Here is a 144179-nt window from a genome sequence, read left to right as displayed (position 1 = left end):
ATCAAAATTAACCTATGCAGATCATTATGATTAATCAGAACATGAGTGGGTAAAAGAAGTGATCAAGGGCACAACTTGCCTGGGACTTGAGATTCCAGGTACCAGGATGATCTTCAGGTGACACGTGACCTCACTGCTAGTCGTAGCAATTCAACCAAACATGGTATAGGCAAAATTAACATTACACCAAACATAAGAACAAAATACACATTAATAATATTCATATTAAAATAAGATCACAGGAAAAAGAATTATTAATTTTTGAGTTATAGAATTCAAGTTATGAATTTCCTAAGATTTAAGGTGATTATAATAGGATTAGATGATAAATTAATTTCCTAACAGAGTTCATGTCAAAACAGTGATTCTAAATGATAGAGAATATTATTACAAAATTTTAGGAATTGGAATGGTTCAATTTGGAGCTAAAATGAATTTTCTATGAATTATCTAAGTTCTAGCAATTATTTTTATATTAAAAACTCATTTTCTAATTCATTTTCCTGATTTTATAACTCTCTGGACTGGGCCTCAATTAATGGAAAACGCAGGGGGCTCGGTGTAAGTTGTCCCAGACACAGAGAACAGTAAAGCGGGGATGGCGGGTTGATTCCAGAAATCCCCAGGGTCTCTTTAACAAAAATCCCTGGCCGAAGGGGTATCGGCCGCGATTAGCCGTCCGATCAAAACCTGAGCGCTAGGATTAGATCCGTTGTTAAAGCGAAACGGTACACTCTGCGCACCGCTGGATCACAATCGGATGGCGCATGATCACTCGCTCGCCCACGACCGCGGGATCGCTGATCTACGGCACAAATAAAACCCCGAACCGGTATCCCTACGTTTAGATCTGTGCCATCCACGGACGAACCAACGGCCCGATCGCCATCTCTTCTCCCTCCCCAAATGCGGCAGCGCCGCCCGATGGCACTGAGCAGAGGCACGGCGGCGCCATTGCCGCATGCGGCACGCCGGCACCCCAGCTCCCCATTCCCCGATTCAATCGACGTACACGATGCCACAAGTGCTACCAAGAGGATGGATGACATACCAGGGCAAGAGACGTCTCGAGAGAAGCTGCCCACGGCGAGACGCGGCTTCACGGTGGCCCACGCACGACGGTGAGGAATTGGGGCCGCCTCGAGGCTCAATCCCGACGAATACTTGGCAGAGATGTCTCCCCGGTGACACGGCGAGGCCCCACGACCCTTTCTAATGCTTCGACGATAACGAGGCCGGGAATTTAGCCGCGGCGGCGGAGCTCACCCATCCTCACACGACGATGACGGACGGTCTCGGCAATGGCACTTCGATTCGCGTCCGTGGTCCGGGAAGCACAGGGGTGCGCATCGTTGGCTATATAGCCCGAGGACTCGGACCCAAGCGAGATGGACGTAATCAACACCGAGATCACCGGCGCACGCTCCGCCATGGCCGGGTTCTGTTGGAGGAACGGTCTGGCCGGCCGGGTCCACATGCCAGTGACACAAACGGGAGACGCGAGGGGGAGGGGCGATCCCGACCACAAGGCCCCACATGGTGGAGACAGGTGAGAGCGAGCGCGCGATGAGTGAGGCACTGACAACGCGGACCCACTCGTCGGCGCACGGCATGAGGGAAATAGTTGGGCCGCGCGGTGAGGCTTCCTTAAGTGGGCCAAAAATGGTACAGCGAGCCCAGGTAAGCTTTTCTTCTTTTTCTTTTTATTTTGTATTTTCTTTTCTCCATTTTCAAATCCAATTCGAGTTCAAGTTTAAATTCAAACTTTGTGAATAATCTTGTCCTCAGTTTGAAAGGTATAATTTAATAATATAAGTATGAAGGATGTTTATTCTGATTTTTATTTTATTTTATGTAATATTTTTCTTAGTTCTTCTCTTCTCTTTTATTTTCTATTTTCTATTCCAAATTCAAATTTATACTTCTATTTTAGTTTTCAGATTTTTCCAATGTATCAATTGAAATCCAAAGGTGAATATAAACCATATTATTTTAATATTACTAATTTAAGTTTTATTCTCCTTGCTATTTATCTCATGGGATGTATAAATGGTTTCCTTTAAAAGAAAAATCCTTTTTCTCCCCATTTTCTTATTTCCCAATTTTCAAAACATTATGATACTTTGTTTATATATTTTTTTTCCTCTACTAATTTTGGGTCTTACAAATCCTACCCCCCTTAAAAATAATCTCGTCCTCGAGATTTGTAAGAAAAGGGATACAATCGGTTTGGTCTAGAATTTTAGTTTCTCATTTGGTTTTGGGAATCAAAGTTTCGTTCAAGTTTTTTTTTTACATAACAGTTAGTAGATGATTTGGAAAATATGAATATTATATGTCTAGCCATTTATTAGGTCAGATGAGGTAAGGTTATGGCAAGTAGAGGTTGTGGCAAGGGTATATTAAGGAAAGACTTCATCCTGAACTCTGGATCTTGATTCTTCTAGCGATCTAACTTGATTTTTTTGAAGACTTGAGTTGATGCTTATCCTCCTTTGACATGGTTGGTCTTCTTTGGCCTTTATTCTTGGAGTTGTCATCCGAGTTAAGGACATATGGCTAAGGATATATAGTTAGGATAGCCGAGGTACATGAGGTAGGTAGGTTTGAACAGAGTTTTACTTTGCTTTTGGAATAGATGAACTAGGCAACCTGTGATGTAGGTTAGGTTGTTGATCATTGACGAGTTGGTGTAAGGCACCAATTTAGGTTCATGTTTTATCGGATCAGGGTCTAATCTATTTCACCAATATAACTAATATGTTTTAGTAGACCACATTAGGTTAGATCACATTAGATTAAATCTAGGTTAGATTGTTATGACTAGATAGACTAGATAAGATCTCATTGACTTGGATTAGATCATGGTGGTTACTTTGGAATGAGATAAGTAGGATGGTTAGGATAAGGTGATTCTTTCAAGATAAGATGAATTCAAAAGGATAAGGTAAAACCTTTAGAGGTCAGTTTGATCTATTCAGAGAAGATAAAATCTTTTCAAGATAAGATGAGTCTACTAAGGTAATAGGGTATCTTTTAAGATAAGATGGATCTATTAAGCTAGATATATTTTAATGGAGGATATTCTAAGTTGATTAGTTATCTTATGAATTTTATTTATTTATAATTATGCCTATATGTATATGCAGATGTAATTGTGGACATTACTCCACAACTCATCACACTCGATCAAAGATCCAAATCAGACAAATATCATAAGAACAAACATTCAAGTGCATAGATAAAATAGTTTTGTTTTTGTTCCTAAGATTAGGTTTCCTATTCCTAAAAGTCAATTTAGGCACAAGATTTCAAAGGGTGAAATCCACATTTGTCTTTAGAATAAAAAGATAAGAATAATCAGAGTAAAGCAGAAATAGATGAGAAAAGATTAAGAAAAGTTTAGAAAGAATCAGAGTAGCAAAGGTAAGTAGATAATGTTGTCCAGTTCTATCTAGGTTTCGTCCTACAGTCAACATTCCTCTGATACCACTTCTGTAACACCCGGATTTTAGGGGTCCAAAACCCGGGCGCTAACATAAACACCAGGTATGCTGGGACCAAGTCTCACACATATGATGTAAAGTGGCACAGGATCGAATGTCACATCTTTATATATAACAGGAGTTCTATACAAAATAAATAATTACATTATAAGGAGACAACGGTCCAGCAACCCAAAGTTGACTGGGAGACGACGACCTAGACCACTCACGAACTCATCGCAGCATCCTCCATGAGCATCATCCTGCAGTACCTGGTCTTGACCTGTGGTGTATGTGAGACAGCAAGAGTGAGCTCACATACGTTCATCGCTCAACAAGTTGTGGGGAATAATGTGCATGAACTCGCCAAAGGTGGGAGCTCACGTGAAGTGTAAGGCTTACCAAAGAAGATGGTTAGAGCTGAGCATTGCTTTTAAAGTTGGTCCAAATTTTATTAGCAGTTACTAAGTATAAGTAAATACCAAACCCAATTAAGTAGTAGAACAAAAATAACAACTTCACCCGCGATGCAATGCATATGACAAATTGAATTTAGTTCCATAATTTAATCATCAGAGAGTCCTGAGCTGCTCATGACCGTGAGCTCGGCTAGTATACCAGTTTTACACTCTGCAGAGGTGGTACCCTTTACCCACAAGTCATGTTACCCATCTGCCAAGAGATCGCGACTTCCCATACACCTCTACCGAGGAGGCGAGGCAGGGTAACACTACGAGGCCTTTACAAAGTTCCACTAGCTTCAGAAAACCCGCTACAGTTTATAGGAAGCTCCAATGCAGGAATCCCTTGCAGGACCGCCATCACAGCAAAATCCTCCCGAGGGCCTCCCCAGGAATCCCTTGCAGGACCGCCATCACAGCAAAATCCTCCCGAGGGCCTTCCCAGGAATCCCTTGCAGGACCGCCATCACAGCAAAATCCTCCCGAGGGCCTCCCTACACTGACCACTCCCCTACTGCCCTTGCCCCTTTCGGGTAAGGTAGTCCTCCACTAGCTTTCCTAATTAGTCAGCCAAGGGCGTCCCATTAAACCCTTGTGGTGGCACGTGGTTCTCAAGTTAAGCTCTATGTTCCAATTAACATTTAATGATCTTGTCATGAACATAAATAGAATAACAACATAATTGGAACATAGATGCAATGAAATATTAACCCAAAACCATATAAAGCAGTAGCAGAACTACCCAAGTGATTGAGGGGTAAACAAGGTATTCAGGATGAACAAACTAGGGTGACCTATTGGGTCCCATCAAAATTAACCTATGCAGATCATTATGATTAATCAGAACATGAGTGGGTAAAAGAAGTGATCAAGGGCACAACTTGCCTGGGACTTGAGATTCCAGGTACCAGGATGATCTTCAGGTGACACGTGACCTCACTGCTAGTCGTAGCAATTCAACCAAACATGGTATAGGCAAAATTAACATTACACCAAACATAAGAACAAAATACACATTAATAATATTCATATTAAAATAAGATCACAGGAAAAAGAATTATTAATTTTTGAGTTATAGAATTCAAGTTATGAATTTCCTAAGATTTAAGGTGATTATAATAGGATTAGATGATAAATTAATTTCCTAACAGAGTTCATGTCAAAACAGTGATTCTAAATGATAGAGAATATTATTACAAAATTTTAGGAATTGGAATGGTTCAATTTGGAGCTAAAATGAATTTTCTATGAATTATCTAAGTTCTAGCAATTATTTTTATATTAAAAACTCATTTTCTAATTCATTTTCCTGATTTTATAATTCTCTGGACTGGGCCTCAATTAATGGAAAACGCAGGGGGCTCGGTGTAAGTTGTCCCAGACACAGAGAACAGTAAAGCGGGGATGGCGGGTTGATTCCAGAAATCCCCAGGGTCTCTTTAACAAAAATCCCTGGCCGAAGGGGTATCGGCCGCGATTAGCCGTCCGATCAAAACCTGAGCGCTAGGATTAGATCCGTTGTTAAAGCGAAACGGTACACTCTGCGCACCGCTGGATCACAATCGGATGGCGCATGATCACTCGCTCGCCCACGACCGCGGGATCGCTGATCTACGGCACAAATAAAACCCCGAACCGGTATCCCTACGTTTAGATCTGTGCCATCCACGGACGAACCAACGGCCCGATCGCCATCTCTTCTCCCTCCCCAAACGCGGCAGCGCCGCCCGATGGCACTGAGCAGAGGCACGGCGGCGCCATTGCCGCATGCGGCACGCCGGCACCCCAGCTCCCCATTCCCCGATTCAATCGACGTACACGATGCCACAAGTGCTACCAAGAGGATGGATGACATACCAGGGCAAGAGACGTCTCGAGAGAAGCTGCCCACGGCGAGACGCGGCTTCACGGTGGCCCACGCACGACGGTGAGGAATTGGGGCCGCCTCGAGGCTCAATCCCGACGAATACTTGGCAGAGATGTCTCCCCGGTGACACGGCGAGGCCCCACGACCCTTTCTAATGCTTCGACGATAACGAGGCCGGGAATTTAGCCGCGGCGGCGGAGCTCACCCATCCTCACACGACGATGACGGACGGTCTCGGCAATGGCACTTCGATTCGCGTCCGTGGTCCGGGAAGCACAGGGGTGCGCATCGTTGGCTATATAGCCCGAGGACTCGGACCCAAGCGAGATGGACGTAATCAACACCGAGATCACCGGCGCACGCTCCGCCATGGCCGGGTTCTGTTGGAGGAACGGTCTGGCCGGCCGGGTCCACATGCCAGTGACACAAACGGGAGACGCGAGGGGGAGGGGCGATCCCGACCACAAGGCCCCACATGGTGGAGACAGGTGAGAGCGAGCGCGCGATGAGTGAGGCACTGACAATGCGGACCCACTCGTCGGCGCACGGCATGAGGGAAATAGTTGGGCCGCGCGGTGAGGCTTCCTTAAGTGGGCCGAAAATGGTACAGCGAGCCCAGGTAAGCTTTTCTTCTTTTTCTTTTTATTTTGTATTTTCTTTTCTCCATTTTCAAATCCAATTCGAGTTCAAGTTTAAATTCAAACTTTGTGAATAATCTTGTCCTCAGTTTGAAAGGTATAATTTAATAATATAAGTATGAAGGATGTTTATTCTGATTTTTATTTTATTTTATGTAATATTTTTCTTAGTTCTTCTCTTCTCTTTTATTTTCTATTTTCTATTCCAAATTCAAATTTATACTTCTATTTTAGTTTTCAGATTTTTCCAATGTATCAATTGAAATCCAAAGGTGAATATAAACCATATTATTTTAATATTACTAATTTAAGTTTTATTCTCCTTGCTATTTATCTCATGGGATGTATAAATGGTTTCCTTTAAAAGAAAAATCCTTTTTCTCCCCATTTTCTTATTTCCCAATTTTCAAAACATTATGATACTTTGTTTATATATTTTTTTTCCTCTACTAATTTTGGGTCTTACAAGTAGGGTTTTGAAAATGAGAAGAAGAGAAATAATATGAAAATATAAACAATATAATTATATTTCTAAAATTGGTATTTTTAATTTCACAATATGAATTGAGGACAAAATTTCACAATATGAATTGAGGACAAAATTTCACAATGTTTGAATTCAAAATTCGAATTCGAATTGAACTTGGAAAAAGAAAATAGGAAGAAAAGATAAAAAGAAAAGAATAAAAGCTTCATGGGCCGTCTGCCTCTATTTAGGCCCAATTTCCGTTTCCTGTGCGCGGCCCACGAAGAACCTTCACCGCGCCAGCCCTGTGGCCACCTCCGCGTCAATGACCGATGGGCCCCATTTGCCAGCAAACCACGCCGCGCGCATGCGCTGGCGCTCTCTGCACTTGGGCCCCATCGTCCGGTCTCAGCCGCTAGCCATCCGCTGCGCCGCGCGCTCGTCACCTAGTCCCTCTGGCACGTGGGCCCTCAGCTCCTCCAGCCTCCTTGCTCGCGGTGTCACTACATCGTGGGACCAACCTGTCGGGTCGGTCTTCTTCACTCCGCGCGGGCCGCTCGGGGCATGCGGGTGGCCTGAGTCCGTGGACGAACTCCAACCCCGCGCACCCGAAATCGATTACTCCGAGGGAAATCACCTCCAAGTGGGACTCGCTGGTCGGATTCGTCCTCATCCAGTGCGCGGACTCCGTCAGCTCTATCCTTTCCTCCCCTCGACTATTTCCACGGCGCGCTCGGCTGAAAATTCGCCGGTGACTTCGGCATGGCGACCGCGCACATCCCACCGTGACCGCACCTATCCGGCCGTTTAAACCTCCCTCACAGTTATTCCGCCCCACTTCTTCTTCTTCTTTCCGGCGCTCGCGTCTTCCTCCCATGCTCGCATCCTCTCTGCTATCGCATCACGCCGCCGCCACAGCCATCTCGCGCTGTCATCGTCATTGGTGCCCAGGGCTTGGTTCAAGAGCTTTGGACTACACCATCGCATGTGTATCTGGCGAATCGGAGCACTGCGTTGTCGCTGTGGCGCGCGAATTGCTCGCCGGAACTAACTCTCCCCCGCGGATCTGGGTGTGCGCGTGGGCAGCTTCACCATTCCTCCTAGCTCCGGTAATAACTCCCCTACAACATTGGCTACCCTCTAGGATACGTGATGCGCCAGATAATTTTAGGATTAGCGCGCCAAGGCGTCGGTTCGGCTAGCTCCGGCCAAGCTCCGCCGCGGCCCCCTGGACATCGCCGCTGGTATCGGCTGGGTGGAAGAAATCACCTATGTCGTTGATCACAAGATGGATGGCCGTGATCTAATCTATGAATACCCGTTCGTCCGAAGGAAACCTAGCCGTAGATTTCTGATCGGTCGGATCAAAGCGAATCAGGTTACATTAAAATCTGGGTCGTAGATCTTTCATCCGATGGCGCGCGCTGTGTACCGCTTCGGTTTAACCTAGATCTAATCTTGCGCGTCCAATTCTGATCGGACAGCCAGTGCTATCCGATACCCTTTCGCACTGGCACTTTAGCATAAGAGACCCTAGGCTTTTTGAAATAGAACTCGTCGTCCATTTGTGGCGCACCCTGTGTCTTAAGAGTTTTAAACCTGAGAATTTAAATTTATAAATGGATTTTTAATATATAAATAAGTGCTAGAACTTATAAAATTCATAGAAATTTCATTTTTAATCCAAATCAATCCATTCCACTTTCTAAAATTTGTAATATTATTCTCTATCACTTAGAGCCTCTGTTTTGGCATGAAAACAGTAAGAAAAATAATTTCTTACTTAATCCTATTTTAAGCACATAAAACCTTTGAAAATTCATAACTTAAAATCTATAACTCTAAAATTTATGATTCCTGTTGCTAGGATTTTATTTTAATGTGTAGATTATTATTATGTGTTTTTGTTTACATGTTTGGTGTGATGTTAATTTTCTCTATATGCTGTGCTTGTTTGTATTGTGGAGAGTAGAAGAGCCTGTGACCGAGGATCCTGGTGACCAGCAGATAAAAGTAGCTGAGCAGGAGCTCATTGAAGGCAAGTTGTGCCCTTGACCACTTTTGTTACCCAATAATGTTCTTTATAATCATTTACCATGCATAGGTTTAATTTTGATGGGACCCAATAGGTCACCCTAGACTGTTTATCTCTTTACCTTGTTATCCCTGAATCACATGGGTAGATTTGCTATTGCTTTACATGGTTTTGGGATAATATTTTATTATATCCATGTTCCAGTTATTTTGTTACTCTATTTATGTTCATGTCAAGATCATTAATGTTAATTGGAACATAGAGCTTAACTTGAGAAACATGTGCCACCACAAGGGTTTAATGGGACGCCCTTGGCCAACTAACTAGGAAAGCTAGTGGAAGACTACCTTACCCGAAAGGGACAAGGGCAGTAGGGGATTGCATGTAAGGAGGTTCTCGGGTTGATTTTGCTGCGATGGCGGTCAGATGGGGGATTCTTGCAAGTGCTCTTCCCATAAACTATAGCGGGTTTTCGGAAGCTAGTGGAACTTTGTAAAGGCCTCGTAGTGGATCCCTAGCCATTCACCTCGGTAGTGTATAAGGGTCTAGCTAACCCTGGTGACATGGGATACACGACTTGTGGGTACATGTTACAACCTCTGCAGAGTGTAAAACTGGTATACTAGCCGTGCTCGCGGTCATGAGCAGCTCAGGACTCTCTGATGATTAATTTATGGAACTTAAATTCAATTTGTTATTTGCATTGCATGGGATTATTATTAATTTTGTTCTATTACTTTATTTAAGGTTTGGTATTTACTTACATTTAGTAACTGCTAATAAAATTTTGACCAACTACTTAAAAGCAATGCTCAGCTTTAAACCCCTGTTGTTGAATAGCCTTACACATCACATGAACTCCCACCTTTGGTGAGTTCATGCCACATTATTCCCCACAAATTGTTGAGCGATGAACATGTGTGAGCTCACCCTTGTTGTCTCACACCCCCCCACAGGAGAAGAACAAGTGGTTCAAGAGGAGTCACATATCGAGGAGTTCGATTCGATCTAGGTGGCGTTTCCTAGTTGACTTTCTGGTGACAAGGATGGATTTTAGATCCTGTTATATTTATCTTTTATTTTGTAAGACTTCCGCTATGTAATAAGTACTTTGAATATTGGGACATTTATTTCTATACACTCTGTTATTATATATGTTGTATTCTTTGGCGCATGTATGAGATGCACCCGGCTTTGTCCCTTAAAGCCCGGGTGTGACAACTTGGCCCATTGGCTTATGTCACGGGCCACAAGCCACGCGTCAGCAGCGGGTTTCCGCCTGAGCGAGAAGCGTAGGGTAAGGCCTGGACAAGTGCCGGCACCGGACCCCTACTCATGCCGGGGTCCTCCTTATCCCGGGGCCTTGCCAAGGCCCGAACTTTACTCGGAGGGACCTGGGGCTCACCCGAGGGACCCGGCATGCCCTCTTGGGAGCTCCGGACTTGTACGTACAGGGGTCCGGTGTCCCTCTGTGGAGGTTCGCACCCAACGACGCATCCTGGGATGTATTACCTTTCCGCGCCATGTGCTGCCCTTAGACCTGCCCATGTGGTAGGGTTGGGTGCCATTCTCCGTGTGGCTTGGAGGTGTCGTACGGGTGCAGCGTCTTCATATTGTAGAAGAGGGTACCCCTGATTCAGGATACCGACAGTGGCCCCCGGGTCCGCCTCAGGGGAGGGTGCGAGCCTGCAGGTGGGGCCAGTGTCTGATTAGTGGTTGGCCTGCTGCTCCTGCGCGCCTGTTGGCGCAATTACTGCCGGCCCGCTTAGGGTCATGCCGACTGCTACGCCTATTCCCACGGTTGACTGGCTCGTGACCTTCACACTTAATGTCACTGTTGGGCCTTGCGCGGGATGCCTCAAGTCGCTGCACTTGTTCTAAAAACTTATCTTTTCAGTCTGCCGCGACGGCCCCGAGAAGACGTGGCATTGGCGCGAGCGGCGGTGCAATTTTTCCGCACCCGACAACCGGCCCGCCGGTTGCATGACATGTGGGTCTGGGCCCCCATGTTGGACTACCGGTTGCAGCGAAGCTGAGGGCGCACAACCGCGGGGATTGGCGCTCTTCCGTCATCATTCGACTTCAAGGATTTTCATCGTTCAGCCCGGCCGCAACCTTCGGCCGGTGGTCATCCACAAGGATGACTACCAGCCTTGTGGTGGAGAGAAGCGAGCCGGGCTGCGGCCTCCCCCTGCCCTTAGCTTCAAGGATGTTCATCATCCTCGCTGGGGCGGAAGGCGAGCTGAGTTGGGGTCCTGCCTTCCGCATGGGTTGGCGACGCGCTTCTTCCTCCAGCATTCGAGGGAGAAGGGCATTCACCAGCCTTGCGGAGGAGGCGAACTTCGGCCACGTGGGGTCGGCCGACTGCAGGCGCCGTCAGCTGTCGCGTGTCTGGCTCTTCGGCCTGGATGGCTTTTGTGCCGCCTCCGGCGCTGCCTCTTACTGCTTGGTCGGGGCGTAGCTGTTCGTCCACCGCACGGGCGACGGTCGCGCCGTGCATAGGTCGGCCACATCCACGGCTTCTCCTGCGCCGCCGGCCGCACTGGGGGGTCGTACAAGACGTCGTACGCCACGGGGGCGACGTCCGCGTTCTTGGATGGTCTTGTCCTCACTCCCGCAGTGAGGACGGGAGCGAGGACCTCTTCGCGCGCACTGGGGCGGCCGCCATTCGCCAGTACGGCACTGGTGCGCAGGTGGCCGCTGTCGTTGGTGCTGAGGTGGTCGCCGCCGCTGGTGAGGCTCCCCACTGCAGAGGTGGTTGCCTCCGCTGGCGAGACCGTCAGTGCCACCTGCCGCGGGCCTCCGACTCTTTGGCTTTAATGGCCTCGCTATCGCCCCCCATAGGAAGATGGGGGCGAGGACCTTTTCGCAGTGGCGTACGTGCTGAGGTGGTCGCCACTGCTGGCGAGTCGTTGGTGCAGAGGTGGCCGCCGTCGTTGGTGCTGAGGTGATCGCCTCCGCTGGCGAGCCGCTCGGAGCTAGCTATCCCGCGGCCCTACCCGTGTGGAGGTAGTTCATACCTGTAGAGTAGAGATGGAACTAGGGCTCCACTTGAAAACAGATGTAATACTTTTGCTTTTTGTAAGGTACTCAAGAGTACTATTTATTAAGCAATATTAGCACTTATCTATTTTCAACTTGTTTCTGCTGTGTGCGATATTGTTGACTCCTCCTTGGTACCTGGTCCCCCGCCTGGGATGCAGGCTTGTTGTGTTGAGGCTGGATACCAGCGCTTCTGAAAAGGTTGTCAACAATTCTCGGGAGGCAACCTCGTCGGGATCTGGATGTGTACACAGCTTCAGCTAGGGAGCGTTAGTAGTACACCCATAGGGTTCCCTGTCTGACATTTTCCATCATTTGATACAAGCTCGGGACCCGCAGGTTTCAGTCCGGGTGGCCAAGTTGCGTGTCCAGACCCCCTTGGGTCGTGGTTCTAGATACAAGGACACTTGTCGCAGGGCGGTGGAGCGTGCAGGCCCACGGTACGGGACCAGGCTGAGCGGCTGCACGGGCTCTGGACCACCCGAGGAGACTAATGTCCATTCTCTAGCTCTGGTCCCGAGGTTGTCGGACCCGCAAGACTTATAGCCCCAAATACTAGGTACCCGTCACGGAGTGATGGAGCATGCAGGCCCATGGTACGGGACCAGGCTGAGCGGCTACATGGGCTCCGGACCACCCCATGGAACGCGATCCCGTACTCTAGAGCCGGCCCCCAGGATGTCGGACCTCCCAACTTTCGTATCAGGGGCCCTAAACTGCAAGCCTGGCTGCTCAATTCGGATGCCGTCATGTCAGACAGATGGAAACCGTACGGGTGGGTTAGATAAAAAAGTACTATCTGAAAGTCTGCAAGGTAGGACCGTGGAGCAGCAAGATGGAACTATCATAGGGGCACAACTGAGGGGGTAGTTTTTCTTTATAACTCATCATGCATGTGTGCAGACCAATAGGTCAGGTTTATGGGGACAGACCCCAACGGGTTGTCATACACATATGCTTTACCTAGTTACAAAAAATGGAAACATTTTTGACCCCTCAGACTTGCTCTATGGATAGAACTTACAGAGATGTTTCAGCATCGGGGTAAGGTACTCCTCCAGTCGTAGCTAGATGGTTGCCCTTGGGTCGGTGCATTCCCGTTACCTCGAAGGGTCCTTCCCAGGTGGGGGAGAGTTACAGAGCCCTTCTTGGTTTGGTACTTGCCGTAGGGCTAGGTCCCAACCCTGGGTTCCCATCTGCATTTGACACGGGAGCCCTCGTCTTTGGCTGTGGCCACTCCTGCGTGTACCTATCGGCAGCTTGGACCCATGGGGAATCCAGAAGGGTTTCCAGAGGAAGGCACACTTCAGCTCCGTAGACCTAGGAACTCGGGGTCCCTCTGGGGTTCGTCTAGTTGTCTCCACTGGAGTAGGAGCCTCCAGCGAAGACATCCTTCAGGTCCCCCTCGGGTGACTGATACCCGAGGTCCTGTTCAGCTGCGGCCACCTCGCCGTCGTCCACCTTTTCTTTGCCAGGTCGGCGACGGGGTTGGGAGCCGTCTTTGGAAGACTGCTCGTGCCGCTCACTGACGCGTTTCGCGAGGTCAATGATCTCGCGACACTCCGCGGCGCTGTGGCGATCGTTGGGGTGCACAGGGCATGCGCCGCGGTTACCCCTCTGCGGTCGTGGGTGATTGTTGCGTTCGCCCTGGCCTCCGGTCGCGGCTGCGACCACTAGAGCGGTGGACCGCGACTTCTGGTAGTCGCGGTTGTTCTTCTTTTTCTTCTTTCCGTTCTGGGGGATGGCACCCGAGCCTCCCGATTGGGTAGCTCCGGTTTGTGGGGCTGAGTGCCATGCATGGCCCTCGACGACTCTGGCGCATTTATCGGCCAGAGCGAAGAGTGTGGGGACAATTTCCATGTCATGTGTGGCCAACTTCTCCAACATTTTTTCATCACGTACTCCCTGTCGGAAGGCCGTGATGATGGAAGCATCAGAAATACGAGGTATAGTACCTCGCACCTTGGTGAAGCGGGAGATGAACTTTCGGAGGGTCTCCCCGGGTTCCTGCCTCACCGCATGGAGGTGGGGCTCCACACCGTGCTGCTGGTAAGCACTGGCGAAGTTCGCAATGAACCGCGCGCAGAGCTCCTCCCAGGAGTAGACTGACCCCGGGGTGAGGTTCATGAGCCAGGTCCGGGCAGGTGCAGACAAGGCTACATGAAAATATGTCGCCATCACAGCGGTGTTTCCACCTGCTGTCGTGATGGCGGTGACGTACACCTGCAGGAACTCCGACGGGTTCGATGTTCCGTCGTACTTTTCTGGCAGGTGCGGCCGGAACTTGGGTGGCCATGACGCCGCGCGGAGATGATCCGCAAGAGCGGCGCAGCCCACACCGGCCAAGGGGACACCCGTTTGGGACCGGGTGCCCATTAGTGTCTGCGGTGCAACCGGAGTGAAGTCTTGATCGAGGTTGCGACCATCTATGTTTTGGCAGCGCTCGCGCGCCCTTTCCAAAGAGACCCAGGCATCCTCTCCCGCACGCCTGCGGTTGAGTTCTGCCCGGAGGTCGTTGGTCTGTGCACCCCTTACTGAGGGCGAGCGCACAGATGCTGACGCCTCGTGTTGGCGCCGGGATGACCGCGTCTGAAGGAAACGGGTGACGCCTAAGAGGGGGGGTGAATTGGGACTTCTAAAACTTTTACTAAACTAGGCCACAATTAAATCCCTAGAGCAAAACCTATGCCAATAATCAAACTAGAATGTGCAAACTAGGTTTTGTCTAAGTGTTGCTTTCTCTACCGCAAAGGCTAAGTTTCAATCTACACTAGATAAGTATGAATACAAGATTGAAACTTAAATGCTTAATATAAATGCGGAAACTTAAAGAGCAAAGTAGAGAAGCAAACTCTCGTGGATGACGCCGATATTTTTACCGAGGTATCCAGAACCGCGCAAGGTCCCAACTAATCCTCGTTGGTGCCCCTACACAAAGGGAAGCCCACGCGAGGGCCAAGCACCTCGGTCGAGTAACTCCGTAGAGAGCCGCGGGCCTTCTCCACGCGCAAGTGGTGCTCCGCTTCCGGCTCCTCTCGGACGCTCCCCGCCGTCTCCACTATCGAGCTTTCGGCCAAAACGCCGCGGGCCTCGTTCCCTCCGGTACACGGTGGCGGCCGTGACACAAACGCGGTTATCACGGTCTCGCAAGACTCTCGCCCCACTCGGTACAATTACAACGACTCACGCAAGAGCCGAGGGGTTGTGAGGTTTGTCTAAGCTCACTCAACAATCTAGGGTTCACCTAGAGCAAGCACTAAAGCGGTCTAACTAACCTAAGCACTTCGCAAAGCACCTACGCTAATCACCGAGTGATTCTATTAAGCACTTGGGTGTTTGAGCTCCTGGAAATGTGCACTATATGCCTTGGTATGTTGCTTGGGCTCCCACACCTCCAAATGGCCGGTTGGGTGAAGTATATATAGGCCCCAACTCAAATATAGCCGTTGGAAAGCAGTTCTGCAGCTTTCTGCGGCGCACCGGACAGGTGCACCGGACTGTCCGGTGGTGCACCGGACATGCCATGTGTACTAGCCGTTAAAAGTAGCCGTTGGAGCTTCCGAAGATGGCGCACCGGACATGGCGCACCGGACGGTCCGGTGTGCACCGGACATCCCATGTCCGCTTGTCGTATTTTGGCCATAACTTTTAGCTCCGAACTCCGATTTCGATGATATTGTACTTTTTGGAAAGCTTATGAAATTCTCTACATCCTAGAGTTGAAGCCATATCAGTTTGAGAAAATTTGGCACACCGGACAGGCCAGTGTGCACCGGACATCCCATATGCTACTGCAGTTTTTCAGCAATTCCGACTTCGTATTGTGGGCATAACTTTTAGCTCCGAACTCCGATTTTGATGATCTTGGACTTTTTGGAAAGCTTATAAAATTGTATACATCTCAGAGTTGAAGCCATGTCAGTTTGAATATATTTGATGTTGTGAAACACTTCCAATTCAGTCAGCCCTTCCTCTCAACTTTATCAACTTCACTTTTGTTTTGTAGCTTTGTATCTCACTTCTACTTCTTGATGTGTTGGAATCTTAGCATATATAAAGTGTCTTCAATATTACTTTGTAATGTCTTCTATGAGTCTTATAATGTCTTCTTTGAGGTGTTGCATCCTCATAGCCTCAGTCCAATCCACTTCGCATCCTGTGAACTACAACACACAAATACTTGGGAAATACATTAGTCCACAGGTTATGTTGATCATCAAACACCAAAACCTATTGAGCTAAATGGCTCGGGGTCATTTTCCTTACAATCTCCCCCTTTTTGGTGATTGATGACAACACAACCAAAGCAAGCAAATAATACAATTATTTGAATGATAATATGCAATCTACTTGCTAAGATGCATGTTTGTCCCCACAATGTGATATTATGGACTTAAGCCTCCCCTAACTCCATAATTCACTTCCTTCCTATTTTTGGACCAAATAACCAAAACCACTTGAAAGATCAAAATTTTAATTTGGTGGTGTTTGGTGTTTGATAACATTTTCATTGCTTTGGTCCCTACAACTTCTCCCCCTTTGGCATCAACCACCGAAAAGGAAGACATTAAAAGCATATAGGAAGCAAATAAGACTTGCCCTCTCTAAAGAATTATCAATTAATATCAATAGAAGCACTAAAAGATTACTCCCCCTAAATGAGTGTTCTCCTTTAGAAAGAATTTTCTCCACCTTTAGAGACGAAGAAAAAACTCCCCCTGACAGAGATCTTCTACTTAGGAAAAAGCATGTGAGAAATAAAGGTGTAAGACATAATTTGAATAGACTAACTTCCCTTATGCATAGGTAACAAAATATGAGTTAATAGTATACACATTTATAGCAACATGGGAAGTATAAGATATGAAATATAGTCTAATCAAATATTGGAGAAGACATGTAAATGATACTTAATGTAGTCTCAAAGATACCAATCGAAAGTCAATGGTGGACCAATTGAAAACCAATGGCAGGCTTGTGAGACATGAAAGTTCTTGGAGATTTTGCAGTGGAAGATTGTTGTCATTCTCCGGGGACTTCATTATCCTTGCAATGAGACTATCACATAAAAATAGACTTGAAAAGGTGTTAGTCTTAGATTATAGAGTAACCTCCCCCTGGATTTGTGCATACAAATTTTGAATACTTGTAGGAGACATGCACTTTGATTTGATATCAAGAGGGGCAAATTATCTATAATCCGAACTTTGGCACATATAAGTTAAATGATACAACTTGTAGAATATGAGTGTTTTACCTGTAGCATTTAAAATTATTAATTGATGTATCATTTACTATGGAGTGATAAAGAAGCTATGTGTCGTGCTTAAATACACATTTTAAACCGTGTAGGTTTGCTTAAGTGTATGAATTGAAAACAAGCAGTCCTACCATGTGATTTACCTAGTATGCATGCGTTTAAGAAAAAGTAAGTACAAATTGTAATACTAGGTATGAGAGGTAAAACTAGATACAAGAAAATAGATACGCATATCTAAAAATAAGGAATACAATAAATCTAGTTACCTTAGTCATGGGTGGGGAAATTTGGGTCCAAAGTATCTACTAACCCTCTTGGCAATAAACTTGATCCAATGTGATGTATCCCATGATATACATCCTAACTTTGCCAAGTCTCCAAATTTCCCGTTGACCTTCGGTCCACTCACTTCCCTTTCAGGATCCAAACCTTCTTGGTGTTTTTCATAGTTGAAATTATTTCCTTTGGCACCCAGATGCGTTTGGCCCCCTTTCCTTTGTTGGCTTGCTTGTTGGCCTTGATTGCTATCACCTTTCCATTCTTTTTCTTCTTGATCAAATATGGTGTAGCAGCCTTTTTGTCCACCTTTTTGATGTAGGTGTTGGAGATTTTGCTTGATGGCTTTTGCTTGAGCTTTTGCCTTTGTTTATCCCCGGTCGTCGCCTTGCATTGGAAAGACTTATGGCCTTCCATGTGGCATAGCCTACAAATCACAGTTTCTCCCTCCATAGGCTTGTTCACTCCCGCAGTGTTGTTATCCTGTGGAGGTCGGATTTGTTTGGCTTTGCCTTTCTTGTCATACAAAGCCTTGCCAAGGCGAGCCACTTCCTGCCTTAATTGTTCATTTTCCTTTGCAACCTCATCCGAACATGTTTCTACAACAATATTCTCAACAAAAACTTGGTTGCAAGGGTTAGAATCATCAATTAAATCAAAGCAAGAAGTAGAAGCATCTTTCTTAATAATTTTAGGTATTTCAACTAAAGATGTTGCTGGGGTGCTACCGATGTTCTCTAGCTTAGTAGTTAGCTCATTATTGTGTATGCTAAGAATTTCCATTTTCTTTAGCAAATTTTCAATAGCTTCTTGGGAGCTAGCTAACTTAGCCTTAAGTTTTTCATTCTTTTTAATCAGACCATCATCAGTAGTAGTGGATGGAGCACTTGACTCTAATAGCTCAATTTTAGTTGATAGCTCACAATTTAGGTTTGCAAAAGTTTCAAATTTTTCTAGCAATCCTTTGTAATCATTTTGAGAGTTAATCAACTTATTTTTCAAAGTTTTAAGTTGAGCTTTTTGCTTAGCGCAAACATCCTGGAAAAATTTAACGGCTTTCGCAAGTTCATCTACAGAGGGCTTTCCCTCACCATCATTATCACTACTACTATCATCACTAGAGGATGGAATGCTCATTTTACCTTTTGCCATAAGGCATTTCTGTGATGACCGTGATGAGCGTGATGAGGACCGATGGCTGCGCGTTCTTGGAGGTTCATCTTCACTTGAAGAATCATCCCAAGTTCTGACACTTGTTAGCGCCTTGCCTTTGCTCCTCTCCTTTTTGGGTTTGGGCATAGTTGGACAGCTGTTCTTGAAGTGGCCCTTCTCCCCACATGCGAAGCATCCTCTCTTTCTTTGCTTTTTCCTGTCAATGTTAAAGAGAATATCTTCGACCTGCAGGGGCACACCCATTAGATTAATCTTGCAGATCATCCCCATTACCTTTCCGACGCGTCGAATTGTTTCTTCGTCCTCAGAGGATGATGTGCATGGTTGATTATCTTCATCATCATCACTTTCTTCTTCTTCCTCTTCTTCACTTGCGGAACTTGGAGTGGGGGCCTTCTTTTTACCCTTCCTTTCATCACATGCAAAAGCATATGGCCTTGAGGAAGTTGGCTCCTCTCCCCGACACATTTTTCGCGACATCTCAAAAGCCGCGATTTTCCCAATTACAATGGTCGGGGTCATGTTACTCAAGTCCTCCATGTTGTGAAGGATGGTGATGATGCTCCCATATCTCCGTTGTGGTAGCAGGGAGATAATCTTCCTCACAATGTCCGCATCACCTAGCTTATTTATGCCAATAGAGTTGAGCTCATTGATGATTAGATTTAAACAATAATACATGTCTCTAAGAAGCTCATCATCTCTCATAGCAAAAGTATTATACTCATTTAAGACTAGGCAATGTTTTTGCTCACGGACATTTGATGTGCCGTCATGGAGCTCATGCAATTTTAACCAAGTCTCATTAGCAGTTTTCAAGGTAAATACTTGATTAAAAATATCCATGCTAAGAGATTCATACAAGCAATTTTTGGCTCTAGCATTTAAATGAATTTCTTTTTCCTCACTCGCGGTGGGTTTCTCGGGATTCTTGGGGGGTTTCAGCCCGTCACGAGTGACTCTCCAAACACCTAGATCAACTGCCTCTAGGTAACAAGCCATTCTAGAACTATAATATGGGAAGTTAGTGCCGTCGAAGTGTGGTGACCTATGGGTATCCATCCCTTCCTCTAAAAAGCGTCGGCTCTTTTAGCGGTGAAGCTAAAGCGTTTCAAATGAGCCAAAACCAGGCTCTGATACCAATTGAAGGAAACGGGTGACACCTAAGAGGGGGGGGGTGAATTAGGACTTCTAAAACTTTTACTAAACTAGGCCACAATTAAATCCCTAGAGCAAAACCTATGCCAATAATCAAACTAGAATGTGCAAACTAGGTTTTGTCTAAGTGTTGCTATCTCTACCGCAAAGGCTAAGTTTCAATCAACACTAGATAAGTATGAATACAAGATTGAAACTTAAATGCTTAATATAAATGCAGAAACTTAAAGAGCAAAGTAGAGAAGCAAACTCTCATGGATGACACCGGTATTTTTACCGAGGTATCCGGAACCGCGCAAGGTCCCGACTAATCCTCGTTGGTGCCCCTACACAAAGGGAAGCCCACGCGAGGGCCAAGCACCTCGGTCGAGTAACTCCGTAGAGAGCCGCGGGCCTTCTCCACGCGCAAGTGGTGCTCCGCTTCCGGCTCCTCTCGGACGCTCCCCGCCGTCTCCACTATCGAGCTTCCGGCCAAAACGCCGCGGGCCTCGTTCCCTCCGGTACACGGTGGCGACCGTGACACAAACGCGGTTGTCACGGTCTCGCAAGACTCTCACCCCACTCGGTACGATTACAACGACTCACGCAAGAGCCGAGGGGTTGTGAGGTTTGTCTAAGCTCACTCAACAATCTAGGGTTCACCTAGAGCAAGCACTAAAGCGATCTAACTAACCTAAGCACTTCGCAAAGCACCTACGCTAATCACCGAGTGATTCTATTAAGCACTTGGGTGTTTGAGCTCCTGTAAATGTGCACTATATGCCTTGGTATGTTGCTTGGGCTCCCACACCTCCAAATGGCCGGTTGGGTGAAGTATATATAGGCCCCAACTCAAATATAGCCGTTGGAAAGCAGTTCTGCAGCTTTCTGCGGCGCACCGGACAGGTGCACCGGACTGTCCGGTGGTGCACCGGACATGCCATGTGCACTAGCCGTTAAAAGTAGCCGTTGGAGCTTCCGAAGATGGCGCACCGGACATGGCGCACCGGACGGTCCGGTGTGCACCGGACAGCCGATGTCCGCTTGTCGTATTTTGGCCATAACTTTTAGCTCCGAACTCCGATTTCGATGATCTTGTACTTTTTGGAAAGCTTATGAAATTCTCTACATCCCAGAGTTGAAGCCATATCAGTTTGAGAAAATTTGGCACACCGGACAGGCCAGTGTGCACCGGACATCCCATATGCTACTGCAGTTTTTCAGCAATTCCGACTTCGTATTGTGGGCATAACGTTTAGCTCCAAACTCCGATTTTGATGATCTTGGACTTTTTGGAAAGCTTATAAAATTGTCTACATCTCAGAGTTGAAGCCATGTCATTTTGAATATATTTGATGTTGTGAAACACTTCCAATTCAGTCAGCCCTTCCTCTCAACTTTATCAACTTCACTTTTGTTTTGTAGCTTTGTATCTCACTTCTACTTCTTGATGTGTTGGACTCTTAGCATATATAAAGTGTCTTCAATATTACTTTGTAATGTCTTCTATGAGTCTTATAATGTCTTCTTTGAGGTGTTGCATCCTCAGAGCCTCAGTCCAATCCACTTCGCATCGTGTGAACTACAACACACAAATACTTGGGAAATACATTAGTCCACAGGTTATGTTGATCATCAAACACCAAAACCTATTGAGCTAAATGGCTCGGGGTCATTTTCCTTACAGCGTCCTCAACCTGGTCGAGGTAGAATGTGCCATACTGAGTAGTCGGTCGACGTCGTCCCGCCATTACTTCATGGCCCCTGGTGAGGCCGTAGAGCTTGGAGGGTGTCGCAACAACTCCCTGGCTACTAACAATGCCCCCGGAGTCGCCCTCGATGGAGTCCGGGACGTTTGCGCAGCCATGTGCTATCGTGTGGCGTGCATAGCAGCAGTGCTTGGCACAGGGCGGTTGGGAACCTACGGTGTGGAAGAAGCGTCTTCTCCCTCCACCGTGAAATCTACCGAAGTCTTGGCACGGTGCTCTATGATTTGCACCATCATGCTTGAGCAAGGAGACAAGCAAAAACTTAAAGCCTAGCTCCCTACCTGGCGCGCCAAATGTCGGAGAGGAAATCTCTGCCCGGGTGGCGGAGTGCACCCGCCCTAAATCCTAAGATGAGGAGGGGCCTAGGCGTTTTGCTTGTTAGTTGGAAAATGGGAGGAACACAAGAACACACAAGGATTTAGAGTGGTTCGGGCCGCCGGAGCGTAACACCCTACTCCATTGTGTGATGTATTGCTTGAGAGCTTGTATGAACTTGTGAGTGTTTGAGTGAGCCTAAGATTGGATCTGTTTGTAACGTCGCATGCCTCCTCTTTTATAGCTGAAGGGGGCATGCACAAAGGTACTGGGCCCCGACATGTGGGCCCAGGGATATAAAGAAAATAGCACTTGGGGTTACAAATGTTTGCTGCTGGGGCAATCTTCTAGTGCCCTGACGCCCGAGATCTGTGTATCCTCGGCGAGCAGGGGAAGCTTCTTGTAGAAGGGATGATGAGTACAGTGTTGTCAGGGACCGTAATTAGGGGTACCCCCAATGCTCCTTAACCTGGCTGGAAAACATCTTCAGAACAAACTGCAAAGACTGATAAGCATGGTTCAAGTCAAAGCCTCGGGACGCGATCTTGCCTCGCCCGAGCCCGGCCTCGGGCGGGAACAGTAGTCCCAGACGGATTCACGCCTCACCCGAGGGCCTCCTCAGGCAGTGGGCGCACCCTCGGCTCGCCCGAAGCCCAGCTCGGGCAGACTTTGTCGTGCAGCGACCTCGGCCAAATCGCCTTACCAACCGACCGTATCGCATGCACATTTAATGCGGGGATCGCCTGATACCTTATCCTGACACGCGCGCCTTAGTCGGCAAGGTCAAAGTGACCGCAGTCACTTTGCCCCTTTACTGATCGTTCTGACAGGAAAACAACACTATTCACCATGTTCCGACTACTGTGCCAACCACCAGGGTAAAGCTGAGCACGACCTCCCCCGAGTTCAGCCTCGGGTGCGACAAGGAGCTCCGCTTCGCCCGACCTCAGGCCTCGGCCTCAGCCTCGGCCTTAGGAGAAGGTCTCCGCCTCGCCCGACCCCAGGCCTCGGCCTCTGCCTCGGCCTCGGGAGGAGTCACATCCTCGCCCGACCTCGGCCTCGGCCTCAGGAGAAGTCTCCGCCTCGCCCGACCTCAGCCTCGGACCGACTACGCTACAGGGGATACATCATTACCCTACCGCTAGCTAGCCACCCCTTGCTACAAAGGAACAAGACCGGAGTCACATCAAACTACTCTGATAGCAGGTAATGATGGTTACCCATGTGCGACCATGACGTCGATGGTTCTCAGCTCCTTACGGAAGCAAGGAAACGTCAGCAGGACCGCGGGCCGCACCGTCAGCTACGCTTCTACGGGGCTCAATCACTTCTTCGATGGCCACGTTAGCACGTGTACAGGGCTCAAGGTACTTCTCCGCCAGCCACGTTAGCATATAGCTACACCCCCATTGTACAGTTGGGCATCTCCTTGTATCTATAAAAGGGGATGTCCAGGGCCTTCCTGGGGAGAGAGGAAGGGTGAAGGCAGGCGAGCAGAGGCAGGCAGAGTAGGAGAGACGCGGTGGAGGCAAACTCAGACAACTCACCTCAAGGCCAAACCCTCTCTCTCTCTCTCGCGCTCTCGCTCTCTCGCAATGCTTATAACCCCTACTACGAGCACCCTGGTGCAAGATAATATAAGCCTCATTCTCCCGCTTGTGTTCCATCTTGCATCAACCCATCTGGGCAGGGACACGCAGCAATAAATTCACTAGTCGGTTGACGGTCCTCGCGGGTCCAAAACACCGACAGTTGGCGCGCCAGGTAGGTGCCTGCTGCGTGTTAACAAATACTTTCCCTTGAGTTCTAGATGGGTAGCTTTCAGTAGCCTCTCCAGCCCGGGACGGTGCTCCGCTTCGGGAGTCTCGAGTTCATGTCCCGCGACAGCAGCTACGACATGGTACTCCTCCCCTTGCAGCACGACAACAACGACGGTCGTCAGCTCGCCCGGCGACGGCGAACTCGACAACGACATCTCCCCGCGGCAGAAGAGGAACACTCGGGTTTGCCCCGCCACCCTCCTCGTCGGAGGAGGAGGAGACGGGGCAACCGTGGCCAGGCAGGAGGCGGCACCTCGTCGGCTGTCGGACCAGAGCGAGTCGACGACGCCGGCACCCCTGCGGGGGACATGTCGGGTGTTTTCCTCGCACCTGAGACAACGACAGGTGTCGCTTCCCAGCAACGTGCCAACCCCAACCGGACTGATGACGCCAGCACCCTCGCGAAGGACTTGTTGGGCGTCAGCCTCGTACCTGAGATAACGGTGCATTCCGTCCCCGATGCGACTTCACCACTGTCCATCAACCAAGAGGTACCATCCGTTTTCCACCCTGTTTCCTTTAGATTCAGCTTCGATCCACCAAGCGACCCTGCTTCGGTGAGCGCTTTCGCAAGGGCATATCCTGACCTTCCAGGGTACCATATGTGGTCAACTTGGGACCGACTGACGGTCGTCTCAACCTTGAAAGGGAATTAGGCTTACACCTAGTCCCTAATTAATTTTGGTGGTTGAATTACCCAACACAAACAATTGGACTAAATAGTTTGCTCTAGTGTATAAGTTATACAGGTGTCAAAGGTTCACAACAAGCCAATTAAAAAGACCAAAGTTAGGTTCAAAATAGAGAGCTAAAGGCATCCCAAAAGGCTCCCTGGTCTGGCGCACCGGACTGTCCGGTGGCGCACCGGACACAGGGAACCTCGCGCAGAACTCCTCAGCCTCGGGAATTCTCAGAGTCGGCACGCTATAATTCACCGGACTGTCCGGTGTACACCGAACAGTGTCCGGTGCTCCAAGAAGACGCGGCTCTGGAACTTGGCAGCCTCGAGAAATCATAACGGCTGCTCCGCTATAATTCACCAGACATGTCCGGTGTACACCGGACTGTCCGGTGCAACTGCGGAGCAACGGCTACTTCGTGCCAACGGTCACCTGCAGGCGCATTCAATGCGCGCCAGAAGCGCGCAGAAGTCAGGCACGCCCATGCTGGCGCACCGGACACTCTACAGTACATGTCCGGTGCGCCACCGAACATCCAGGCGGGCCCAGAAGTCAGAACTCCAACGGTCGAATCGCAACGGCTTTGGTGACGTGGCTGGCGCACCGGACATGTCCGGTGCACCATACGACAGACAGCCTCCACCAACGGTCATGTTTGGTGGTTGGGGCTATAAATACCCCCAACCACCCCACCATTCATTGCATCCAAGTTTTCTAGCTTCCAACCACTATACAAGAGCTAGCATCCATTGCAAAGCACACCAAAAGAGATCAAATCCTCTCCCAACTCCACACAAAGCTTTAGTGACTAGAGAGAGTGATTTGTAGTGTTCATTTGAGCTCTTGTGCTTGGATCGCTTCTTTTCTTTGGCATTCTTTCTTGTGATCAAACACTCACTTGTAATTGAGGCAAGAGACACCAATTGTGTGGTGGTCCTTGCAAGAAGTTTGTTTCCCAAGTGATTTGAGAAGAGAAGCTCACTCGGTCCGAGGGACCGTTTGAGAGAGGGAAGGGTTGAAAGAGACCCGGCCTTTGTGGCCTCCTCAACGGGGAGTAGGTTTGAGAGAACCGAACCTCGGTAAAACAAATCCACGTGTCTCACTTCATTATTCGCTTGCGATTTGTTTTCACGCCCTCTCTCGGACTCGTTTTTATTTTCTAACGCTAACCCGGCTTGTAGTTGTGTTTATATTTGTAAATTTCAGTTTCGCCCTATTCACCCCCCCTCTAGGCGACTATCAATTGGTATCAGAGCCCGGTGCTTCATTAGAGCCTAACCGCTCGAAGTGATGTCGGGAGATCACGCCAAGAAGGAGATGGAGACCGGCGAAAAGCCCACCACAAGCCACGGGAGCACTTCATCGGAAGAGTCCCGCACCAAGAGGAAGGAGAAGAAAGACTCCTCCAAAGGGAAGGAGAAGAAGAAGGACTCCTCCAAAGGGAAGGAGAAGAAATCTTCTTCACACAAAGAGAAGAAGGAGAAGTCTTCCTCCCACAAGCCGCAACGGAGTGGGGACAAGAAAAAGAGGATGAGGAAAGTGGTCTACTACGAGACCGATTCTTCATCGGCATCCACCTCCGGCTCCGACGCGGCGTCCGTCACTTCTAAGCGCCAAGAGCGTAAGAAGTATAGTAAGATTCCCCTACGCTACCCTCGCATTTCCAAACATACACCTTTACTTTCCGTCTCATTAGGCAAACCACCAACTTTTGATGGTGAAGATTACGCTAAGTGGAGTGATTTAATGCGATTTCATCTAACCTCACTCCACAAAAGTATATGGGATGTTGTTGAGTTTGGTGCACAGGTACCATCCGTAGGGGATGAAGACTATGATGTGGATGAAGTAGCCCAAATCGAGCACTTCAACTCCCAAGCCACAACAATACTCCTTGCCTCTCTAAGTAGAGAGGAATATAACAAGGTGCAAGGGTTGAAGAATGCAAAGGAGATTTGGGATCTACTCAAGACCGCGCACGAGGGTGATGAACTCACCAAGATCACCAAGCGGGAAACGATCGAGGGGGAGCTCGGTCGCTTCCGTCTTCGCCAAGGGGAGGTGCCACAAGATATGTACAACCGGCTCAAAACCTTGGTGAACCAAGTGCACAACCTCGGGAGCAAGAAATGGGATGACCACGAAGTGGTTAAGATTATTCTTAGATCACTCATCTTCCTTAACCCCACTCAAGTTCAATTAATTCGTGGTAATCCTAGATATACACTAATGACCCCCGAGGAAGTTATCGGGAATTTTGTGAGCTTTGAATGTATGATCAAGGGCTCAAAGAAGATCAACGAGCTTGATGATCCCTCCACGTCCGAAGCACAACCGGTGGCTTTCAAGGCAACGGAGGAGAAGAAGGAGGAGTCTACACCAAGTAGACAACCAATCGACGTTTCAAAGCTCGACAACGAGGAGATGGCTTTAATCATCAAAAGCTTTCGCCAAATCCTCAAGCAACGGAAGGGGAAGGATTACAAATCCCATTCCAAGAAGGTTTGCTACAAGTGTGGTAAGCCCGGTCACTTTATTGCTAAATGTCCATTATCAAGTGACAGTGACAGGGATAACGACAAGAAGGGCAAGAGGAGAGAAAAGAAGAGGTACCACAAGAAGAAGGGCGGCGATGCCCACGTGTGCCGCGAATGGGACTCCGACGAGAGCTCCACCGACTCCTTCGACGACGAGGACGCCGCCAACATCGCCGTCACCAAGGGACTCCTCTTCCCCAACGTCGGCCACAAGTGCCTCATGGCAAAGGACGGCAAAAGGAAGAAGGTTAAATCTAAATCCTCCACTAGATATGAGTCCTCTAGTGATGATAATGCTAGTGATGAGGAAGATAATTTGCGTACCCTTTTTGCCAACCTTAACATGGAACAAAAGGAAAAATTAAATGAATTAATTAGTGCTATTCATGAAAAGGATGACCTTTTGGATTCTCAAGAGGACTTCCTGATTAAGGAAAATAAGAAACATGTTAAGGTTAAAAATGCTTATGCTCTAGAAATTGAGAAATGTGAAAAATTATCTAGTGAGGTAAGCACTTGCCATGAGACAATAGACAACCTTAGAAATGAAAATGCTAATTTGTTAGCTAAGGTTGATTCTCATGTTTGTAATGTTTCAATTACCAATTCTAGAAATAATGATGATGATTTACTTGCTAGAATTGAAGAATTGAACATTTCTCTTGCTAGCCTTAGGATTGAAAATAAAAAATTGCTTGGTAAGGCTAAAGATTTTGATGTTTGCAATGCTACTATTTCCGACCTTAGACACTAAGAATGACATGTTACAAGCTAAGGTTGTAGAATTAAAATCTTGCAAACCCTCTACATCTATTGTTGAGCATGTATCTATTTGTACTAGATGTAGAGATGTTGATATTAATGCTATTCATGATCACATGGCTTTAATTAAACAACAAAATGATCATATAGCAAAATTAGATGCTAAAATTGCCGAGCATAACTTAGAGAATGAAAAATTTAAATTTGCTAGAAGTATGCTTTATAGTGGGAGATGCCCTGGCATCAAGGATGGCATTGGCTTCCAAAGGAGGGACAATGTCAAAATTAATGCCCCTCCTAAAAAAAATTGTCAAATTTTGTTAAGGGTAAGGCTTCCATGCCTCAGGATAACGAGGGTTACATTTTGTACCCTGCAGGTTATCCCGAGAGCAAGATTAGGAGAATTCACTCTAGGAAGTCTCACTCTGGCCCTAACCATGCTTTTATGTATAAGGGTGAGACATCTAGCTCTAGGCAACCAACCCGTGCTAAGTTGCCTAAGAAGAAAACTCCTAGTACATCAAATGATCATGACATTTCTTTTAAAACTTTTGATGCATCTTATGTTTTGACTAACAAATCCGGCAAAGTAGTTGCCAAGTTTGTTGGGGGCAAACACAAGGGCTCCAAAACTTGTGTTTGGGTACCCAAAGTTCTTGTTTCTAATGCTAAAGGACCCAAAACCGTTTGGGTACCTAAAGTCAAGAACTAAAATTGTCTTGTAGGTTTATGCATCCGGGGGCTCAAGTTGGATCATCGATAGCGGGTGCACAAACCACATGACAGGGGAGAAAAGGATGTTCTCCTCCTACAAGAAAAACCAAGATCCCCAACGAGCTATCACATTCGGGGATGGAAATCAAGGTTTGGTCAAAGGTCTTGGTAAAATAGCTATATCTCCTGACCATTCTATTTCCAATGTTTTTCTTGTAGATTCATTAGATTATAATTTGCTTTCTGTATCTCAATTATGCAAAATGGGCTACAACTGTCTCTTTACTGATGTAGGTGTCACTGTCTTTAGAAGAAGTGATGATTCAATAGCATTTAAGGGTGTGTTAGAGGGTCAGCTATACTTAGTAGATTTTGATAGAGCTGAACTCGACACATGCTTAATTGCTAAGACTAACATGGGTTGGCTCTGGCACCGTCGACTAGCCCATGTTGGGATGAAGAATCTTCACAAGCTTCTAAAGGGAGAGCACATTTTAGGACTAACCAATGTTCATTTTGAGAAAGACAGGATTTGTAGTGCATGCCAAGCAGGAAAGCAAGTTGGTACCCATCATCCACACAAGAACATCATGACGACCGACAGGCCGCTTGAGCTACTCCACATGGATCTATTCGGCCCGATTGCTTACATAAGCATCGGCGGGAGTAAGTATTGTCTTGTAATAGTGGATGATTATTCTCGCTTCACTTGGGTATTCTTTTTGCAGGAAAAATCACAAACCCAAGAAACCTTAAAGGGGTTCTTAAGACCAGCTCAAAACGAGTTCGGCTTAAGGATCAAGAAAATTAGAAGCGACAACGGGACGGAGTTCAAGAACTCTCAAATCGAAGGCTTCCTTGAGGAGGAAGGCATCAAGCATGAGTTCTCTTCTCCCTACACGCCACAACAAAATGGTGTAGTGGAGAGGAAGAATCGAACTCTATTGGACATGGCAAGGACCATGCTTGATGAGTACAAGACTTCGGATCGGTTTTGGGCCGAGGCGGTCAACACCGCTTGCTACGCCATCAACCGGTTATATCTACACCGAATCCTCAAGAAGACATCCTATGAACTCCTAACCGGTAAAAAGCCCAATATTTCATATTTTAAAGTCTTTGGTAGCAAATGCTTTATTCTTGTTAAAAGAGGTAGAAAATCTAAATTTGCTCCTAAGACTGTAGAAGGCTTTTTACTAGGATATGATTCAAACACAAGGGCATATAGAGTCTTTAACAAGTCCTCTGGACAAGTTGAAGTTTCTTATGACGTTGTGTTTGATGAGACTAATGGCTCTCAAGTAGAGCAAGTTGATCTTGATGAGATAGGTAATGAAGAGGCTCCATGCATCGCGCTAAGGAACATGTCCATTGGGGATGTGTGTCCTAAGGAATCCGAGGAGCCTCCAAATGCACAAGATCAACCATCCTCCTCCATGCAAGCATCTCCACCGACTCAAAATGAGGATGAAGCTCAAGTTGATGAAGTAGAAGATCAAGCAAATGAGCCACCTCAAGATGATGGCAATGATCAAGGGGGAGATGCAAATGAGGAAGACAAGGAGGATGAGGAACAAAGGCCGCCGCACCCAAGAGTCCACCAAGCAATTCAACGAGATCACCCCGTCGACACCATCCTCGGAGACATTCATAAGGGGGTAACTACTAGATCTCGTGTTGCACATTTTTGTGAGCATTACTGTCACACCCGGTTTTTAGAAGGCAAACCGAATGCGAACCATGTACGTGCCAGGATCAGTTATTCACGTACACAGCAGTTACATAATATGGACATCATCACACAGTGCTCAAAATAGTATTAAAAAGGGATAATAGTCGATTACATCATACGTCTGAGACGTCCATATAGGTCTTACAATAAATCAAAGTGCGGAAAAGAAACGTAGATAACGCGGCCTTCACAGGCAGCCGACTGGGGGTTGCCGCTAACCCACACCTAGAACTCGTCGTAATCTTGGAACTCCTGGAAGTCTCCTTCCACAGCTTCATCTTCGCCTGAGCAGTGGTTGCAATGCTGACAACCTGGGGGGGGTTTGGTGTGTAGAGCAAGGGTGAGTACACATCAACATACTCAGCAAGTATCCTGTTTGGCTGTAGTGGACTAGCTTTATGTGGGGATAAGTCAAGCAGTTGCTTTTAGTTGGTCAGATTATTATTTACTAGTAGAAAGCCAAGTTTTAGCATTAACCCAAGTTATTAACCCGATGTACCCTTTCCAAACGGAAAGAATACCACTTACCAGCACCATAATCATAACCAGAACCATCAATCTCATAACCACCTGTACCACAATGTCTCTGATCAAGTACCACTAATCACTGGAGCTCCCTTGGCCGCTCATAACCGCGAGCACGGCTGATATATCAGTTTCATAACACTCTGCAGAGGTTGTGCACTTTACCCACAAGCCGTGATTCCCTCTTGCCTCGGGCCGATCAAACCCTTAAACACTACCAAGGTGAATAGGCAGGGTTTCACTACGTAGCCTTTACAAAGATTCCCCGGGGCTGTAGCCACCCGTTAGGTTTCCTAAATGCACCGCACTCCTCCCCAAGGGGCGAACCCACACTTGGCAGAGCGAGCCGCATACACCGAGCCCCATTGACGGCACGACGGCTAAGTGAACTACACCCCGGATCCTCTAATTATTCAGCTAAGGGCACCCCATTCCACCCTCATGGTTGCACTGTTTTCCCGGGCGGTCATCCATAGAACAGGTCCTTACGGAGAGGCACTCGAGAAACCGCTCGAGTCCCCTTGAAAACCACAAGTATAATCATAAAGAAGAACGGGAAAACAGCGTATCATAGATAATCACATCATGTTCATTGATTAGAGTTGAGCAATAGCATCAGACTAAGTAGTAATAATCCGACCCAAATAGGTAAACAAGGACATGGATAACAAAAGCTAGTCAATCCTTAGGTATAAATGTGTAATGCGGGAGGTGAATTAAAGAATGAATAGGACATAGATAGGTCAAAGGACACTTGCCTCCACCAAACGACTGCTGCTCAGGGGCTTCTCCTGCGAATTCCTCGGGCTCTTCGACCAAATCGTTCTCTATGCGAGCGCGAACATACATACATCCATCCACATATTTAATACAAAAGAACAGTACACCATACAAGATAACAAATAAAGCGAATATGCATCAAGTATGACATTCGATAACGCATTTGTTATGGTTAGAAAGAAACGGGAAAGGTCTCGCAGGGGGTTAAATCTTATGCACTAATGACACAATTGGTTTTTAACAAAATAATTCTGTTATATATATTTATATATACTGATGGAAACCTAATCACTTTTAGTTGATCAACATTGCACAGGGTAAACAATTAACTACGTGAATCAATAACATAACGGAATTTTAAATTAAACTTCCTATTTTCCCATAGCATGAACAGTGATTAGCCTACTTAAAATACAGTAATTATGATCGCAGAAAGTAAATAAAATAAAATAAAAAAAATAAAAAAAACAGAGGGGGGGGGGGCGGTTGAACCGGCCCTAGGGCGGTTGAACCGGCGGCGGGCGGCGCAGGGGGCGGCCGAGCCGGCCGAGCAGGGGGGCGGGGCGGCCGAACCGCTGGGCGCGCAGGGGCGCGGGGCAGGGCGCGGGGCGGCCGAGCGGCCGAGCCGGCGGGGTGGGGCGGGCGGCCGAACCGGCCATGGGGCCGAGCGGCGAGGGGAAGGGGAGGGAGGAGAGGGGGAGGAGGGAGAGAGGGAGGAGGGGGGGGCTCACCGGTGTCGGGGATCGACGGCGAGGGGCGGCCGGCGGCAGGGGGCGGCGCGGCGACCTAGGGCAGGGGGCGGGTAGGGGGTAGGGGCGGCGGCTTAGGTGGGGAGGGAGAAAATGAGGGGGAGAGGGAGAGGGTTAGGGAATAAGGGAAAGAGGGGGGGGCGGCTGGGCCTTCCAGGCCCAAGAGGGGGGGCGCGCAGGGGCCTGGGCCGGCCGGGGTCGGCCCACGGCGCGGGAGAGAGAAAAAGAGAAGAGAAAAAGAGAGGGAGAAAAAAAGAAAGAAAAGATCTTCTCCACATTTTCGAAATCCGATCTTTCTACATGAATGCAATTGCGCTTTCAAAGCAATCAAAAGAAATGCAAGGTTCGGCATGGTGCATCAAACAACATAAAGCATTTAGGGTTTTTGTACGTACGGGAATTCCAAACCGAATCCCGCTAGAACTTTGGAAAAGGTCAAGGTTTAGCGAGGGGAAAAAGAAAAGGAAAAGGTAACGCCCGAATTTTGGCGAGTAAAGAAAAGAAAAAATTCAACTGCAAAAATTCGGGGCGTTACAAACCTATCCCCCTTAAAAGAATCTCGCCCTCGAGATTCAGGGCTGGCTAGCAAAGAGCTCCGGGTACTTGGCCATCAGATCATCTTCACGCTCCCAGGTTGCTTCTTCCTCAGAGTGGTGACTCCATCTGACTTTGCACATTCTGACGGTCTTCCTTCGGGTGACTCTATCTGCAACCTCAAGGATCTGAGCTGGCTTCTCAACATAGGTCAAGTCCTCCTGGACTTCCAGACCTTCCACTGGCAACTGCTCTTCTGGCACACGCAAGCACTTCTTCAACTGAGACACATGAAAGACATTATGCACAGCAGACAAATTCTCTGGCAAACTGAGCTGATAAGCCACTTCTCCTCGTCTTGCAAGAATCTGATACGGACCAATGTAGCGGGGTGCTAGCTTGCCTTTCACTCCGAATCTTCTGACTCCTCTGATCGGTGACACTTTCAGGTAAACAAAGTCTCCGACTTCGAAACTCAGCTCTCTTCTTCTTGTGTCTGCATAGCTTCGCTGCCTCGATTGCGCTATCTTCAGATTCTCTCGGACCATCTTGATGTTCTCTTCGGCTTCAAGCAAAATATCTGGCCCAAACACCTGCTTCTCTCCAGGCTGATCCCATTGCAACGGAGTTCTGCAACTCCTTCCATACAGCGCTTGAAACGGTGACATCTTCGAACTGGCCTGGTAACTGTTGTTATAGGAAAACTCTGCATAAGGCAATCGCTTGTCCCATCCGGACTGATCTTGCAACGCACAGGCTCTCAACATGTCTTCGAGAATTTGATTGGTTCTTTCAGTCTGACCATCTGTCTGCGGGTGATAAGCTGAACTGAAATTCAGATGCGTGCCCAAGGCTTCATGCAACTGCTGCCAGAAATGAGAGGTGAACTGCGTTCCTCTGTCTGACACTATCTTCTTTGGCACACCATGAAGACAAACGATCCGAGACATATACAATTCTGCCAATACTGCACTGTTGTAGTTGGTCTTGACAGGTATGAAGTGGGCTGACTTGGTCAAACGGTCCACTACTACCCAAATGGAATCGTAGCCGGCTCGAGTGCGAGGCAATCCGACTATGAAATCCATACCAATTTCATCCCATTTCCACTGAGGGATCTGCAACGGTTGCAACAATCCAGCTGGTCTCTGGTGTTCTGCCTTAATTCTTCGACAACTATCGCACATAGCCACATGCTCTGCGATTTCTCTTTTCATTCCGTACCACCAGAATTTCTTCTTCAGATCCTGATACATCTTCTCACTGCCAGGGTGAATCGAATAAGCTGTCTCATGAGCTTCCTTGAGAATCAACTCCCGAATAGACTGGACATTGGGAACACACAAGCGGTCTTTGAACCATACCACACCTTCTGCATCTTCTCGAAAATCTTTGCCTCTGCCATCTAGAATCAATCGCCGAATCTCACTGATCTTCTCATCATTTTTCTGCGCTTCTTTGATTTCGCGCTCCAAGGTAGGTTCCAATTCAACTGTGACTCCTCGCGAATTGTTCAGAAATCCGAGACTCAACCTGTCAAACTCTTTGGCCAACTCATAAGGCATCGGACGAGCGACCATCAGATTGACTTGACTCTTTCTGCTCAGAGCATCTGCCACTACGTTTGCTTTGCCTGGATGGTAATGAATTTCCAACTCATAGTCTTTGATCAATTCTAACCATCTTCGTTGCCTCATGTTCAATTCTGACTGAGTGAATATGTACTTCAGACTCTTGTGGTCTGTGTAAACATCGCATTTCTGTCCATACAGATAGTGCCTCCATGTCTTCAGTGCGTGAACCACTGCTGCCAACTCTAGATCATGGATTGGGTAGTTCTTCTCATGAACCTTCAACTGTCGGGACGAGTAAGCCACAACTCTTCCCTCTTGCATCAACACACATCCCAAACCTGTGTAACAAGCATCGCAATACACCGAGAAGGGCTTGTGCACATCAGGCAAGACTAGGACGGGCGCTGTAGTCAACTTCTCTTTCAGCGCTTCAAAGGCCTCTTGGCATTTCTGGGTCCACTTGAACTCAACCTTGTTGCCTAGCAACACTGTCATTGGCTTCGCAATCTTCGAAAACCCTTCAATGAATCGCCGATAATATCCGGCCATTCCAATGAAGCTCTTGATTCCTCGAGCATCCGTTGGCGCTTTCCAGTTTAGAATGTCTGCCACTTTCTTCGGATCCACAGCCAATCCTTCTTTGTTGATTATGTGACCCAAGAACAGGACCTCACTGATCCAGAACTCACACTTGCTCAATTTTGCATACAACTGGTGCTCTCGCAATCTCTGCAATACCATCCTCAAATGATCTGCATGCTCTTCTTCGCTTTGAGAATAAACCAGAATGTCATCAATGAATACCACCACGAACTTATCAAGATAATCCATGAATACACTGTTCATCAAGTTCATGAAGAATGCTGGCGCATTGGTCAAACCAAAAGACATCACTGTGAACTCATACAAACCATACTTGGTAATGAATGCCGTCTTCGGAATGTCCGAAGGTCGGATCCTGAGCTGATGATAACCTGACCTTAGATCGATCTTGGAGAACACACTGGCTCCTCTCAACTGGTCGAACAGATCTTCTATTCTGGGCAAAGGATACTTGTTCTTGATCGTGACCTCATTCAAAGCTCGATAATCGATGCACATCCTCTTGGTGCCATCTTTCTTCTCCACAAATAGGACAGGGGCGGCCCAAGGCGAGGTGCTTGGCCGGATGTAACCTTTCTCTGACAGCTCATCAATTTGCTTCTTAAGCTCAACCAACTCTGGTCCAGATATTCTGTAAGCTCTCTTGAAGATAGGGGCGGTTCCAGGAAGAAGCTCTATAGCAAATTCAACTTTCCGCTCTGGTGGCATACCCGGTAAATCCTCTGGAAACACATCCGGGAATTCAGACACAACCTTGATACTCTCAATTGGGTCTGCTTCACTGCTATCGACAGCCATCTGATAACAACTTCCTTTCTTTGGCTCAGGCGGGACTAACTCGGTCACCACTTCCTCTCCTAGTGGGGACACCAACTTGATTGTCCTTTTATCACAACTGATAACTGCCTGATACTTATCTAACCAATTCATCCCTAGGATGACATCTATTCCCTGAGTACCCATTACTATAAGGTTGGCGGGAAACGCTATCCCCCTTATTTCCACACTTACATTTAAACAAATGCTATCAGCTCGAATTCTACCACCGGCTGAGTCAATTTGAATGGGGGTTAACATGGTAGTAGTTGGAAGATTATGTGCTTCTACCCATGATGCAGTAATGAAAGAATGTGTTGCTCCAGTATCAAATAACACTTCTGCAATATGGGAATCGACTGGGAACATACCTACTGTCATGTCGGGGGTCTCCTGAACTGCTTCAGCCTCCAAGTGATTCAATCTTCCATGATTATAGCGCTGCTGAGAGCGATTGCCTGCTCCAGGCTGAGGCACATTCTGCTTTGCTGGGGCATTGGGGCCTGACTGCTGCTGGGCTGCCTTCTTCGGACATTGCATCACCCAATGGCCTTGCTCTCCACAGTGGAAACATGCCCTGTTTCCAACCTGAGCTGGTGCTGCCTGACTGTTCTGCTGATTTGCTGGGGCAGGAAGACGAGGTGTCTGCTGATTCTGCTTTTGAAACTGACCTCCTGACTGATTGCTCTGACGGTTCTGGTACTGATTCTGAGGGTACTGCCTTTGGAACTGCTGATGCTGACGCTGCTGATGCTGCTGAGGTGGACGCTGGTTCTGCCTGAACTGCTGAGGTTGATTGCCTGAGAAACGGGGACGGCTGCTGCTTCCAGGCTGGGGTCCACTGATCTTGCGCTTACGATCTTCCATCTCCTTGCGCTTTCTCTCTGTCATGATTGCTCTGTCAATCAGGTGCTGGAATGTTGGGAAGGTGTGATTCATCAGCTGATACTGCAGAGGGTCAACCAAGCCTCTGAGGAAACGGTACTGTCGCTTGGCGTCGGTGTTGACATCTTCAGGAGCATAGCGAGACAATTGCAGAAACCTGTCTCGATACTCACTGACAGACGATGACCCTTGCTTGAGGGCCAGGAACTCCTCCTTCTTCACTGTCATCAGACCTGCAGGCACATGGTACTGACGAAAGCTACCTCTGAATTCTTCCCAGGTGATGGTGTCGGGGTTGGCATGGGTGGCGAGGTAAGACTCCCACCATGACTGGGCTGCTCCTCTCAACAGACGGGGACCATACAGAACTTTCTCCCGGTCATCGCACTGAGCGGTATGCAACTCCCGCTCCACAGTGCGCAGCCAATCTTCAGCATCCATGGGGTCAGAAGAATGAGCGAACGTTGGGGGATGACCTCTCATGAATTCAGCACGCTTGTCTCTAGGCATCTGAGGCATCTGAGGCTGAGGTGGTGCTTGCTGCTGTTGCTGCTGCTGCTGCTGCTGAATAGCGGCCAGAGTCTGACCGATGGCTTGAACTGCCTGAGTCTGCATCAGAAACATCTGCTCGATCGACATCGGGGGCGGGGGCGGCAGGTGCTGCTGCTGGGGCACCTCATCCTGCGGAGCGGCTCGCTCCTGCTGAGCACGCCTTCCTCCTCTACGCCTGTTCTCTGACATCTGCAGAACGCAACCACACATCAGAACTGATCTGGCAAAGCTTGCAGCATAAGAAAAGAGTATAGAATTCTCCAACAGCACTGAACAGATGAGCATCTTCACTGATCTCCAACACAGACCACACAGCTTCTCAGATAAAGAGGAAAGGAGAATAATGGGTTTCCCAACTATATAACTAACTTTATTAACATAGTATGTAAACCAAAATGCAGGGGATACCCACACTCTGGTGACAATCATTACAAAGATCCAAACCACACATAGTTCATCATGACAAACATAAATGCACAGGATATAGCAAACTACCCTGTCTAACTAAAACTAACTAAGACCGGGACTAACGCTAAGACTGAAGCTTCCATGTATATATTTATTTCGTATTAATTACAAGATCCAACTCTAACGATCTATGGTTCTAGGTTTATCTTGGTCTTGCAGGCGGGATTGCCATAAGACTGGTGTCCACGCTGAGGTGAGCGGTACGGGTGCTGAGTCCCAACGGGAGCGGGGGAACCACCGTCCAGATAACGACGTTCCGCGCGCTCAGCCCGCAGCAGGGCGATCTCAGCACGAGCCCTACTCAGCTCGTCTAATGCATGGTCCAGCTCCGTGTTTAGCACGGCGGCTAGGTTGACTGTGCTGCTCAACCTAGGATTGCCCTCACCGACAGGTGAGACAATCACGCCTCCTGTGCTGCCAGATGAACGGCGGGGGTAATACTTCAGGTCAAGACCGTCAGCTGCCCCACCGAAAACCGAGCAGTAGTGCGAAAGCGCACGCCGTGCAGCATCTTGCATGGCTGCCTCAGCTGAGTCCCGCTCAGAGATAGAATAGTGCTCTGAACAGGCCTCTGCACCCTGGAGACTGTCCTCCGGGCAGCGCACCAAGCAAGTCGCCTCCCAGCGGTCCGGGTAGACCCCGCGACTATGCTGGTAGACCACACAGCGATACTCGACGGACCAAGTATGCCGGTCAAATGCCCGACGTAGCAGGGTGTCGAGCGCATCATGGAAGTGACACCCGCGAGCAGCGTCGCGAGTGATGGGTCGAGCAACCCATCCTTCCGGCTCAGGGTTAGCAGAGAAGTCGGTGTCGTGGCTCGAGCTGTCGTCGCCTCCTCCGTCGTCTGGATCTCCTCCAGCAGCTACTCCAGAGGCTGGGGCGCCCAGTGGTGGTGCAGGGGGCGGCTCCAGAGGAAGCACAGGGGAGCAGCTCCTCACAGACTCTATCTCCTGGTGGAGCGAGAGGGAAGAGCTCTGCTGCTCCTGTCGTCGACGTTCCTGCTCCTCACGCAGGCGGTGGTGTAGTCTCTCCAAGTGGCTGGACTGTCCGGCCACGGGACGGCGAAGCGGACGCTCAGCAAGGCGGGAGGGTAAGAAGGGGATGACTGACTTTCGTGCAGTGTGTCTAAGTCGAGCCATCTACAAAAGACATCGCAAGCAAAAGGGTAAGAACAGAATTAATATGACCATCAAGTAATAAGTAAATGAAGGATCAGAATGAAACACAATTTTTTTAGCAAGGTATAATATATAGTAGAACATAGGTTTGGTCGGTAGGACCAACTTTTGAAGGGATATCAAAGTCAAGGAAGAGACAGAGGTCTATAGTCCTTAGAACGACCATTCTACTCTAGGTTAGCGGTCCTACAGTCAGCCTGGCTTTGATACCACTTATGTCACACCCGGTTTTTAGAAGGCAAACCGAATGCGAACCATGTACGTGCCAGGATCAGTTATTCACGTACACAGCAGTTACATAATATGGACATCATCACACAGTGCTCAAAATAGTATTAAAAAGGGATAATAGTCGATTACATCATACGTCTGAGACGTCCATATAGGTCTTACAATAAATCAAAGTGCGGAAAAGAAACGTAGATAACGCGGCCTTCACAGGCAGCCGACTGGGGGTTGCCGCTAACCCACACCTAGAACTCGTCGTAATCTTGGAACTCCTGGAAGTCTCCTTCCACAGCTTCATCTTCGCCTGAGCAGTGGTTGCAATGCTGACAACCTGGGGGGGGTTTGGTGTGTAGAGCAAGGGTGAGTACACATCAACATACTCAGCAAGTATCCTGTTTGGCTGTAGTGGACTAGCTTTATGTGGGGATAAGTCAAGCAGTTGCTTTTAGTTGGTCAGATTATTATTTACTAGTAGAAAGCCAAGTTTTAGCATTAACCCAAGTTATTAACCCGATGTACCCTTTCCAAACGGAAAGAATACCACTTACCAGCACCATAATCATAACCAGAACCATCAATCTCATAACCACCTGTACCACAATGTCTCTGATCAAGTACCACTAATCACTGGAGCTCCCTTGGCCGCTCATAACCGCGAGCACGGCTGATATATCAGTTTCATAACACTCTGCAGAGGTTGTGCACTTTACCCACAAGCCGTGATTCCCTCTTGCCTCGGGCCGATCAAACCCTTAAACACTACCAAGGTGAATAGGCAGGGTTTCACTACGTAGCCTTTACAAAGATTCCCCGGGGCTGTAGCCACCCGTTAGGTTTCCTAAATGCACCGCACTCCTCCCCAAGGGGCGAACCCACACTTGGCAGAGCGAGCCGCATACACCGAGCCCCATTGACGGCACGACGGCTAAGTGAACTACACCCCGGATCCTCTAATTATTCAGCTAAGGGCACCCCATTCCACCCTCATGGTTGCACTGTTTTCCCGGGCGGTCATCCATAGAACAGGTCCTTACGGAGAGGCACTCGAGAAACCGCTCGAGTCCCCTTGAAAACCACAAGTATAATCATAAAGAAGAACGGGAAAACAGCGTATCATAGATAATCACATCATGTTCATTGATTAGAGTTGAGCAATAGCATCAGACTAAGTAGTAATAATCCGACCCAAATAGGTAAACAAGGACATGGATAACAAAAGCTAGTCAATCCTTAGGTATAAATGTGTAATGCGGGAGGTGAATTAAAGAATGAATAGGACATAGATAGGTCAAAGGACACTTGCCTCCACCAAACGACTGCTGCTCAGGGGCTTCTCCTGCGAATTCCTCGGGCTCTTCGACCAAATCGTTCTCTATGCGAGCGCGAACATACATACATCCATCCACATATTTAATACAAAAGAACAGTACACTATACAAGATAACAAATAAAGCGAATATGCATCAAGTATGACATTCGATAACGCATTTGTTATGGTTAGAAAGAAACGGGAAAGGTCTCGCAGGGGGTTAAATCTTATGCACTAATGACACAATTGGTTTTTAACAAAATAATTCTGTTATATATATTTATATATACTGATGGAAACCTAATCACTTTTAGTTGATCAACATTGCACAGGGTAAACAATTAACTACGTGAATCAATAACATAACGGAATTTTAAATTAAACTTCCTATTTTCCCATAGCATGAACAGTGATTAGCCTACTTAAAATACAGTAATTATGATCGCAGAAAGTAAATAAAATAAAATAAAAAAAATAAAAAAAACAGAGGGGGGGGGGCGGTTGAACCGGCCCTAGGGCGGTTGAACCGGCGGCGGGCGGCGCAGGGGGCGGCCGAGCCGGCCGAGCAGGGGGGCGGGGCGGCCGAACCGCTGGGCGCGCAGGGGCGCGGGGCAGGGCGCGGGGCGGCCGAGCGGCCGAGCCGGCGGGGTGGGGCGGGCGGCCGAACCGGCCATGGGGCCGAGCGGCGAGGGGAAGGGGAGGGAGGAGAGGGGGAGGAGGGAGAGAGGGAGGAGGGGGGGGCTCACCGGTGTCGGGGATCGACGGCGAGGGGCGGCCGGCGGCAGGGGGCGGCGCGGCGACCTAGGGCAGGGGGCGGGTAGGGGGTAGGGGCGGCGGCTTAGGTGGGGAGGGAGAAAATGAGGGGGAGAGGGAGAGGGTTAGGGAATAAGGGAAAGAGGGGGGGGGGGGCGGCTGGGCCTTCCAGGCCCAAGAGGGGGGGCGCGCAGGGGCCTGGGCCGGCCGGGGTCGGCCCACGGCGCGGGAGAGAGAAAAAGAGAAGAGAAAAAGAGAGGGAGAAAAAAAGAAAGAAAAGATCTTCTCCACATTTTCGAAATCCGATCTTTCTACATGAATGCAATTGCGCTTTCAAAGCAATCAAAAGAAATGCAAGGTTCGGCATGGTGCATCAAACAACATAAAGCATTTAGGGTTTTTGTACGTACGGGAATTCCAAACCGAATCCCGCTAGAACTTTGGAAAAGGTCAAGGTTTAGCGAGGGGAAAAAGAAAAGGAAAAGGTAACGCCCGAATTTTGGCGAGTAAAGAAAAGAAAAAATTCAACTGCAAAAATTCGGGGCGTTACAATTACTCTTTTGTTTCCTCTATTGAGCCACACAGGGTAGAGGAAGCACTCCAAGATTCGGATTGGGTGGTGGCGATGCAAGAGGAGCTCAACAATTTCACTAGGAATGAGGTATGGCATTTAGTTCCACGTCCTAATCAAAATGTTGTAGGAACCAAATGGGTCTTCCGCAACAAGCAAGATGAGCATGGTGTGGTGACAAGGAACAAAGCTCGACTTGTGGCCAAGGGATACTCCCAAGTCGAAGGTTTGGATTTTGGTGAAACCTATGCACCCGTAGCTAGGCTTGAGTCAATTCGTATATTATTGGCCTATGCTACTTACCATGGCTTTAAGTTTTATCAAATGGACGTGAAAAGTGCCTTCCTCAATGGACCAATCAAGGAAGAGGTCTATGTTGAGCAACCTCCCGACTTTGAAGATAGTGAGTACCGTAACCATGTCTATAAACTCTCTAAGGCGCTTTATGGGCTCAAGCAAGCCCCAAGAGCATGGTATGAATGCCTTAGAGATTTCCTTATCTCTAATGAATTCAAAGTCGGAAAGGTCGATCCTACTCTATTCACTAAAACTCTTGATAATGACTTGTTTGTATGCCAAATTTATGTTGATGATATTATATTTGGGTCTACTAACAAGTCTACATGTGAAGAATTTAGTAGGATCATGACACAAAAATTCGAGATGTCTATGATGGGGGAGTTGAAGTACTTCTTGGGATTTCAAGTGAAGCAACTCCAAGAGGGCACCTTCATTAGCCAAACGAAGTATACTCAAGACATTCTAAACAAGTTTGGGATGAAGGATGCCAAGCCCATCAAGACACCCATGGGAACCAATGGGCATCTCGACCTCGACACGGGAGGTAAGTTCGTGGATCAAAAGGTATACCAGTCGATGATAGGTTCTTTACTCTATTTATGTGCATCACGACCGGATATTATGCTTTCCGTATGCATGTGTGCAAGATTCCAAGCCGACCCTAAGGAAGCTCACCTTACGACCGTAAAACGAATCTTGAGATATTTGGCTTACACTCCTAAGTTTGGGCTTTGGTATCCTAGGGGATCCACATTTGATTTAATTGGTTATTCGGATGCCGATTGGGCGGGGTGTAAAATCAATAGAAAGAGCACATCGGGGGGACTTGCCAGTTCTTGGGAAGATCCTTGGTGTCTTGGGCTTCAAAGAAGCAAAATTCGGTCGCTCTTTCCACCACCGAAGCCGAGTACATTGTCGCAGGCCATTGTTGCGCGCAATTGCTTTGGATGAGGCAAACCCTGCGGGACTACGGTTACAAATTAACCAAAGTCCCTTTGCTATGTGATAATGAGAGTGCAATCAAGATGGCGGATAATCCCGTCGAGCATAACCACACTAAACACATAGCCATTCGGTATCATTTTCTTAGGGATCACCAACAAAAGGGAGATATCGAGATTTCTTACATTAACACTAAAGATCAATTAGCCGATATCTTTACCAAGCCTCTTGATGAACAAACTTTTAACAAACTTAGGCATGAGCTAAATATTCTTGATTCTAGGAGCTTCTTTTGTTAAATTGCACACATAGCTCTTTTATATACCTTTGATCATGTCTCTTTCATGTGCTATGACTAATGTGTTTTTCAAGTCTATTTCAAACCAAGTCATAGGTGTATTGAAAGGGAATTGGAGTCTTCGGCGAAGACAAAGGCTTCCACTCCGTAACTCATCCTTCGCCGTCGCTCCGAGCCACTCTCCATCTTTGGGGGAGAAAACAAAAGGACTTCGTCTTTGATATAATCTTAACTCATTTATTTATGACCAAAAGGGAAGAAAGCACTTCAAGGGCTCTAATTACTCCGTTTTTGGCGATTCATGCCAAAGGGGGAGAGAGTATGAGCCCAAAGCAAAAGGACCGCACCCACCACCTAATTTTAAAATTGGAGATTTTCAATTGGTAACTTTCAAATTGGTATCTTATTGTGTTCAAAAGGGGGAGAAAGTAGTATTTCAAAAATGATATATCAAAACCCTCTTGAACACCAAGAGGAGGATCTCATTTAGGGGAGTTTTGTTTAGTCAAAGGAAAAGCATTTGAAACAGGGGGAGAAAATTTCAAATCTTGAAAATGCTTTACAAAATCTTATTCATTTACCTTTGACTATTTGCAAAAGAACTTTGAAAAGGATTTACAAAACAGTTTGCAAAAACAAAACATGTGGTGCAAGCGTGGTCCAAAATGTTAAAAACGAAGAAACGATCCATGCATATCTTGTAAGTATTTACATTGGCTCAATTCCAAGCAACCTTTGCACTTACATTATGCAAACTAGTTCAATTATGCACTTCTATATTTGCTTTGGTTTGTGTTGGCATCAATCACCAAAAAGGGGGAGATTGAAAGGGAATGAGGCTTACACCTAGTCCCTAATTAATTTTGTTGGTTGAATTACCCAACACAAACAATTGGACTAACTAGTTTGCTCTAGTGTATAACTTATACAGGTGTCAAAGGTTCACAACAAGCCAATTAAAAAGACCAAAGTTAGGTTCAAAATAGAGAGCTAAAGGCATCCCGAAAGGCTCCCTGGTCTGGCGCACCGGACTGTCCGGTGGCGCACCGGACAGTGTCCGGTGCACCAGGGAACCTCGCGCAGAACTCCTCAGCCTCGGGAATTCTCAGAGTCGGCGCGCTATAATTCACCGGACTGTCCGGTGTACACCGGACAGTGTCCGGTGCTCCAAGAAGACGCGGCTCTGGAACTTGGCAGCCTCGGGAAATCATAACGGCTGCTCCGCTATAATTCACCGGACATGTCCGGTGTACACCGGACTGTCCGGTGCAACTGCGGAGCAACGGCTACTTCGCGCCAACGGTCACCTGCAGGCGCATTCAATGCGCGCCAGAAGCGCGCAAAAGTCAGGCACGCCCATGCTGGCGCACCGGACACTCTACAGTACATGTCTGGTGCGCCACCGGACATCCAGACGGGCCCAGAAGTCAGAACTCCAACGGTCGAATCGCAACGACTTTGGTGACGTGGCTGGCGCACCGGACTGTCCGGTGCACCATACGACAGACAGCCTCCACCAACGGTCATGTTTGGTGGTTGGGGCTATAAATACCCCAACCACCCCACCATTCATTGCATCCAAGTTTTCCAGCTTCCAACCACTATACAAGAGCTAGCATTCATTGCAAAGCACACCAAAAGAGATCAAATCCTCTCCCAACTCCACACAAAGCTTTAGTGACTAGAGAGAGTGATTTGTAGTGTTTATTTGAGCTCTTGCGCTTGGATCGCTTCTTTTCTTTGGCATTCTTTCTTGTGATCAAACACTCACTTGTAATTGAGGCAAGAGACACCAATTGTGTGGTGGTCCTTGCGGGAAGTTTGTTTCCCAAGTGAGTTGAGAAGAGAAGCTCACTCGGTCCGAGGGACCGTTTGAGAGAGGGAAGGGTTGAAAGAGACCCGGCCTTTGTGGCCTCCTCAACGGGGAGTAGGTTTGAGAGAACCGAACCTCGGTAAAACAAATCCACGTGTCTCACTTCATTATTCGCTTGCGATTTGTTTTCACGCCCTCTCTCGGACTCATTTTTATTTTCTAACGCTAACCCGGCTTGTAGTTGTGTTTATATTTGTAAATTTCAGTTTCGCCCTATTCACCCCCCCCTCTAGGCGACTATCAAACCTCTAGACCCGCGGGTTCCGAGGAAGAAGACGACCCTGACTTCGGTTGGGATTTCTCTGGACTCAGTGATCCTAGTGCCATGCGAGACTTCATGTCCGCATGTGACTACTGCCTCTCCGGTTGCTCTGATGATGGCTGCAGCCTTGACAACGAGGGTTACGACCCAAGTCGCGAGTGTTTCCACATTGATCGGGGGGATCACGACGAAGACAACCGCCTCATCATGCCGGAAGATGACGACGCCCCTGTGCCTGCGTCTCGCGTCGAGATCCCGCGAGAGCTAGCTGTGGTCCAAGTCCCTGTGGGGGGTCAGGACACACAGCTCGAGCAACTCCGCGAGATGCAGGCCAAGCTCAACGAAGAAGCAGGGCGGCTTGTGCAGCTCCAACAAAACTTCGAGTAGGAATGGGCAGGCCGGGCACTCGCCGGAGGAGCGCGTCATCGGGCCCGAGACGTCCAGCGCCATATCGTTGATGATGTCAGGGCAGGACTACCCCTGGCATTCAGCGGGGCCGGCCAGAACCTGGCTGCAGCGGTGATGCTACTTCGAACAATGTTGGAGCCATCCACCACCGAGGGGCGACGTATCCAGGGCGAACTCAAGGATCTCCTGGAAGATGCCGCAGTTCGACGAGCCGAAAGCTCTGCCTCCCGAAGGCGAGGGTGCCCCTCGGAGCATCACGCAACATCCTCCCGATGCATGTGGGAGGCCTCGGTCCACACCGAGCGCCCACGGGATGGGACGCGTGCAGCCCCGGACCGCTTCGGCAGCGAACAAACACCGCCGCGACCGACGAGCCCGCCTCGAGGAAAGGGTGCGCTGAGGCTACCACCCCAGGCGCGGAGGACGCTACGACAGTGGGGAGGATTGGAGCCCCTCGCCCGAACCACCAGGTCTGCGAGTCTTCAGCCGGGCCATACGACGGGCGCCGTTCCTGGCCCGGTTCCGAGCCCCGACTACCATCACCAAGTACTCAGGGGAGACAAGGCCGGAGTTATGGCTTGCGGATTACCGGCTGGCATGCCAGCTGGGAGGGACGGACGATGACAACCTCATCATCCGTAACCTCCCCCTTTTCCTCTCCGATGCTGCCCGGACATGGCTAGAGCATCTGCCTCCTGCGCAGATCTTTGACTGGGACGACCTGGTCAAGGCCTTCGCTGGAAATTTCCATGGTACGTACGTGCACCCTGGGAACTCGTGGGATCTCCAGAGCTGCCGCCAGCAGCCAGGGGAATCCCTGCGAGAGTACATCCGGTGGTTTTCCAAGCAGTGCACCAAGTTGCCCAACATCATCGACTCGGACGTCATCGGGGCATTCCTCGCAGGCACCACTTGCCGAGACCTGGTGAGCAAACTGGGACGCAAGACTCCCACCAAGGTGAGCGAATTGATGGACATCGCCACCAAGTTTGCCTCTGGTCAAGAGGCGGTCGAAGCCATCTTCCAGAAGGACAAGCAGCCTCAGGGAAGACAGAAGGAAGACGCCCCCGAGGCGTCCGTCCAGCGTGGCACAAAGAAGAGGCCAAGAAGAAGGCGCGAGCAAAACGCGACGCCGTTGACGCGGATCTCGTCGCTGCTGCCGAGCACAGGAACCCTTGGAAACTTCTCGGAGGGGCCAACATGTTCGACAAGATGCTCAAGGAGTTGTGCCCCTATCACAGGGGTCCCGTCAAGCACACCCTTGAGGAGTGCGACATGCTCTGGCGTTACTTCAACAAGGCTGGACCCTCGGCAGAAGGTGGCAAAGACCAAGGCAACAACAAGAAGGGGGCGACAAGGAAGAGGAGTTCCCGGAGGTCCACAACTGCTTCATGATCTACGACAGACAGGTGGCGAACGCCTCGGCTCGGCACCGCAAGCAGGAGTGCCGGGAGGTCTGCTCGGTGAAGGCAACGGCGCCGGTCTACCTAGACTGATCCGACAAGCCCATCACCTTCGACCAAGGCGACCACCCCGACTGCGTACCGAGCCTAGGAAGGTACCTGCTTGTTGTCGACCCTGTCATCGGTAACGCCAGGCTCACCAAGGTCCTCATGGACGGAGGCAGCAGCCTCAACATCATCTACGCTGAGACCCTAGGGCTCTTGGGGGTCGATCTATCCACGATTCGGGCCGGTGCAGCACCTTTTCATGGGATCGTCCCCGGTAAGCGCATCCAGCCCCTTGGGCAACTTGATTTGCCCGTCTGCTTCAGAACTCCCTCCAACTTCCGAAAGGAAACCCTCACTTTCGAGGTGGTCGGGTTCCGAGGGACCTATCAAGCGGTGTTGGGAAGACCGTGCTACGCCAAGTTCATGGCCGTCCCCAACTACACGTACCTCAAGCTCAAGATGTCAGGCCCCAATGGAACCATCACTGTCGGATCCACATACCACCACTCTTACGAGTGCGACGTGGAATGCGTGGAGTACGCTGAGGCCATCGCCGAGTCTGAGGCCCTCATCGCCGACCTAGATTGCCTCTCCAAGGAGGCGCCAGATGTGAAGCGCCACGCCGGCAACTTTGAACCGGCTGAGGCGGTTAAGTCTGTCCCTCTCGACCCCAGCAACGACGCCGGCAAGAAAGTCAGGATCGGCTCCGAGCTCGACCCCAAATAGGAAGCAGTGCTCGTCGACTTTCTCCGCGCAAACGCCGAAATTTTTGCGTGGAGTCCGTCGGACATGCCCGGCATACCGAGGGATGTCGCCGAGCACTCGCTGGACATCCGAGCCGGTGCCCGACCCGTGAAGCAGCATCTGCGCCGTTTTGATGAAGAAAAACGCAGATCCATAGGCGAGGAGGTCCACAAGCTAATGGCTGCAGGGTTCATCAAAGAGGTATTCCATCTAGAATGGTTAGCTAACCCTGTGCTTGTAAAGAAAAAAGGTGGGAAATGGAGGATGTGCGTAGACTACACTAGTTTAAACAAAGCATGTCTAAAGGTTCCCTACCCTCTGCCTCGCATCGATGAAATTGTGGACTCCACTGCTGGGTGCGAAACCCTGTCTTTCCTCGATGCCTATTCAGGTTATCACCATATCAAGATGAAAAAATCTGACCAGCTCGCGACTTCTTTCATCACACCCTTTGGCATGTATTGTTACACTACTATGCCATTTGGATTGAGGAATGCAGGTGCAACCTACCAAAGGTGCATGAACCATGTGTTCGGAGAGCACATCGGCAGAACGGGCGAGGCTTACGTCGATGACATCGTTGTCAAGACAAGGAAAGCCTCCGACCTCCTCTCTGACCTTGAGACAACATTCAGGTGTCTAAGAGCGAAGGGCGTAAAACTCAATCCTGAGAAGTGTCTTCGGAGTCCCCCGAGGTATGCTCCTAGGGTTCATCGTCTCTGAACGAGGCATCGAGGCCAACCTGGAGAAAATCGTGGCCATCACCAACATGGGACCAATCAAAGATTTAAAAGGAGTACAAAGGGTCATGGGATGCCTTGCGGCTCTAAGCCGTTTCATCTCGCGCCTCGGCGAGAAAGGATTGCCCTTGTACCGCCTCTTAAGGAAGGCCGAGCGCTTCACTTGGACCCCCGAGTCCGAAGAAGCCCTCGGAAACCTTAAAGCACTCCTTACTAATGCGCCCATCTTGGTGCCACCCGCTGAGGGAGAAGCCCTCTTGATCTACGTAGCCGCAACCACTCAGGTGGTCAGCGCCGCGATCATAGTCGAGAGACAAGAAGAGGGGCATGCACTGCTCATCGAGAGGCCGGTATACTTCATCAGCGAGGTGCTATCTGAGACCAAGATCTGCTACCCACAAATCCATAAGCTATTGTACGCAGTACTGACACGGCGAAAGTTGCGACACTACTTCGAGTCTCATCCGGTGACTGTGGTGTCATCCTTCCCCCTGGGAGAGATTGTCTAGTACCGAGAGGCCTCGGGTAGGATAGCAAAGTGGGCAGTGGAACTCATGGGCGAAACTATTTCATTTGCTCCTCGAAAGGCCATAAAATCTCAAGTCTTGATAGACTTCCTGGCTGAATGGGTCGACACCCAATTGCCGACAGCTCCAATCCATCCCGAACTTTGGACCATGTACTTCGATGGGTCGCTTATGAAATCCGGAGCGGGTGCTGGCTTGCTCTTCATTTCGCCCCTCGGGAAACATGTGCGCTACGTATTGCGCCTCCATTTTCCGACGTCAAACAACGTGGCCGAGTACGAGGCCTTGGTTAATGGACTACGCATCGCCGTCGAGCTAGGGGTTCGGCGCCTCGACGCTCGTGGCAACTCGCAGCTCGTTATTGACCAAGTCATGAAGAACTCCCACTGCCTCGATCGAAAAATGGAGGCCTACTGCGACGAAATTCGGCGCTTGGAAGATAAGTTCTACGGGCTGGAACTCAACCATGTCGCTCGACGGTACAACGAGACCGCGGATGAGCTGGCTAAAATAGCCTCGAGATGAACGACGGTTCCCCCGGACGTCTTCTCCAGGGACATATATCAACCATCCGTCAAAATCGATGACACGCCCGAACCCGAGGAGACCTCGGCCCAGCCCGAGGTACCCTCGGCCGCCGAGGGTGAAGCCCTGCGCGTCGAGGGAGAGCAGAATGGGGTTGCGCCAAACCTGAACTGGCAGACCCCGTACCTAGAATATCTCCTCCGAGGAGAGCTGTCCCTTGACAAGGCCGAAGCTCGGCGACTGGCTCGACGCGCCAAGTCGTTCGTTTTACTGGGTGATGAAAAAGAGTTGTACCATCGCAGCCCCTCGGGCATTCTCCAACGATGCATATCCGTTGCCCAAGGACAAGAGCTGTTACAAGAAATACACTCGGGGGCTTGCGGTCACCATGCAGCACCTCGGACCCTCATGGGAAACGCTTTCCGACAAGGTTTCTACTGGCCGACCGCGGTGGCCGACGCCACTAGGATTGTACGCTCCTGCCAAGGGTGTCAATTCGACGCTAGACAGACGCACCTGCCCGCTCAAGCCCTACAGACAATACCTATCACTTGGTCGTTTGTCGTATGGGGTCTAGACCTCGTCGGTCCCTTGTAGAAGGCACCCGGGGGCTTCACGCACCTGCTGGTCGCCATCGACAAATTCTCCAAGTGGATCGAGGTCCGACCCTTAACCAGCATCGGGTCCGAGCAGGCGGTGGCGTTCTTCACAAATATCATCCATCGCTTTGGGGTCCCAAACTCCATCATCACCAACAATGGCACACAGTTCACTAGGAAAAAGTTCCTGGACTTCTGCGAAGACCTCCACATCCGTGTGGACTGGGCCGTCGTAGCTCACCCAATGACAAATGGGCAGGTGGAGCGCGCCAACGGTATGATTTTGCAGGGACTAAAACCGAGGATCTACAACGACCTCAACAAGTTTGGCAAGCGGTGGATAAAAGAACTACCCTCGGTGGTTTGGAGTCTGAGGACGACGCCGAGCCGGGCCACGGGCTTCTCGTCGTTTTTCCTAGTCTATGGGGCCGAGACCATCTTACCCACGGACTTGGAATACGGTTCCCCGAGGACAAAGGCTTACGACGACCAAAGCAACCAGACCAGCTGAGAGGATTCATTGGACCAACTGGAAGAGGCTCGGGACGTGGCCTTACTACACTCGACGCGGTATCAGCAGTCTCTGCGACGCTACCACGCCCGAAGGGTTCGGCCCCGAGACTTCCAAGTGGGAGACTTGGTACTTCGGCTACGACAAGACGCCCGAGGGCGCCACAAGCTTACTCCTCCCTGGGAAGGACCGTTCATCATCGCCAAGATTTTGAAGCCCGGGACATACAAGCTGACCAACGATCAAGGCGAGGTCTACAACAACGCTTGGAACATCGAACAACTACGTCGCTTTTATCCTTAAAATGTTTCAAGTCGTTCATGTATCTCGTTTTCTTTACATGCATAAATAAAGTATAACTGTCAAGGAAGGATCAGCCTTGCCTCGGCAAAGCCCGACCCTCCCTCGGGGGCTAGAAGGGGGAACCCCCTCTGCGTCAAAATTTTCCTCGGAAAAGTTTTCTATCAAAACGACTTTCGTGCTTTTTGACTATATCGATAACGGAATCCTAAAAACGACGGGAGGAACACGTAAACGGCAAGGCCGACCGAGCCGAGGGACTCCTACGCCTCCGGGATACGGATACCTCACTCATCACCTTCCGGGAAAAGTAACTCACGCTCGGATAAGCGATTCTGCTATCGAACAAGTCCTAACGCACGAAACGAGAGGAAAGAAAACACAGCTTTATAATCCGAAAATAAAAATGTTTAGGCCTCAGCGACCGCAAAAAACATACGCATACTTAGAACAAACTGTTTCTGTAGGCTCAGACATCGGCAGGGGGAGGAGTAGCACCCTCGGCGTCGTTTCCACCCTCGGCAGAATCTGGCCCGGCCTCAGACGGCGACACGGGCGGAAGGATCTCCACCTCAAAGGAGGAAGCCAGCGTCGCGCTTGGGCCCTCGACAACCGCGTCAAGCCTCTGGACCTCGGCTAAGGCAGCCTCCTCTTCGTCGGGTAAGCAGTACCCCTCGCTGACCCGCTCTAGATCCACGTCATAGTGGGAAGCGAGCCCAAGGCCCGCCTAACGCCATGGTGTAGCGCCCCGCGGAGTCTACTGCGCACATGGCCGCCCAAGGCCCGCAGGTGACTCTGGGGGGAGCTACCCGAGGGGACGTCGTCGAGGCCGAAGGCCCGACAAATGGCCGAGATGGCCCCGGACATGGCCACGTGGTCGGCCTCCTTCTGCTCAGCCGCCTGGGCAAGCGCCTTGCAGTTCTTGACGGACTCGTTAAGAGCCGTCTCGAACCCTGCAGACAGCCAGACAAAATTCTTCAGACACGAAGAGAAGAATGAAGACAAAAAACAAAGTCACAAAGCGGGCAAAACATACTTTCGGCCCGGGCACGCTGCTGTGAGGTCATGGCTTGGGCTGATCGGCCAGACCCGACGACCATGGCCAAGCCCTCCGCAAGGGTCCCGGCCCGAGCGGTCGCCTCGGATCTAGAAAGGGGGGAACCCCCTCTGCGTCAAAATTTTCCTCGGAAAAGTTTTCTGCCAAAACGACTTTCGTGCCTTTCGACTGCGTCGATAACGGAGTCCTAATGACGAGCGAGAGAGACCTTGAACGGCAAGGCCGACCGAGCCAAGGGACTCCTACGCCTCCAGGATACGTATACCTCACTCATCACCATCCGCGAAAGGTAGCTCACACTCGGATAAGTGATTCTGCTACCGACGAACAAGTCCTAATGCTCGAAACAAGAGGAAAGAAGCACGACTTTATACTCAAATGTTCAGGCCTCAGCAGCCACAAAGAACAAACACACGTACTTGGGATAACTATGGTATCTAGACTTAGACGTCAACAGCGCCCTCGGCGGTTTTACCGACCCGCGGCAGATGTCTAGTACTTGAAGCAGTTACTTCTTGCTCTCAAGAAAAGTACCATTACAAACGGGACTCCGGCTCCATTCCCGTGGGAATGAACTACCTCCACACCAGAAGGCATGCGGGATAACAAACTCCAGGCGGCTCACCGACGACCGCTGCACCAGCAGCGACAATGACCTCTGCCTCGGGCGGCTAGACAGCAGCAGCGATTGCCTCAGGGCAAACGCTACTGTGAAAAGGCCCTCGCTCACGTCCCCTTACGAGGGACGAGAACCAGCCATTAAAGCTAAAGAGCCGGAGGTCCGGAGCGCAGGTGGCACTGACGGTCTCGTCGGCGGAGGCAACCGTTTCGGCAGAGGAAGCCTCACCTATGGCGACCACCACCTCAGCACCGACGACAGCGACCACCTGCCCACCAACACCGCACCGGCGAACGGCGGCCGTCCTAGTGCGCACCGGCAGGTCCTCACTCCCGTCCTCGCCACAGGGGCAAGGACGGGACTGTCCCAGAACACGAACACCGCCCTCGCGGCGTACGACGTGTTGTGCGACCCCCCGGTGCAGCCGGCGGCGCGGGAAGGACCTGGACCTGGCCGGCCCGCGCACGGCGCAACCGACACCCGTGCGGCGGATGGGCAGCCACGCTCCGCCCCAGCGGTAGGAGGTGGCACCGGAAGCAGCACCAGAGCCGCTCAGGCCGGGGAGCCAGACACGCGGCAGCTGACAGCGCCACGGACGGCGAACACCCTTCTCCCCCGAACACTGAGGGAAGGAGCGGGCCGCTGCCCACGCGGAGGCGGGACCCAACTCAGCTCGCCCTCCTCCCCAGCACGGATAATGAACATCCTTGAAGTTGAGGGCAAGGGAGAGGCCACAGCCTGGCTCGCTCTTCCCCACCACGAGGCCTACGGTCATCATCCTGGGTGACCGTTGGTGGGGGACTGCAGCCGGGCTGCATGATGAAAATCCTTGAAGCCGAGCGATGACTGAAGAGCACCAACCCCCACGAGGTCGCACTCCTGCAACAGTAGCAAGAAGAAGGCAACACAGGTGCACCCCATCTGGGGGCTCGGAAGGTGGAAAGACGCGATGAATGCGAGGAGTGTGAAGGCATGGCTACCGCACAGGGTGTCGATCCCTTTTTAAAGGCAGATCTCCTCACTCGCACCCCCAAGCGTCACGGGCAAAGTCTCCACCGACGTGCTCCAGGGTTCCCACCCTACGACACGGGGGCTGGGTCTCACACGTCATGCGAGCTGACCCGAAACGCGAAGAAGGCAAACCGCCGCACGCGAAGCATGTAACCGCCCCGCGGTTATAAGCATTCCCTCATCCTCGCTGAAACCAGTGGTCGAAAGGGCGGGCCGCCACACAAGAAGCATGCAACCGCACCACGGTTGTGCACCCTTTCGGCTTCGTCGCATCCGGCGGTCCAGCATATAGGCCCCGGCCCACATGTCATGTAACCGGCGCGCCGGTTACTACGTGCAAGGAAACCGCACCACCACTTGCGCCAATGTCGCGTCTTCTCGACTGCAGAACCAGTGCAACGATTCGAGGCAGCCCCGCGCGTGACCCAACAGTGCCAACTAAGTGCGACGATCACGGGTCAGTCAGCCGCGGGGATAGGCACGACGGTTGATATGACCAGAGGCGGGCCGGCAGTAATTGCAGCAACAGACATGCGAAAGCAGCGGTCCAATCACCTACAGGCTCGCATCCTCTCCTGAAACGGTAGGGGAGCCCTCTCCCACAGCATAAAAGACGACGCACCCGTGTTCCGTTCCTCGAACGACTCGTGCACGCGCAACAGACGCCCCGCGAAACGCCCGTCCCGTTGCATTAACTCCCTGGCAGGGCAAGCGACACCTCTGGCAGGCGAAGCGGGCGACATTTCACCTCTGTCATGATGACCGCGTCAAAAAAGGTGTGCCACATTATTTAAATTCATATCCTTTTTTCTTTTCCTTTCTCTCTCTCTCTCTCTCTCTCTCTCTCTCTCTCTTGCCACAGGGATCGAGAAAGGGGATATTTCGAAAAAGGATCCTTCTCAGCGAAGGAAACGGGCCTCGGGCCCTCCTACTGATCAGGGGTTCGAAGGTTGCGCCCTGCGGGGTTCGGCGACCGCCCCAGAGCACTCGGGCTCCGAGCCCTTTACTGATCAGGGGTTCGAAGGCTGGCCCCTCGGAAGGGTTCGACAGCCGCCCCAGAGCACGCAGAGTCAGGGATGACCCTGGGTACATCTGTTACATGGCCGAGGCTCGGGCTACACTCCTGAGGTACCCTAGGACTTTTCCGAGACCAACGGGAACGATTTGTAATGGAATCCCACCGGAGGGAGGCACCGAGCCCTCGGACCCTATCGAATGGGTTCGGGTCCAGCAAATCACCTGCAAGTACTTTTGGAGCGCGCCTCTGGGCCACTAGCCGACCCTTATCGAATGGGGCTCGGGCGTCCACTCGGATCACCCGTTAGCAACTCACTGGAAACACCATGTTCGGTGCCCTCCGAGGGTAACATGGCACTTTCCCCCCTTCCTCCTTGCGGAGAGGCGACGAAGGGGCGTACAATAAAAGTCGAGACTGTCCTTGATCGTCCTCTCGCTCTGTGTACAGGCTCGGGGGCTGCTCTCGCACCAGGCTACGGCCAAACTGTTGACCACGTCAACAAACCAACTTAAAAACTCGGAGCCTGACTGTGCACCCGGGCTATGGCCAGGCCGCATGAGGGAACAACAATGCTGACCGAGGCATCACAAAAAGAATTAAGACCTCAGAGGAGTCAAACCACTCCTCCGAGGCCTCGGGGGCTACACCCGACGGGTGCGCTCGCGCGCACCCATCGGGACAAAATATAACCAAGAAAGGCTAGTCCCCTTGCAAAAATCCGGCAGAACCTCCAAGCGAGTACCTACACTCCCTTCGAGGCTCAGGGGCTACTATCGGGGACCGTAATTAGGGGTACCCCCAATGCTCCTTAACCTGGCTGGAAAACATCTTCAGAACAAACTGCAAAGACTGATAAGCACGGTTCAAGTCAAAGCCTCGGGACGCGATCTCGCCTCGCCCGAGCCCGGCCTCGGGCGGGAACAGTAGTCCCGGACGGATTCACGCCTCGCCCGAGGGCCTCCTCAGGCAGTGGGCGCACCCTCGGCTCGCCCGAAGCCCAGCTCGGGCAGACTTTGTCGTGCAGCGACCTCGGCCAAATCGCCTTACCAACCGACCATATCACATGCGCATTTAATGCGGGGATTGCTTGACACCTTATCCTGACACGCGCGCCTCAGTCGGCAAGGTCGAAGTGACCGCAGTCACTTCGCCCCTTTACTGTCTGTTCTAACAGGAAAACAGCGCTATTCACCCCGTTCTAACTACTGTGCCAACCACCAGGGTAAAGCTGAGTCACGACCTCCCCCGAGTTCAGCCTCGGGCGCGACAAGGAGCTCCGCTTCACCCGACCTCAGGCCTCGGCCTTAGCCTCGGCCTCAGGAGAAGGTCTCCGCCTCGCCCGACCCCAGGCCTCAGCCTCGGCCTCGGGAGGAGTCACATCCTCGCCCGACCTCGGCCTCAGCCTCAGGAGAAGTCTCCGCCTCGCCCGACCTCGGCCTCGGACCGACTACGCTACAGGGGATACATCATTACCCTACCGCTAGCTAGCCACCCCTTGCTACGAAGGAACAAGACCGGAGTCACATCAAACTACTCCGATAGCAGGTAATGATGGTTCCCCGTGTGCGACCATGACGTCGATGGTTCTCAGCTCCTTACGGAAGCAAGGAAACGTCAGCAGGACCCCGGGCCGCACCGTCAGCTACGCTTCTACGAAGCTCAAGCACTTCTCTGACGGCCACGTTAGCACGTGTACAGGGCTCAAGGTACTTCTCCGCCAGCCACGTTAGCACATAGCTACACCCCCATTGTACAGCTGGGCATCTCCATGTATCTATAAAAGGGGATGTCCAGGGCCTTCCTGGGGGAGAGAGGAAGGGCGAAGGCAGGCGAGCAGAGGCAGGCAGAGTAGGAGAGACGCGGTGGAGGCAAACTCAGATAGCTCACCTCAAGGCCAAACCCTCTCTCTCTCTCGCAACGCTTGTAACCCCTACTACGAGCACCCTGGTGCAAGATAATATAAGCCTCATCCTCCCGCTTGTGTTCCATCTTGCATCAACTCATCTGGGCAGGGACACGCAACGATAAATTCACTAGTCGGTTGACGGTCCTCGCGGGTCCGAAACGCCGACAAGTGCGCTGCTCGGCACGGACGCACTGTTTGTCAACAGACTAGTCAGGCGCGTCGTCTGCTGGATGACCCTGACGTCGTCTGCCAGCGGATTGGACATGACACATTAAATGCTGAGAGGGCACGTCGCCCGCCAGCGCGATGGCAGGCGGCGCGTCCTCTTCGCAATAAATGGAGAGGCAGCGCAGCTTTATGGGCCTTACGTCAGACTTGGCCTATTGGCTTATGTCACAAGCCACAAGACACGCGGCAGCAGCGGGTTTCAGCCTGAGCGGGAAGCGTAGGGTAAGGCCTGGACACGTGTCGGCACCGGACCCCTACTCATGTCGGGGTCCTCCTTGTCCCGGAGGCTTGCCAAGGCCCGAACCTTACTCGGAGGGACCTGGGGCTCACCCGAGGGACCCGACATGGCCTCTTGGGAGCTCCGGACTTGTACGTACAGGGGTCCGGTGTCCCTCTGTGGAGGTCCGCACCCAACGACGCATCCTGGGATGTATTACCTTTCTGCGCCATATGCTGCCCTTAGGCCTGCCCATGTGGTAGGGTTGGGTGCCATTCTCCGTGTGGCTTGGAGGTGTCGTAAGAGTGCAGCATTTTTATACTGTAGAAAAGGGTACCTCTCATTAAGGGTACCGACAGGGACCTTAATTACAAAAATAGACTGTCGTGCTGTTCTACATTTCAGTGCCAATGCATGCAAGAACGTTTCAAGTTACTTGAACGACAACCACATCACAGACGCTACGAACAGCGAACGACAGTACTGGTGCATTCCCAAACGGTCGTTCACGGGCGCCGCGCGGCACGGCCATGCTCGTGCTGCACTACCGTCGTCGTCCTCGTCGTCGTCGATCCCCACGGACCCCGCAGCGCACGGCGGCGCGCAGTGACGAGCGGCGTGTTTATTTAGGACGGCCGGACACTAGGACTAGCTAGGAACGTGCCGTGGCACACTGGCACGGGACGGGACAACCCCGCACTGGATTCTGGTGGACGCGTCGGCTCCAGTCATATTCCGGGTCCAGGGCTCCGAAGTCCTGACGCAGCCATGGCCCATGGGCCCGCACTGGATTCTCCAGGCTGAATAGTATTAGGCCGCCCATGGACACTTAATCAGGATTTTTGTGACTGAGCAGATGTAGAGCATCTTCAACAGTGACAGTGCACTAACTTAAAAATATAGAGCTCAACTAATAAAAAAACACAGCTCTAACAGTGCACTATTCCACAAAAATTTATCAAAAAAATACAGTGCACCTCATGAAGGGGTCCAAATATACTACACTCGAGATTAGTGTGTCCCGTCTTTATTTTCTACATCATCCTCAATCTTTTAATCTAACAATATAATTTATTTCCTAAAATACATGGTTTAGGGCTTAGCCGTTGGTGCTCACATGCTCTAAACATTTGAAATGATGTAGTATTTTAATTTTTAGGGTACTATTTTGAGACATCTTGTTGGAGATGTGCTCTTAGAGACGTGCTAGATGTGTGGTTGCTTAAAATGCGGTTACGAAGAAGATATATATAGAGACTGTGTTGTGTGTGAATAGATACGGAGATAAGTACTGGGTGGGTCTCTTCAGAATGCAAATGAACCGGCTGTGTTTGTACCCTGACGCACATACTTATATATTATCGATTGAGGCAAGAGCGCGCAAATGAACCGCTTGTAATCTGATGTACTCTCTCTGTTTATTTTTTATTGTCGCTGGATAGTGTAAAATTGAACTATCAAAGAAAAACAGAGGGAGTAGTAACGAATCCAATGCTCCTAGCAACATGTGCACACAGGAAAGTGGAATGAGCAAAGAATGAAACTACAGCCAGAGCTAGTCAGCTAGCCTAGCCTACCGGGAAAGTCTGCTCAGCAGCGTCTCTCTATGGCTCGTCGCTGCTTTGCTTTTTTACATGCTGCGTCGGCTCGTCGCTGCTCTCGCATCGTCATATCGTCGTCTCTTCGTGCCTTGCAGTAGAATGACATGCAGTCGTTGCAGGCGATACCCATGGCTGTTGCAGGCCATGAGCGAAGGTTGCCAAGCAAGAGAAAAAGCTAAAAGCTAGCTGCAGCAGAGAGCAAGTGGATTGGACTGGAGTACTGGACTGGACTAGCCTGCCCTGCGGCGGGAGGCTGCAGAGGGCAGCCTCTCTCAGCCTCTGTGCAGCACTGCGCGAGATGGAATGGAACAATGGGTCACGCAGGCGCCGATACCAGCGACGCCGACGCGACGATCTTATGGCTCTGGTGTGCGTTGCTTCTGGCTCTGGCTTGCCTTTTACCTGCTTTTTTCCTTTTACACTGCTGTGCTATACTGCTATCCAAATGCTTCTTCATAAATTAGTAAAACCTTAAATAAATTTTAGTCCAAAAAATAAATAGAAACAAGACTGTAAATTAAAGATAGAGCCTATTATCACCCATAATTAATACTAAGCCTCAAACTACTACCAGCCATGGAATAGTATAGGTTCACCTAACGCGCAACCGACAAAGATCTTTGTCGTGGAGCAGTGGCGCCGGCACCGGTGACGCCAGCAACGTCATTTAATTTTCACCAAATATTATCTGTTTTTCTAGCACTCTTAAAAAAATACGACATCTATATCTTCACTCTTACCAGCAGAGTTAGCACTCTTAAAAAAATACGACATCTATATCTTCACTCTTACCAGCAGAGTTCGCTAGATGGTCTAGTCTTCATCGGTGTAATTAGTTCTATAATTAAACTATATTTAGTACTCGTAACTGTCATTCAAACATTACAGGTACTAAACTTTAGTTTGGTAAAAATAAACACACATTTAGAGAGGCTCTTGTATCATAACAAGTATATTGCATTTTTTGCATTAAAAACTGTACGTGGGATAGAGTACATTGCATACTTGCATTAACCTATCCAGTAGTGTTGTGCGCTAGCCAGCAACAGCCCAAATGGTAGAGGGCAAACAAATCCATCATTTTAGCAAACCTGACCAAACTTGTCATGCAACCATACAACAATCCCTTTGCTACCCATAGACTGGATAAAATAAGCAAAACCACCATACGCGCACCCTGCGCGGCCATGAATTGCCCACCAATGCAAGGATGACATACGACACCAATGAAACCATGAGGTGCAGGTAATTAAGACGCAAGATAACAGTAGAATATGCCACATAGAAGTCGCTACTGGTACCAAAAATGTAGAAATGTCTGGTATTCTAAGTACTAACAAGGCACAAAGCAGAGTAGTTTCCTACAGCCGGGAATGGCAGGATCTATTTGGCCGTTGTGACAAGAAACCAGACTACTCATCCTCCTGGCTGCGGAGCCTGGCGAGCTTGTTGGTGACCACAATGTCGAGCTGCGCGGCACGTTCAACAATCTCCTTGCGCTTCTTGGTTGAAACGTTGTGGGCGATCTCGGCACAGTAGGTTCTATGTGTGCAAGGTAAGGGTGCATTGCATCAGTAAAAAAACTTCAAGAGAAAATGGTTTACAAACACACACACGGGAAAAATCACAATCAGCTGACACAGGCAATGGCAAAAGAAAGGTTGGAAATGTAAATTGATACCTGTTGTGCATCATGAGCAACTCCAGCTCAGAGACATTGTGCACCACAAACTTCTTGAACTTGTTGGGGAGGTAGTGCCTGGTTGATTTGTCAGAGCCGTAACCAATGTTGGGCATCAAGGTGCATCCCTTGAACTTCCTCCTGACACGGGAGTCAATACCCTTTGGCCTGCGCCAGCTTGGCTGTACAAACAATAAACAGTCATAGTTAGTCCTCTAGAATATAGAATTATAGATAATGATATAGAGGGAGATAAACACAAAGATATGGGTTAAACATCCATAATATTGAGTCAAGAGATGATTGAAAGTAATTGTGAAACTAATCCAACATCCATAATGTTCTACCAGAAACTACAACATTTTCATTATTTGGCTAACCATCAGTAAAAGCGTATACAAACAAGGGTTACTAACATCAGTAACCTCTTAGTGCATTAAAAAATAGTACAATACAATCCATATAGTACACATAGCCAGTTTCAAAACTGAGTCCAAATTTAAAAACCATCACAATCAAAGAAAATATTAAAACTTCATTGTGATAAAAAAAATACAGAACTAGAAGCTAAGTAGCGAGAACAAAATTTTATCCAGTAGCGCAGCATTACCTAATTACAAAAATACTGAAGCTGCAATCTGAAACAAGATAACAGTACTAGTGTAATCAGCTAAAGATCAATTAGGTAATCTCTATATACCGCGCTATGATAACAAATAAACCATTGCAATCAGCATTAACTGACTGCTGCAATCTGAAACAAGATAACAGTACTAAGGTAATCAGCTAAAGATCAATTAGGTAATCTCTATATACCGCGCTCTGATAACAAATAAACCATTGCAATCTGAAACAAGATAACAGTACTAAGGTAATCAGCTAAAGATCAATTAGGTAATCTCTATATACTGCTGCAATCAAACAAATTTTTAAACAATACAGCTTTCGAAAGGTGCTGCTAAAAATTTCAGTTGATGCAATCATGGTTCTCTGTACTAGTTGATGACTGATGTACCCAACAGAACTAGAGGATAACAAAATTGTTGCAAAATAATGATAATTCATCATGCACGCCTTGAAAATCCTACGTTTGTTCTGTATTTCTACACACAATTAGATGCCTGCAAAAAATTACTCCGGTCCACAATTTCAAGCAAGTGAAGAATCCATTGCACAAGGCAAAAAACAATGTCGAAGCATGTATCAGAGCCAAAATAAACTTCTTGTGTAGATACAACCCTGGGAGCCAAAATACACTTTAATCCAAACAGAATGAGTGCGTATCTGTAGGTTATTTACGGTTTCAAGCAGTTAATCTAGAAAAAACAAATGTGTATCTTGCTGTCACAAAGCATCAACATGCCGTTCCAGATCTAGGTACGATTAAACCAGGCAGCTAAATAGAAATTTTATCAGGGAAGATCTATGTACAAATAAACCAGCATACGATTTTACAAGCATGGTTATGAAAATGACATTTAAGCGAAGTTAAACGGTAAAATGTATTTATGAGCTGGAGGATGTTTTGACCACATCGCGTAGAACATCCGTGAAACGCGTTTAAACATCTTTGGATGTTTAACTCGTGTTTCGGGCACTTTAGAGTGTAGGAACTCTCAACTCAAAGGCCCAACTCTGTGAGGCACATCAGCTCACAGGTCAAGCCGCTGGCCTCTAGCTCCATTTTCTCGCCTCTCATAGCGCCGCTGGCCTCCACAACCCACATCTCCACCAGGCAGGGTCTACTCCAGCTCCGCCATGAGCTGCACCTCCAGCGCCGCCCGCCTCCCTCCCCCAGCACCAACCCTCATCGCCCACCTCGGGCGCCTGCTGCCGCCCACCTCCCTACTCTAGCACCGCCACCAGAGTGCCTAGATGCATAGACCTATGTGATTGAACTTGATCAACTTCCTTTTATGCTATTTGTTTTGAGAATTGAACTAATGAGTATGAGCATATTTTATCATGGACTTTTGTAGTTTTATGTCAATGTCTGAAAAGACTTTTGAACGTTTAAAGGTTAAAAAGGCGGCTCCTAACATTTTATCGTTTTACTGCTTTAATAAGCATGTTCAGAAGGTAAAAAACCATAGGGATAAATTCTGTATCCATACATCAGGTGTTAAACTAAAGCAACTCAACAAAAGCGCTGCTCTGCAAAATAACGACTTCTATCAAGCGCACAGATCCGGCTGCGAAGAAGGCAGCACGAGGCACACACACACACACACACATACATTCCAGAGATGAGAAGAGGATGAAGCTTCAGACCTTAAGGCACTTATAGCGGTCGAGATGGGGCCTCTTGAACTGCTTGACCCGCTTCTTCACGATCTTCTTTGTCAGCAGCGGCACCGCCATCTCTGCTCCGTCACCGATCACAAACAGGCAACAGCGAACGCGGAGACGTGAGACGGGGAACAAGGAGCGAAGGAACGAGGAAAATAGAGGGAGACTTTCGCCGACGAGGAGGCGGCAGGAACCTTGGATCGGAGCGCGCCAAGAGGAAGGGTGGACGCGAGGCGGCGGAGGAGCGGGATTCGGGGTACCGGGCTAAAACCCTAGCGGACGAACTGCTGGGATGTGGACTGTTGTAACCGAGTCGGATGGCTGGATCGGAGTGGATGGGCTCCTATATTATTGGGCCTTAGTTTGATAAAATGACAAATATACAGAAAAGAAGAGAGTCAGTTGAGTCCTTGGGCTGGGTCTGCTTTAGATGGGCTTCTTTAGGTGGCTAAGCCAGGTCTGGCCCATATTGTGACGTCTCCTTACATTCTTGCTGCTTTTTATGGTGACTAGAACAGGAGGCGCCTATCAACAAAGCGTCAGCTATATTAGCGTATTAGAACATTTTTAATTTCTATCTCCGAGATTCCAAATATTACAATTTGTAGTGTTACACTGATGATGAATTGATAATGGCTAATGAGCAAACACCAGACAACTCTGTCGAAGCCTGATGCTGATGGTTCAATGTTTCAGTAACAGCACATGGCAAAAAAGAAAAGAAAAACTCTTTCTAGATTCCTAGCAGACAAAATTGTTGTCCTTGTTGAACATGGCCAGGTCTAACTCCTGCCAGTTGGTTCGCAGGGTGATGAAAAAGAGGACGTAATTCTGGCAGAGGAGGCTGCATATCTGCCCCATCCACAGCCCCTGGATGACACAGGCATGCATTGTTAATTTGGTACATTAACATTCATTAATTATTTGGTACATGAACATTCATTTATTCAGAATAGAACAGATCATGTACCTTGGTTTGGAAGGCGAGCGTGATCGCGAGCGGCAAGCCGATGACATACGCCACCAGGTTGGTCCACGCCGCCAGGTGCTACCACCCGCAGCCCCTGGCGACGCCGCAGAGCACCCTCTGCGTGGAGTCGAGCACGACGGAGCCGATGAGCAGCAGCGTCATGGAGGCGAAGGCGCTGACCACGGCCTCGCTGGTGGTGAAGAGGCACACCTAGAGGTCGTGGCCGAGGCCCAGGAGCAGCAGGAACGCCACCCCCAGCGTCACGGACAGCGCCAACGACACGGTGAGTGCCTTCCTGGCGTTAGCGATGTTCCGGACTCCCAGCTTGTTGGACACTGAAAGGGAATTAGGCTTACACCTATTTCCTAAATGATTTTGGTGGTTGAATTACCCAACACAAATAAATTGGACTAACTAGTTTGCTCTAGTGTATAAGTTATACAGGTGCCAAAGGTTCACACTTAGCCAATAAAAAGACCAAGAATTGGGTTCAATAAAAAGAGCAAGGGATAACCGAAGGCAGCCCTGGTCTGGCGCACCGGACTGTCCGGTGTGCCACCGGACAGTGTCCGGTGCACCAGGGGACTTCAAGCCAAACTTCGCGCCTTTGGGAATTTTTAGAGGCGCTTCGCTATAATTCACCGGATATGTCCGGTGCACATCGAACAGTGTCCGGTGCTCCAGAGGAAAGCGGCTCTGAACTCGCCAGCTTCGGATTTCCGCTCCGCTATAATTCACCAGACATGTCCGGTGCACACCAGACTGTCCGGTGAGCCAGCGGAGCAACGGATACTTCGCGCCAACTGTCGTCTGCAACGCATTTAATGCGCGCCAGCGCGCGCAGAGGAGCAGAGCACGCGCGGGTGGCACACCGGACAGTCTACAGGACTTGTCCGGTGCACCACCGGACAGCCAGACAGGCCTACAAGTCAGAGCTCCAACGGTCGGAACCCAACGGCCTGGTGACGTGGCTGGCGCACCGGACAGTGTCTGGTGGCACACCGGACTGTCCGGTGCGCCATGCGACAGCAGCCTCCATCAAACGGCTAGTTTGGTGGTTGGGGTTATAAATACCCCCAACCACCCCACATTCAAGTCATCCAAGTTTTCCACCTTCCAACTACTTACAAGAGCTCTAGCATTCAATTCTAGACACACTCAAGAGATCAAATTTGTCGGCGTTTCGAGACCGGGGGGTCCCTAAGCCGACGAGTGAATGTCGCCGCGTGCCCCAGCCCAGATGGGTCGAGCGCGAGGCCGAGCGCGAAGGGGGGAGAGTGAGGCGGCCGGAGACCGGCGTGAGAGAGGTGGGAATCCCGCGGCCTTCATGTTCGTCCCGCGCCCAGGTCGGGTGCGCTTGCAGTAGGGGGTTACAAGCGTCCACGCGGGAGAGGGAGCGAGCAGCCTCACGCGAGCGCCTGTCTCGTCCTCGTCCCCGCGCGGCCAACCCTCTCTAAGAGGGCCCTGGTCCTTCCTTTTATAGGCGTAAGGAGAGGATCTAGGTGTACAATGGGGGGTGTAGCAGAGTGCTACGTGTCTAGCGGAGGAGAGCTAGCGCCCTAAGTACATGCCGTCGTGGCAGCCGGAGAGATTTTGGCACCCAACCGGTGTGATGTCGTGGCCGTCGGAGGAGCGATGGAGCCCGGCGGAGGGACAGCTGTCGGAGCTGTTGAGTCCTTGCTGACGTCCTCCTGCTTCCGTAAGGGGGCTGAGAGCCGCCGTCGTCACAGAGTATGCGGGGCGCCATCCGCGAGCTAGATGGGACGCCGGTCTTGTTCCCCGTGGCCCGAGTCAGCTCGGGGTAGGGTGATGATGGCACCTCCTGTTGACGTGGCCGGTCTGCGCCCTAGATTGGGCGATGTGGAAGCTCCTCCGAAGTCGAGGTCGAGTCTGTCTTCCGTGGCCGACATCGAGTTCGAGCCCCTGGGTCGGGCGAGGCGGAGACCGTCGGCTGAGGCCAGGGCGGAGTCCGAGCCCTGGGGTCGGGCGAAGCGGAGTTCGTCGTCTTCTGGGGCTGAGCCCAAGTCCGAGCCCTGGGTCGGGCGGAGCGGAGTTCGTCGTCTTCTGGGGCTGAGCCCAAGTCCGAGCCCTGGGTCGGGCGGAGCGGAGTTCGTCGTCTTCTGGGGCTGAGCCCGAGTCCGAGCCCTGGGTCGGGCGGAGCGGAGTTCGCCGTCTTCCGGGGCTTAGCCCGAGTCCGAGCCCTGGGTCGGGCGGAGCGGAGTTCGCCGTCTTCCGGGGCTTAGCCCGAGTCCGAGCCCTGGGTCGGGCGAAGCGGAGCTTCCTATGGTGCCTGTGGCCGGGCCTGACTACCTGTCAGTCTCACTCTGTCAAGTGGCACCGCAGTTGGAGCGGCGCAGGCGGCGCTGTCTTTCTGTCAGGCTGGTCAGTGGAGCGGCGAAGTGACGGCGGTCACTTCGGCTCTGCCGGCTGGGAGGCGCGCGTCAGGATAAAGGTGTCAGGCCACCTTTGCATTAAATGCTCCTGCAATTTGGTCGGTCGGCGCGGCGATTTGGTCAGGGTTGCTTCTTGGCGAAGACAGGGCCTCGGGCGAGCCGGAAATATGTTCGCCGCTGGAGGGGGGCCTCGGGCGAGACGGAAATCCTCCGGGGTCGGCTGCCCTTGTCCGAGGATAGGCTCGGGCGAGGCGTGATTGCGTCCTTCGAATGGACCGATCCCTGACTTAATCGCACCCATCAGGCCTTTGCAGCTTTATGCTGATGGGGGTTACCAGCTGAGAATTAGGAGCCTTGAGGGTACCCCTAATTATGGTCCCCGACAGTAGCCCCCGAGCCTCGAAGGGAGTGTTAGCACTCGCTTGGAGGCTTTCGTCGCACTTTTTTTGCAAGGGGACCAGCCTTTCTCGGTTGCGTTTTGTTCCGGTGGGTGCGTGCGAGCGCACCCGCCGGGTGTAGCCCACGAGGCCTCGGAGGAGTGGTTTCACTCCTCCGAGGTCTTAATGCCTCGCGTAATGCTTCGGCTGGTCTGGTCGTTCCCTCATGCGAGCTGGCCGTAGCCCGGGTGTACGGTCGGGTCCCAAGTTCTTGGGCTGGTATGTTGACGCTGTCAACGGTTCGGCCGGAGCCGGGTTTGCGAGAGCAGCCCCCGAGCCTCTGCACAGGGTGAGAGGGCGATCAGGGACAGACTCGACTTTTTTATATACGCCTCTGCGTCGCCTTTCCGCAAGGAGGAGAGGGGGAAAGCGCCATGTTGCCCTCGATGGGCGCCGAACATGGTGTCTCCAGTGAGTTGCAGGCGGGTAATCCGAGTGGACGTCCGTGCCCCGTTCGTTAGGGGTCGGCTAGGGGCCCAGAGGCACGCCCAAAAGTACCTGCGGGTGATCTGCCGGACCCGGTCCCCTGGCGACGGGGTCCGAGGGCTCGATGCCTCCCTCTGATGGGATTCCGTTACAAGATCGTTCCCGCTGGTCTCGGAAATGTCCTAGGGTACCTCGGGAGCGCAGCCCGAGCCTTGGTTATGTATCGAACGTACCCATGGTCATCCCTCGCTCTGTGTCTGAGGCGACTGTGAACCCTTCGGGGGCCAGCCTTCGAACCCCTGATCAGTAGCGGGCGCGGAGCCCGAGTAGCCTGAGGCGACCGTTGAACCCTTCCGAGGGGCCGGCCTTCGAACCTCTGACTAGTAGTGGGTGTAGGGCCCACGCGATCTGAGGCGGCTGTTGAACCCTTCCGAGGGGCCAGCCTTCGAACCTCTGATCAGTAGGGAGGCTCGGAGCCTGGTTCCTTCACGGGGAAGGATCCTTTTCGGGGTATCCCCCTTTTCCGGTCCCTGTTGCAAGAGAGAGAAAGAGGGAAAAGGAAAAGGATACGAAAATTGAACGACGCGGCGTACCTTTTTTGACGTGGTCATTATGGCGAAGGCGAAGCGTCGCCCGCTTCTCCTGCCAGAGGCGCCGCCTGTCCCGCCGCGGAGTTAATGCGACGGGGCGAGTGGTTGGCGGGGCGGCCGTTGCGCGTGCGCGAGCCGTTCGAGGAACGGAACGCGGGCGCGTTGTCTTCACGCCGTGAGAGAGGGTTCTCTCGCTGCCCCCGGATGGGACGTAGGCTTGGCTGGCGACGTGACCGCTGCTCCTGCCCGCCTGCCACCGCCATTACTGCCGGCCCATTTTGGCCGCATTGACCGTCGCGCCAGGCTGGCGCCACTGGGTCATGCTCTGGGTCGCCTCGAGTCGCGGTATCGGTTCCACAGTCGAGGAGGCGCGGTGGTGGCGCAAGTGGCGGTGTAGTTGCATGCACGAAGCACTCGGCGCGCTGGTTGTATGACGCGTGGGCCTGGGCCTCCATGCCGGGCGTGTTGGGAGTCGGAGAAGTGCGCCCACTTGGCGCGGTTGCATGCCGCCTGCATGGCTGCCCGCCCTTTCGCCCGCTGGTCTGGGCAAAAGTGGAGAGTCGCTTGTAACCGCTGGGCGGTTGTACGCACAGCGCGCGGTGGTTTGGCTTCTTCTGCTTTGAGCCGGCTTGCATGACGTGTGGGACCCAGCCCCCGCGCCGCAGGGGAAGACCTTGGAGCGTGTTGGAAAAGATTCAGCCCGCGACGACTGGGGACGCAAGTAGGGAGAGCCGCCTTTAAAAGGAGGGTGACCCCCCTTGGAAGGCGACCATGTCTTCGCGCTCCCTTATGCATCGTGTCTTTCCACCTTCCAAGCCCCAGGATGGGGGATACTCGCCGTCTTTCCGCCTCACCGTTGGAGGAACGCAACTCTGTGGGAGTTGGTACCTTTCAGCCATCGTTCGGCTTCAAGTATTTTCATCATGCAGCCTGGCTGCACCCCTCCGCCGGCGGTCACCCAAGACGGTGACCTCTAGTTTGATGGTGGGGGAAAGCGAGCCGGGCTGCGGCCTCTGCCCCTCCCTCAGCCTCAAGGATTTTCATCACCAGAGTTGGGGTCGGCCCCTGCGTGGGCGGCGGCCCGCTCCTTCCCTCAGTGATCGGGGGGAAGGGCGGTTGTTGTCCGTGGCACCGGCAGCTGCCGCGTGCCTGGCTCTTGGACGCGAGTGGCTTCGGAGCCGCTCTCGACGCCGGCTTCTGCCACGGCAGCTGGAAGAGGTTCTCCCGCCAGCGAGACAGCCAGGGCCGCCCACGGACCGACCTCCAACTCTACGGCCTTCTGCCCGTCCTTGCCTCACGAGTTTGGACATGGGCGGGGGCCTCCCGGCAGCAGCATCCGCCTTGAGGTCATCGCTGCCGCTGTTCGGCCCCCCGGAGCAGAAGTCGTCGTCGTCGCCGCTGCTGGAGCGGGCGACGGCGCGTCGTTCGTTAGTCTTCTGTTGCTCCGCAGCCCCCCCATCGAGTGGGGTTGTTCGTACTTGCGGAGGTGGAACCGGAGTTCCGTTTGTAAAGGCACTTTGAATGCCAGTGTTTTTGTTCATTGTGGCTGTCGGGGCCTGAACATGTATGTAATTTTGGCATGGAGCCGTGTTTTTCCTCATTTTCGAGCACTAAGACTCACCTGTTGGTTGTCTGAACCGCTTCACCAAGTGTGAGTCGCCCCGTGCAAAGGTGACGAGTGAGGTATCCGTATCCCGGAGGCGTAGGAGTCCCTCGGCTCGGTCGACCTTGTTGCCCGAGGCTTCTCTTGCTTAGTTAAAGGAACCCCTCGGCCGCCCTTCGATGAGCCGAGGCCAGGGGTAGCGGTGTCAGCGCGAACAGAGGCAGAGTTGGCTTGAAAAGAAGACCTGGCTGGCCGGAGCCTAGCCGGGTCGTCCGTTAGCGGGACTGACACCGGAATTGACCAGCCGAGGCCTCGGGTCGGGCTGAAGTCCTTGGAGGACAGCTGGCCGAGGCCCCGGGGTGATCGACCGAGCCGCCTGCTCGGACCGGATTCTCGGAGAAGACCCTGGCGGCGATGGCCCAGGCTTGGTGATGACGTCGTCCTTCAGAGTGGAGATCTTCGGACCGCGTCGCCGTCCGAGGCTAGGTCGGACCTCGCCGAAGGTGTTGTCGACGCCGAGGGTGCTGCTGCTCCCTTCAAGCGTCAGGATCTGAGCCTGCAGGATCGGATTGTCTTGTAGCGTGTGTTTCCTGCGGCCGCCGAGGCCAAAACACACCCTCGCCGTGTTGTAAAGCTACGTCTCTTTTCCTCTTGTTTCGAGTATCTGGACTTTTTTGTCGGTAACAGAAATGTTTGTGCGAGCGAGAGTTGCTTCTCGTGGAAGGTGATGAGTGAGGTATCCATATCCTGGAGGCGTAGGAGTCCCTCGGCTCGGTCGGCCTTGCCGCTTACGCGCACTCTTACCCGTCCATGGGGCTCTGTCACCGACGCAGTCGAGAAGGCTCGAAGAATCGCTTCGGCAGAAGAGCTTCCGAACGTGAAGACTTGTTCGGTCCGCGGAATCACTTATCCGAACATGAGTTACTTATCGCAGAAGGTGATGAGTGAGGTATCCGTATCCCGGAGGCGTAGGAGTCCCTCGGCTCGGTCAGCCTTGGCTGCTTACGTGTACCCCGTCGTTTTCAGGATCCACTTTCGAAGTAGTCAAAAAGCACGAAAGACACTCTGGCAGAAAAGATCTTTTTTCGAGGAAAATTTCGACGCAGAGGGGGTTCCCCCCTTTTTAGCCCCCGAGGGAGGGTCAGGCTTTGTCGAGGCGAGGCTGACCCTTCCTTGATGACTAAACTTTGTGTGGGAGCGAGGTATATGAACAACTTGAAAGCATCTTAAGGGTAGAAACGACGTAGCTGTTGGATGTTCCAAGCGTTGCTGTAGACCTCGCCTTAACTGTTGGCCAGCTTGTACGTTCCGGGTTTCAGAACTTTGGCGATGACGAACGGCCCCTCCCAGGGGGGCGTGAGCTTGTGCCGCCCTCGGGCGTCTTGTCGCAGCCGAAGCACGAGGTCGTCCACCTGGAGGTCTCGGGACCGGACCCCTCGGGCGTGGTAGCGTCGCAGGGACTGCTGGTACCGCGCCGAGTGTAGTAAGGCCCTGTCCCGAGCCTCCTTCGGCTGGTCCAACGAGTCCTCCCGACTAGCTTGGTTGCTTTGGTCGGTGTAGGCCCTCGTCCTCGGGGAGCCGTATTCCAGGTCTGTGGGCAAGACGGCCTCGACCCCGTAGACTAGGAAGAACGGCGTGAAGCCCGTGGCTCGGCTCGGTGTTGTCCTCAGACTCCAGACCACCGAGGGGAGTTCCTTCATCCATCGCTTGCCGAACTTGTTGAGGTCGTTGTAGATGCGAGGCTTGAGCCCTTGTAGAATCATGCTGTTGGCACGCTCTACTTGCCCATTTGACATGGGGTGAGCTACGGCGGCCCAGTCCACCCGGATGTGGTGATCCTCGCGGAAGTCCAGGAACTTTCTGCCGGTGAACTGGGTGCCGTTGTCGGTGATGATGGAGTTCGGGACCCCGAAACGATGGATGATGTTGGTGAAGAACGCCACCGCCTGTTCGGACCCGATGCTGTTTAGGGGTCGGACCTTGATCCACTTGGAGAATTTGTCGATGGCGACCAACAGGTGCGTGTAGCCCCCGGGTGCCTTCTGCAAGGGGCCGACGAGGTCCAGACCCCACACAACAAAGGGCCAGGTGATGGGTATCGTCTGCAGAGCCTGAGCGGGCAGGTGGGTCTGCCTTGCGTAGAACTGACACCCTTCGCAGGTGCGGACGATTCTAGTGGCGTCGGCCACCGCCGTCGGCCAGTAGAAGCCTTGTCGGAAAGCATTCCCGACGAGGGCTCGAGGTGCTGCGTGATGGCCGCAAGCCCCCGAGTGTATCTCTTGGAGGAGTTCCTGACCTTCGGTGATGGAAATGCATCGCTTGAGGATGCCTGAGGGGCTGCGGTGGTAGAGCTCCTTCCCATCTCCCAGCAAGACGAACGACTTGGCCCGCCGCGCAAGCCGCCGAGCTTTGGCTCGGTCGAGGGCTAGCTCTCCTAGGTGGAGATATTGCAGATACGGGGTCTGCTAGTTTTGATCAGGCGTGACCCCGCTTCGCTCCCCCTCGACGCGCGGCGTCTCGCCCTCGGGGGCCGAGGGTACCTTGGGCCGAACCGAGGGTGTCTCGGGCCGAGCCGAGGGTGCCTCGGGCCGAGCCGAGGGTGCCTCGGGCTGTGCCGAGGGTACTTCGGGCTGGGCCGAGGGCGCCTCAGGCTCGGGCGTGTCGTCGATCTTGACGGAGGGTTGATGCAGATCCCGGGAGAAGACGTCCGGGGGAACCGTTGTTCGTCCCGAGGCTATTTTAGCCAGCTCGTCCGCAGTCTCGTTGTAGCGCCTAGCGATGTGGTTGAGCTCGAGCCCGTAGAACTTGTCTTCCAGGCGCCGAACCTCATCGCAGTAGGCCTCCATCTTCGGGTCGCGACAGTGGGAGTTCTTCATGACTTGGTCGATGACGAGCTGCGAGTCACCACGAGCGTCGAGGCGTCGGACCCCTAGCTCGATGGCGATTCGGAATCCGTTGACCAGAGCCTCGTACTCAGCCACATTGTTGGACGCCGAGAAATGGAGGCGTAGCACATAGCGTAGGTGCTTCCCGAGGGGCGAGATGAAGAGTAGGCCTGCGCCGGCTCCTGTCTTCATCAGCGACCCGTCGAAGAACATGGTCCAGAGCTCCGGTTGGATCGGAGCTGTTGGTAGCGGGGTGTCGACCCATTCGACCATGAAGTCTGCCAAGACCTGGGACTTGATGGCCTTCCGAGGGGCGAACGAGATTGTCTCGCCCATGATTTCCACCGCCCACTTTGCAATCCTACCCGAGGCCTCCCGGCACTGGATGATCTCCCCCAGGGGGAAGGATGACACCACAGTTACCGGATGAGACTCGAAGTAGTGTCGCAACTTCCGCCGTGTCAGGATCACCGTGTAGAGCAGCTTTTGAACTTGTGGATAGCGGATCTTGGTTTCGGACAGTACCTCGCTGATGAAGTAGACTGGCCTCTGAACGGGCAATGCATGCCCCTCTTCTTTCCTCTCGACCACAATCGCGGCGCTAATGTAACACCCCAGGTGTTACCATGGCTAGAGCCCACCTTGATACTAAAGGCTATGATCACATGTGGAAGAACTTAAGGAGCAAAAGCATGAGGGCCTTGGAAAGCTAGATTTTAACCAAGGATTGTGAGTAACCAAAAGCATTACTCTAATCCTTGCACACTTACTACCTTGGATAAGAGGGGAGAAGAACCCTAGACCTCTCTTAAACCCTATCTCCCAAAACCCTAGATAAGAGGGAAAAGAGAGTGAACAAGTGTGCAAAACCATGAGTAATATTTACCCAAACCTTAAGTAACCTTATAACCAGCAATTAGGGGAAGGAAATATTGCAAAAAGACCCCTGGAGAAACCCCAAATCAAATCTCCAAGTGGAGAGAGAGCTAGAGCTCTCTATTTCTCTCTAAGTCAAAAACTACACCTACACTAAAGATCAGTTGTGTTCACCTCGAAGCTGGCATCAAATCCACCAATGTCCTATACCAAAAATGTGGCATACCACCCAAGGCACCCACTGGAAAAAGCTGAGCCCGAGACTTGGACGTTTGACATGCCTTGGCATGGTTTTTGTCGCGAGGTGGGCAGTGTGACACACCCGATTTGGCGACCAGAGATCTCCCTACCTAGGCCATATTTGCCATGGCAGCTCACGGATGAGAGACAGCCCTAGGTGCCAGGAAAAGACTCGCGCCGGATTTTTGCCAAGATTCGCACGTTTGCGACTTGGGTGAGCTGTGGAACACGGGCAGAATGAAAGCTCCACGTGTTCGACGCTGAAAGGGAATTAGGCTTACACCTAGTTCCTAAATAATTTTGGTGGTTGAATTGCCCAACACAAATAATTGGACTAAATAGTTTGCTCTAGTATATAAGTTATAAAGGTGCTAAAGGTTCACACTTAGCCAATAAAAAGACCAAGAGTTGGATTCAACAAAGGAGCAAAGAGGGAACCAAGGGCACCTCTGGTCTGGCGCACCGGACTGTCCGGTGTGCCACCGGACAGTGTCCGGTGCACCACCGGACATGTCCGGTGCACTAGAGGACTCCAACGCAAACTCGCCACCTTCGGGAATTTCTGGAGGCACTCGCGCTATAATTCACCGGACTGTCCGGTGTACACCGGACAGTGTCCGGTGCTCCAAGGGAGGTCGGCCTCAGGAACTCGCCAGCTTCGGGAAACTCCAACGGCTAGTCCGCTAAAATTCACCGGACATGTCCGGTGTGCACCGGACTGTCCGGTGCAACTCCGGAGCAACGACTATCTCCGCGCCAACGGCTACCTGCGGCGCATTAATTGCGCGCGCAGCGCGCGCAGAAGTCAAGCGTGCCCATACTGGCACACCGGACAAGGAACAGTGCATGTCCGGTGTGCACCGGACACCCAGGCGGGCCCACAAGTCAGAAGTTCCAACGGTCAGAATCCAACAGCAGTGATGACGTGGCGGGGGCACCGGACATGTCCGGTGTGCACCGGACTGTCCGGTGCACCATCGAACAGACAGCCTCCCAACGGCCACTTTTGGTGGTTGGGGCTATAAATACCCCAACCACCCCACCATTCATTGCATCCAAGTTTTCCACTTCCCAACTACTACAAGAGCTCTAGCATTCAATTCTAGACACACCAAAGAGATCAAATCCTCTCCAAATTCCACACAACGCCATAGTGACTAGAGAGAGTGATTTGCTTGTGTTCCTTCGAGCTCTTGCGCTTGGATTGCTTTCTTCTTTCTTGATTCTTTCATTGCGATCAAACTCACTTGTAATTGAGGCAAGAGACACCAAACTTGTGGTGGTCCTTGTGGGAACTTTGTGTTCCAAGTGATTGAGAAGAGAAAGCTCACTCGATCCGTGGGATCGTTTGAGAGAGGGAAGGGTTGAAAGAGACCCGGCCTTTGTGGCCACCTCAACGGGGAGTAGGTTTGCAAGAACCGAACCTCGGTAAAACAAATCCGCGTGTCACACTCTTCATTTGCTTGCGATTTGTTTTGCACCCTCTCTCGCGGACTCGTTTCTTTATTACTAACGCTAACCCGGCTTGTAGTTGTGTTTATATTTGTAAATTTCAGTTTCGCCCTATTCACCCCCCCTCTAGGCGACTATCAATTGGTATCAGAGCCCGGTGCTTCATTAGAGCCTAACCGCTCGAAGTGATGTCGGGAGATCACGCCAAGAAGGAGATGGAAACCGGCGAAAAGCCCACTACAAGCCACGAGAGCACTTCATCGGAAGAGTCCCGCACCAAGAGGAGGGAGAAAAAGAAGAGCTCCTCCAACAAAGGGAAGGAGAAGAAATCTTCTTCTCATCACAAAGAGAAGAAGGAAAAATCTTCTTCCCACAAGCCGCATCGGAGTGGGGACAAGCAAAAGAGGATGAGGAAAGTGGTCTACTACGAGACCGACACTTCATCAACATCGACCTCCGGCTCCGATACGCCCTCCGTAACTTCTAAACGCCAAGAGCGTAAGAAGTTTAGTAAGACCCCCCTACACTACCCTCGAATTTCTAAACATGCACCTTTACTTTCCGTCCCATTAGGCAAACCACCAACTTTTGATGGTGAAGATTATGCTAGGTGGAGTGATTTAATGCGATTTCATCTAACCTCACTCCACAAAAGTATATGGGATGTTGTTGAGTTTGGTGCACATGTACCATCCATAGGGGATAAGGATTATGATGAGGATGAGGTGGCCCAAATCGAGCACTTCAACTCTCAAGCGACAACGATACTCCTCGCCTCTTTAAGTAGAGAGGAGTATAACAAAGTGCAAGGGTTGAAGAGCGCCAAGGAGGTTTGGGATGTGCTCAAAACCGCGCACGAGGGAGATGAGCTCACCAAGATCACCAAGCGGGAAACGATCGAGGGGGAGCTCGGTCGGTTCTGGCTTCGCAAAGGGGAGGAGCCACAACACATGTACAACCGGCTCAAGACCTTGGTGAACCAAGTGCGCAACCTCGGGAGCGTAAAGTGGGATGACCATGAAGTGGTTAAGGTTATTCTAAGATCTCTTATTTTCCTTAACCCAACTCAAGTTCAATTAATTCGTGGTAATCCTAGATATACTAAAATGACCCCCGAGGAAGTAATCGGCCATTTTGTAAGTTTTGAGTGCATGATCGAAGGCTCGAGGAAGATCAACGAGCTTGATGATCCCTCCACATCCGAAGCTCAACCCGTCGCATTCAAGGCGACGGAGGACAAGAAGGAGGAGTCTACACCAAGTCGACAACCAATAGACACCTCCAAGCTCGACAATGAGGAAATGGCGCTCGTCATCAAGAGCTTCTGCCAAATCCTCAAGCAAAGGAGAGGGAAAGACTACAAGTCCCGCTCCAAGAAAGTTTGCTACAAGTGTGGTAAGCCCGGTCACTTTATTGCAAAATGTCCATTATCAAGTGATAGTGACAGGGGCGACGACAAGAAGGGGAGAAGGAAGGAAAAGAGAAGATACTACAAGAAGAAGGGCGGTGATGCCCATGTTTGTCGGGAGTGGGACTCCGACGAAAGCTCAAGCGACTCCTCCGACGACGAGGACGCCGCCAACATCGCCGTCACCAAAGGGCTTCTCTTCCCCAACGTCGGCCACAAGTGCCTCATGGCAAAGGACGACAAACGAAAGAAGGTTAAATCTAACTCCTCCACTAAATATGAATCTTCTAGTGATGATAATGCTAGTGATGAGGAGGATAATTTGCGTACCCTTTTTGCCAACCTCAACATGCAACAAAAGGAGAAACTTAATGAATTGATTAGTGCTATTCATGAAAAGGATGACCTTTTGGACACTCAAGAGGACTTCCTTATTAAAGAAAATAAGAAGCATGTTAAGGTTAAAAATGCTTATGCTCTAGAAATTGAGAAATGTCAAAAATTATCTAGTGAGCTAAGCACTTGCCATGAAACAATAGACAACCTTAGAAATGAAAATGCTAATTTGTTAGCTAAGGTTGATTCACATGTTTGTAATGTTTCAATTCCCAATCCTAGAGATAATAATGATGATTTGCTTGCTAGGATTAAAGAATTGAACATTTCTCTTGCTAGCCTTAGAGTAGAAAATGAAAATTTAATTGCTAAGGCTAAAGAACTAGATGTTTGCAATGTTACAATTTCCGATCTTAGAGATAATAATGATATCTTGCGTGCTAAGATCGTTGAACTTAATTCATGCAAACCCTCTACATCTAGTGTTGAGCATGTTTCTATTTGTAATAGATGTAAAGATGTTGATATTAATGCTATTCATGATCACATGGCTTTAATTAAACAACAAAATGATCATATAGCAATATTAGATGCTAAAATTGCCGAGCATAACTTAGAAAATGAAAAGTTTAAATTTGCTAGAAGTATGCTCTATAATGGGAGACGCCCGGGCATCAAGGATGGCATTGGCTTTCAAAAGGGAGACAATGTCAAACTTAGTGCCCCTCCTAAAAGATTGTCCAACTTTGTTAAGGGCAAGGCTCCCATGCCTCAGGATAACGAGGGTTACATTTTATACCCTGCCGGTTATCCCGAGGACAAAATTAGGAAAATTCATTCTAGGAAGTCTCACTCTGGTTCTAACCATGCTTTTATGTATAAGAGTGAGACATCTAGCTCTAGGCAACCAACCCGTGCTAAGTTGCCTAAGAAGAAAATTCCTAATGCATCAAATGAACATAGTCTTACATTTAAAACTTTTGATGCATCTTATGTGTTAACTAACAAATCCGGCAAAGTAGTTGCCAAATATGTTGGGGGTAAACACAAGGGGTCAAAGACTTGTGTTTGGGTACCCAAAGTTCTTGTGTCTAATGCCAAAGGACCCAAAACCATTTGGGTACCTAAAGTCAAGAACTAAACTTGTTTTGTAGGTTTATGCATCCGGGGGCTCAAGTTGGATCATCGACAGCGGGTGCACAAACCACATGACAGGGGAGAAGAAGATGTTCTCCTCCTATGAGAAAAACCAAGATCCCCAACAAGCTATCACATTCGGGGATGGAAATCAAGGTTTGGTCAAAGGTCTTGGTAAAATTGCTATATCTCCTGACCATTCTATTTCCAATGTTTTTCTTGTAGATTCATTAGATTACAATTTGCTTTCTGTATCTCAATTATGCAAAATGGGCTACAACTGTCTATTCACTGATATAGGTGTCACTGTCTTTAGAAGAAGTGATGATTCAATAGCATTTAAGGGTGTGTTAGAGGGTCAGCTATACTTAGTAGATTTTGATAGAGCTGAACTCGACACATGCTTAATTGCTAAGACTAACATGGGTTGGCTCTGGCACCGCCGACTAGCCCATGTTGGGATGAAGAATCTTCATAAGCTTCTAAAGGGAGAACACATTTTAGGACTAACCAATGTTCATTTTGAGAAAGACAGGATTTGTAGCGCATGCCAAGCAGGAAAGCAAGTTGGGGCCCATCATCCACACAAGAACATCATGACGACCGACAGACCACTAGAGCTCCTACACATGGACCTATTCGGACCGATTGCTTACATAAGCATCGGCGGGAGTAAGTACTGTCTAGTTATCGTGGATGATTATTCTCGCTTCACTTGGGTATTCTTTTTACAGGAAAAATCTCAAACCCAAGAGACCTTAAAGGGATTCTTGAGACGGGCTCAAAATGAGTTCGGCTTAAGGATCAAGAAAATAAGAAGCGACAACGGGACGGAGTTCAAGAATTCTCAAATCGAAGGCTTCCTTGAGGAGGAGGGCATCAAGCATGAGTTCTCTTCTCCCTACACGCCACAACAAAATGGTGTAGTGGAGAGGAAGAATAGAACTCTATTGGATATGGCAAGAACCATGCTTGATGAGTACAAGACATCGGATCGGTTTTGGGCCGAGGCGGTCAACACCGCTTGCTACGCCATCAACCGGTTGTATCTACACCGAATCCTCAAGAAGACATCATATGAACTCCTAACCGGTAAAAAGCCCAACATTTCATATTTTAGAGTCTTTGGTAGCAAATGCTTTATTCTTGTTAAAAGAGGTAGAAAATCTAAATTTGCTCCTAAGACTGTAGAAGGCTTTTTACTAGGATATGATTCAAACACAAGGGCATATAGAGTCTTTAACAAGTCCTCTGGACAAGTTGAAGTTTCTTGTGACGTTGTGTTTGATGAGACTAACGGCTCTCAAGTAGAGCAAGTTGATCTTGATGAGATAGGTATTGAAGAGGCTCCGTGCATCGCGCTAAGGAACATGTCCATTGGGGATGTGTGTCCTAAGGAATCCGAAGAGCCTCCAAATGCACAAGATCAACCATCCTCCTCCACGCAAGCATCTCCACCAACTCAAAATTAGGATGAAGCTCAAGATGATGAAGTAGAAGATCAAGCAAATGAGCTACCTCAAGATGACGACAATGATCAAGGGGGAGATGCAAATGAGGAAGACAAGGAGGATGAAGAACCAAGGCCGCCACACCCAAGAGTCCACCAAGCAATCCAACGAGATCACCCCGTCGACACCATCCTCGGCGATATTCACAAGGGGGTAACTACTAGATCTCGTATTGCACATTTTTGTGAACATTACTCGTTTGTCTCCTCTATTGAGCCACATAGGGTAGAGGAAGCACTACAAGATTCGGATTGGGTGGTGGCGATGCAAGAGGAGCTCAACAACTTTACTAGGAATGAGGTATGGCATTTAGTTCCACGTCCTAACCAAAATGTTGTAGGAACCAAATGGGTCTTCCGCAACAAGCAAGATGAGCATGGTGTGGTGACAAGGAACAAAGCTCGACTTGTGGCCAAGGGGTACTCTCAAGTCGAAGGTTTGGACTTCGGTGAAACCTATGCACCCGTAGCTAGGCTTGAGTCAATTCGCATATTATTAGCCTATGCTACTTACCATGGCTTTAAGCTTTATCAAATGGACGTGAAAAGTGCCTTCCTCAATGGACCAATCAAGGAAGAAGTCTATGTTGAGCAACCTCCCGGCTTTGAAGACAGTGAGTTTCCTAACCATGTCTATAAGCTCTCTAAGGCGCTTTATGGGCTCAAGCAAGCCCCAAGAGCATGGTATGAATGCCTTAGAGATTTTCTTATTGCAAATGGATTCAAAGTCGGAAAAGCCGATCCTACGCTCTTTACCAAAACTCTTAAAAATGACTTGTTTGTATGCCAAATCTATGTCGATGATATTATATTTGGGTCTACTAACGAGTCTACATGTGAAGAGTTTAGTAGGATCATGACAAAGAAATTCAAGATGTCTATGATGGGGGAGTTGAAGTATTTTCTAGGATTCCAAGTCAAGCAACTCCAAGAGGGCACCTTCATCAGCCAAACGAAGTACACTCAAGACATTCTAAACAAGTTTGGGATGAAGGATGCCAAGCCCATCAAGACACCCATGGGAACCAATGGGCATCTCGACCTCGACACGGGAGGTAAGTCCGTGGATCAAAAGGTATACCGGTCGATGATAGGTTCTTTACTCTATTTATGTGCATCTCGACCGGATATTATGCTTTCCGTATGCATGTGTGCAAGATTCCAAGCCGACCCTAAGGAAGCTCACCTTACGGCCGTAAAACGAATCTTGAGATATTTGGCTTATACTCCTAAGTTTGGGCTTTGGTATCCTAGGGGATCCACATTTGATTTGATTGGCTATTCGGATGCCGATTGGGCGGGGTGTAAAATCAATAGGAAGAGCACATCGGGGACTTGCCAGTTCTTGGGAAGATCCTTGGTGTCTTGGGCTTCAAAGAAGCAAAATTTGGTTGCTCTTTCCACCGCCGAAGCCGAGTACATTGCCGCAGGCCATTGTTGCGCGCAATTGCTTTGGATGAGGCAAACCCTGCGGGACTACGGTTACAAACTAACCAAAGTCCCTTTGCTATGTGATAATGAGAGTGCAATCAAAATGGCCGACAATCCCGTCGAGCATAGCCGCACTAAGCACATAGCCATTCGGTATCATTTTCTTAGGGATCACCAACAAAAGGGGGATATCGAGATTTCTTATATTAACACTAAAGATCAATTAGCCGATATCTTTACCAAGCCTCTTGATGAACAATCTTTTAACAAACTTAGGCATGAGCTCAAAATTCTTGATTCGCGCAATTTTTTTTGCTAGATTGCACACATAGCTCTTTCATATACCTTTGATCATGTCTCTTTTATGTGCTATGACTAATGTGTTTTCAAGTCTATTTCAAACCAAGTCATAGGTATATCGAAAGGGAATTGGAGTCTTCGGCAAAGACACAGGCTTCCACTACGTAACTCATACTTCGCCATCACTCCAAGCAACTCTCCATTCTTGGGGGAGAAAAAGCATAATCATCAAAGAAAAGGACTTCGTCTTTGGTGGAGAGAGTAAGAGCCCAAAGCAAAAGGACCGGACTTCGTCTTTGGTATAATCTTAACTCATTCATTTATGACCAAAGGGGAAGAAAGCACTTAAAGGGCTCTAATGATTCCGTTTTTGGCGATTCATGCCAAAGGGGGAGAAAGTAAGAGCCCAAAGCAAAAGGACCGCACCACCACCAATTTCAAAAACTTCGTGTTTTCAAAGAATTCTATCATTTGGTATCCTATTGTGTTCAAAAGGGAGAGAAAGTAGTATTTCAAAAATGATATATCAAAACCTTCTTGAACACTAAGAGGAAGATCTCATTTAGGGGGGAGTTTTGTTTAGTCAAAGGAAAAGCATTTGAAACAGGTGGAGAAAATTTCAAATCTTGAGAATGCTTTGCAAAATCTTACTCATTTACCTTTGACTATTTGCAAAAGAACTTTGAAAAGGATTTACAAAAGAAGTTTGCAAAAACAAAACATGTGGTGCAAGCGTGGTCCAAAATGTTAAATAAGATAGAAACAATCCATGCATATCTTGTAAGTATTACTATTGGCTCAATTCCAAGCAACCTTTACACTTACCTTATGCAAACTAGTTCAACTATGCACTTCTATATTTGCTTTGGTTTGTGTTGGCATCAATCACCAAAAAGGGGGAGATTGAAAGGGAATTAGGCTTACACCTAGTTCCTAAATAATTTTGGTGGTTGAATTGCCCAACACAAATAATTGGACTAAATAGTTTGCTCTAGTATATAAGTTATACAGGTGCTAAAGGTTCACACTTAGCCAATAAAAAGACCAAGAGTTGGATTCAACAAAGGAGCAAAGAGGGAACCAAGGGCACCTCTGGTCTGGCGCACCGGACAGTGTCCGGTGCACCAGAGGACTCCAACGCAAACTCGCCACCTTCGGGAATTTCTGGAGGCACTCGCGCTATAATTCACCGGACTGTCCGGTGTACACCGGACAGTGTCCGGTGCTCCAAGGGAGGTCGGCCTCAAGAACTCGCCAGCTTCGGGAAACTCCAACAGCTAGTCCGCTAAAATTCACCGGACATGTCCGGTGTGCACCGGACTGTCCGGTGCAACTCCGGAGCAACGACTATCTCCGCGCCAATGGCTACCTGCGGCGCATTAATTGCGCGCGCAGCGCGCGCAGAAGTCAGGCGTGCCCATACTGGCACACCGGACAAGGAACAGTGCATGTCCGGTGTGCACCGGACACCCAGGCGGGCCCACAAGTCAGAAGTTCCAACGGTCAGAATCCAACAGCATTGATGACGTGGCGGGGGCACCGGACATGTCCGGTGTGCACCGGACTGTCCGGTGCACCATCGAACAGACAGCCTCCCAACGACCACTTTTGGTGGTTGGGGCTATAAATACCCCAACCACCCCACCATTCATTGCATCCAAGTTTTCCACTTCCCAACTACTACAAGAGCTCTAGCATTCAATTCTAGACACACCAAAGAGATCAAATCCTCTCCAAATTCCACACAACGCCATAGTGACTAGAGAGAGTGATTTGCTTGTGTTCCTTCGAGCTCTTGCGCTTGGATTGCTTTCTTCTTTCTTGATTCTTTCATTGCGATCAAACTCACTTGTAATTGAGGCAAGAGACACCAAACTTGTGGTGGTCCTTGTGGGAACTTTGTGTTCCAAGTGATTGAGAAGAGAAAGCTCACTCGATCCGTGGGATCATTTGAGAGAGGGAAGGGTTGAAAGAGACCCGGCCTTTGTGGCCACCTCAACGGGGAGTAGGTTTGCAAGAACCGAACCTCGGTAAAACAAATCCGCGTGTCACATTCTTCATTTGCTTGCGATTTGTTTTGCACCCTCTCTCGCGGACTCGTTTCTTTATTACTAACGCTAACCCGACTTGTAGTTGTGTTTATATTTGTAAATTTCAGTTTCGCCCTATTCACCCCCCTCTAGGCGACTATCAGACGCGCTCTGTGTGCGCCAGAGCACGCCCGCGCGCGCCCCGCGTCGTGCCAACGGCCAGCCGGCGCCCTGTCCCACGCCCGCGCCTATAAAGCCCGCTCGAGCATCGGCTACACTCTTCCGCGCACGCTCAAGCCTCACCGGAGCTCAGTTCACCGTCGTTTGCCCGTGCGCGGCGTGTCCGCGGTCACCCGAGCCACTGCCGCCGTAGACCGGCCAGTCCAGCCTTCCCCAGCCCCATCCAACCCTCGGAGACGAGTGTGCACAACTCAGTGAAGCTCCCCGAGCGAGGAATCGAAGCCTGCTTCGCCGGAGAGGCCAGTCCACGGTCGCCGGAGCTCTCAACCCCGCCGGAGTGCGTGGACCGGGTAAATCACTGAGCTATTTCTCGATTCACTGCACAGATAGCCTATACGTCACCCCAGGAAGCTCACCGTGCCCTTGGATTGAACCAGATCGCCGTGGTTTGGCCGGTACACTCGCCGCCGACGAGAACACCCGCCTGCGCACGTGGACCGGGCGATTCCGGCCATCCCCGCCATCAAGCCGTACATCGCTGTGACCGCCAGAGCCTCCCCGAGCCAACCCTGCCCTTCGCCGGACCTATCTCGCCGCCGGTAAGCCGCGCCACCCTTTTATTTCCCGCGGGTACTGTTTACATTGGGGGAAGGACTGCGGGTGAGAGGAAGAGAAGGTCAGGGGGGCTTTTTGAACTGTCAGCGACTCAGGGGAATAGTGGCGCAAGGGTAGAACTGCGAAGGTTGATTTAGTTTTAACCCAAGGACCTCGGTGTAAACTGTTTTTCCAGGAAACTCTTATTAAATCTGTTTTTAAATTGAACAGAGACTTTAAAAATTCATAACTTCTATTTAGTTCATCCAAATTTGGTCAAACCAATTTTGTGAGGCTCTAAATAATGTAACCTACTTAAGAAAAATATAAAACCCCCTATGTACTATAGAAAACTTTAAAGCTCTGATTTAATTATAGTTTTAGCCAAAAGCTCAATAATAGAAAGAAAAATAGTTGTGCTATTTGACTAGGGTTAGAAAAATTTGGAGAAGTGTATATCTACCTACTGACCTGTTTAAAAATGTTAAACCTTTCTGTCCACCCCATTAAGTTAGTTTTTGCCCCTTATTTTACATTATGCTCAAGGTTAAGAAAAATAGAAAATGTGATTTAAATAATGAACCAGAGGGCACCCCTATTTTTGTTAGGATACTTATTCAATGTAGTTCACTGAAAAAATATATCATACCCTATTTTAGTATAAAATAAGTAGGATACCTTTTATTTTAATAAAACAAGGGAAACTTAGAAAAACCCTACAAAAATAACCCCAAGGTGAAAACACCCCCACCCTTATAGCTAATATTTTGTTAATAAGAACTTAGAAAAAATATGAAATCTGCTGTTTGACATTTTTCAAATAACAATGTAATAGAAAGTGCCTTTTTGACATTAAACCTTAAGAAATTCATAACTAAATAACCACCCCTTAACCTTCTATGGTTTTTGGCACAGAAACCTATTATTACTGTTAGATGCCAACAAAAATAACCCTGAGGACAGACCCCACCTCTAATTAAGAGTTGTAGTACAAAGTGGCCCATTTACCCAATTTTTATTCTTTTTGTCTTAAGCTTAGCCTTTATTGGTGGAGCCTCAAATTCTTAAAATAGGCTAGAATAGCAAATGGCAACCCACTGTAATTTTTACAGAATTTTTGGAAAATAATAAACCACTGTCGTAGTTCAAACCTACACTAGAAACCATAAGTAGAAATTAAAGAAAGGAAAAGGATAATGGTAATTAATGTCATCCTAAAACCCTTGTAATTTGTCCACTGAAATATATAAAGACAATACAAATCCACTATGTTATCCTCAATGAAAACCTAAGCCTAAAAAGTAATAAGCCTAACCCACTAGAAGCCCCGCATGACTAAGAAACCCTAAGTTACTCCTTAACTTAGTTTTCTTTTTAGCATAATGTTATTTAATCCTACATAATCATGACATACATGTTCATTGCATTCGATAGACTGTAACCTTGCTGACGGAGAGTACGTCCTCGTGCCGGAGCAAGGAGCTGCTCAGGAGGTAGCCCCGGATCCAGCACCAGAGTCTGCACCAGAGGACCTGCCTGCCACTGCTTTGGAAGGCAAGCCCCAGTTTATGCATAACCATTATATATGCTATTTTACTGCACTTAATGATTGTAGGATTGATTGTGCACTTAGGTGTAGGAATTGTTTGAAACCCTAGTTGCATGATCTCAGGAATCCTTTTTGAGATGAATACTAGTATGATAGGTCGAGTAGCTGCTTTAATTAATTAGGATCTCGGTAGAAGACGAGTGATTTTTCTAGCACTCGCGCGAGATCAGGATTTGGTTGTACCACCTTCATACTATTATGATACTAGTGGTAGACAACAATCCATGGGGATTGGTTGTCTACGAGATGGGAAAATGGAATAAGGATTAACGTGCGGATACCTGTGTCAAGCGTTTGAACGTACTAAACACATACCGAGAAATATGGTAAATCGGTAAGCCTAGTACCTGAGTGAACCTGCCCGCAGACATATCCCTCACGCGACCTGAGACGAGGTCTCCCATTCCGGTTATGGTGGGTACAAGTGCGGTCACTGCACGACGGCGGTCGGGGTCAGTGAGGCATTGTACGCCAAGGCGGTGAGCCCTGATCTGTTGCCAGGGAATCGATGGGGACGGTTGATGTGTGTGGGGACGGAGTGCCCCTACATGTCATGTGTTTAGGTTTACCTTGCAAGGATAAAAACTCGATTCGAATCGTCTGCTTCTCGCAGCTAATGAGACTGCTTGATCCATTGTACTGCATTGAGTAACAAGTGGAAATATGAGGAGTTGATATAAGATGTTGATTGCTAATAATGCTTGCTACTATGTATGAGTAGATAGTACACTTTTAGCCTTAAGAGAGTCACACTTAAATTGACAAAGTTATAACTTGACTTAGAAACTCAGCTAGTGCTTTTGGCAACCAAACCCCACAGCCAAACAGCTGCATGTCTAGAGGTAGAGGAGTAGACTCCTCACACCGGATAAGTCTAGCTGAGTATTAGTATACTCAGCCTTGCTTGTGGCATAATTTTTCAGGTTCTCTGGAGGAAATGGTTGCTGGAGTGACTTGGTCGTCCATCTTGCCACCGGGTTGGACTGTCGAGTGGGACCCTGCCTCGGCTGAGGAGGAGCATGAGGAATGATGGGACAGGCTTCCCCATCTCTCTGTTTATTTATCGTTAGTTTTATTCCGCTGCACTTCGAACAATGATGACTACTTTTGCAAAACTCCGATGGTGATGTAATAATTTAATACTCCTTCACGTATGGTTTTATGCTTTATTGTATTTGCTCTGTGACTCGCCTTCGAGTGAGATTGTGGTACTTGATCCTGTCAGTGGCCGTGTCGGACTAGATCCGAGGGATTGACGGGTTATTCCCATTTAAGTGTGGTCTAGCCTCTGAGGCAGGGCTCAGGCACTTAACTTGGAATAATTCGGACAGTTCCGCCACAGCTGGTATCGGAGCTTGTACCACCACAGAGGAATCAATAAAATGTGAATACCATCATTTTTCCAAAATAAAACTTGATAGAAACAATGTTGGATAGATAGTAGGACGAGCAGGATAGAGCTAGGACGTGAAGCCTTAGGGTGATAGAAGGGTAGCTAGGTGGCTAAGTGATTAGGCCCTATAGGCCACCTTAAGGGATGGGAGTTTTTCCCTATCCCCTTATACTGGTGAGGTCGTTCAGGACGAGCATGCATGCATTTCTAAATTAAACAACTGGATAATTGAGTAAAGACTTCAAAGCAAGATAACAACCAACTAAGTCCCCAGTACCTTTTTATTTTTTTTCTAGAGGAAGGCTGAGTTTTATTTTTCTTGTTCTTTTTATAATTCTTTTCTTTTACTTACGCTTAACCGTGCACAGATGACTTCCCACGGATCCTCAGAGGACGGAAATGCACTATCCCACACTGACGGGCTTGCACGAGAGGGCTTTCCCCGCATTTTGTGGGAGGTACTTCAGGGGGCCGGATACACGACACCCCCTCAGTACGCGGTGCAGCAGTTCGAGAAGCACCGAGTGCCCCGCTGTAGGGTGAGGATGACCTTGGAGCCTCATCCCCTGCAGCCAGGCTGGCGCTCTTTGGACTCCGAGTCCTTCGGATACCGAGCGGAGGACACGATCGAGGCGATCGCTCTGCATGGATTGACCACTTTCTGCGGATTCCATCCTTTGGAGCTGGCTACCCACCCCATTGGCTTGTTCCCCGCCGAAAGGGAGGATGACCCAATGTGGAAGGATCGGGTGGAGCATGCCAAGGATATCTGGGCCATCTACCCAGGACAGACTGCGCACTTGACCGTACGGTGCATGAATGCTCTGTACCGTCTGCAAGTGATGCGCGGTGAGGCGATGTCCCATCTGATGGCATTGTTGGAGGCAACAAAGATTACCTTGGACAACAGGGAGGAGCTGGTGGTGGATTTGTCCACTGAAATGGTGGAGAAGGACTTGCAGGTGGAGCAGCTATCCACTGATATCCAAGAGTTGGAGGAATTGGTGGGCACCAGGGAGAACACCATCGAGGTTCTCGAGGATCAGCTCATTAACACCCAGCAGCAGCTTGCCGAGGCTAACGAGCACCTGGATATGCATCACCAGGAGATCCAGGACATGGAGGCCAATGAGGACGTCGACATCGAGGGAGGAGATGAGCCTGCCTCTAGTGTGGACACTGCTGGCTCAGGGAGACCACCTTCCCCCGAGTCGAGTGTTGCCTCGTTTGCTCACTAGGTGTCCAGGGTAGAGTTAGACGTTGGTGATGGTAGGACTCCTCGCAGCCAGCTTAGCTTTTGCACCCTTGGGGTACTAGGCTAGATAGAGTTGAGTCTTTTTGGGACAATTGATGTAACCGTGATAAACTCTCTTGGAAGCATGTTTGATGGATGCCATTATCAGTTTAAATTCGGAAGGAAAATTTTATGCCTGTTTAAAATCCTTTTGTTGAAGTTGGAGTCTATCATTTTGTTTTTGACTCTTTTCACCGTGATTAAATCTTGAACTTGGAGATATGGTGTTAAGTATATACGTGGTTTTTCAGATGGCCGGGAGGCAGCGTCGTGGCCAGAATGAGCGCGTTCCTCCACCGCCGCCACCGCCTCCCACTCTGCAGGAGCTGATGGCTCAGCAGAACGAGATCTTGAGGCAGCTAGCTCAGCGTCAGCCACCACCTCAGCACTATGGTGGTGGAGACCATCAGCGTCACCCCGCGGCAGCCACCTACCAGGAGTTCCTCAGCACCCAGCCTCCATTGTTCACCAGGGCAGAGGACCCACTTGATGCAGATGTGTGGTTGCGAGTGGTGGAATCCAAATTCCCACTACTCCATGGAGCTTGCCCAGAAGTCACCAAAGTCAGGTTCGCCACCCAGCAGCTTCGTGGACCCGCAAGGACTTGGTGGGACCATTTTCTTGCCATGCAGCCAGAGGATCGAGAGGTGGAATGGAGGGAGTTCAAGGCAGCTTTCAGGGGACACCACATACCAGCCGGGATTATGGACCGGAAGCTCAATGAGTTTTTGGCACTCACTCAGGGCAACAGGACAGTGTTGCGGTATGCCCAGGCTTTTAATGACTTGTGCCAGTATGCTGGATATCACACATACACGGATGAGAAGAAGAGAGACAGGTTCAGGAGGGGGCTCAGCACTAAGCTCCGTGACCGTCTCAACACCGTCAGGGCCAACAGTTACAATGAGTTGGTCAACATGGCTATCTCCCAGGAGGACTGCATTACAGCTCGACAGGCAGAGAAGAAGAGGAAGACCCCTGTGGCAGGACCTTCAGCTCAGCCACAACGCTTCAGGATTGTGTCCGACACTCAGAGCAGGGGACCCCAGCAGCAGCAAGGAAGATGGGTGATCCGACCACAGCAGCAGCAGCAGGCACCCAACCACACCCAGTTTCCAGCTTAGAGGAACAACCAGCAGCAGCAGCAGTACCGCCAGGCAAATGACAACATGTGTTTCACATGTGGCAACACCGGGCACTATGCCAAGAATTGCCCTAGGAACCAGCAGAGGCAGGGGTAGAATGTCAATCAGAACCAAGGCAAGAGACAGAGGGTGCAAGTGAGGCAAGGCAGGCTGAACTTCACCACCATAGCTGACATTCCCGAGGGAGCACCCGTCATGACTGGTATTTTTACAGTTTTGAATTATCTTGCTATTATTCTTTTTGATTCTGGTGCTTCGCATAGTTTTATCAGTGCCAAATTTAGTGCCAAGTGCCAATTACCTTTTCACCACACCAATGAAGGTATCACAATTTCAACACCAGGAGGCAGGGTTGCCACCTACCAAATCAACAAGAAATGTGCCTATAAAGTTTGGTAGTCTGATAATTAAAACCAACCTCCTCATTTTGGGTTTGGATAGTGTGGATATCATATTGGGAACTGACTGGTTGACCAAACATCAGGCTGTGATTGATATTGCAGCTAGGGCCATTGAGGTGCACTCACCAACTTGTGGTGAAACTACACTATATCTGCCTGACCAGGGTTGTACCCGTTCTTGTGCCTTCGTCATGATAGATTCCCCAGTGGAAAAGATCCCAATGGTCCGTGACTACCCGGATGTGTTTCCGGATGAGTTGCCAGGGATGCCACCTGATCGAGACATTGAGTTCGCAATCGAATTGCAACCCGGGACTGCTCCTATCTCCAAGAGACCCTATAGGATGCCTCCCGCGGAATTGGCAAAATTGAAGAAGCAATTGCAAGAGTTGTTGGACAAGGGGTTTATTCGCCCAAGTACTTCACCATGGGGATGTCCAGCATTATTTGTGAAGAAAAAGGATGAGAGTTTGAGAATGTGTGTTGACTACCGCCCTCTCAATGCGGTGACTATCAAGAACAAATACCCACTGCCCCGTATTGATGTTTTGTTTGATCAATTAGTGGGAGCCAAGGTATTTTCAAAGATAGACCTTCGCTCAGGTTACCATCAAATCAAGATCCGGGCCAGCGATATTCCCAAGACGGCTTTCTCTACCAGATATGGGCTGTATGAGTTTTTGGTGATGTCTTTTGGGCTGACCAATGCCCCGGCTTATTTTATGTACCTGATGAACTCAGTATTTATGCCAGAGTTAGACAAGTTCGTGGTCGTTTTCATTGATGATATTCTGGTTTATTCCAAGAATGAAGCCGAGCACACCAAACATTTGCATACTGTACTTCAGAGACTGCGTGACCATCAGTTGTACGCTAAGTTGTCTAAGTGCGAATTCTGGCTGAAGGAGATTAAATTCTTGGGTCACACAATTTCTCAGGATGGGATATCCGTTGATCCTGAAAAGGTGCAGGAGGTGATGGATTGGAAACCCCCGACTACAGTGAAGCAAATTCGGAGTTTTCTGGGTTTGGCAGGGTATTATCGACGATTTATTCCGGATTTCTCCAGGATTGCCAAACCAATGACTGAACTATTGAAGAAAGGAGTCAAGTATGATTGGAGCCAAAAGTGTGAAGATGCCTTTCATACTTTGAGGCAGCATTTGACAACAGCCCCAGTGCTGGCTCAACCTGACAACACCAAGCCATTTGAAGTTTATTGTGATGCTTCTGGTACTGGATTGGGATGTGTCTTGATGCAAGAAAACAGAGTCATTTCTTATGCTTCCCGAGCACTCAGGCCCCATGAGCAGAACTACCCTACACATGATCTGGAATTGGCAGCTGTGGTTCATGCTCTTAAGATATGGAGACACTATTTGATGGGAGCTCACTGTAACATCTACACTGATCACAAGAGTCTCAAATACATCTTCACCCAAGCAGATCTGAACATGAGGCAGAGGAGATGGTTGGAGTTAATCAAGGACTATGATTTGGAGGTGCACTACCATCCGGGCAAAGCAAATGTTGTGGCAGATGCCTTGAGCAGAAAAGCCCAGTGCAATTGTATAAGCATGGATACAAGAGTTACCACCCTGTGCGATGAGCTGTGCAAGCTGAACCTGGAAGTTGTTTCTTCAGGTGACTTAAGTTATATCTCGGTGGAACCCACATTGCAAGAACAAATAGTGAGGGCACAGATTGAGGATAAGGGTGTTCAGGTCATCAAAGACATGATCAAGCAAAAGGCAGAAAAATACAGGTGTTTCCGATAGGACAGCAAGGGAATCCTATGGTTTGGAGATCGATTAGTTGTTCCCAAGGACCCTGAGCTCAGAAAGAAGATACTAGATGAAGCGCACCTTTCCAAATTCTCCATGCACCCTGGTAGCAACAAGATGTACCATGATCTCAGATCTTTATATTGGTGGACCAGAATGAAGAGGGAAATTGCCAAGTACATATCCGAGTGTGACACCTGCCAGAGGATCAAGGCCAGTCACTTGAAGGCAGCAGGCCCTTTGCAACCCCTTCCCATACCATCTTGGAAATGGGAGGACATTTGCATGGATTTTACCGTAGGATTGCCCAATACCTCCAGGCACCATGATTCTATTTGGGTTATTGTGGACAGGTTGACCAAAACTGCTCACTTCTTGCCAGTGCACACCACCCACAAGACAGAGAAGTATGCAGAAATTTATGTTGATCAAATAGTGCGATTGCATGGTATTCCAAAGACCATTATATCTGACAGAGGAGCACTGTTTGTGGCACGCTTTTGGGAGAAGCTGCAAGAATCACTTGGGACCCAAGTAATCCGAAGCTCAGCGTACCATCCCCAAACAGATGGCCAGACAGAAAGGGTGAATCAGATTTTGGAAGACATGTTGCGAGCATGTGCACTACACTACGGGAAGGATTGGGACAAGTGTCTTTCTTTGGCAGAGTTTTCTTACAATAACAGCTATCAGTCCAGTCTGAAGATGGCACCTTTTGAAGCCTTATATGGGAGAAAGTGTAGGACCCCACTGAATTGGTCTCAAGCAGGAGAGAGGGAAATTTTTGGGCCAGACTTGGTACTTGAGGCAGAGGCAAAGGTCAGGGTTATTATCAAGAACTTAGAAGCTGCTCAGGCCAGGCAAAAGAGCTATCATGACAAGAGGCGGAAGCCCCTACAGTTTGAGGTGGGAGATCATGTTTATCTCAAGGTATCACCAGCCAAGGGTGTCTAGAGATTCGGGATCAAGGGCAAGTTAGCTCCCCGCTACATTGGGCCCTATGAGATCAAAGCAAGTTGTGGACCTGTAGCCTATCAATTGGAATTGCCATCTCACATGTTAGCAGTTCACAATGTGTTCCATGTATCTCAGCTGCGGAAATGTGTTCGCCTACCCACTGAAATACTGCCAGAACCAGACCTTGAGATAGAACCAGACTTATCCTACCAAGAGTACCCCGTCAAGGTATTAGATCAAAAGGAGAGATCAACTCGGGCAAGGTCGGTCAGAATGTATAAGGTTTAGTGGAGTCACCATTCAGCAGAAGAAGCTACATGGGAGACTGAGGATTTTCTACGCTCTCGCTTCCCCGACTTTCTACCCAAAGGAGTCGGTACGTAACCCCAAAACCCCACCCCACCTGCCCTTTGAATTCAATTATAAGAAAAACTTAGATAACAAGGATAGTCTAAGTTGTGGATTTAACTTAAGAAGGGCTTCCTTCTGAAGTTGCAAAGAGAATGACATTCGAAGAGCAGTTAATAAGAGAAACTTGAGTGTAAAGGAAGAATAACATCAACACATCTTCAAGCACCCTCCAAGGGCCTCTACCTAAAATCTCGGGACGAGATTCCTTTAAGGGGGGAGGGCTGTAACACCCCAGGTGTTACCATGGCTAGATCCCACCTTGATACTAAAGGCTATGATCACATGTGGAAGAACTTAAGGAGCAAAAGCATGAGGGCCTTGGAAAGCTAGATTTTAACCAAGGATTGTGAGTAACCAAAAGCATTACTCTAATCCTTGCACACTTACTACCTTGGATAAGAGGGGAGAAGAACCCTAGACCTCTCTTAAACCCTATCTCCCAAAACCCTAGATAAGAGGGAAAAGAGAGTGAACAAGTGTGCAAAACCATGAGTAATATTTACCCAAACCTTAAGTAACCTTATAACCAGCAATTAGGGGAAGCAAATATTGCAAAAAGACCCCTGGAGAAACCCCAAATCAAATCTCCAAGTGGAGAGAGAGCTAGAGCTCTCTATTTCTCTCTAAGTTAAAAACTACATCTACACTAAAGATCAGTTGTGTTCACCTCGAAGTTGGCATCAAATCCACCTATGTCCTATACCAAAAATGTGGCGTACCACCCAAGGCACCCACTGGAAAAAGCTCAGCCCGAGACTTGGATGTTTGACTTGCCTTGGCATGGTTTTTGTCGCGAGGTGGGCAGTGTGACACACCCGATTTGGCGACCAGAGATCTCCCTACCTAGGCCATATCTGCCATGGCAGCTCATGGATGAGAGACAGCCCTAGGTGCTAGGAAAAGACTCGCGCCGGATTTTTGCCAAGATTCGCACGTTTGCGACTTGGGTGAGCTGTGGAACACGGGCAGAATGAAAGCTCCACGTGTTCGACGCGCTCTGTGTGCGCCAGAGCACGCCCGCGCGCGCCCCGCGTCGCGCCAACGGCCAGCCGGCGCCCTGTCCCGCGCCCGCGCCTATAAAGCCCGCTCGAGCATCGGCTACACTCTTCCGCGCACGCTCAAGCCTCACCGGAGCTCAGTTCACCGTCGTTTGCCCGTGCGCGGCGTGTCCGCGGCCACCCGAGCCACTGCCGCCGTAGACCGGCCAGTCCAGCCTTCCCCAGCCCCATCCAACCCTCGGAGACGAGTGTGCACAACTCAGTGAAGCTCCCCGAGCGAGGAATCGAAGCCTGCTTCGCTGGAGAGGCCAGTCCACGGTCGCCGGAGCTCTCAACCCCGCAGGAGTGCGTGGACCGGGTAAATCACTGAGCCATTTCTCGATTCACTGCACAGATAGCCTATACGTCACCCCAGGAAGCTCATCGTGCCCTTGGATTGAACCAGATCGCCGTGGTTTGGCCGGTACACTCGCCGTTGACGAGAACACCCGCCTGCGCACGTGGACCGGGCGATTCCGGCCATCCCCGCCGTCAAGCCGTACATCGCTGTGACCGCCAGAGCCTCCCTGAGCCAACCCTGCCTTTCGCCGGACATATCTCGCCGCCGGTAAGCCGCGCCACCCTTTTCTTTCCCGCAGGTACTGTTTACATTGGGGGAAGGACTGCGGGTGAGAGGAAGAGAAGGTCAGGGGGGCTTTTTGAACTGTCAGCGACTCAGGGGAATAGTGGCGCAAGGGTAGAATTGCGAAGGTTGATTTAGTTTTAACCCAAGGACCTCGGTGTAAACTGTTTTTCCAGGAAACTCTTATTAAATCTGTTTTTAAATTGAACAGAGACTTTAAAAATTCATAACTTCTATTTAGTTCATCCAAATTTGGCCAAACCAATTTTGTCAGGCTCTAAATAATGTAACCTACTTAAGAAAAATATAAAACCCCCTATGTACTATAGAAAACTTTAAAGCTCTGATTTAATTATAGTTTTAGCCAAAAGCTCAATAATAGAAAGAAAAATAGTTGTGCTATTTGACTAGGGTTAGAAAAATTTGGAGAAGTGTATATCTACCTACTGACCTGTTTAAAAATGTTAAACCTTTCTGTCCACCCCATTAAGTTAGTTTTTGCCCCTTATTTTACATTATGCTCAAGGTTAAGAAAAATAGAAAATATGATTTAAATAATGAACCAGAGGGCACCCCTATTTTTGTTAGGATACTTATTCAATGTAGTTCACTGGAAAAATATATCATACCCTATTTTAGTATAAAATAAGTAGGATACCTTTTATTTTAATAAAACAAGGGAAACTTAGAAAAACCCTACAAAAATAACCCCAAGGTGAAAACACCCCCACCCTTGGGATAGCTAATATTTGAAATCTGCTGTTTGACATTTTTCAAATAACAATGTAATAGAAAGTGCCTTTTTGACATTAAACCTTAAGAAATTCATAACTAAATAACCACCCCTTATCCTTCTGTGGTTTTTGGCACAGAAACCTATTATTACTGTTAGATGCCAACAAAAATAACCCTGAGGACAGACCCCACCTCTAATTAAGAGTTGTAGTACAAAGCGGCCCATTTACCCAATTTTTATTCTTTTTGTCTTAAGCTTAGCCTTTATTGGTGGAGCCTCAAATTCTTAAAATAGGCTAGAATAGCAAATGGCAACCCACTATAATTTTTACAGAATTTTTGGAAAATATTAAACCACTGTCGTAGTTCAAACCTACACTAGAAACCATAAGTAGAAATTAAAGAAAGGAAAAGGATAATGGTAATTAATGTCATCCTAAAACCCTTGTAATTTGTCCACTGAAATATATAAAGACAATACAAATCCACTATGTTATCCTCAATAAAAACCTAAGCCTAAAAAGTAATAAGCCTAACCCACTAGAAGCCCCGCATGACTAAGAAACCCTAAGTTACTCCTTAACTTAGTTTTCTTTTTAGCATAATGTTATTTAATCCTGCATAATCATGACATACATGTTCATTGCATTCGATAGACTGTAACCTTGCTGACGGAGAGTACGTCCTCGTGCCGGAGCAAGGAGCTGCTCAGGAGGTAGCCCCGGATCCAGCACCAGAGTCTGCACCAGAGGACCTGCCTGCCACTGCTTTGGAAGGCAAGCCCCAGTTTATGCATAACCATTATATATGCTATTTTACTGCACTTAATGATTGTAGGATTGATTGTGCACTTAGGTGTAGGAATTGTTTGAAACCCTAGTTGCATGATCTCAGGAATCCTTTTTGAGATGAATACTAGTATGATAGGTCGAGTAGCTGCTTTAATTAATTAGGATCTCGGTAGAAGACGAGTGATTTTTCTAGCACTCGCGCGAGATCAGGATTTGGTTGTACCACCTTCATACTATTATGATACTAGTGGTAGACAACAATCCATGGGGATTGGTTGTCTACGAGATGGGAAAATGGAATAAGGATTAACGTGCGGATACCTGTGTCAAGCGTTTGAACGTACTAAACACATACCGAGAAATATGGTAAATCGGTAAGCCTAGTACCTGAGTGAACGTGCCCGCAGACATATCCCCTCACGCGACCTGAGACGAGGTCTCCCATTCCGGTTATGGTGGGTACAAGTGCGGTCACTGCACGACGGCAGTCGGGGTCAGTGAGGCATTGTACGCCAAGGCGGTGAGCCCTGATCTGTTGCCAGGGAATCGATAGGGACGGTTGATGTGTGTGGGGACGGAGTGCCCCTACATGTCGTGTGTTTAGGTTTACCTTGCAAGGATAAAAACTCGATTCGAATCGTCTGCTTCTCGCAGCTAATGAGACTGCTTGATCCATTGTACTGCATTGAGTAACAAGTGGAAATATGAGGAGTTGATATAAGATGTTGATTGCTAATAATGCTTGCTACTATGTATGAGTAGATAGTACACTTTTAGCCTTAAGAGAGTCACACTTAAATTGACAAAGTTAAAACTTGACTTAGAAACTCAGCTAGTGCTTTTGGCAACCAAACCCCACAGCCAAACAGCTGCATGTCTAGAGGTAGAGGAGTAGACTCCTCACACCGGGTAAGTCTAGCTGAGTATTAGTATACTCAGCCTTGCTTGTGGCATAATTTTACAGGTTCTCTGGAGGAAATGGTTGCTGGAGTGACTTGGCCGTCCATCTTGCCACCGGGTTGGACTGTCGAGTGGGACCCTGCCTCGGCTGAGGAGGAGCATGAGGAGTGATGGGACAGGCTTCCCCATCTCTCTGTTTATTTATCGTTAGTTTTATTCCGCTGCACTTCGAACAATGATGACTACTTTTGCAAAACTCCGATGGTGATGTAATAATTTAATACTCCTTCACGTATGGTTTTATGCTTTATTGTATTTGCTCTGTGACTCACCTTCGAGTGAGATTGTGGTACTTGATCCTGTCAGTGGCCGTGTCGGACTAGATCCGAGGGATTGATGGGTTATTCCCATTTAAGTGTGGTCTAGCCTCTGAGGCAGGGCTCAGGCACTTAACTTGGAATAATTCGGACAGTTCCGCCACAGCTAACCACCTGAGTGGTCGCGGCGACATAGACCAAGAGGGCTTCTCCGGCAGCTGGGGGCACCAAGATAGGCGCCTTCGTGAGGAGCGCCTTCAGGTTCCCGAGGGCTTCCTCGGCCTTAGGGGTCCAAGTGAAGCACTCGGCCTTCCTCAAGAGGCGGTACAGAGGTAGACCTCTTTCGCGGAGGCGTGAGATGAAGCGGCTCAGAGCCGCGAGACATCCCATGACCCTCTGTACGCCTTTCAAGTCCTTGATGGGCCCCATGCTGGTGATGGCTGCGATCTTCTCCGGGTTGGCTTCGATGCCCCGCTCGGAGACGATGAACCCCAAGAGCATGCCTTGGGGCACCCCGAAGACACACTTCTCGGGATTGAGCTTGACGCCTTTTGCCTTGAGACATCGGAATGTCACTTCAAGGTCGGAAAGGAGGTCGGAGGCTTTCCTCGTCTTGACTACGATGTCATCGACGTAGGCCTCGACCGTGTGGCCAATGTGTTCGCCGAACACATGGTTCATGCACCGCTGGTACGTCGCACCCGCATTCCTCAAACCGAAAGGCATGGTGACATAGCAGTACATGCCGAAGGGTGTGATGAAAGAAGTCGCGAGCTGGTCGGACTCTTTCATCCTGATTTGATGATACCCTGAGTAGGCATCGAGGAAAGACAGGGTTTCCACCCAGCAGTGGAATCCACGATTTGATCGATGCGAGGCAGAGGGTAGGGAACCTTCGGACATGCTTTGTTCAGACCAGTGTAGTCTACACACATCCGCCATTTCCCCCCTTTCTTTCTCACAAGCACAGGGTTGGCAAGCCATTCGGGATGGAATACCTCTTTGATGAACCCTGCCGCCATTAGCTTGTGGATCTCCTCGCCTATGGCTCTGCGCTTCTCCTCGTCGAATCGGCGCAGAGGCTGCTTGACGGGTCGGGCTCCGGCTCGGATGTCCAGCGAGTGCTCGGCGACATCCCTCGGTATGCCGGGCATGTCCGAGGGACTCCACGCGAAGACGTCGGCGTTCGCGCGGAGAAAGTCGACGAGCACTGCTTCCTATTTGGGATCGAGCTCAGAGCCGATCCGGATCTACTTGGAGGCGTCGCCGCTGGGGTCGAGGGGGACGACCTTAACCGTCTCCGCTGGCTCGAAGTTGCCGGCATGACGTTTCACGTCTGGCACCTCCTTAGAGAGGCTCTCCAGGTCGGCGATGAGGGCCTCAGACTCGGCGAGGGCCTCGGCGTACTCCACGCACTCCACATCGCATTCGAACGCGTGTTTGTACGTGGGGCCGACGGTGATGACCCCGTTGGGGTCCGGCATCTTGAGCTTTAGGTAGGTGTAGTTGGGGACGGCCATGAACTTCGCGTAGCATGGTCTTCCCAGCACCACGTGGTAGGTTCCTCCGAACCCGACCACCTCGAAAGTAAGGGTCTCCCTTCGGAAGTTGGAGGGTGTTCCGAAGCAGACGGGAAGGTCGAGTTGTCCGAGGGGCTGGACGCGCTTCCCGGGAATGATCCCATGGAAGGGCGCAGCGCCTGCCCGAATGGAGGACAGATCGACACGCAGGAGCCCGAGGGTCTCGGCGTAGATGATGTTGAGGCTGCTGCCTCCGTCCATGAGGACCTTGGTGAGCCTGACGTCGCCGATGGCGGGGTCGACGACGAGCGGGTATTTCCCCGGGCTCGGCACATGGTCGGGGTGGTCGGCTTGGTCGAAGGTGATGGGCTTGTCGGACCAGTCTAGATAGACTGGCGCCGCCACCTTCACCGAGAAGACCTCCCAGCGCTCTTGCTTACGGTGCCGAGCCGAGGCATTCGCCGCTTGCCCACCGTAGATCATGAAGCAGTCACGGACCTCGGGGAACTCTCCTGCCTGGTGATCTTCCTTCTTGTCATCGTTGCGGGCCCTGCCACCCTCCGCGGGTGGCCCGGCCCTGTGGAAGTGGCGCCGAAGCATGACGCACTCCTCAAGGGTGTGCTTGACGGGCCCCTAGTGATAGGGGCACGGCTCCTTGAGCATCTTGTCGAAGAGGTTGGCACCTCCGGGGGGTTTCCGAGGGTTCTTGTACTCGGCGGCGGCGACAAGGTCCGCGTCGGCGGCGTCGCGTTTCGCTTGCGACTTCTTCTTGCCCTTCTTCTTGGCACCGCGCTGAGTTGACGCCTTGGGGGCATCCTCCGATGGGCGGCCCTGGGGCTGCTTGTCCTTTCGGAAGATAGCCTCGACCGCCTCCTGGCCGGAGGCGAACTTGGTGGCGATGTCCATCAGCTCGCTCGCCCTAGTGGGGGTCTTGCGACCCAGCTTGCTCACCTGGTCGCGGCAGGTGGTGCCAGCGAGGAACGCGCCGATGACATCTGAGTCGGTGATGTTGGGCAGCTCGGTGCGCTGCTTCGAGAATCGCCGGATGTAATCCCGGAGAGACTCTCCCGGCTGCTGTCGGCAGCTTCGGAGGTCCTAGGAATTCCCGGGGCGCACGTACGTGCCCTGGAAATTGCCGGCGAAAGCTTGGACTAGGTCGTCCCAGTTGGAGATCTGCCACGGAGGCAGGTGCTCCAGCCAGGCGCGAGCGGTGTCGGAGAGGAACAGGGGGAGGTTGCGGATGATGAGGTTGTCATCGTCCGTTCCACCCAGCTGGCAGGCCAGACGGTAGTCCGCGAGCCACAGTTCCGGTCTCGTCTCCCCCGAGTACTTCGTGATAGTAGTCAGGGGTCGGAACCGGGTCGGGAACGGCGCCCGTCGTATGGCCCGGCTGAAGGCCTGTGGACCGGGTGGCTTGGGCGAGGGACTCCGATCCTCCCCGCTGTCGTAGCGTCCCCCACGCCTGGGGTGGTAGCCTCGGCGCACCCTCTCGTCGAGGTGGGCCCGACGATCGCGGTGATGGTGCTCGTTGCCGTGGCGACCCGGGGCCGCAAGCGCTGTGTTGCGCGTGCGCCCGGTGTAGACCGAGGCTTCCCGCATGAATCGGGAAGTCGCGGCATGAGGTTCCGAGGGGTACCCCTGCCTTCGGGAGGCAGAGCTCTCGGCCCGTCGGACCGCGGCGCCTTCTAAGAGATTCTTGAGCTCTCCCTGGATTCGCCGCCCCTCGGTAGTTGATGGCTCCGGCATCACGCGGAGGAGCATTGCTGCTGCAGCCAGGTTCTGGCCGACCCCACTAGATGCGGGTGGTGGCCTGACCCTGACGTCGTCGGTGATGCGGTGCTGGAAGCCCTGGGGTAGATGACGTATTTCTCCGGCCGGAGGTTGGCCCGCCCATGCCTGCCCGACGTCCCGGCAGATCGGCTCAAGCGCTCCTGCTCCCTCGTCGAGCCTGGCCTGCACCCCGCGGATTTGCTCGAGCTGTGGGTCATGGCCCCCCACCTGAACGGGGACCACAACTAGCTCCCGTGGGATGTCAACGCGAGGCACCGGCCTAGGGAGATCACCGTCCTCCGGCATGCCGAGACGGTTGCCTTCGGAGGGACCCCCTAGATCGACGTGGAAGCATTCGCGACTTGGGCCGCAGTCCTCGTCGCCGAGGCTACGACTACCGTCGGAACAGTCGGAAAGGCAGTAGTCGCATGCGGTCATGAAGTCCCGCATGGCACTGGGGTTGCCAAGTCCAGAGAAATCCCAGCAGAAGCTGGGCTCGTCGTCTTCCTCGGACCCAGAGGGCCCGTAGGTCGAGACGTCCGTCAGCCGGTCCCAAGGTGACCGCATACGAAACCCCAGAGGGTTTGGACTCGCCTCTACGAGAGCGCCCGCCAAAGTGAAGTCGCTAGGCGGGTTGAGGCTGAATCCAAATGACGTGGGATGGGAATCGATCGGTACCTCTTGGTCGACGGGCGGTGATGAAGTCACGTCAGGAACTGACTGCACCGTCGTCTCAGGTACGAGGGTGACATCCAGCAAGCCTTTCGTGAGCGCGCTGGCGTCGTCCGTTTGCTCGGAGTTGGCGTGTCGCGGGGAGACGGCGCTCGCCTTCGTCTCAAACGCGAGGTCGATGCCCGACGCGCCCCCCGTTGGGGCGCTGGGGCCGTCGACTCGCTCGACAGTCGACGAGGCGCTGCCTTCCGCTTGGCCTTGGTTGCCCCGCCTCCTCCTCCGTTGGCGGGGGAGAGGACGGGGCGAGCTCGAATGTTGTTCTTCCACCACGCGGGGAAGATGTCGTCGATTCCGCCGCCGGCGGGCGGACTGTCGGCCGCCATTGCCGCTGTCGCCCGGCGGTGGAATGAGTATCATGTCGTAGCTGCCGTCGAGGGACACGAACTCAAGACTCCCGAAACGGAGCACCGTTCCGGGTTGGAGAGGTTGCTGGAGACTGCCCATCTGGAGCTTGACGGGAAGCTGTTCGTCAACACGCAGCAGGCCCCTACCTGGCGCGCCAACTGTCGGCGTTTCGAGACCGGGGGGTCCCTAAGCCGACGAGTGAATGTCGCCGCGTGCCCCAGCCCAGATGGGTCGAGCGCGAGGCCGAGCGTGAAGCGGGGAGAGTGAGGCGGCCGGAGACCGGCGTGAGAGAGGTGGGAATCCCGCGGCCTTCGTGTTCGTCCCGCGCCCAGGTCGGGTGCGCTTGCAGTAGGGGGTTACAAGCGTCCACGCGGGAGAGGGAGCGAGCGGCCTCACGCGAGCGCCTGTCTCGTCCTCGTCCCCGCGCGGCCAACCCTCTCTAAGAGGGCCCTGGTCCTTCCTTTTATAGGCGTAAGGAGAGGATCTCTAGGTGTACAATGGGGGTGTAGCAGAGTGCTACGTGTCTAGCAGAGGAGAGCTAGCGCCCTAAGTACATGCCGTCGTGGCAGCCGGAGAGATTTTGGCACCCAGCCGGTGTGATGTCGTGGCCGTCGGAGGAGCGATGGAGCCCGGCGGAGGGAGAGCTGTCGGAGCTGTTGAGTCCTTGCTGACGTCCTCCTGCTTCCGTAAGGGGGCTGAGAGCCGCCGTCGTCACAGAGTATGCGGGGCGCCATCATTGCCTATCTGGCGGAGCGAGCCAGATGGGACGCCGGTCTTGTTCCCCGTGGCCCGAGTCAGCTTGGGGTAGGGTGATGATGGCGCCTCCTGTTGACGTGGCCGGTCTGCGCCCTAGGTTGGGCGATGTGGAAGCTCCTCTGAAGCCGAGGTCGAGTCTGTCTTCCGTGGCCGAGGTCGAGTCCGAGCCCCTGGGTCGGGCGAGGCGGAGACCGTCGGCTGAGGCCAGGGCGGAGTCCGAGCCCTGGGGTCGGGCGAAGCAGAGTTCGTCGTCTTCTGGGGCTGAGCCCAAGTCCGAGCCCTGGGTCGGGTGGATCGGAGTTCGTCGTCTTCTGGGGCTGAGCCCAAGTCCGAGCCCTGGGTCGGGCGGAGCGGAGTTCGTCGTCTTCTGGGGCTGAGCCCGAGTCCGAGCCCTGGGTCGGGCGGAGCGGAGTTCGCCGTCTTTCGGGGCTTAGCCCGAGTCCGAGCCCTGGGTCGGGCGGAGCGGAGTTCGCCGTCTTCCGGGGCTTAGCCCGAGTCCGAGCCCTGGGTCGGGTGGAGCGGAGTTCGCCGTCTTCCGGGGCTTAGCCCGAGTCCGAGCCCTGGGTCGGGTGAAGCGGAGCTTCCTATGGTGCCTGCGGCCGGGCCTGACTACCTGTCAGCCTCACTCTGTCAACTGGCACCGCAGTCGGAGCGGCACAGGCGGCGCTGTCTTTCTGTCAGGCCGGTCAGTGGAGCGGCGAAGTGACGGCGGTCACTTCGGCTCTGCCGGCTGGGAGGCGCGCGTAAGGATAAAGGTGTCAGGCCACCTTTGCATTAAATGCTCCTGCAATTTGGTCGGTCGGCGCGGCGATTTGGTCAGGGTTGCTTCTTGGCGAAGACAGGGCCTCGGGCGAGCCGGAAATATGTTCGCCGCTAAAGGGGGGCCTCGGGCGAGACGGAAATCCTCCGGGGTCGGCTGCCCTTGTCCGAGGCTAGGCTCGGGCGAGGCGTGATCGCGTCCTTCGAATGGACCGATCCCTGACTTAATCGCACCCATCAGGCCTTTGTAGCTTTATGCTGATGGGGGTTACCAGCTGAAAATTAGGAGCCTTGAGGGTACCCCTAATTATGGTCCCCGACAAAATCCTCTCCCAATTCCACACAAAGCTTTAGTGACTAGTGAGAGAGATTTGTTGTGTTCTTTTGAGCTCTTGCGCTTGGATTGCTTCTTTTCTTTCTCAATCTTTTTCTTGAAATCAAACTCACTTGTAATTGAGACAAGAGACACCAATTGTGTGGTGGTCCTTGCGGGAACTTTGTGTTCCAATTGTTTGAGAAGAAGAAGCTCACTCGGTCGAGGGACCGTTTGAGAGAGGGAAAGGGTTGAAAGAGACCCGGTCTTTGTGACCACCTCAACGGGGAGTAGGTTTGCAAGAACCGAACCTCGGTAAAACAAATCCGCGTGTCACACTCTTTATTCGCTTGCGATTTGTTTTGCACCCTCTCTCTCGAACTCGATTATATTTCTAACGCTAACCCGGCTTGTAGTTGTGATTAATTTTATAAATTTCAGTTTCGCCCTATTCACCCCCCTCTAGGCGACTTTCAATTGGTATCAGAGCCCGGTGCTTCATTAGAGCCTAACCGCTCGAAGTGATGTCGGGAGATCACGCCAAGAGGGAGATGGAGACCGGCGACAAGCCCATCGGCGACAAGCCCACTACAAGTCAAGGGAAGGCTTCATCGGAAGAGTCCTGCAACAAAAAGAAAGGGAAGGAAAAGAAATCCTCTTCCCACAAGTCGCATCGGAGTGGCGACAAGAAAAAGAAGATGAGGAAGGTGGTCTACTACGAGACCGATACTTCATCACCTTCCACCTCCGGCTCCGACACGCCCTCCATAACTTCTAAGCGCCATGAGCGCAAGAAGTTTAGTAAGATCCCCTTACACTACCCTCGCATTTCTAGACATGCTCCATTACTTTCCGTTCCATTAGGCAAACTGCCAACCTTTGACGGTGAAGATTATGCTAGGTGGAGTGATTTAATGAAATTTCATCTAACCTCACTCCACAAAAGTATATGTAATGTTGTTGAGTTTGGAGCACAGGTACCATCCGTAGGGGATGATGATTACGATGAGGACGAGGTGGCCCAAATCGAGCACTTCAACTCCCAATCCACAACCATACTCCTCGCCTCTCTAAGTAGGGAGGAGTACAACAAGGTGCAAGGATTAAAGAGCGCCAAGGAAGTTTGGGACGTGCTTAAGACCGCGCACGAGGGTGATGAACTAACCAAGATCACCAAGCGGGAAACAATCGAAGGGGAGCTCGGTCGCTTCCGTCTTCGCCAAGGGGAGGAGCCACAAGACATGTACAACCGGCTCAAAACCTTGGTGAATTAAGTGCGCAACCTCGGGAGCAAAAAATGGGATGACCACGAGGTGGTTAAGGTTATTCTAAGATCACTTATTTTCCTTAACCCTACTCAAGTACAATTAATTCATGGCAATCCTAGATATACACTAATGACTCCCGAGGAAGTAATCGGGAATTTTGTGAGCTTTGAGTTTATGATCAAAGGCTCAAGGAAGATCAACGAGCTTGACGGCCCCTCCACGTCCGAAGCACAACCGGTCGCATTTAAGGTGACGGAGGAGAAGAAGGAGGAGTCTACACCAAGTAGAACACCCATCAACGCCTCCAAGCTCGACAACGAGGAAATGATGCTTGTCATCAAAAGCTTCCACCAAATCCTCAAGCAAAGGAGGGGGAAAGATTACAAGCCCCGCTCTAAGAAGGTTTGCTACAAGTGTGGTAAGCCCGGTCACTTTATAGCAAAATGTCCTATTTCTAGTGACAGTGACAGGGGCGACGACAAGAAGGGGAGATGAAAGAAGAAGAAGAAATACTACAAGAAGAAGGGTGGCGACGCCCATGTATGCCGCGAGTGGGACTCGGATGAGAGCTCCTCCGACTCCTCCTCCGACGAGGACGCCGCCAACATCGCCATCAACAAGGGCCTTCTCTTCCCCAACGTCGGCTACAAGTGCCTCATGGCAAAGGACGGCAAAAAGAAGAAGGTTAAATCCAAATCCTCCACTAGATATGAGTCCTCTAGCGATGATAATGCTAGTGATGAGGAAGATAATTTACGTACTCTTTTTGCTAACCTCAACATGTAACAAAATGAAAAACTAAATGAACTAATTAGTGCTATCCATGAAAAGGAAGATCTCTTGGACTCCCAAGAGGACTTCCTTATTAAAGAAAACAAAAAACATGATAAGGTTAAGAATGCTTACGCTCTAGAAGTAGAAAAATGTGAAAAACTATCTAGTGAGCTAAGCACATGCCATGAGACTATTGACAACCTTAGAAATGAAAATGCTAATTTGTTAGCTAAGGTTGATTCAAATGCTTGTAATGTTTCAATTCCCAATCTTAGAAATGATAATGTTTATTTGCTTGCTAAGATTGAAGAATTAAACATTTCTCTTGCTAGCCTTAGAATAGAAAATGGAAAATTGCTTGCTAAGGCTAAAGAACTAGATGTTTGCAATGTTACAATTTCCGATCTTAGAGATAAAAATGATATATTGCATGCTAAGATTGTTGAACTTAATTCTTGCAAACCCTCTACATCTACCGTTGAACATACTAATATTTGCACTAGATGTAGAGATGTTAACATCGATGCTATTCATGATCACATGGCTTTGATTAAACAACAAAATGATCATATAGCAAAATTAGATGCTAAAATTGCCGAGCATGACTTAGAAAACGAAAAGTTTAAATTTGCTAGAAGCATGCTTTATAGAGGGAGACGCCCTGGCATTAAGGATGACATTGGTTTCCAATAGGGAGGCAATGTCAAACTTAATGCCCCTCCTAAGAAATTGTCCAACTTTGTTAAGGGCAAGGCTCCCATGCCTCAAGATAACGAGGGTTACATTTTGTATCTTGTCGGTTATCCAGAGAGCAAACTTAGGAGAACTCACTCTAGGAAGTCTCACTCTGGCCCTAACCATGCTTTTATGTATAAGGGTAAGACATCTAGTTCTAGGCAACCAACCCGTGCTAAGTTACCTAAGAAAACTCCTAGTGCATCAAATGATCATGACATTTCATTTAAAACTTTTGATGCATCTTATGTTTTAACTAACAAATCCGGCAAGGTAGTTGCCAAGTATGTTGGGGGCAAGCACAAGGGGTCAAAGACTTGTGTTTGGGTACCCAAAGTTCTTGTGTCTAATGCTAAAGGACCCAAAACCATTTGGGTACCTAAAGTCAAGAACTAAACATGTTTTGTAGGTTTATGCATCTGGGGGCTCAAGTTGGGTAATCGACAGCGGGTGCACAAACCACATGACAGGGGAGAAGAAGATGTTCTCCTCCTACGAGAAAAACCAAGATCCCCAACGAGCTATCACATTCGGGGATGGAAATCAAGGTTTGGTCAAAGGATTGGGTAAAATTGCTATATCTCCTGACCATTCTATTTCCAATGTTTTTCTTGTAGATTCATTAGATTACAATTTGCTTTCTGTTTCTCAATTATGCAAAATGGGCTACAACTGTCTATTTACTAATGTAGGTGTCACTGTCTTTAGAAGAAGTGATGATTCAATAGCATTTAAGGGAGTTTTAGAGGGTCAGCTATACTTAGTGAATTTTGATAGAGCTGAACTCGACACTTGCTTAATTGCTAAGACTAACATGGGTTGGCTCTGGCACCACCGTCTAGCCCATGTTGGGATGAAGAATCTTCATAAGCTTCTAAAGAGAGAGCACATTTTAGGATTAACAAATGTTCTTTTTGAGAAAGACAGGATTTGTAGCGCGTGCCAAGCAGGGAAGCAAGTTGGTGCTCACCATCCACACAAGAACATCATGACGACCGACATGCCACTGGAGCTCCTACACATGGATCTATTCGACCCGATCGCTTACATAAGCATCGGCGAGAGTAAGTACTGTCTAGTTATTGTGGATGATTATTCTCGCTTCACTTGGGTATTCTTTTTGCAGGAAAAATATCATACCCAAGAGAAAGGGATTCTTGAGACGGGCTCAAAATGAGTTCGGATTAAGGATCATGAAAATTAGAAGCGATAACGGGACGGAGTTCAAGAACTCTCAAATTGAAGGCTTCCTTGAGGAGGAGGGCATCAAGCATGAGTTCTCTTCTCCCTACACGCCACAACAAAATGGTGTAGTGGAGAGGAAGAATAGAACTCTATTAGACATAGAAAGAACCATGCTTGATGAGCACAAGACTTCGGATCGGTTTTGGGCCGAGGCGGTCAACACCGCCTGCTACGCCATCAACCGGTTGTATCTACACCGAATCCTCAAGAAGACATCATATGAACTCCTTACCGGTAAAAAGCCCAACATTTCATATTTTAGAGTCTTTGATAGCAAATGCTTTATTCTTGTTAAAAGAGGAAGAAAATCTAAATTTGCTCCTAAGACTGTAGAAGGTTTTTTACTAGGATATGATTCAAACACAAGGGCATATAGAGTCTTTAACAAGTCCTCTGGTCAAGTTGAAGTTTCTTGTGACGTTGTGTTTGATGAGACTAACGGCTCTCAAGTAGAGCAAGTTGATCTTGATGAGATAGGTGATGAAGAGGCTTCGTGCATCGCGCTAAGGAACATGTCCATCGGGGATGTGTGTCCTAAGGAACCCGAAGAGCCTCCAAATGCACAAGATCAACCATCCTCCTCCACGCAAGCATCTCCACCAACTCAAAATGAGGATGAAGCTCAAGTTGATGAAGTAGAAGATCAAGCAAATGAGCCACCTCAAGATGACGGCAATGATCAAGGGGGAGATGCAAATGATCAAGACAAGGAGGATGAAGAACAAAGGCCGCCACACCCAAGAGTCCACCAAGCAATCCAACGAGATCACCCCGTCGACACCATACTCGGCGACATTCATAAGGGGGTAACCACTAGATCTCGTGTTGCACATTTTTGTGAGCATTACTCTTTTGTTTCCTCTATTGAGCCACACAGGGTAGAGGAAGCACTACAAGATTCGGATTGGGTGGTGGCGATGCAAGAGGAGCTCAACAACTTCACTAGGAACGAGGTATGGCATTTGGTTCCACGTCCTAATCAAAATGTTGTAGGAATCAAGTGGGTCTTCCGCAACAAGCAAGACGAGCATGGCGTGGTGACAAGGAACAAAGCTCGACTTGTGGCCAAAGGATATTCCCAAGTCGAAGGTTTGGATTTCGGTGAAACCTATGCACCCGTAGCTTGGCTTGAGTCAATTCGTATATTATTAGCCTATGCTACTTACCATGGCTTCAAGCTTTATCAAATGGACGTGAAAAGTGCCTTCCTCAATGGACCAATCAAGGAAGAGGTCTATGTTGAGCAACCTCCCGGCTTTGAAGATAGTGAGTACCCTAACCATGTTTACAAACTCTCTAAGGCGCTTTATGGGCTCAAGCAAGCCCCAAGAGCATGGTATGAATGCCTAAGATATTTTCTTATCACTAATGGCTTCAAAGTCGGAAAAGCCGATCCTACACTCTTTACCAAAACACTTGAAAATGATTTGTGAAAGGGAAATGTGCCCTTAGGCCATTTCTAAGTATTTTGGTGATTGAGTGCCAATGCAAGTGCTTTTGTGTTGATCTATGCAATGTGGTGGACAAAGTGCAAATCATGTCAAAAGGTATGTTTCTCAGACTTAGTACATTGTTTTAGTGACTAATGTATTGTGTCTAAGTGCTGGAAACAGGAGAAATCGAATTGGAGAAGAGATGGCCTTGTTGAAAGGGAAATGTGCCTTTGGGCCATTTCTAAGTATTTTGGTGATTTAGTGTCCAACACAAGTGCCTAAGTGTAAAATGGTGGGCAAAGTACAAATCAAGGATAAAGGTATGTTTCTTAGACTTAGTACATTGTTTTAGAGACTAATGTATTGTGTCTAAGTGCTGGAAACAGGAAAAATCGAATTGGAATTGTCTTGGCTCGAGCAGCCAAGACTCTGCTCAGTCTGAAAGCACCGGACTGTCCGGTGGTGCACCGGACAGTGTCCGGTGCGCCAGGACTGGCTCGAGCGAACTGACCGCTCTCGGGAATTCACCGGCGACGTACGACTATAATTCACCGGCCTGTCCGGTGTGCACTGGACTGTCCGGTGAGCCAACGATCGGCCGGGCCAACGGTCGGCCGCGCGATCTGCGCGGGACACGTGGCCGAGCCAACGGCTAGAAGGGGGCACCAGACTGTCCGGTGTGCACCGGACATGTCCGGTGTGCATCGGACATGTCCGGTGCGCCAACGGCTCTCTGGCTGCCAACGGTCGGCTGCGCCAGTTAAGGAAAGAAATCGGGCACCGGACAGTGTCCGGTGTGCACCGGACTGTCCGGTGCGCCACACGATAGAAGGCAAGAATTGCCTTCCCAGATTGCTCTCAACGGCTCCTAGCTGCCTTGGGGCTATAAAAGGGACCCCTAGGCGCATGGAGAAGAACACCCAAGCATCCTTTGAGCATTCTTGATCACTCACACTCCACTCTTGCGCACTTGTTCGACATTCTAGTGATTTGAGCCCCGTTCTAGTGTGCTAGTCTTTTTGAGCTCAAGTCTGGGTCTTGTGTGTGCGTATTTGCTGTGATCTTTGTGTCTTGTGTGAGTTGCTCATCCTCCCTTACTCCGTGATTCTTTGTGAACATCAAAAGTGTAAGGGCGAGAGGCTCCAAGTTGTGGAGATTCCTCGCGAACGGGATAAGAAAAGAAAAGCAAAACACCGTGGTATTCAAGTTGATCATTGGATCACTTGAGAGGAGTTGAGTGCAACTCTCGTCCGTTGGGACGCCACAATGTGGAGTAGGCAAGTTTTGTACTTGGCCGAACCACAGGATAAACCACTGTGTCATCTCTGTGTTGAACTCTTTGTGGTTATCATATTGTGCAAGATCTTCTCTAGCCACTTGGTGATTATTGTGCTAACACTTAACCAAGTTTTGTGGTTTAAGTTTTAAGTTTTACAGGATCGCCTATTCACCCCCCCTCTAGGTGCTCTCAATTGGTATCAGAGCCGTTCTCTTCAAGAAAGGGACTAACCGCCCTAAGAGATGGATCCTAAGGGGAAGGGAATCGTGATCAACGACAAGGAGAAGGAGTCCTTCGTCAACGAGCCGAAGGATGACAAGCCTACCGACTCGGGCTCGGGCCACAGACGCAAAGATGGGAAGAAGAAGAAGACAAGACGCATCAAGGAGATCGTCTACTACGACGACAGTGATGAGTCCACTTCTTCCCAAAGGGACAATGATGACAACGACTGCGAGAGAAGGAAACCGGTTAATTCAAACTTTTCTTTTGACTACTCCCGTATTCCACAAAGTACAAATGCTCATTTACTATCCATTCCACTTGGTAAACCTCCTCACTTTGATGGAGAGGACTACGGATTTTGGAGTCACAAAATGCGTAGTCATTTGTTCTCTCTCCATCCGAGCATATGGGAGATAGTTGAGAATGGAATGCATTTTGATAGTAATGATAGTCCCATGTTTATCAATGAGCAAATTCATAAAAATGCACAAGCTACTACTGTTCTTCTAGCTTCTTTGTGCAGGGATGAATACCACAAAGTGAGCGGCTTGGATAACGCCAAGCAAATTTGGGACACCCTCAAGATTTCTCATGAGGGGAATGATGTCACAATGCTCACCAAGATGGAGTTGGTAGAAGGCGAACTCGGGAGATTCGCTATGATAAGGGGAGAAGAGCCAACTCAAACGTACAACCGGCTAAAGACCCTTGTCAACAAGATAAGAAGCTATGGAAGCACACGATGGACGGACCACGACGTCGTCCGCCTAATGCTTAGGTCTTTTACTGTCCTTGATCCTCATCTTGTAAACAATATTCGTGAGAATCCTAGGTACACCAAGATGACGCCCGAGGAGATACTTGGAAAGTTCGTGAGCGGGCGAATGATGATCAAGGAAGCAAGATACGTGGACGACGCATTGAATGGTCCAATCAATGAGCCTCAACCTCTTGCTCTCAAGGCAACAAGAAGCAAGGAGACGCTACCTAGCAAGGTGGCACAAATTGAGGCGGCCGGACTTAACGATGAAGAGATGGCTCTCATCATCAAGAGATTCAAGACGGCGCTAAAAGGTCGCAAGGGGCAACCAAGCAAGACCAAGACAAAGGGGAAGCGCTCATGCTTCAAATGTGGTAAGCTTGGTCATTTTATTGCTAACTGTCCCGACAATGATAGTGATCAGGATCAAGGAAACAAGAGGGAAAAGAAGAAGAACTATAAGAAGGCAAAGGGCGAGGCGCATCTAGGCAAGGAGTGGGATTCGGATTGCTCCTCTTCCGACTCCGACAATGAAGGACTCGCCGCCACCGCCTTCAACAAGTCATCCCTCTTCCCCAACGAGCGTCACACATGCCTTATGGCAAGGGAGAAGAAGGTATGTACTCGAAACTCTACTTATGCTTCTTCAAGTGAGGACGAATCTAGTGATGAGGATGAAATAGATTATTCATGTTTATTTAAGGGCCTAGATAGAACCAAGGTAGAGAAAATTAATGAATTGATTGATGCCTTGAATGATAAGAATAGGCTTTTAGAAAAACAAGAGGACTTGTTGTATGAAGAACATGACAAATTTGTAGAAACACAAAAATCTCATGCCTTAGAAGTTAAGAGAAATGAAATGCTTTCTTGTGAATTATCTTCTTGCCATGAGACAATTTCTAGCTTAAGGAGCATTAATGATGATTTGAATGCTAAGTTAGAAATAACCAGTAAATCAACAACTTGTGTAGAAAATGTTGCTATTTGCAATAGATGTAAAGATTTTGATATTGATGCTTGTAGTGAACACATAGCTTCTATTGCAAAGTTAAATGATGAAATGGCTAGTCTTAATGCCCAACTTAAGGCTAGCAAAAGTGAGTTTGACAAATTAAAATTTGCAAGGGATGCCTACATAATTGGTAGACACCCCTCAATTAAGGATGGTCTTGGCTTCAAGAGGGAAGTCAAGAACTTAACAAGCCATAAGGCTTCCATCTCCACAAAGGAGAAAGGGAAGGCCCCTATGGCGAGTAATGCTAAAAAGAACCATGCCTTCATGTACCATGATAGAAAATTTTCTAGAAATGTTCATGATAATAGGAGTTGTAATGCTTATAATGCTTTTGACTCTCATGCCATGTTTGCTTCTAGTTCTTCCTATATGCATGGTAGAAATGTGTTTAGAAGAAATGTTGTTCATCATATGCCTAGGAGAAATGTTGTCAATATTCCTAGGAAAGTTAATAAACCTTCTACAATTTATCATGCTTGTGATGCTTCATTTGCAATTTGTAGAAAGGATAGAAAGGTGATTGCTAGGAAATTAGGGGCAAAATGCAAGGGAGATAAAACTTGCATTTGGGTCCCTAAGACAATTGTGACTAACCTTGTAGGACCCAACAAGAGTTGGGTACCTAAGTCCCAAGCCTAAATTTGCCTTGCAGGTTTATGCATCCAGGGGTTCAAGCTGGATTATCGACAGCGGATGCACAAACCATATGACGGGGGAGAAGAAGATGTTCACCTCCTACGTCAAAAACAAGGATTCCCAAGATTCAATAATATTCGGTGATGGGAACCAAGGCAAGGTAAAAGGGTTAGGTAAAATTGCAATCTCAAATGAACACTCTATTTCAAATGTGTTCTTAGTTGAGTCTCTGGGATATAATTTACTATCTGTTAGTCAATTATGCAATATGGGGTATAACTGTTTATTCACAAATATAGATGTGTCTGTTTTTAGAAGAAGTGATGGTTCATTAGCTTTTAAAGGTGTATTAGACGGCAAGCTTTACTTAGTTGATTTTGCAAAAGAAGAGGCCGGTCTAGATGCATGTTTAATTGCTAAGACTAGCATGGGCTGGCTGTGGCATCGCCGCTTAGCACATGTAGGGATGAAGAACCTTCACAAGCTTCTAAAGGGAGACCACGTGATAGGTTTAACTAATGTGAAATTCGAAAAAGATAGACCTTGTGCAGCATGTCAAGCAGGTAAACAGGTGGGAGGAGCACATCACAGCAAGAATGTGATGACCACATCAAGGCCCTTGGAGCTGCTACATATGGACCTCTTCGGACCCGTCGCCTATCTAAGCATAGGGGGAAGTAAGTATGGTTTAGTTATTGTGGATGACTTTTCCCGCTTCACTTGGGTATTCTTTTTGCAGGATAAGTCTGAGACCCAAGGAACCCTCAAGCGCTTCCTAAGGAGAGCTCAAAACGAGTTTGAGCTCAAGGTGAAGAAGATAAGGAGCGACAACGGGTCCGAGTTCAAGAACCTTCAAGTGGAGGAATTTCTTGAGGAGGAAGGGATCAAGCATGAGTTCTCCGCTCCCTACACACCACAACAAAATGGTGTGGTAGAGAGGAAGAACAGGACGCTCATCGATATGGCGAGGACGATGCTTGGAGAATTCAAGACCCCCGAGTGCTTTTGGTCGGAAGCCGTGAACACGGCTTGCCACGCCATCAACAGGGTCTACCTTCATCGCCTCCTCAAGAAGACATCGTATGAGCTGCTAACCGGTAACAAACCCAATGTATCTTACTTTCGTGTATTTGGGAGCAAATGCTACATTCTAGTGAAGAAGGGTAGAAATTCTAAGTTTGCTCCCAAAGCTGTAGAAGGGTTTTTGTTAGGTTATGATTCAAATACAAAGGCGTATAGAGTCTTCAACAAATCATCGGGTTTGGTTGAAGTCTCTAGCGACGTTGTATTTGATGAGACTAATGGCTCTCCAAGAGAGCAAGTTGTTGATCTTGATGATGTAGATGAAGAAGATGCTCCGACAGCCGCTATACGAACCATGGCGATTGGTGAATTACGACCACAGGAACAAAAGGAGCAAGATCAACCTTCTTCCTCAACTATGGTGCAACCCCCAACTCAAGACGATGAACAGGTTCATCAACAGGAGGCGTGTGATCAAGGGGGAGCACAAGGTGATCATGTGATGGAGGAAGAAACTCAACCGGCACCTCCAACCCAAGTTCGAGCGATGATTCAAAGGGATCATCCCGTCGATAAAATTCTGGGTGATATTAGCAAGGGAGTAACTACTCGATCTCGTTTAGTAAATTTTTGTGAGCATTACTCCTTTGTCTCTTCTATTGAGCCTTTCAGGGTAGAAGAGGCCTTGCTAGATCCGGACTGGGTGTTGGCCATGCAAGAGGAGCTCAACAACTTCAAGAGAAATGAAGTTTGGACGCTGGTGCCTCGTCCTAAGCAAAATGTTGTGGGAACCAAGTGGGTGTTCCGCAACAAACAAGACGAGCACAGAGTGGTGACAAGGAACAAGGCTCGACTTGTGGCAAAAGGTTATGCCCAAGTCGCAGGTTTGGACTTTGAGGAGACTTTTGCTCCTGTGGCTAGGCTAGAATCCATTCGTATTTTGCTAGCATATGCCGCTCACCACTCTTTCAGGTTGTTCCAAATGGATGTGAAGAGCGCTTTCCTCAACGGGCCAATCAAGGAAGAGGTGTACGTAGAGCAACCCCCTGGCTTCGAGGATGAACAGCACCCCAACCACGTGTGTAAGCTCTCTAAGGCGCTCTATGGACTTAAGCAAGCCCCAAGAGCATGGTATGAATGCCTTAGAGACTTTCTAATTGCTAATGCCTTCAAGGTTGGGAAAGCCGATCCAACTCTTTTCACTAAGACTTGTGACGGTGATCTTTTTGTGTGCCAAATTTATGTCGATGACATAATATTTGGTTCTACTAATAAAAAGTCTTGTGAATAGTTTAGCAGGGTGATGACGCAGAAATTCGAGATGTCGATGATGGGCGAGTTGAACTACTTCCTTGGGTTCCAAGTGAAGCAACTCAAGGATGGCACCTTCATCTCTCAAACGAAGTACACGCAAGACTTGCTGAAGCGGTTTGGGATGAAGGACGCCAAGCCCGCAAAGACTCCGATGGGGACCGACGGACACACCGACCTCAACAAAGGAGGTAAGTCCGTTGATCAAAAGGCATACCGGTCAATGATAGGGTCTTTACTTTATTTATGTGCTAGTAGACCGGATATTTTGCTTAGCGTATGCATGTGTGCTAGATTTCAATCCGATCCTAAGGAGTGTCACTTAGTGGCAGTGAAGCGAATCCTTAGATATTTAGTTGCTACGCCTTGCTTCGGGCTCTGGTATCCAAAGGGGTCTACCTTTGATCTGATTGGATATTCAGATTCCGACTATGCTGGATGTAAGGTCGATAGGAAGAGTACATCGGGGACGTGCCAATTCTTAGGAAGGTCCCTGGTGTCATGGAACTCTAAGAAACAAACCTCTGTTGCCCTATCCACCGCTGAGGCCGAGTATGTTGCCGCAGGACAGTGTTGCGCGCAACTACTTTGGATGAGGCAAACTCTCAGGGACTTTGGCTACAATCTGAGCAAAGTCCCACTCCTATGTGATAATGAGAGTGCTATCCGCATGGCGGATAATCCTGTTGAACACAGCCGCACAAAGCACATTGACATCCGGCATCACTTTTTGAGAGACCACCAGCAAAAGGGAGATATCGAAGTGTTTCATGTTAGCACCGAGAACCAGCTAGCCGATATCTTTACCAAGCCTCTAGATGAGAAGACCTTTTGCAGGTTGCGTAGTGAGCTAAATGTCCTAGATTCACGGAACTTGGATTGATTTATAGCATACATGTGTTTATGCCTTTGATCATGTTTCTTATGCATTTTGTTGATGCTCAAGTTGTACCGGCACTCCCTGGACCTCACAAGTCCGTTGCAAAGTGATGCACATTTTTAGGGGGGAGATGTGTTACAACTTGACCCTTTGAGACTAACCATGTGCTTAAGTTTGATGATTTAGTCTCGAAGAAGGATTGAAAGGGAAAAGGTGGACTTGGACCATGAAAGACTTCCACTGCACTCCGATGAGAGGGTAACTTCTTCCAAGTTCATCTCATGTACTCTTATTGCCTTTGTATTCTTATTGAAGATTTTGGTGAGGCAATGGGGTTCTAGGGCCAAGATTGATCCCGTTTTGGTGCTTAATGCCAAAGGGGGAGAAAATAAAGGGCCAAAGCAATAAATGGATCAACTACCACTTGAGAATTTTGGAAAAGTAGAGTTAGAGTTTTTGTTTGTCAAAATACTCTTGTTTGTCTCTTATTCTCAAAAGTTGGCCTCTTGTGGGGAGAAGTGTTGATTATGGGAAAAGGGGGAGTTTTTGAAAACCTTGATCAATTTCGTTTGGAATACCTCTCTTTATGTCTTTACAAGTGTGTTTGACTTAGAGATAGGAATTTAAAGTTGATCTGAAAAAACAAACCTCTATTTGAAGTGATTTTGCACTTGTTCTACTTGCTTTAAGTTATGTTGGCATAAATCACCAAAAAGGGGGAGATTGAAAGGGAAATGTGCCTTTGGGCCATTTCTAAGTATTTTGGTGATTTAGTGTCCAACACAAGTGCCTAAGTGTAAAATGGTGGGCAAAGTACAAATCAAGGATAAAGGTATGTTTCTCAGACTTAGTACATTGTTTTAGAGACTAATGTATTGTGTCTAAGTGCTGGAAACACGAAAAATCGAATTGGAATTGTCTTGGCTCGAGCAGCCAAGACTCTGCTCATAGTCTGGGAGCACTGGACTGTCCGGTGGTGCACCAGACAGTGTCCGGTGCGCCAGGACTGGCTCGAGCGAACTGACCGCTCTCGGGAATTCACCGGCGACGTACGGCTATAATTCACCGGACTGTCTGGTGTGCACCGGACTGTTCGGTGAGCCAACGGTCGGCCGGGCCAACGGTCGACAGCGCGATCTGCGCGGGACACGTGGCCGAGCCAACGGCTAGAAGGGGGCACCGGACTGTCCGGTGTGCACCGGACATGTCCGGTGCGCCAACGGCTCTCTGGCTGCCAACGGTCGGCTGCGCCAGTTAAGGAAAGAAATCGGACACCGGACAGTGTCCGGTGTGCACCGGACTGTCCGGTGCGCCACACGACAGAAGGCAAGAATTGCCTTCCCAGATTGCTCTCAACGGCTCCTAGCTGCCTTGGGGCTATAAAAGGGACCCCTAGGCGCATGGAGAAGAACACCCAAGCATCCTTTGAGCATTCTTGATCACTCACACTCCACTCTTGCGCACTTGTTCGACATTCTAGTGATTTGAGCCCCGTTCTAGTGTGCTAGTCTTTTTGAGCTCAAGTCTGGGTCTTGTGTGTGCGTATTTGCTGTGATCTTTGTGTCTTGTGTGAGTTGCTCATCCCTCCCTTACTCCGTGATTCTTTGTGAACATCAAAAGTGTAAGGGCGAGAGGCTCCAAGTTGTGGAGATTCCTCGCGAACGGGATAAGAAAAGAAAAGCAAAACACCGTGGTATTCAAGTTGATCATTGGATCACTTGAGAGGAGTTGAGTGCAACTCTCGTCCGTTGGGATGCCACAACGTGGAGTAGGCAAGTTTTGTACTTGGCCGAACCACGGGATAAACCACTGTGTCATCTCTGTGTTGAACTCTTTGTGGTTATCATATTGTGCAAGATCTTCTCTAGCCACTTGGTGATTATTGTGCTAACACTTAACCAAGTTTTGTGGTTTAAGTTTTAAGTTTTACAGGATCACCTATTCACCCCCCCTCTAGGTGCTCTCACTTGTTCATCCTAAGACAGCTCTGTCTGTGTGCACCGGACAGTGTCCGGTGTGCCAGGCTGGCTCAGGCGAACTTGCCGCTCTCGGGAATAAGTTAACGGCGTACGACTATAATTCACCGGACTGTCCGGTGAGCCAACGGTCGGCCGGGCCAACGGTCGTCTGCGCGATTTGCGCGAGACACGTGGCCGAGCCAACGGTCGGGAGGGGGCACCGGACTGTCCGGTGTGCACCGGACAGTGTCCGGTGCGCCAACGGCTCCAGGCTGCCAACGGTCGGCTTCGCCAAAGAAGGAAAGGAATCCGCACCGGACTGTCCGGTGCGCCAGGCGACAGAAGGCAAGAATTGCCTTCCCGAATTGCTCTCAACGGCTCCTAGCTGCCTTGGGGCTATAAAAGGGACCCCTAGGCGCATGAAGAAAAAAACCAAGCATTCCTTGAGCACTCTTGATCACTCACACTCCATTCTTACGCACTTGTTCGACAATCTAGTGATTTGAGCTCCGTTCTAGTGTGCTAGTCTTTTGAGCTTAAGTCTGGGTCTTGTGTGTGCGTATTTGCTGTGATCTTTGTGCCTTGTGTGAGTTGCTAATCCCTCCCTTACTCCGTGCTTCTTTGTGAACATCTTTGTAAGGGCGAGAGACTCCAAAGTGTGGAGATTCCTTGCAAACGGGATATAGTAAAGCAAGCAAAACACTGTGGTATTCAAGTGGGTCTTTGGACCGCTTGAGAAGGGTTGATTGCAACTCTCGTCCGTTGGGACGCCACAACGTGGAGTAGGCAAGCGTTGGTCTTGGCCGAACCACGGGATAAACCACTGTGCCATCTCTGTGATTGATCTCTTGTGGTTATTGTGTTTTGTTGAGACTCCTCTCTAAGCCACTTGGCATTATTGTGCTAACGCCTAATCAAGTTTTTGTGGAGTAAGTTTCAAGTTTCACAGGATCACCTATTCACCCCCTCTAGGAGCTCTCAATTGGTATCAGAGCCGTTCTCTTCAAGAAAGGGACTAACCGCCCGAAGAGATGGATCCTAAGGGCAAGGGGATTGTGATCAATGACAAGGAGAAGGAGTCATTCGTCAACGAGCCCAAGGATGACAAGCCTACCGACTCGGGCTCGGGCCACAAACGCAAAGATGGGAAGAAGAAGAAGACAAGACGCATCAAGGAGATCGTCTACTACGACGACAGCGATGAGTCCACTTCTTCCCAAAAGGACAACGACGACAACGACTACGAGAGAAGGAAATCGGTTAATTCGAACTTTTCTTTTGACTACTCTCGTATTCCACAAAGTACAAATGCTCATTTGCTCTCCATTCCACTTGGCAAACCTCCTCGCTTTGATGGAGAGGACTATGGATTTTGGAGCCACAAAATGCGTAGTCACCTGTTCTCTCTCCATCCGAGCATATGGGAGATTGTGGAAAGTGGAATGAAATTTGATAGCTCAGATAGTCCTATGTTTATCAATGAACAGATTCATAGAAATGCACAAGCTACTACTGTGTTGTTAGCCTCTTTGTGCAGGGACAAGTATCATAAGGTGAGCGGCTTGGACAATGCCAAGCAGATCTGGGACACCCTCAGGATCTCACATGAGGGGAACGACGTCACCTTACTCACCAAAATGGAGCTGGTGGAGGGCGAGCTTGGAAGATTCGCAATGATCAGGGGAGAGGAGCCAACCCAAACATACAACCGGCTCAAGACCCTCATCAACAAGATAAGGAGCTACGGAAGCACACGATGGACGGACCACGACGTCGTTCGTCTAATGCTAAGGTCCTTTACTGTACTTGATCCACATTTGGTGAACAATATCCGTGAAAATCCTAGGTACACCAAGATGTCGCCCGAAGAAGTTCTTGGGAAATTTGTAAGCGGGCGAATGATGATCAAGGAGGCAAGATATGTCGACGACGCGTTGAACGGTCCAATCCATGTGCCTCAACCCATTGCTCTCAAGGCAACGAGGAGCAAGGAGGCGCTACCTAGCAAGGTGGCGCAAGTTGAGGCGGCCGGGCTCAATGATGAAGAGATGGCCCTCATCATCAAGCGCTTCAAGACGACGCTAAAGGGTCACAAGGGGCAGCCAAGCAAGACCAAGACAAAGGGGAAGCACTCATGCTTCAAATGTGGTAAGGTTGGTCATTTTATTGCTAACTGTCCCGATAATGATAGTGACCAGGAACAAGGGAACAAGAGGGAGAAGAAGAAGAACTATAAGAAGGCAAAAGGCGAGGCACATCTTGGCAAGGAGTGGGACTCGGATTGTTCGTCGTCCGACTCCGACAATGAAGGACTGCCGCCACTGCCTTCAACAAGTCATCCCTCTTCCCCAACGAGCATCACACTTGCCTCATGGCAAGGGAAAAGAAGGTAAGCGTTCATAACACTAGTACTTATGCTTCTTCAAGTGAGGATGAGTCTAGTGATGATGATGAAATAGATTATTCATGTTTATTCAAGGGTCTAGATAGAACCAAGGTGGATAAAATAAATGAATTGATTGATGCCTTGAATGATAAGAATAGATTGCTAGAAAAGCAAGAGGATCTCTTATATGATGAACATGATAAGTTTGTAGAAGCTCAAAAATCCCTTGCTTTAGAAATAAAGAGGAATGAAATGCTTTCTTGTGAATTGTCTACATGTCATGACTCTATTTCTAGTTTAAAAAGCATAAACAATGACTTGAATGCTAAGTTAGAAATAGCTAATAAATCAACATCTTGTGTAGAACATGTTGTGGTTTGCACTAGGTGTAAAGATTTTAATACTGATGCTTGTAGTGAACACCTAGTTTCAATTTCTAAATTGAATGATGAAGTAGCTAGTCTTAATGCCCAACTTAAGACTAGCAAAAGCGAATTTGACAAGTTAAAATTTGCAAGGGATGCATACACGATTGGTAGACACCACTCAATTAAGGATGGACTTGGTTTCAAGAGGGAAGCCAAGAACTTAACAAGCCATAAGGCTCCCATCCCCGCCAAGGAGAAAGGGAAGGCCCCTATGGCTAGTAGTGCTAAAAGGAACCATGCTTTTATATACCATGATAGAAGACAGTCTTATAAGAGTTGTAATGCTTTTGACTTTCATGCCATGTTTGCTTCTAGTTCTTCCTATATGCATGGTAAAGATATGTCTAGGAGACATTTTGTTCATATGCCTAGGAGAAATGTTGTTAATGTTCCTAGGAAAGATAATGAACCTTCTACAATATATCATGCTTTAAATGCTTCCTTTGCTATTTGTAGAAAGGATAGGAAGATAATTGCTAGAAAATTAGGGGCAAAATGCAAGGGAGACAAAACTTGCATTTGGGTCCCTAAGACAATTGTGACTAACCTTGTAGGACCCAACAAGAGTTGGGTACCTAAGACCCAAGCCTAAATTTGCCTTGCAGGTTTATGCATCCGGGGGGTCAAGCTGGATTATCGACAGCGGATGCACAAACCATATGACGGGGGAGAAGAAGATGTTCACCTCCTACGTTAAAAACAAGGATTCCCAAGATTCAATAATATTCGGTGATGGGAATCAAGGCAAGGAAAAAGGGTTAGGTAAAATTGCTATTTCATCCGAGCACTCTATATCTAATGTGTTTTTAGTTGAGTCTCTTGGATATGATTTGTTATCTGTTAGTCAATTATGCAATATGGGATATAATTGTCTATTCACAAATGTAGATGTGTCTGTCTTTAGAAGAAGCGATGGTCCATTAGCTTTTAAGGGTGTATTAGACGGCAAACTTTACTTAGTTGATTTTGCAAAAGAGGAGGCCGGTCTAGATGCATGCTTAATTGCTAAGACTAGCATGGGCTGGTTGTGGCATCGCCGCTTAGCACATGTGGGGATGAAGAACCTTCACAAGCTTCTAAAGGGAGAACACGTGATAGGTTTAACTAATGTGCAATTCGAAAAAGATAGACCTTGTGCAGCTTGTCAAGCAGGCAAACAGGTGGGAAGCTCTCATCACACCAAAAATGTGATGACCACATCAAGACCTTTGGAGATGCTTCACATGGACCTCTTCGGACCCGTCGTCTATCTAAGTATAGGAGTAAGTAAGTATGGTCTTGTTATAGTTGATGACTTTTCCCGCTTCACTTGGGTATTCTTTTTGCAGGATAAATCTGAAACCCAAGGGACCCTCAAGCGCTTCCTAAGGAGAGCTCAAAACGAGTTTGAGCTCAAGGTGAAAAAGATAAGGAGCGACAATGGGTCCGAGTTCAAGAACCTTCAAGTGGGGGAATACCTTGAGGAGGAAGGGATCAAGCACGAGTTCTCCGCTCCCTACACACCACAGCAAAATGGTGTGGTAGAGAGGAAGAACAGGACGCTTATAGACATGGCGAGGATGATGCTTTAAGAGTTCAAGACCCCCGAGCGCTTTTGGTCGGAAGCCGTGAACACGGCTTGCCACGCCATCAACAGGGTCTACCTTCATCGCCTCCTCAAGAAGACGTCGTATGAGCTTCTAACCGGTAACAAACCCAATGTTTCGTATTTTCGGGTTTTTGGGAGTAAATGCTACATTCTAGTGAAGAAGGGTAGGAATTCCAAATTTGCTCCCAAAGCCGTAGAAGGGTTTTTGTTAGGTTATGACTCAAATACAAAGGCGTATAGAGTCTTCAAAAAATCATCGGGTTTAGTTGAAGTCTCTAGCGACGTTGTATTTGATGAGACTAATGGCTCTCCAAGAGAGCAAGTTGTTGATTTTGATGATGTAGATGAAGAAGAAGTTCTGACGGCCGCTATACGAACCATGGCGATTGGTGATGTACGACCACAGGAACAAAAGGAGCAAGATCAACCTTCTTCCTCAACAATGGTGCATCCCCCAACTCAAGACGATGAACAGGTTCATCAAAAGGAGGCATGTGATCAAGGGGGAGCACAAGACGATCATGTGATGGAGGAAGAAGCACAACCGGCACCTCCAACCCAAGTTCGAGCGACGATTCAAAGGGATCATCCCGTCGACCAAATCTTGGGCAATATTAGCAAGGGAGTAACTACTCGATCTCGATTAGTTAATTTTTGTGAGCATTACTCCTTTGTCTCTTCTATTGAGCCTTTTAGGGTAGAAGAGGCCTTGCTAGATCCGGACTGGGTGTTGGCCATGCAGGAGGAGCTCAACAACTTCAAAAGAAATGAAGTTTGGACACTGGTACATCGTCCCAAGCAAAATGTTGTGGGAACCAAGTGGGTGTTCCGCAACAAACAAGACGAGCACGGGGTAGTGACAAGGAACAAGGCACGACTTGTGGCAAAAGGTTATGCCCAAGTCGCAGGTTTGGACTTTGAGGAGACTTTTGCTCCTGTGGCTAGGCTAGAGTCCATTCGTATCTTGCTAGCATATGCCGCTCACCATTCCTTCGGGTTGTTCCAAATGGATGTGAAGACCGCTTTCCTCAACGGGCCAATCAAGGAGGAGGTGTATGTGGAGCAACCCCCTGGCTTCGAGGATGAACGGTACCCCGACCACGTGTGTAAGCTCTCTAAGGCGCTCTATGGACTTAAGCAAGCCCCAAGAGCATGGTATGAATGCCTTAGAGACTTTTTAATTGCTAATGCTTTCAAGGTTGGGAAAGCCGATCCAACTCTTTTTACTAAGACTTGTGATGGTGATCTTTTTGTTTGCCAAATTTATGTCGATGACATAATATTTGGTTCTACTAACCAAAAGTCTTGTGAAGAGTTTAGCAGGGTGATGACTCAGAAATTCGAGATGTCGATGATGGGCGAGTTAAGCTACTTCCTTGGGTTCCAAGTGAGGCAACTCAAGGATGGAACCTTCATCTCCCAAACGAAGTACACACAAGATTTGATCAAGAGGTTTGGGATGAAGGACGCCAAGCCCGCAAAGACTCCGATGGGAACCGACGGACACACCGACCTCAACAAAGGAGGTAAGTCCGTTGATCAAAAAGCATACCGGTCTATGATAGGGTCTTTACTTTATTTATGTGCTAGTACACCGGATATTATGCTTAGCGTATGCATGTGTGCTAGATTTCAATCCGATCCTAAGGAGTGTCACTTAGTGGCTGTGAAGCGAATTCTTAGATATTTAGTCGCTACGCCTTATTTCGGGATCTGGTATCCAAAGGGGTCTACCTTTGACCTGATTGGATATTCAGACTCTGACTATGCTGGATGTAAGGTCGATAGGAAGAGTACATCGGGGACGTGCCAATTCTTAGGAAGGTCTCTGGTGTCATGGAGTTCTAAGAAACAAACCTCTGTTGCCCTATCCACCGCTGAGGCCGAGTACGTTGCCGCAGGACAGTGTTGCGCGCAACTACTTTGGATGAGGCAAACCCTCAGGGACTTTGGCTACAATCTGAGCAAAGTCCCACTCCTATGTGATAATGAGAGTGCTATCCGCATGGAGGATAATCCTGTTGAACACAGCCGCACAAAGCACATAGACATCTGGCATCACTTTTTGAGAGTCCACCAGCAAAAGGGGGATATCGAAGTGTTTCATGTTAGCTCCGAGAACCAGCTAGTCGATATCTTTACCAAGTCTTTAGATGAGCAGACCTTTTGCAAGTTGCGTAGTGAGCTAAATGTCTTAGATTCGTGGAACTTGGATTGATTTATAGCATACATGTGTTTATGCCTTTGATCATGTTCCTTATGCATTGTGTTGTTTATGGTGCTCAAGTTGTACATGCACTCCCCGGACCTCACAAGTCCTTTGCAAGTGATGCACAAATTTAGGGGGAGATGTGCTACAACTTGACCCTTTGAGACTAACTGTGTGCTTGAGTTTGCCTGATTTAGTCACGAAGGTGGATTGAAAGGGAAAAGGTGGACTTGGACCATGCAAGACTTCCACTGCACTCCGATGAAAGAGTAACCTTTTCCAAGTTCATCTTAGTACTCTTATTGCCTTTTACTCTTAGTTGAAGATTTTGGTGAGGCAATGGGGTCAAAGGGCCAAGATTGACCCCGTTTTGGTGCTTGATGCCAAAGGGGGAGAAAATAAAGGCCAAAGCAATAAATGGATCAGCTACCACTTGAGAAATTTTGAAAATAGTAGAATAGAGCTTTTGGTTTGTCAAAACTCTTTTATTGTCTCTTTTGTCAAAAGTTGGCCTCTTGTGGGGAGAAGTGTTGATTATGGGAAAAAGGGGGAGTTTTTGAAATCCTTGATCAATTTCTTTTGGAATACCTCTCTTTATGTCTCTACAAGTGAATTTGACTTAGAGATAGGAAATTGAGTTTGATTTGCAAAAACAAATCAAGTGGTGGCAAAGAGTGATCCATATATGCCAAAACTATATTGAGTTTTCATTTGCATTGATATTGCACTTGTTCTAGTTGCTTTATGTTGTGTTGGCATAAATCACCAAAAAGGGGGAGATTGAAAGGGAAATGTGCCCTTGGGCCATTTCTAAGTATTTTGGTGATTGAGTGCCAACGCAAGTGCTTTTGTGTTGATCTATGCAATGTGGTGGACAAAGTGCAAATCATGTCAAAAGGTATGTTTCTCAGACTTAGTACATTGTTTTAGTGACTAATGTATTGTGTCTAAGTGCTGGAAACAGGAGAAATCAAATTGGAGAAGAGATAGCCTTGTTCAGCCTAAGCCAGCTCTGTCTGGGTGCACCAGACTGTCCGGTGGTGCACCGGACAGTGTCCAGTGTGCCAGGCTGGCTCAGGCGAACTTGCCGCTCTCGGGAATAAGTTAACGGCGTACGGCTATAATTCACCGGACTGTCCGGTGTGCACCGGACTGTCCGGTGAGCCAACGGTCGGCCGGGCCAACGGTCGTCTGCGCGAGACACGTGGCCGAGCCAACGGTCGGGAGGGGCACTGGACTATCCGGTGCGCCAACGGCTCCAGGCTGCCAACGGTCGGCTTCGCCAAAGAAGGAAAGGAATCCACACCGGACAGTGTCCGGTGCGCCAGGCGACAGAAGGCAAGAATTGCCTTCCCGGATTGCTCTCAACGGCTCCTAGCTGCCTTGGGGCTATAAAAGGGACCCCTAGGCGCATGAAGAAAAAAACCAAGCATTCCTTGAGCACTCTTGATCACTCACACTCCATTCTTACGCACTTGTTCGACAATCTAGTGATTTGAGCTCCGTTCTAGTGTGCTAGTCTTTTGAGCTTAAGTCTGGGTCTTGTGTGTGCGTATTTGCTGTGATCTTTGTGTCTTGTGTGAGTTGCTAATCCCTACCTTACTCCGTGCTTCTTTGTGAACATCTTTGTAAGGGCGAGAGACTCCAAAGTGTGGAGATTCCTCGCAAACGGGATATAGTAAAGCAAGCAAAACACCGTGGTATTCAAGTGGGTCTTTGGACCGCTTGAGAGGGGTTGATTGCAACCCTCGTCCGTTGGGACGCCACAACGTGGAGTAGGCAAGCGTTGGTCTTGGCCGAACCACGGGATAAACCACTGTGCCATCTCTGTGATTGATCTCTTGTGGTTATTGTGTTTTGTTGAGACTCCTCTCTAAGCTACTTGGCATTATTGTGCTAACGCCTAATCAAGTTTTTGTGGAGTAAGTTTCAAGTTTCACAGGATCACCTATTCACCCCTCCTCTAGGTGCTCTCAATTTGTTTGTATGCCAAATTTATGTTGATGATATTATATTTGGGTCTACTAACGAATCTACATGTGAAGAGTTTAGTAGGATCATGACACAAAAATGCGAGATGTCTATGATGGGGGAGTTGAAGTACTTCTTAGGATTTCAAGTGAAGCAACTTCAAGAGGGCACCTTCATTAGCCAAATAAAGTACACTCAAGATATCCTAAGCAAGTTTGGGATGAAGGATGCCAAACCCATCAAAACACCCATGGGAACCAATGGGCATCTCGACCTCGACACGGAAGGTAAATCCGTCGATCAAAAGGTATACCGGTCGATGATAGGTTCTTTACTCTATTTATGTGCATCTCGACCGGATATTATGCTTTCCGTATGCATGTGTGCAAGATTCCAAGCCGACCCTAAGGAAGCTCACCTTACGGCCGTAAAACGAATCTTGAGATATTTAGTTTATACTCCTAAGTTTGGGCTTTGGTATCCTACGGGATCCACTTTTGATTTGATTGGTTATTCGGATGCCGATTGGGCGGGGTGTAAAATTAATAGAAAGAGCACATCAGGGACTTGCCAGTTCTTGGGAAGATCCTTGGTGTCTTGGGCTTCAAAGAAGCAAAATTCCGTCGCTCTTTCTACCGCCGAGGCCGAGTACATTGCCATAGGTCATTGTTGCGCGCAACTACTTTGGATGAAGCAAACCCTTAGGGACTATGGTTACAAATTAACCAAAGTTCCTCTTCTATGTGATAATGAGAGTGCAATCCGCATGGCGGATAATCCCGTTGAGCATAGCCGCACTAAACATATAGCCATTCGGTATCACTTTTTAAGGGATCACCAACAAAAGGGAGATATCGAGATCTCATACATTAATACTAAAGATCAATTAGTCGATATCTTTACCAAGCCACTTGATGAACAAACCTTTAACAAACTTAGGCATGAGCTAAATATTCTTGATTCTAGGAACTTCTTCTGTTGATTTGCACACATAGCTCATTCATATACCTTTGATCATGTCTCTTTTCATATGCCATGACTAATGTGTTTTCAAGTCTATTTCAAACCAAGTCATAGGTGTATTGAAAGGAAATTGGAGTCTTCGGCGAAGACAAAGGCTTCCACTCCGTAACTCATCCTTTGCCGTCACTCCGAGCAACTCTCCAACTTTGGTATAATCTTCTCTTATGTCTTTTACCAAAGGGGGAGAAAGTAATTAGGGCTCTAATGACTCCGTTTTTGGCGATTCATGCCAAAGGGGGAGAGAGTATTAGCCCAAAGCAAAAGGACCGCACCACCACCCCAATTTTAAAAACTAATGATTTTCAATTGGAAATTTCAAATTGGTATCTTACTGTGTTCAAAAGGGGAAGAAGTTAGTCTTTTTAAAAGTGATATCTTAAAACACTCTTGAACACTAAGAGGAGGAATTTATTTGAGGGGGAGTTTTGTTTAGTCAAAGAAAAAGCAATTGAAAAAGGGTGAGAAAATTTCAAATCTTGAAAATGCTTCGCAAAATCTTATTCATTTACCTTTGACTATTTGCAAAAAAACTTTGAAAAGGATTTATAAAAGAATTTGCAAAAATAAAACATATGGTGCAAGCGTGGTCCAAAATATTAAAAATGAAGAAACAATCCATGCATATCTTATAAGTATTTATATTGGCTCAATTCTAAGTAACCTTTGTGCTTATATTATGCAAGCTAGTTCAATTATGCACTTCTACATTTGCTTTGGTTTGTGTTGGCATCAATCACCAAAAAGGGGGAGATTGAAAGGGAATTAGGCTTACACCTATTTCCTAAATGATTTTGGCGGTTGAATTACCCAACACAAATAAATTGGACTAACTAGTTTGCTCTAGTGTATAAGTTATACAGGTGCCAAAGGTTCACACTTAGCCAATAAAAAGACCAAGAATTGGGTTCAACAAAAAGAGCAAGGGATAACCGAAGGCAGCCCTGGTCTGGCGCACCGGACTGTCCGGTGTGCCACCGAACAGTGTCCGGTGCACTAGGGGACTTCAAGCCAAACTTCGCACCTTTGGGAATTTTCAGAGGCGCTTCACTATAATTCACCGGACATGTCCGGTGCACACCGGACATGTCCGGTGCACACCGAACAGTGTCCGGTGCTCCAGAGGAAAGCGGCTCTGAACTCGCCAGCTTCGGATTTCCGCTCCGCTATAATTCACCGGACATGTCCGGTGCACACCGGACTGTCCGGTGAGCCAGCGGAGCAACGACTACTTCGCGCCAACGGTCATCTGCAACGCATTTAATGCGCGCCAGCGCGCGCAGAGGAGCAGAGCACGCGCGGGTGGCACACCGGACAGTCTACAGGACTTGTCCAGTGCACCACCGGACAGCCAGGCGGGCCTACAAGTCAGAGCTCCAACGGTCGGAACCCAACGGTCTGGTGACGTGGCTGGCGCACCGGACAGTGTCCGGTGGCACAGCAGCCTCCACCAAACAGCTAGTTTGGTGGTTGGGGTTATAAATACCCCCAACCACCCCACATTCAAGTCATCCAAGTTTTCCACCTTCCAACTACTTACAAGAGCTCTAGCATTCAATTCTAGACACACTCAAGAGATCAAATCCTCTCCCAATTCCACACAAAGCTTTAGTGACTAGTGAGAGAGATTTGTTGTGTTATTTTGAGCTCTTGCGCTTGGATTGCTTCTTTTCTTTCTCAATCTTTCTTGAGATCAAACTCACTTGTAATTGAGACAAGAGACACCAATTATGTGGTGGTCCTTGCGGGAACTTTGTGTTCCAATTGTTTGAGAAGAAGAAGCTCACTCGGTCGAGGGACCGTTTGAGAGAGGGAAAGGGTTGAAAGAGACCCGGTCTTTGTGACCACCTCAACGGGGAGTAGGTTTGCAAGAACCGAACCTCGGTAAAACAAATCCGCGTGTCACACTCTTTATTCGCTTGCGATTTGTTTTGCACCCTCTCTCTCGAACTCGATTATATTTCTAACGCTAACCCGGCTTGTAGTTGTGATTAATTTTATAAATTTCAGTTTCGCCCTATTCACCCCCCTCTAGGCGACTTTCAGACACCCTTGTGCTGATGACAGCGGCGAAGCCATAGGTGATCATGTATGATATGGCTTCGGTGTTTTGGCTGCCAACAAACACGTAGAAATTACCACTTTATGTATTGTCAAAATTACCACTTTACGTAGAAATTACCAGTTTCTCAGTAAATTTCGCTTGCATAAGTTCACATTTTTTCCTACATTGACCAACAATTCTGTTCATCTTGTACTGCATGTCCAGTTCCTTTTGTCTAACGTAGTGGTTTACTGTTGGTTGTATTCACAAATCAGGTAAGGACTACAAATAAATGTATTAATGTAATATCAACTTTGTAAATGAAGAAATACTGTTCCAGAGTCAGTTTTTCCCTTACTGGAAGATATTACTTGACTGTTGATCTGCTCTCTTGGGCAGAGACTTTGAGCGTTGCATGGGTGTTTGTGCTATCTGAAAGAGTGAAGAATCCCAAAATACAGACAATCTAAATTCAATATGTTTTCAACTTATTGTATGTGCATAATTCATAATTGAACACTTAGTTGGTGGGTTCCTTCTAGCACAGGTTTCATATGCTAGATCTATTTTTGAATGAAAGAATGTCTGTAAGTGTGTTTTAGGTGCTGCTCTGTCATTCTACCTGTCCTACATGGTGGAGAATTAGCTGCGTCTACGAGAATGGGTCTCCTTGCAGCCCTAAGCAATTGGGGGTGGAGGGCCTATGCTAATGATCAGGTTGGATAAATATGAATCATAAACATGAATTAAGGCTTCATATGGCCTCAAGTAGTAATGTGCTGCTCGTGACTACATATTCTCAGTCTATCTATGACATTTCAAAATTTTTGCTTTGTAAACAGATATACTTTACTATTTATGTTTGTGTTAGAAGTAATATGTAGTTCTTTCCAATATATTTCGTCGGGAATTCGTAGCACATAATGCAGCCTAAACATGGTTCAAACTGGTATTCAAGATTGTACTTACAATTACCAGCAGCAAAGACCTTCCCAAAATTCTGGCCATTAACAATCGTGCATGCAAGCTTAGGCACACATTTTAAAAGATGCTAAGAACTGTTCGTATCATTAAAAAGGTGGAAAATGTGTTATGTATAGAGCACTTCCCAAGTCATGCAATTATTTGATAAATCATTTAATCATTAATAGTACTATTTATTTTGTGAGCTTCTGATCTTGCATAGAATCCGACACTGTAATTTTTCACTTATGTGCATAGTTGCCTTTGACGCTAAAAAACTTCCAATCTTTTCCAGGGAAAATATTGATATTCCAGCGGCTCAAAAGAAATTTAGGCAGTGATCACTTAGGTAAAATGAAGATGGGCAGTTGATAGGGTACCAATTCAGAGACAGCAGCAAGCATAATAACCTATCCTTTCTAGAAGCAGCCCACCTCTCATTAAGAAAAGCATCAGTAGCTTCTTGGTATTTCTCATAGACCTTAGCAACGTTGTCGGTGTTTTGGGTCCAACCGCACACCCGGGGTTGCCCCTCGAGGTGTTTTTAGAAGTAGGACGGTGTCGACGACTGTAGCAAAATGGTTCGTGCCGATTGCACGAGGGACAGTGGACAAGGTTTACAGGTTCGGGCTGCTTAGAAATGCGTAATACCCTACGTCCTGGTGAGTATGCTTGGTGAATGTGGTTACAGAGAGCTCTCTGGATTGAGAATACAGAGAGTTGACGTGGGTGGCTAAGTAATAGGGTCGATCGTTCTGAAGGGGTGCCCCCTAGGCCTTATATATTCGACCGTGGGGCAATACATGCAGATATGATAACAACAAGTAGCTAAAAGATAGTGAACCTCTTGAGTTTATCCCTGCGTAACCCTCGCCGACTTATCTCTGCATGGCTCCGTTGCATGGGGGCTCCGGCGCGGGAAAGTCGGATTTATGTTTTGGTCAATCGCTCGACGTTGTGGGCCGTTCGGGTTTGCACCAATCCGGCCTCATGTCGATCTACTTTGCTGGTTGCTTCTCCCCAGGCCCACGAAAGAATGACCTCACGATTTATTGGGTCCTTGGGCCTTTCGTGGGGTCTTTTACTCTTTTAGTGGACCCGGGGGATATCTATCCCCCACAAGCCCCCGATCTTTGGGTTAATTTAGAGGTAATTAGCCCAAAGATCCCAGGTCCAGCTTGCAGGTGACTTGAAGAAAATGATTTCTTGTTGTCTTCTCCTGCTTTGATCTCTCGTAGGCTGAAGCCTTGTTTCGTGCTCGTGCCTTAGAGGTCGGCATTTCGATTCGTAGGATTCTGAACTTCGTTGGGTGCACCGGAGGTGCACCCAATGGGTGTAGCCCCCGAGCTTCGAGTAGATTTTAGAAAATAATCTACTCGAAGGTCTTCTCCAGAAATTATTTCCATTTGTGCTCCTGCATTTTGGTTGAAAGCTGGCCTTTTAATCTTGTTCCACGCTCTTTATAAGTCGGCACTATCTTGGCTTGGAATGATAATCCACGGAGGTGCACCCAATGGGTGTAGCCCCCGACCTTCAAATGGATTTTTGAGGATAATCCATTCGAAGGTCTTCCTTTTGCGTTTCTTTGCTAAAAATTATCCTTTCTGGTTTGTAGAAATCGGCATGAAGCTATTCGCATTATGCTTTGGAGGTCAGCATTATGTCATCAATATTTTGCTTCAGAGGTCAGCATGTATTTTGTCTTTAGCAGCCGAGTTCGCAATCCATCCATATCTTGCTAGGTAGTGCAATTTATTTGCTCTGTGACTGATTGGACGTCTGATGGACGTTCTCTGTCTAGTCTTCACATCGCTTCTGTCGGCCATATTTTGTACTTCACTGGCTATATTTGGCTTTCCTCTGATCCTTACTGGTATCTCATTTTTGTCTTGAGGTATTCACTGCGTGCCCTGCACAGATGTGACCGTTTTGAAAAATATACTGATAATTCCTGGGCGTCCCCCCCAATGGGTGTGGGCAAGGGACGGCTTGGTGCGCTGAGTGTTTTAGCCGGCTGCTTCTGAGTAGTAATGTGATGTGACGGCAGGTGTAATCATATCCTTCGCGTTGTTGACTGGAGTCCCAATGGGTGTTGTGTTGCGTGAAACGACGTCAGCCGCCTGACGTGTCTTCAGACGGGTTGAAGTGCTTATTGAATGTTTTGCGACTGTTCAGTGACCGCGGTTGGAGGTGAGCGGTTGCCTTCTTCTTCTATAAATAGTGCCTTTGCCTCTCTGATTATTTCACATCTCTTGCTGTTCTCCACTGCTTGCCTTCTTCCTCTTCTTTCCTTTCCACCATGGGCAAAAACAACAAACGCAAGCGCGAGCCGACTCCTCCGTCAGAGGACTTTGGCGACTCGGAATACTCAGAGGAGGAGTTCTCCTCTGAGTCCGAGGGGTCTCCGGCTCCCGTCTCTCCCCCAGCGTCGTCCGATGACTCGGACGACTCTCAGGGGATTGCCGCGGAGGTCTGGACGTACATCCGGGCCGTCGAGCGCTCCGGGCTCGAAGGCTCGGATGAGGAGGACTCGGACGGCGGCGGCGAGGACGAGGACGACGACGACGACGACGACGGCGGCGACGACGGTGACGGTGACGGCGACGGCAGCGGCAGGGGCGGCAGCAGGGGCGGCAACGGCGGCGGCAGGGGCGGCGACGGCGGCAGCAGGAGCGGCCACGGTGGCAGCAGCAGGGGCAGCGGCGGCGGTGGCAGCAGCAAGGGCAGCAACAAGGCCAGTGGCTAAATGCCACTGGTTTTTAGATATTAGTATAGGTTAGAAGTAGTATAGTAAAATAATGTAGTAGTATTAGTAGTGTAGAGTAGTATAACGTAGTGTAGTAGTAGTAGTAATGTAATGTAGTAATAGTAGGGAAGTATCAACTCGTGAAGAGTTGATTTGTAAGTTTATTATCTTCCCTTTTAATGCAAGAATGATGTTGGCTTTTCTTTGATACTCCTCTTGCTTGTTTGCGAATCTGATTCCTTTAAGACAGTAAATGAATTACTCGGGCATCAAACTGATGCTTTTAGGAATAGCCACCGAGTAACTTTGTAGATGGTGTCGGCGCTTTTAGAGTAACTGCCGAGTGATTGAACACAGTATCAGCGTTTTAGAGGCAACGCCGAGCCACTGAGAGGCGACGTCGGCGTTTTAGAGGCAACGCCGAGCGATTGAACACTGTATCAGCGTTTTAGAGGCAACGCCGAGTGATTGAATACGATATCAGCGTCTTAGAGGCAACACCGAGCTACTGAGAGGCGACATCGGCGTTTTAGAGGCAACGCCGAGCGACTGAACACTGTATCGCCGTTTTAGAGGCAACGCCGAGTAATTGAATACGATATCAGCGTCTTAGAGGCAACGCCGAGCTACTGAGAGGCGACATCGGCGTTTCAGAGGCAACGCTGAGCGACTGAACACTGTATCGGCGTTTTAGAGGCAACGCCGAGCGACTGAACACTGTATCAGCATTTTAGAGGCAACGCCGAGTAATTGAATACGATATCAGCGTCTTAGAGGCAACGCCGAGCTACTGAGAGGCGACATCGGCGTTTTAGAGGCAACGCCGAGCGACTGAACACTGTATCAGCGTTTTAGAGGCAACGCCGAGTGATGGAAAAGCAACGTCCGTATTTTAGAGGTAACGCCGAGTGATAGCAGGCCGCGCGAATCACTTTGAGGATGATAGCCGAGTGATGAGGTGGCACGCCGGTTTTCTGGAAATAACTGCCGGACGACCACGTGGTACGCTGGGTGCTGACTGGGCACTTTTTGAAACGGTATCTGGCTCGAGAATATCCCATAAGAGCTGCGCTTTTAGCCGCCTTTGCTTTCCGTGCCCTAGTTCTTGATTTTCTGCTCCCGAATCCTCTCTGCCATTCGCCTTCCGCTCTGCTCGCTGTTAGAATCGAGATGGCGCCCAAGAGGAAAACCGCGAGCTCGTCTGCTGTGGTGATTCCTCCAATCGACCCCAACAGCCAGTTGCCTTTCGCAGGTAACCACATGTCTGTTATTTCCGAAACTGAACTTCTCCACCTCGTATCTATCGGGGTTCTTCCTCCGCGAGAACTCTGTTCTTGGCGGATTTGCCACGGGTTCACTGTTCCGACAGAAGATACCCATGAATCCGTTGTTTACGCCCCTTTTCTTCTCCGCGGCCTCGGCCTTCCCATCTCTCCCTTTTTCCGCGGCCTCCTTGATTTCTACCACATTAACTTGACCCATTTGAACCCCAATTCAATTCTGCAAATCTCCATTTTCGTTCACTTATGCGAAGCCTTTCTTGGCGTGCTGCCACATTTCGGTTTATGGAAATATTTGTATCATTGTCGCCCTAGGATGGCCGGGGGACAACATCAGTTGGTCGGGGGTGCCAGCTTGGAGATGCGCCGTGGGAGGAAAACTGAATATCTCGAGATCCCACTCAAGGACAGTATTAAGGGATGGCGCCTAGAGTGGTTCATATTGAGAATTATGGAAATTCTCTCCCCTCCCGGTCGGGAAGACAGCCGGACGTTCGCACCCCAAGCTAGACCGAGTCTCCCACAGATCAGGAGGTAGTTGAGGCAGGTGTGTTGCTAGCTGAAGTTGGACTGCTGAAAGAGAGGGGTCTAACTGCTGAAGCTGTGGTTACTGACTTTGTTTTCAAGAATATTCAGCCACTGAAAGACAGAGCCTATCCAACTTATCTGTATCGGGGGCTAGCCGACTCAACTCGGGTTACCAACAGGAGAATTCCTTCTGCAGACTTGGTGAGCCGACTTGAAATGGTCCTCAGGGGCAAGGTGTCAAATGTTGGTGCTCCAGTGGCGTACTCGGCCTGGAACTTGCCTCCTCCCAAAGCCTTCACCCTTTTCGTGTCGAATCCACCAGTTTCTGATGGCAGTTTGGGTCTTAGAGTGCGACCCTCTGCTGAAGAAGTTAGTGCTTTGGTTGCTTCGCTTGGGGAGATTCCTGATGACGAACGGCAGGTCCATTTTGAGGTGCCCCTGAATCCTAGTGATGTAGATATAAATGCTATGCTCGATTTGCTAGCTGAGGATTCTTCTGATGCTGCTCCTGCCGGGGCGTTGGCAGTGGTGCCCCTCCCAGAGGTTGATACTACTTTGGATGCGCAGAAACCTGTCAGTACTCGCCCGAGGCGCCCTTGCCGAGCCAATCAGCCTGATCGTTCTGCTGATGAGCAGAAGAAGAAAAGAAGACGCCTCCGGCGAGTATCCAGCTTTGATCAGGACGTTGGTACCTCGGTTCCTGCTACTGAAGAAATGCCCGCAACTGGACTTGTTGATGCTGACCCCAATGGGTGTACCCAATCCGCTGCTGATCTTATTGTGGGTGCTCCACCTGTTGCTGATCCCAATGGGGGTGCTGCTTGTGTTGTCAATGTGGACGATGAGGAGGAAGAAAATGAAGCTCCTTTGACTCGGAAGAACAGTCGGCAATTCATCGCCAGCGGTGGAAGTAGTGGAGTTCCCTCTCCTGCTTTGTCTGCCCTCATTGGCCTGCAAGAACTGTCCCTAGCCAACTTTGATCAAACTCTTGAAGATATGGTCCCAGAAGACTTGTTATCGGAGCCTATGGATGATGGTGTAATGGAGGCTTGCGTTGACGTGCCTGATGCTGGGTTGAGGTCATCCCGTGCCTCGTCGACCTTAGAGCGCGATCTCGAGGGTCGGGAAGCTGACTTGGATCGTCCTGGTCCTATGGAAGTGGCTGAGGGCCCGTCAACCTTAGAGGTGGTTACTACAGAGAGCTTGGACCTCAAGAATGGTGCTGACAAATGCCCAGCCCCCGAGGATGTCGCCGGGGATGACTTAGCTCGAGTGAAGAGTGTAAGCCACTGCCCAGCCCCCGAGGGTGCTGCCGGGGATGATCCGGCTCAAGTGGGCAGTGCCAACTATGACCCAGCCCCCGAGGGTGCTCAAGCAGGGTCTCCTTCCTGTACTTCCATGGACGTTCACGCGGGGTCTCCTCCACGCTCTGGTTGTATGGTGGTAGCCCAAACTTTGGATCAGGAAGTCGCTTTAGAGGGCAGCGCCCCTGCTGACCGAGTGTTGGGTTCTGTTGAAGGTACTGGACTGATCTCTGCTGGTTTGTTGCAAGCTGCTCCGGTTGGTGGCCTTACGCCTGCTTATCCACTGATCTCCTCTGATTTGGGGATCCCTTCGTTCTTTACCAATCTCCAGGTATCGTGATGTATTTTAGCTTGATTTTCACATTGTATGAGCTGCTGTCCTCACCCTCTTTTGTCTTCCTCATCAGGCTTTGGTGGATGGGATGGCCAGCCAGCTGAGATTGCAGGGTGCTTCCGTCCCAGAAGTGGCTTCATCTCTTGCATGTTGGAATCCAGTGTCTCTTCAACATCGCGTCTCTGAATTGGAGGCAACCAACGCTGGTTGGTGCCCTTTGTGCTTCTCTTTGCCTTTGCTGTCAACTGCTTTACCTTCTGACCCTGTTTTGTTTGATTGTCTCTTGCTAGGAATGACTCGGCAGATTTCAACTCTTGAAGAAAAACATTCCCGAGACCAGGCTGAATTGGTCCAGCGGTGTGCTGACTTCGAGGAGAAGTACTTTCAGAGCCAAACTGAACTGAGTCAAGTCTCTGCTGCCTTGGATGACGCCAATGCACTGAGTTCCTCTCTTCATGCTCAGCTCGATTCTGAAAAGGTGATTTACAAAAACTGTGCCTTGCCTCGCTGAGTTCCTATTACTTGCTCGGTTTATGAGGGAGTTGATTTTTGCTTGCAGGAAGAAAAGCGTATCCTTGCTGCTTCTCGTGACAATCTTGACAGATTGTACCGTGATTCTAGCAACTCGTTGACCATCTTGGAGAGGAGTCACCGCTTTACCATGGAGGAATTGGACAATCAACGTTGTAGGCTGCAGGAATCTGCTGACGAAGTGACCCGCCTCAAGCAGTTGATATCAGCAAAGGATGCCACCATTAAAGAACTCCGAGCTTCCAAGAAATCCATTGCCCAGGAGTTAGAGACTGCTCGACTGGCTGCTAAAGTTGCTGAAGAAACTTCTGTTACTCTCAAAGCCCAGCGCGACAAAGCCATGGACAAGGCTATTCGGGCGGGAAGAATCTTGATGAGGAGACCCGGCGTGACTGTTCCTGAAGACATAAGAGCTGACGTGAATGCTGCCCCCGATTCTTCGAGTCGCCCTTCTTCGTCGGTCGCCCCTGAAAAAGACATTGCAAAATAGAGAAACATTTTGCGTGCTTTGAGTGCGCGGTTAGCATGATCGAGTATTTGTTAGAGGACATCAGTTCAGCATTCGAATGATATAGTTACTCTCTTATTGTATCAGAATTCATCAGTTCGTAAATTTGTAGTAATGAAACGACGCGCGATGATTATGAGATTTGTTTGCGGGATATAGAATTCATCCCCTGAATTGCATGGGCATGAGCATGTTGCACCGCCTTAAGTCGTTGCCGACTTAAGTCGATTGCTCCGTTAGTAGGGCATAGTGGTCACCCCGAGTTAAGTAAGCGTGAGCATGTTGCACCGCCTTAAGTCGTTGCCGACTTAAGTCGATTGCTCCGTTAGTAGGGCATAGTGGTCACCCCGAGTTAAGTAAGCGTGAGCATGTTGCACCGCCTTAAGTCGTCGCCGACTTAAGTCGATTGCTCCGTTAGTAGGGCATAGTGGTCACCCCGAGTTAAGTAAGCGTGAGCATGTTGCACCGCCTTAAGTCGTCGCCGACTTAAATCGATTGCTCCGTTAGTAGGGCATAGTGGTCACCCCGAGTTAAGTAAAAATGCAAGTCGATTGTAAACGAACTGAGTTTCTTTGAAACCTCTTTTTCATTGATGACATATTTCCACTTTACAGAGTACATCGTCGTCCCAGCAGTTTTGAAGTACAGCTAGGGATAAAACTTTCTGAGGTGTTCTATGTTCCAGGAGTTCCCAACTTCTGTGTCATCCATCTGAGTGAGGCGATACGATCCGGGCCGAGTGACTTCTGCTACCATGAAGGGTCCTTCCCATAAGGGTGATAATTTGTGTCGTCCCTCCCCCGTTAGAATTCGGCGGAGGACAAGATCCCCTACTGAGAAGAATCGTTGTCGCACAGCCTTGTCGTGATAGCGCCTTAGAGTCTGCTGATACCGTGCTGACTGGATTACCGCGTTTAGTCGTTCTTCTTCAAGTACATCAATGTCCTCCAGCCTGGTGGCCTCAGCTTCTGCTATGTTTCCGAAGATCAACCTTGGCGCCCCGAACTTGAGATCAGCAGGTAGCACTGCCTCCGACCCATAGACCATGAAGAAAGGAGTGTTTCCATGCAGGGCTCGGCTAGGTTGGGTTCTTAGGCTCCAAACGACATAGGGCAATTCCCTTATCCATTTTCCTGCGAATTTTTCATTCTTATCGAAAACCTTTTTCCTGAGTGCTTCCAATATCATTCTGTTGGCTCGCTCAACCTGCCCGTTGGCTCTTGGATGTGCTACAGACGCATACTTGATCTGAATGCTCTTTTGCTCGCAGAAGTCGAAGAATTCTGAACTTGTGAAGTTGGATCCTAAGTCAGTTATGATGCTGTTTGGTATCCCGAATCTGAATATTATGTCTTGTATGAATTCCACGGCCTTAGCTGAGGTTAAAGAAGCAATGGGCTTGAACTCTATCCATTTGGTGAATTTGTCAATCGCTACCAGTACATGAGTGTATCCCCCTTGAGCCTTCTTGAAAGGTCCAATCATATCCAGTCCCCAGCACGCGAAAGGCCAAGTCACTGGTATGGTCTGCAGTTGCTGTGCTGGCAGATGTTGTTGCTTTGACAAGTATTGGCAAGCTTCGCACCTTTGAACTAGCTCGGCTGCATCGTTCTTTGCTGTTGGCCAGTAGAATCCCGACCTGAAGACCTTCCCAACTAGTGTTCTGGATGCTGCATGTATTCCACATTGCCCAGCATGGACCTCCTCCAGAAGTTGCTTCCCAGTGAACGGGAGAATACACTTCATGAGGACTCCTGATGCACCCCTTCTGTATAATGTTTCCCCAATGAGTGTATAGTGAGCCGACTGTCTGGCAATGCGCTCTGCCGAGTTTTTGTCGTCTGGTTCTTCTTCATTCTTTATATACTTAATGATCGGCCTCCTCCAGTCATCAGAATCTGACTCGAGTTGATCTATAACGTTGCACTCTTCTGTTTGATCCATTGAGATACTCGGCTGTTGGATTTCTTGCACGAAGACTCCGGGTGGGACCTGAGTTCGACCGGATCCTAGCTTGGACAGTACATCAGCTGCTGTGTTCCGATCTCTTTCTACATGATGGAATTCCAGGCCCTCGAATTTATCTTCCAGCTTCCGGACGGCGGCGCAGTATTTTCCCATCGAATCGCTCGAGCAATCCCACTCCTTGTTTATCTGGCTGATGACTACCAGAGAGTCCCCATATACCATCAATCTCTTGACGCCCAATGATATGGCAATGTTCAATCCATGGATCAGAGCTTCATACTCGGCTGCATTGTTGGAGGCTGGGAACAGCAACTGGAGGGCATACTTGAGGTGTTCGCCTCCAGGTGCGGTGAAGAGAATCCCTGCTCCCGCTCCCTGCAGTTTTAACGAGCCATCGAAATACATTCGCCATACTTCTGCAGTCTCTGGGTTATCTGGTACTTGTTGCTCAGTCCCTTCTGATACGAAATCAACCATCGCTTGAGTTTTGATAGCAGTGCGAGGTCGGAACTCGATGTCATGAGATCCCAGCTCGCAAGCCCACTTGGCTATTCGGCCAATGGCTTCCTTGTTGTGAAGAATATCCCCTATCGGAAAACCAGTAACTACTATGACTTTGTGGTCATCAAAGTAGTGACGCAGCTTGCGGGCAGTTAGAAGTACTGCATATAATAGCTTCTAAACTTGAGGATACTTTTTCTTTGAGGGGCCCAGAACTTCACTGATGAAGTAAACAGGATGTTGCACTGGGTAGGCATGTCCTTCTTCTACTCGCTCGACTACCAACGGGTGCTTACCACGTGAGTCGTGCAAGAGATATAGAGTAGCAAATCTTCAGCCGGTTGAGTTGACGTAGCTCGCCGGGGTGGCTTCAGTACCGGAGGTGTTGTCAAGAATTTTTTCAGTGCGTCTAGAGCTTCTTGTGCTTCTGAAGTCCATTGAAACTTATCCACCTTCTTAAGTAGCTTGTAAAATGGCAAACCTTTTTCTCCCAGCCTGGATATAAATCTGCTCAGAGCTGCCATACATCCAGTAAGTCGTTGAACCTTCTTTTGTGATCGAGGTGCTTCCATCTTCATGATAGCTTCAATCTTTTCTGGATTAGCCTCAATTCCCCGGTGGCTGACGATAAACCCGAGTAACTTTCCAGCTGGTACCCCAAAAACACATTTTTCAGGATTAAGCTTCCATCTATACCGTCTCAGACTGTTGAAAACCAGCTGTAAGTCTTCAATGAAATCCTCCGAATTCTCCGTTTTGATTACCACATCATCTACGTAGGCCTCCACACGCTTGCCCCAGTGATCGGCTAAGCATGTTTGAATGGCTCGCTGATAGGTCGCTCCAGCGTTTTTGAGGCCGAACGGCATGGAGGTATAACAGAAAGCACCAAACGGAGTGATGAACGCTGTTTTTTCCTCGTCTTCCTTCGCCAAACTAATCTGATGATACCCGGAATAGCAATCTAAGAAAGACAGCACAGAACATCCAGCGGTGGAGTCCACCACCTGATCTATCCTTGGGAGCCCGAAGGGATCCTTCGGACAGTGTTTGTTGAGATCAGTATAGTCGACGCACATGCGCCAATCCACTTTATTCTTTTTGAGTACAAGAACAGGGTTGGCTAACCACTCGGGGTGTAATACTTCTCTAATAAATCTAGCCGCGACCAAGCGAGCTAACTCGGCGCGAATGGCCTCTCTCTTGTCGGGCGTGAAACGACGTAGCTTTTGCCGAATCGGCCTCGCCTGGGGGTAGACCTTCAATTTGTGCTCGGCCAGTTCTCTTGGGACTCCCGGCATATCCGCAGGTTGCCATGCGAATACGTCTCGGTTATCTTGCAGGAACTGGACGAGTGCGCTTTCCTATTTGTCGTCCAGGCTGGAGCTGATGATGGCAGTCTTGCGTTCATCAGTGAACCCCAGGTTGATCCTCTTAGTATCCTCAGTCGGCCGCATAGAGGTCGCAGCCTGAGCCTCGTTTGCTGGTACTGCGAAGTTCTCTCCAGGCTTAGAGTTCGCCGGTGTCGAGGAAACCGTCGATGGCTTGGTGTTGAGGGCTGCTTGGATGGCCACTCGGAAACATTCTGCGGCGCCTTGGAAGTCGGCGCGCACAGTTATGATTCCTTGTGGTCCTGGCATCTTCAGTACCATGTATGTGTAATGGGGGATGGCCATGAATTTGGCCAGTCCCGGCCTCCCGATGATGGCGTTGTACCCGCAGTCGAAGTTCGCCACTTCGAACCTCAGGAACTCGGTTCTGTAGTTCTCTGGAGTTCCGAAGGTGACTGGCATGTAGATGTGGCCCAGCGGGTATTCTCCTTCTGTCGGCACGATGCCGAAGAAAGGGGTGTCCGACTCGTGGAGCTCTTTGAGGTGAACTCCCAAGCCTTGGAGTGTTCGGGGAAAAGTGACGTTGATACTGCTCCCCTCGTCCACTAGCACCTTCTTTACCCGGCTCTCTCGGATCACCGGATCGACGAGAAGCGGATATTTGCCTGGATGGTCGAAGCTAAGCCATTGATCCTCCCGAGTGAAAGTGATCGGGTGCTCCGACCACCGGTATGGGGCGGGAGGACCGGTGGTCGCCACCAATATCTGGCGGTCGTTGAGCTTTTGTTGTCGTTTGTTCTCCTGCGATCCGTGTCCATTCTTTTGTCGGGGACGTGGACAGTGGGGTTTTCCGGGTCAGTGAGCCCTCGGACCCTGACTTTCCGGAGATGATCTTTTTCCGAAGAGCTGGAGGTTGCGCTTCTTCGGTATTTTCGGAGTTCGTTGGAGGAAACTTCTTTTCCGGCGGATCCGCGATACGGTGTAGAATTCCCTCTTCATTCGCTACAGATGAGATTGTTCCGAAGCAGAATACGGATCCGGGGCGCAGGGTGATCTTGCTGTGGAAGGTGACGGCCATTGAGCTAGCTTGGATCGTCGACACACCCCCTACCTGGCGCGCCAGCTGTCGGTGTTTTGGGTCCGACCGCACACCCGGGGTTGCCCCTCGAGGTGTTTTTAGAAGTAGGATGGTGTCGACGACTGTAGCAAAATGGCTCGTGCCGATTGCACGAGGGACAGTGGACAAGGTTTACAGGTTCGGGCTGCATAGAAATGCGTAATACCCTACGTCCTGGTGAGTATGCTTGGTGAATGTGGTTACAGAGAGCTCTCTGGATTGAGAATACAGAGAGTTGACGTGGGTGGCTAAGTAATAGGGTCGATCGTTCTGAAGGGGTGCCCCCTAGGCCTTATATATTCGACCGTGGGGCAATACATGCAGATATGATAACAACAAGTAGCTAAAAGATAGTGAACCTCTTGAGTTTATCCCTGCGTAACCCTCGCCGACTTATCTCTGCATGGCTCCGTTGCATGGGGGCTCCGGCGCGGGAAAGTCGGATTTCTGTTTTGGTCAATCGCTCGACGTTGTGGGCCGTTCGGGTTTGCACCAATCCGGCCTCATGTCGATCTACTTTGCTGGTTGCTTCTCCCCAGGCCCACGAAAGAATGACCTCACGATTTATTGGGCCCTTGGGCCTTTCGTGGGGTCTTTTACTCTTTTAGTGGACCCGGGGGATATCTATCCCCCACAAACGTGATAATGCAAAGAATGTTATCAGGCAACATAAATATTTCATCAGATAACAGTGGCTATTTTCCCTTGCCCTCAGTAAGTGCATTTATGTATTATTTTAACATGAGGCTTTGTGTAATAAAAGGAACTGTATCTGGATAATTGATAATGACATGTAACAACCACTCTCGAAGGATGGAGCACTATGTTCAGTATTACCTCACATAATGTTTTTTTCTTGAAAGCGCAGGAGAACTGCGCAATAATATATTAAAGAAGAAGGACAGATACAAGAACAAACTGGGGCCCCTCTCACATAATGTTTGCAAACTGCAATCAAATTAGATGTGTTTTGTGAGCATATTATTATAGAAAATATTCTAGATGAGAAAAAAATGCAACTTCATGTTAGTCCCTGTCCTCGATGAGTGAATGTTAACTGTGTGCATTTTGACTGATACAAGCTACTGATTTTTAGCTTGTTCGTGAGCTGAAAAAACTATGTCATTTAATTCACTACCTCAAAATCTCGCCTAGAAATGAATTTTCTATTTACTCATGTGATGTTACTTTCTGTTATTGATAGGTGGTAGGGATATGACTTGGTTAAAAATGTTTTGGCTTTCCACCTATCGGACGCTATAAAAATTCCCTGATGCAGCATCAGTGCCATTAAAATTGATTAATGTTTCTTGAGACCTTTGATACATTTCCACCTACATGCTAAAAAGAGATACTCTTCTACAGAAGTAAATAACAAATGACCATGTAAGTAAATATTTTAAAGAAATGAGAGCAAAATTGTGTACCAGATGTTATATACAGCTATGTTTAATATAGTCCTAATATCTTCAACTCTCCCATATGGCCGCACATAATCTTAGGACTTGTAAAAGCAGCAAATATTAAAGAACTACAACTGAAATGATCAAGTATAAATGTATAATAACTCCATAAATACCAAATCAGAAAAAAAAATCACTCCATAAATACCAATAAAGAATCATCCAAGGAGCTTCTCCAGTATTAGAATTGTATAAGATGTCATAAAAATTTAGCGGCCAATTAGTTATAGCATGCTAACTTATTTCAAGCAAGTCATTAT

The 144179-nt window shown here is 49.2% G+C and overlaps 1 protein-coding gene and 1 pseudogene across 1 annotated transcript; both read right to left on the bottom strand.

The window, feature by feature from the left end:
* Nucleotides 1-60059: 60059 nt before the first annotated feature.
* LOC100194289 (60S ribosomal protein L32-like) lies at nt 60060-63066 on the bottom strand. Its single transcript, NM_001371640.1, has 4 exons — nt 62999-63066; nt 62787-62878; nt 60516-60697; nt 60060-60376 (listed from the first exon to the last, which is right to left on the bottom strand). The coding sequence occupies exons 2-4, from the start codon at nt 62874-62876 to the stop codon at nt 60247-60249; spliced, it is 402 nt and encodes a 133-aa protein (NP_001358569.1). The 5' UTR covers nt 62877-62878; nt 62999-63066; the 3' UTR covers nt 60060-60246.
* A 479-nt stretch (nt 63067-63545) lies between these two features.
* On the bottom strand, nt 63546-129564 carry LOC103645157 (protein DETOXIFICATION 19-like; annotated as a pseudogene).
* Nucleotides 129565-144179: the final 14615 nt, after the last annotated feature.

Source organism: Zea mays, chromosome 1, assembly GCF_902167145.1.
Source record: "Zea mays cultivar B73 chromosome 1, Zm-B73-REFERENCE-NAM-5.0, whole genome shotgun sequence".
NCBI lineage: Eukaryota > Viridiplantae > Streptophyta > Magnoliopsida > Poales > Poaceae > Zea > Zea mays.
This window is presented reverse-complemented; position numbering and strand designations above follow the sequence as displayed.

Excerpts from the sequence above, each read along its gene's own strand:
- LOC100194289 (NM_001371640.1), bottom strand. The coding sequence starts at position 62,876 with ATGGCGGTGCCGCTGCTGACAAAGAAGATCGTGAAGAAGCGGGTCAAG. Across the intron at positions 60,698-62,786 it reads ACCGCTATAAGTGCCTTAAG|CCAAGCTGGCGCAGGCCAAA; the intron begins GTCTGAAGCTTC and ends TTGTTTGTACAG. Across the intron at positions 60,377-60,515 it reads TTGCTCATGATGCACAACAG|AACCTACTGTGCCGAGATCG; the intron begins GTATCAATTTAC and ends TTGCACACATAG.